We start from the raw sequence: 115,808 nt of genomic DNA on the forward strand, positions 1-115,808 counted from the left end.
AACTTCCTTTAAGTTGCACAGTGTAGGGTTAACACTCGAAACGCCAGCTCTAGAAACTTTCTACAGTGGCCCGTTTACAACATCAACTCTTCAACTCAAGAATCTAGAGTTGCTATCGGCTGCGCACAGAGCAATTCTCGCTCTCCAAACGTGACGTGCTCTCCAAACTTCCCGTGTGTATCCATCACTTGATATAAAGACATGGACCAATTCTTTATTTTACCCTCAGACAGCACTCAGCTATGAGAAAGACTCGCTATATCTTTACTCGCGGCACAATTTTTCGAAGAAGTGTGTTTGGGATGCTTATCGCTCCTTCCCCCACCCTCCCCTCTCACAACGATTAAATGGTCTAACCAAAGCAACCATCTGTAGTTAGAATGATAGAGGGCTGTACGCAAAAAAATTATCTTACGGAAAAAAAATACGCAAACAATAACAGAACAATTTTCAATACGCCAAACCTTATACCCGATATTGAGGACTAAGATAAGCTAAACTAAACAAAATGCCATCAACATAATACACTACCTCATAGCTTTAATTTTGTTTGGTATCTTGCATCAGATATTCGAGACCTAATTTTTTAAAATTTTTTTTTTTTTAATGAATAGCATTGGAAGATCAGTCACCTACACATAAAAATTTCACTGGTATCTTCACCAGATAATCGGAGTTAGATGAAGCCCTCAGACCTGTGTTAGCCTCAGCTTCACTCAATTACAATTAGCACATCCAGTTTAGGCTGGTCACGTGTTCATCAACCAAAAAGTTTCCTTTATGGACGAGTCGTTTGTTCGCTCGATTTTTCCCTCATTTCCTTTGTCACCTCTATCGCTCCAAGGAGCGGAAAGACGAGAGACCCTGGGAACCAGGCTGGGTATTAAATTATGTGAAATGTTCAGCAAGCAACCGTGGACGATAATCCTACTCTTGTACGTTGGATCAGCAGTGATCTAATCGGCCCAAAATAACGAATATAAATATAGACGCAAGACCAATACAACGTAGATAAGTTTTAAGACGGAGCACTATATTTCGGCTGGCCAAAAGGCTGGCCAAAAGGCTGGCCAAAAGGCTGGCCAAAAGGCTGGCCAAAAGGCTGGCCAAAAGGCTGGCCAAAAGGCTGGCCAGAAGGCTGGCTAGGCCAGCCGAAATATAGTGCTCCGTCTTAAAACTTATCTACGTTGTATTGGTCTTGCCTCTATAATTAAATTATGAGCGGATAACGCGTTTAAAACTCCTGGGAGGAGAGGGAGAGAGGAGTAGATTCTCTAGACTTAAAATGACGGTAGTGCTTAAAAGATGATACAGTTTGGATAAATACGCAAGGATTTGTTTTGTTTCTATAGCATTTATGCCTTCACTTTAGGAAATGTTACAGCCTTTGAATTGAACATCCTTTTGTTACACCCAGCTTCACCTGTCCTTACCTTTTCCTCCCCCACATCCGTGATTGACATACAGAGGGTCAATACTAAGAAAGGGACGACGGCTCCTTTTAAACCAGAAAAATTTTGACAACTCAAAATCATTGTCCACAGATTTTTATTTAGTCTTTTATTTCTCCTTAAAACCAGTCATTCTGATAACTAATGGCACTCCTCACCGATTACCAATGTGTATGCCCTTGATTTCCGTAAGAAGGCGCATGCTCAGTTGCTTATGCGGTCGCTATGCCCCCTTCACGAACATCCAAGAGCCTTGTGCTATTCAAATGTTGAATGTTTGACCAGTAACTCCACCTTCCACTCTAAATAATTTATTCGGATAACAGGTGTTAAGTATAAAATGATTAAAAAATTAAAGTTGACTGATTGACTACTACGTTCTCATCTTCAATTTAAAAGGAAATGGGAAGAAGCCACAAAGGAGAATTACTGAAAATATCAGATCTTCAGAAATTATGGAGAGAATAACTTGTCAGGGATTATTCCCTGTAATCTTCACTTGTATGTCTAATACTTCTCATCCGTTCACAGGGGCGTAGCCAGGATTTTACAAAGGGGGGGGGGGGTCAGAGGCTACTCACCATTTACACCGCTGCTCTCCCGCGTGTATCAGCGGGCTCAGTCGTATCATCGCGGCATGGAGGCCCATATCAATGGCTTTTACGGCCAAGATATTGTCATGGCGTTTTCGCCACCTGAATATTGTACGTTGTTTGCTCTAAAGAAGACCTACCAAGGGGGGGTCACGGGCACCCCAGGACCCCCCTGGCTACGCCCTTGGTTCAAGGTAAGCAGCTGTAGCTGCAAAGTTAACAAACCCAAACTTGAGCTCTTAAAATGAGTTGTCAACAAGGCTCATACGATTGTGTCATTCATCATATTTACCAAACATTAACATAAGTAAATACTTAAGTTTGTTTACATGAGAGTCTTTTTAAAGTTATCTATTTTTGTCTTGCATGAAATAAATATACAATGTAGTCACCATCTATTAACAATTGATTCTGGCGACTACTGGTGAAAATCGAATTAAAAAAAAAAAAACAATCTTTCCTTTTAAAGAACGTTTGAAACGCAGTTTGTGGATCTATCCACCTATGGCAAGTACATACAGCCCTGACTATAGAAGCCCCAAGAAGGGGAAATTAAAAAAAAACAAAAAAACAATACAATGCTTCTAAAATCCTTCTTTGAAGAGCTGAGTAAATGCAATGCCAAAATTACCACCAATTGGACATTGTTTTCTTAAAAAAGGTTTCAGCATAATTGTTTACAATCTATGGAAACCATCTTCACTCCTTATTTACAGACATAATGTATACAAATACACTACAATGTTCTAGATTATAAACCAATCTAATGTCCCCCATTTGTCCCAGGCTCCATGTCACTGGCTGCATCTTCAGCTTCCAGTACAAGTCTACTCAGCTCTCCTGCACTATAGCCCAACAGGTTTTTCAGGTCACACACAAACTTGTATACAAACCTGTGAGAAGAGAATCCAATATCAGTAAGCCAGTTATTTACGTCTGTATCATTCTGTCCATACAATCAAATGAATGAACAAAGGCTGATAGTTTTGAAAGAATCTGTTTGGGGCTGCATCGGTGGGAGTAACGAAATAATTTGGATATATCAACAAAGTTAAAATGGTAAATTGGCCATTCGCTCCGACGAAGGGCTAACGCTCGAAACGTCAGCTTTTGTAATCGTTAGGTTGGCCAATTTACCATTTCACCTTTGTTGATATATCCAAAATGAATGAACAGTTTCACCCCTAACGCTGGTCCTACATTTCTAGCAATTTTAGATCTGAGAATTGGTGTTATAATCACACATTATCCCATAGTTGATATTTTTAATTCTTTTTTTTCTCCTTTTAGCTTTCAAATGAACTAATATTACTTAGAGAAATTCCTTTTTGATCCTTCTTGAGCCTCTAATTCAAGGTTGCTCTCTCTCCACATTGACTTGCTTTCATATTCAATCATTTAACACAAGTTCATCTCATGTAGATACATAATCATTCTGAAATAGAAAACACAATTTACCCATAATCTCTGAGGACAGAGACTGACAGAAGGACATGTAAAAAAAACAATTTATTCATCATGTTGAATCAGATTGTAAGTGTTATGTTTTCAGGCTAGAAGACTTCAAAGACAGAACAGTCACACAAACACAAGAAGGTGGTTCCAACAATGCATGTAATATTGATAACAGCACATGGTAATACATGTAACCACTGTACAATGCCAGGCTCATGGAATCATTTCTATTGCTGAGAGGTCAATAAAAAACATCAGTCTATATCAAAGCAATGCATGGATTGAATGACACAAAACCTTATATTTGCTCCAACGAAGGGCTAACGCTCGAAACGTCCTCTTTTGTAATCATTACAGTGGCCAATTTTCCATTTCAACTTTGTTGATATATCCAAATTATTTCGTTACCCCCACCAACACAGCCTCTAACAGTTTCTTTAGAAACTATCAGTCTTTATTCATTAAAATGTATACATGGAGTGGAAAATATACCCTCACTTAAGGTTTTTGAAACAAAAATTAAAATTATCCACAAAATGTCTTCTTTACAGACCTCTTCCCATGAACCTTATGAATCATGTCTCCATCGTAGTAATACCGTAAGGCACGGCTCAGTTTTTCATAATTCATGGCTGGTTTGTTTTTGCGTTTGCCCCATTGTTGTGCCACCTGTTCAGGATCATTCAGTTTAAACTCTCCATTCTCTCCAACCCACATGATCAGATGCCGACTGCCTCTGTCTGTCAACAGCTCCAACAAGAACTGCCACAGCTGAATCTGACCATTGTTACCTAGTAGAGAAAAAAAGATTACCAAGTTGTAACAACAAATGTGGAAGCTGGAGATGTGAATTCCTGGCAGGCGACAATTCATTTCTATCCCACACAAGAGTGAAAGAGATATTCTCCATTTGAACCAAAATTATAGCAATTGGATCAAGCAAAAGTACCTGAAATGCCAAATAAAACACTCTTCCTTCTGGACTCTTTTGTTCTTCAAAAGTCATGACTCAATTTAAAAGCCCCCCTACCCCCTCCCCTAAAACCCCTCCCTACCCCACAGGATTGCAAAAAGAGGTGCTTGAAGCCTATCCTAAGATTGTTGTATTTGAGCACAGGGGTTTCATTAAGGGCCTGTGCACCAGGCAAATTGACTGGTTGTGAGGACAGTTTTGCCCACCTGGTTTGACCATCTAGAGGAAAGTTTATCTTATAAAGAAGCTTAATTCAAAAAGTTTTGCGTGCCTGTGAAAACCAGTTGCCCTCCTGCTGAAAACATTAATGATACCCCTGTGAGTGGAGGAAGAGTTGAATCTAGTTAATAGGTCATTGATTACACTTTCCAAGCCTTTTGCCACAAACTGAGGTTTAAAGAAAGAGCCAAAAGGACAGAGGGGAAATGAAAGCTTTTGAAGGAAAAAACACCACCAACAAAACAAAAATAGAACACCATAAAAAATAGAACTTAACCCTCTGAACTCTAAGAATAACTAGTATCTAATTTCTCCTACCAATATCACCCCTAAATCATACATTATGGTCATGAGAATAAAAGAAATGATCAACATCTAAAGAAGCTCTTGATTGTTCAACAAATTCTCCTTGTCAGCACCAAAGGAATTGCATAGAAAACAGTATGGAGAATATGCATACTAATCTTAGGGCATTAAGGGTTAGCACTCCATTCAATTGTCTGCTATCTGCAGAACCAGCAAGACCAACATCCCACTGAGTTGAGCAATTATTTGAAAAACTCTGTATGATTCAGTGTGTCTATGTATATAATCAAAAGTGCTGCTTACATGTACTGACAGCACAGTTTCCCATGACATGTGCCTTCTTCGTAGTTTTTTGTCAGTTTTGAAGAATCAACAACTTTGATTCATTATTGGATAGATGTATATAAATTGTTGAAGTTGTTATTACATTACAAAGAATCTGGACACCTATGAGTTGTTGTGTTTATTTTGCCAAGCATTGGTGGCCCCTACAAATTTTTCAGGTAAAAAAAAAACAACAACAACAAAATGGTTTCAAATGGTAGACCTGGGTACAGTTACCTGATCTGTTGCCTGGACATGTCTTTCCATCAATACTCTTTGCTTTTTCTTCCTCTTCACCACTCACAGCATCTGTTTCATGTGCACAGAGAATACCAGGGGACAACAACTTAATAAAAACTTTCCATAAAATAAAAGGCCACTGGCAAAATTGTCATTGTCAAGTGATGATTGTTAACAAAAAATGAACAATTCAAGCATCATTAACTGCTATGACCAGATTTAACAATTATTCCATGAGCATGCGTTGGATATGAGATGATAGATAGCCAACAAGGCGCGTAGCACCGAGTTGGCTATAATCATCTCATATCCAACAAGTGCGAGTGGAATAATTGTGTTATTAGAAACATTAAATTAAATTATTAATTAAAATTTTATTAAATTTTTAGCTCTCTTTTAATTTTAAGCTGACATGTACGCTTACCATATTTGTGGATTATGGTATATTGGCTGATATACCATAATGGCTAAGCCAATAAAAAGTCTTGAATTGCATTATCCAATGATCTAGTTTTTAATAATTGTAAATATACCAGGCTTTGCTGATGGGTTGAAGCTAAGAATTTGGGCTTATGGCTGAGATTTCAAGCAGGGCAGCTCATGGGATAGAGTTTGAAATTGAACAATTGTAAGTGTCTAACCTCAGAAGTGCACCATTGTGATATACCAATTAATTACTGGCTAAAAATCCAGTAGATTAAGATTTCCACTTCCTCACCCACCAGATTTTGCTGGCATTCAGCACTTTTGTCAACCTTGTTGCTGAGTACAAAAAATTTTCATAACCAGCAGGTGGACATCTTAACATGGTGTTATATGTTCCACAAGATTCTACTAAATAACTGCGTGAATATGTAATTCAATAATTATGTAATGTACATACAAGGCATTGTATTCTACAGGGATATTGGGAAAGGGGGAACACCTATTTCCAATTTGATGGTTAGATCATTCTTTTCTAGAATTTTCTAATGGAGCACCCTGCAAAGTCAGTTCCATTTGCACACCCATATTGATGTACCTCGATGATGATTCACTTCCTCTTTTTTTAACTTCAATCACTCTAACTTTTGTACCTGCAGATGGAGATTTGTCTTCTCCTGGGCTATTCTGAGATGATGTTTGCAGAATTAATGTGGGGGGATCTGACCCAATTCCTGCCAAACCTGTATTGAGCAAAAAACCATATGAATGCCAAAGTCGTGCAGTGTTGAGCATAAGAGGGAGCAAGTTAAACCAAAGGAGCACTCACAAAATCCCTTTAGTGCAAGTTGGTGTTTGGCCTATTGGGAAAATGGATGCAAGATTTTAAGTTAAAAAAACTTTTGAAAACAGACTCTCCCACTTCATCTGAAGTTCACACCAGATAGCTGCAAATTCAAAAAATGACCAGAGGCTTAAATGTACTTGTGCAAGTAAACTAGCAAAGGAGTATTCCAGTTGGAAGGGCATCAACTAGTGGAAGCCTCATCTGAGGTTCCTCATCTCAACCCAAAATTTCACTAAGTCAAGCATATTCATTTGGTCATCAAACCAACAATGAGAGAGTATAGCTAAGGTGTCTTTAGAGAGAGCGTTCTTAAACAACTAAGCTGTGTACAACTTACATATGTAACTTTCTCAAAAGTGGTGTAACATATTTGTCAGTGATATAATTATAGTTAAGGTGGCTGAACACAATTTTCGCGTGCGCTTTTGCTGATGCAATTCAGCACACGCACTAGGATTGCAAAAAACAAACATGCCATCAACAGAGCGGTCATTTCATTTACTCAACTTGTCCCACACTATCTGTGCTATTTTTTTCTCTATAGTTGGCCCAGTTTATAGAGGGATTTAATCTTTTATTACAAAGATATGTTAGAAAAGTTAACGGTGCAAAGAACCCAGCAATTCTCAGCTTTTTCGTCGTTACAGAAAGAAACCAGTTAAATGCAGCGCATGCGTAGTAAGTCTCAAAACTGCAATTGAATGAAAAATTGCTTTCTCGGAAATGTGCTTATTTCTTGAGAACCACTCATTAGAATTTCATAAAATTTTTGGCTGTTCCGAAAACGCGGAGTGCAGAGTGCGGAGTGCGGAGTGCTGAGTCTAAGAAAAAATAAAAAAATAAAAAATTAAATGAAATAATTAAAAGAATAATTAAAAACATAAATACAGGCTGTTCCAAAAATGCGGAGTGCAGAGTGCGGAGTCTAAAAAAAATTTAAAAAAATGAAAAATGAAATGAAACAATTAAAAGAATAATTAAAAACATAAATACACTAGAAATAGAAATTTAAGAAATAAAAATAATAGTTATTAAAAAATTCACGCTGCCTGAAGTGGACTGCTCATATGGTATATTAAACTCAAGATTTTCATACTAGTTAGCAGTTCACTTTTACCACTTATTACCAGCTTTAAATGAATATATTAAGTACGTTTATCCCCGTCACATGCCTTTCCACGTCAATTGATTGAATGCCTGGGTAGAGGAGACAACTTATCCCTCAGCCTTTTCCAGGTAAGTTGAGTCATAGCTGGGAAAATGGTGAGCGAAAAAATTGGGAAAAAGCGCTATTTTTACTCTGTTTTGCGTTAAAAGCCTTCAAGTACTGTGTATCATGAATTTAACTTTATTTCCACCTTGAAATCAGTAATTTTCTTCCGGAGAAGATATTAGATTCTAGCAGAAAAAAAAAAATACATGGCCGCAGTCACGGTAGTTGCACGTGAAATTGACAAGACAAGCAACCCTGTGCCATTAAATGGCTTTTTTGGGAAAATTCTTATTTTTATAATTTGATTTCTCAAAGTGCAACTTTACCTGTGCATTGACTTGTTTCTCTATTTGTCAATCTACATTTATCATCTTACTATTTTTCAGCGCTGAATATCTTTCAAGGTTTTAGTTTGAGCTTTGCGAGAACTTTAGGACACGCAGTTGACAAGTTGTGAGAATGGTTCAAGGGTTAATTCACACGGGCAGTTTATTTTTGGAAAGCAAAGCTTGAGATTATTTCAAGGCAGTACAGCTTTTCACTAAAACCAAAGGTGTAATTTCTTGCATTTTCTAGACATGGTCAACACTGGACTGTTCTTTACTCTTTTTTTTTTTCCGTAAAAGTGAACTGCTAACTGTGAAAATCTTGAGTTTAATATACCATATGAACAGTCCACTTCAGGCGGCGTGAATTTTTTAATAACTATTATTTTTATTTCTTAAATTTCTATTTCTAGTTTATCTATGTATTTAATTATTCTTTTAATTTTTTTATTTTAATTTTTTTTTAGACTCTGCACTCCGCATTTTCAGAACAGCCGAAATTTTTCTCAAAAATACTTCAGGAAATAAGTAACTGGAGTAATTGAAACAAATTGATTTTAAACAAAGGAAATTCTAGAAAATAGAGTGAACCTTCAACAAAGGATAATCAAAGATGTCTCTGTTAAATTGTCAGCAAAATGGTGTTAACTTGTGAGTATCGTTACATGCTCGCTGCATGCAAATTATAAAGAAAATCTAATGACTAGATTTTCTACAAAGAAACAAAACTGATTTTAATTGCCTATTTATATCTATTCATGTCGCCATGGCAATGACATATACGTCAGCTTAACTATCGAAAAAAGCAAAGTTTGTGTTGTCAACTCGCTTGCTGCCAATTTTGGCGACTGAGAGATCAAGGGTTTTAGAGAAAATGGTGAAAGAAACAAATTTAAGGTATCAAAAACTGTGTTCAGCCACCTTAATAAAAAAGGCTACCTTTTAGAGAGAACGACCCTTGTGCTTGGGTGATCCCAATTAAAGATGCTTCATCTTTACCAGAAGAATTTTCCAAACCTTAAGATTCAAAAGCATGTTACAATAAGTAAAAAAAAAACAACAAAACAACACAAAAAAAAATTAGATTTACATGACACAAATAAACAGTAACAAATTCATTCAAGCAGGAGCAAGCCAGGTCCATTCCTACCTAAAAGATATAACATATATTGCACATTCTAAAATCTTGTTTCCAATTTCCTATGAGTGAACATGTTGGCACAGGGAGAATTCTAATGTCAAAGTGACATTCACTAGCTAGTGCAATGGCATTACAATAAAATATTTCCTTACAGCTGTACTTGCCAAAAAGCCTTGCATGAAATAGTTATTTGAAATTATAGTATACACATACTGTAGTTGCAGTAGTCTCAGACCTCCGGCTGATTTGATTCCAATGGTGCACACCATATGTATGTACATGATTATGTGGTTGTGACAACCAAAGCATTTTAAAGAACAATACAGTTCTCTTTTTTGGCCCAAAAGACTCCTGAATGTCAGGACTATTGCATTTCTTTCTTCAGCACTCAACACATTTACACAACTTTTAAGTTCTTACCATTCTTTATGACTGAAATTTGCTGCCCATGGACACTATCTGCAACCAGGCATGTTTACAACATTCAGTTTGAGATTTATTTTGATTACATATTGAATAACAATCAAGAACTGAATTATTTGATACCCTCAGCACTTTCCCTATAGGAAGAAATGTATAATTTGTTATGACCCAATTTAACTTTTTAACTATAAGAAGAATTACCGGTATAATTTATAACCAAACCTTAATTTGTGATTTATTAAGAAATGAAATATGATACCAAATTCTTACACGTAAAAACTCAATCTTGACTGGATGATAAAAAAAGAAAGGAAACATGATGTATGGAGGTTTCATTACATTTTCAAGTACCTGATCATTTTAATGTGAATGGCCGGACAAAAATTCACATCAAAAGTGAACCCTACTATACTGAATGTCCAATGTAAAGGTAGGCCAGTGCTGAAAACTTTTTAACCTGGTACTAGTTCCCAGGCTCCTCCTTCTTATGAGAACCCTGAATAAAAATTCAGTGGCAGATCCAGATGGAGGGTTTCAGGGGGTCTGGACCCCACTTTTTTTTTACTACTGGTCTGACACCAAACTTTCTTGCAGGGACAGATTTCTATAGCACTACTCCCCTGGCTAGTTATGCAAGTATCTTTAATAACGTATTATATAGCACTCCCTTGGAGCAGTCTCTGCAGTTTTTAACAAAAAATTCTGTATTTAATGAATCAAAGTTTGGACCCCCCCCCCCTCCCCCAAATCACAAATTCCTGGATTTATTTATTTATTACGAATATTTAGACAGGGTAGCCCAGTTCAGCAAATAGCTGGTTAAAATGGGGCCCTGTGAAACAATTACATAACACCCACCCATCCCACCCCAGGGGAGGACATCCACCACACAGTAATCTCATGCGTGGGAAATTAACATTTAACATCTCCTGCCCCTAACCCTGCAGGAGACGGGGCCTACGGTTTATTCATCCTTATCCGGGAATACTAGAATATCTATCCATTTCTTGATATTATAGAAAGGCAGCAAATTCTCCTCAGTTATTTTATAAGACCAGGAGTATTGGTCCGGCCAGGGCTCGAACCCTCGACCTCCCCCACAACACAATCCGGTGCTCTAACTAATTGAGCTGGCCGGGCGGTCATAGAGCTGGAGAAATGGAAAAAATATTTGGCTACTCACTATCAGAGTTGGTGCAACTGATGACCGGAACTTGTTGAGAAACTGAGGCAGGGTGTTGACCAGGTTTAGTGTTGCCTGAAAATTTATTTGAAAAAAAAAAGTGTGTGTAATGCGTGAGGAACTACAGCCAATACATTCAAATTATAGATTCGCTTATAGAGAAAAAATGTGGGGGGGACTGTTCTTTCAGGAAAAACTGGATTTACACACAGCTTGAAACTACATGATTTCTGTACAAGAAAACAAGGAAGAAACTACGCAAGAGACAATCACATTCTCCTACTGAACAATTATTCTTGAATTCAAAATTTCTTTTAAGTGACAGTACCTTTAAGCTGACAATTTATTTTAAATTTATATCAACCCATAAGTGACCAATACAGAATTTTTCCTTACAGTATCAAGACAATATCAAGAAGGCAAGTGATGAGAATAAAGAAAATGTGAAACAGAGGATTATTAGTTGATCCAATACCAAATTATCCAAACTAGAATCATACACTGTACACATTGGACTTATATGAAAGACAATGATAAGAACTGGGAGCGAAAGCATAAATTCTAAAATTAAAATTGACAAAAGACCACTTACATTAGAAGGACAAAAAATTATAAGCTTAGTACTTGTTTTCCATTAATATAGTCTACCTTTCCCTGTGGTAGATCCTGATGACCTTCTTCGTTTCTTAGGAGGTTCTTCAGCAGTAGGTACTGACGGAAAGACAGCTTGAATTTCAACACTGTTCATCTTGACCTCAGGTTCCACAACTGGAAGAGGTGGCAAACCAACTAAAGATCATCCCCAACCAAAAAAAAAAAGAAAATTTTGAAGGGAGACAATAAGAATTAACCTCTTCCAGGAAAAATAAAAAAAGGTTTCTGCAACTACGGACTCCCTAGATTAGACTAGTGACTCTCTCTTCTAGTATCTTCACTGACAGTTTTTCACTGTGACACAAACACTGAGTATGTATAATGCCAAGTTCAAGTTTGGGAAGGTGAGATTGTTACATGGACTGAAGCGGCTGCCAGAGGCGCCTGATAATGCTGATGTCCAATCTCAACCTTATCATTGTAACTAGACAGGTTTGTTGTTTAGAGTGCTTAAGACTTTCTTTCTTTCTTCAAGAATTCATTTCCCTCTTTTACATGAAACTCTACAAGTCATGTAAAATTTTGTGTAAAGAGGATACAGTACTTACTGTTGTACATCAATTAATAGTGGTAATAAGTGGCTTTTTCTTGCAGAAAATTGATTGTGTACAAAATACATGTAATTATCATCAGTGATAATAATACCTGGTGAGGCAGTGTGAACACTGGTAATTTCTATCCTTCGATTCTCCTCTGTGAAGGAAAAAAAGAATTCTCAATATCTGCAAGAGAACTGCTAGCAAAAAAGTTAAACCGAGGTGAATGGGATTTAATGACTATTACTGATAACGTCATAATTACAACTACAGTAAAAAATATACATAGAGAAAAAACAAAGCATTAATTCAAATTGGTATTTTTCAAAAACTTACCATTCAAAACAACAAGTAAAGTTAAAGTTTGGTCCAGAGTTCCATTTTCCAAACCTGTATCCTTCAGAATACTCTGGACAGTTGTCAGCTAGTTCACAACAAAAGAAGAAAATACAATGTATCATATATTTGTAAATAATTATAATGTATAGATTTAGCCAAGCCTAAAAGTGGAGCTCCAAAATTTGTAATATTAATGATAACATAAAAAATGTGCATTTGCCAAGACATGCCTGAGTCACCCCTCCCTAACCCTAACCCTAATCAGTAAAATGAATGCTTTAACCCTAATCAGTAAAATTAAACTGGTTAAAAAAAATTAAACTAGAGGATAAAATTGAACTAAAACATAATTATACATGAAGACCATGATTGATTCTGGAAGTTTCATTTTTCCACTTCTAGTGAAAAAATTACTACTCTCACCTTTCCATTTTCTTTATGATTCTATTCAACTTTAATCTTAACACCTTGAACTCCCAAAAGTGATGAACATGTAACTTCTCCCTATAACATCTCTACATGATCCAGCAAACAGGTAATGAGAATACTCAAACTTGTCTGCTAGAAGTTGCTATCTTCATCTAACATTCAATTTTCACAACTTATAATTTACAAGGAAATGTGAAGCAGTTAGAATGGAAGAATACACAATCAGATATTGGCAATTCAAGGGTTAACTATAGAGCTACAGCCACACCTGTACAGCTGTGACATTGAATACATGTATATGTATTCAATGGATAAGTAAATGCTCTAGAAGTACCACACCATTTACTTAATATTGATAATTTTCTCCAAAAAGTATAAACTGAATGAAAAAAAAATTCCAACTTATATATCAACAATTTGCAGAAATTCAGTAACTTTGGAGCACATTGACCCAAACATCAAAGTGAAATTTTCACCACAATCTTACAATAAGAATTAGTTTCATATTTTAGACATTTAGGGCCGGTTATTTACACAAGGTCTATATAAGGGTAATTCCACAGTAGTTTGGACATAAAGCTCTAAGAAATAAAATTCACTAAAAGGACTATTAAGCTCTATTTCTGTACTGGTTAAATGCCAAATTTGTATAAAACGATACTTTTGAGATGTCAGCACTGTAATTTTATGTCATAAATTATCATAAACTTAAACTAAGGTTTTAAGCAAGTGGGCCTCACGGATTCTCCATAAGAGGGTTGATTTAGGGTTAATAAATGTCTTTCCACTATAACATTGACATCCTCTAGGCATTATTCACAAAAACAAATTTTCAGATAAAATGTTGGGCTAATTCGATGACTAAGAACGCCGCAGTTTTGTTAAACAGCGGCTAAACTTTGTTGAAATAATCAACCCCTAGTATTACCTCAATGTTTAATTATCTGACTCTGACAATAACTTCCGTTCAGGTCTCTGAAAAATGTCAGTCCCCATTACTGACAACAGTCCTTCTGAGGACTACACTCATCTAAGTGAGGAGACTTCACTTGTCTAACAAATACTGAAAACTTGTCTTGCCATTCACTGTACCTCTGTACCATTGAAGCTGACTGGAAAATCAGTAAGTTGCCTCTGCAGTTTCTCTGCTAATAACTTTTTAATATCTTCAGCAGAACTTGTTGCATTACATTGCAATTGCAGAGTGGGGCTACCTGGGGTTCCATCCTCAGTATCCAAGGTAGTATCACTAGGAGCTGCCATTGTAAGATGTCACTATCACAGCAAAGAAAGCAATGATAATATGCAAAATTATTTTGATATTACTGGACAGTGTCGTGATGGCTGAACATGTTTAGAGAGCATCTTTATCAGGCAAACCAACAACAAAGTTAAGACAAATTTAACTAGTCAGAACATTGAAAGGAAAATGTCACAAAAAAAATACACAAAAAACTCAAATAAAAAATAACACAAATATGTAGTGTAAGAAATGACAGGAAAGCTACAATTATTAGTTATTAATTATTAGTGGACTATGAATTCATTCTTATTGGTTAGACCTTGAACAGTCAGGACAACAACAGCAAGGAAAATGTCAATTAAAAAATGAATTTAATTTGATGGCAATAATTTTGCAAATCGCTGGATGTGTTTACTGTCTCTTACTGTGCCACAATACAACCTCAGCCACACATATGTGAACAGCATTGAGATCCAAAAAATTAATTTAAAGTTTAATAATTGGCCATCAGGGTTTTCGTTCTTGGACAACACAAATTTTGGTGATTTCATGTTGTTGTTTGGCAGAAAATGGCGAAGAAATGTGAGCTATTACTCTGCCAATTAGATCTTTTGTTTTGCCACACCCTCATTGCTGTTGCGTTATGGTTTGCTTAACGTCCCTAATACGAACATTGTACACAAACTTTTTGAGAGTTCTCTGAACATCCCAAGTTGGTTATTACACTGGTTAACTAATTTAATTTTAATTTAATAAGTTCTTATATAGCACATTAAAATTGAACTCTATGGGCTTTACAATTACAATTAACAAAATTTCAATAAAAATCCTAGACATGTAATTTTCGCTACTCTATCTAAACTAATGAATTATTACGTGTTATACATATATTTGACAACGTACGATATCAAAAAATCTGGTGGCTTAATTAATTTTTGAAAAGATAAGTTTTCAATAAGCTTTTAAAGGAGTCAACAGATTCGGCGTTTTTTATGCATTCAGGTAGTTGATTCCACAAATACGGTGCAGCGTAGGAGAATGCTCTTTGCCCATACGTTTTTGTTCGAATTGTTGGGACCTCAAGTAGATTCATGTTTGATGAACGGAGGTTTTGTGCTGGAATATATCGACTAAGAAGTTGAACAAGATAGGTTGGAGCCATGTCATTTAGTGCTTTGTACGTTATCAACAGTATCTTGAATTGAATTCGTTTTGTGACCGGGAGCCAATGAAGTTTCATAAGTATAGGTATATGCTGTCTCTTGATTTAGCACCGAGTAATATAGAAAGAGCAGTCTGTTGCTTTTGTGAAATAAACTAAAACTGTTTCAATTTTCTTCAGGTTTACAGGTGCAATAAATGAATGGTTTTGGACCAATCAGGGCCCTTGTAATGCCACAGTTATTTAAGAAAGGATGAGACCTGACAAGCCAAACCAACAAACCCATGTGACTGCAAAACTTAGACTTGAAGACTTTTAGAATCTAACCAATATTTTTGCTGTAAGTTTTCTTATCTTTAATTCCGAAAAAATGTTTAGGCAATTTAGAATTCACCACTTTAGGATACAGATGCCAAACCTCAGCACATTCCTGTCACAGGCCAGGAGATTTTGTACATTGCAGTATTTTTTTAATTTTTTTTTTTCTCTGACATGAATGCAATAATTTCAACAAAGTAGTGTAAGGGTTAAGCTGAGAACAACATGAAATGCTCAACACCTTGTTTTGACTAGAGACTTTTCCTCGAGTCAAAGGACTAGATTTCTTTATTAATCGAGTAGTAAGTAAAGTTACCTGAAATTTAAAGACGAATATATAAGAACGAATAAATTCTTAACGAGGAAATCCTGACAAGAATGAATGAACATATCAATGGAAAGTAATTTCCGATCTCAAAGTCGTGCGTCAGGGCACGAAACGACGGTCTTGAAAGCGACCGCGATCATCACACATGGTTCTCTACAATTTTTTTCGCATATAGAACTCTTTTTACAGAACTAAAAAGTTATATTAACTAGTGCTCAAAAAAAGGGACAATTTAAGCGTAAATTTCCCGCCATGAGATCAGGTTCGGACTTTTTTTCCGACCTGAACCGTCTTTTGACTTCCTTTAATTGCAAAAGTAAACAAGAATGAATGTTGTTGAAACGATTACATCGAATTAAACGAAAACGAAATCACCTCAAGCTGAACACATAAAGTTCGACTTGAGGTACAGATCAGTAACATTTAAATAATACCTGCAACTTTGTCGTCCCCAGGCAGCAAAGACGCCTTGAGCTTTTGCTGTTTACTTCACGGATCGGACAGTAACTCGCTGTCAAATATTTCCTTTGTTGCTATGAATCGCGACAAAAACACAGCAAATGTACAGGTTATCATTAGAAACGAAGTAAATTATCGAAAATCTTTAATCGTATGGTCGGCTTCGCAGTTTGTTTACAAAAGAAGGGAGAGGAACACAACAGAATCCCATTTCCGCTCGACGAAATGCAACGCGTTGCATGCGAGAACTTACTTGAATGCAACCTTCCGCCGGAAACACTTTTCCTGCCTCGAATTCTCCGCTAAATCGTTCCTTCTATTCGAGCAAGAGGCCAAAAACCGATCTCCTCATATGAATATTGCGTTAGTTTATACACAAGATCAAAGTAATCGTTCCCTTTCTTTTCCGATTTCCTTCCCACGTAAAAAAAGTTTCACGAGCAACGTGCGACACCTGGCGGTAAACTGGATGTGACGTCACATGAACTTCCCCTTTGCAATACTGGAGCCCAGTACTCCACGGCCATGTAGTAAGAGAACACACCATTTAGATAAATTGTTTTTCTCCTGGCGACTGTGGTTCAGCTCTGAGAAAATAAATTTCAAAATATTTTATTCAGTGAACGCTTTTTACCTAGAACATGGAAAATGAGCATTTCACAGCCATTGCTCTTTGCGAGTTAACTTCTACGACAGGGTAAGAGAGGGGTCAAATGACAACATCACTATACGCAGAACTGCATTCCCCCCGACCCATCTTTTGAAAAAATCTTGGTTGAGAACTCTTACCTTAGAATCCGGGGGAACATGTAAGCTTAACAAACAAAAAACTAACGGTTACTTAAGCTTAACAAACAAAAAAACTAACGGTTACTTAATTCATATCACTTTTAAATATTTAATATACTAATTACATTTTAAATTTGGTTGACTTTGTATGATTGTTTGTTTATTTGGTGTTTTGTTCTTTTAGTGTTATTGATACAAACTGTTTTTTTGGTTATCACAGCCTTATTTGACCTTCTTTTTTAACCCAAGAAGAAAAAACTAAAAGTCAAAAATTTAAATTTTTATTGTATCAGGCATGTAACACTATAGGAGTTTGATCTCAGTTTTACACCGCAAGCGAATTAAACCCTCTTACACAACCCGTTCGTTTACAAAAAAAATTAACCCTTTACGGATAAAGAACTCATCTGAGCGGATACAAGGAGGGGTAGATCTTTCATGAGTGGTCACACCTCTTTTCTTAGTCGTCGCACCAGTCAGCGGTATTCCATAACGCAGGCGCTGCAAGTATGAGCTAACTGACACCGCGGAAATACGTTTCTGTGACGTCACAGTGGTCAGTGGTCATCAACATTGGGCTGCCAAGTGCCTTCACGTGTTTGTAGACTGAGTTCGATGAAAACATCGGCCTTTTGCATGGTTATAAGTCGGAAAATATCCATGATACTTCTCCTTGTTTATTATGGTTGATCCTTTGAATGGGTTTTTTATACTAAAACCACGTCTTAACAAATAGCGGTACAGGGGAGTCATTTTGTTTGGAGTTTTGTGCTGTTTGCTGACTTTAGCTGGCCGTCGTTACGAAGTGCGATCGTGGTTCGTTAGTCGCCCTCACCTTCAGAATTTTCAAAAACAGCGATAGTTATCCAGACAAAGCAAGAGATTAGTTCTGTAAGATAATTTTCCAGCGAGTCTAAAGACTGTTGGATTTTTAAGTGTTATTAGCATGAAGCGATACACGTAATTAATGAGTTGTGAGAATATTCACACTCACTTTGCGCCGACCTGCGGTGCCTTTTCATTTTGGAAATAATTCGCTTGGTTGAGAATTTTACTTTTCTAGACTGATTTTTCCCCATTCCACCTTTCTGATTTTCTGTGCCTTGAAGAACAGGTGTCCGTAACGCTCGAAACGTCAGCTTTTGTAATCGTTACGGTTGCCAATTTACCATTTCAACTTTGTTGATATATCCAAATTAAAATATGAAAACATTTGTTCATTTCATATACTTGCAGTTTATCAACAAGTTGTCTCTCATGAACAAAATAACGCCTGACTTAAGCTCATATAATGGTGATGTTTACAAGGGGAGTGGAAATCGAAGAAATTGTGATTTGTTTGTATTTGAGACCGCCAAACATGATTGGTTCATTTACAATTTATCTTGAATAAAGTCTTTATTGATATTAATCGATTGTAGATCTCCATTACTTGTCTTTGGTGCGTTTGCTTGTACCTGTTACTACAACTGCTACTTTAATTTCCCAAACAGCTCTATTTGTTTTACACGAAAGCATTTTCAATGAAACCCACTTTTTTATTATTATGATTATTATTACCATTATTATTGTTATTATTATTATTATTATTATTATTATATTTTTATAACTCAGTCATTTGAAACTTTTACAGGCACATGTATGTTTATCTGTAGTATATTCCACTTTCTTGCATGTGCATTGCATTAATTTATGCAAATAATCAACTACTCTTCTTCTTCAATTCATTTTTTTGAGATTAGCTTTGCATAGCTTTACATAGTTTCCATGTGCTTAAGGAATCATGTACATCACATGCTCTGAAGCACTGTAAGGATAATTATGATCCCCATCAATAATATTACATCATATCCCCACACTGAGAACATCATTATGAAACATTCCTATTTGACTTGTAACCATTTTTTTTCAAGGTGGCAAAATATATGTATATTGCTGAAACTCGTTGAGAATTTCTTATTGACTACAACTAGCATGGCCATACCAGTGCTCCCCTTCCCTGTAATAAGTTGGGAAAAGGACATCTGCATGGTGCTATCATTGTTCATGTTTGGGAATATCCCATCCCTGATTTTTATTTGACTAGATGGGCACAGCAGTACACAGGCTAATTACAAGCTTTTGGTTACTCCTCATGACTTACTGTTAATTGGGAATTGACAGCTGACTTAATCTAATCAATTTTCTCCTGAACATTTTTTAACTTCATTTGTTCGACTTCAGAAAATACTTCTGATAATTTCCCTCTTACATTTCTAATTTGGAAGATTAATCATTATGTTCTTTACACCTCCATAAACACCCAACAAGAATTCTTTGTTTATAACTCAGGCATGCAGCTTCTGAATATAAGAAATAAAGTTTAGAAGATAGTTGATTCATTCACGGCTGTTGCAATATGAGAAAAGACAATGCAGTGCTTTATTCACATCGATTAAATTATATTATAATAATTATTTTACCTTACAGTAGTTTTGTTTCTTAAAAATTTGTTTTCTAGTAGTACCAAGATGGTAAAGTTGCTTTGTGAATCAAAAGTGAAAGTGAAAACTTCTTTATTATCATTATAATGGACATTTTGTACTTAAAGCATACCTCGGTTTATTCTTCGTCTAGTTGACCCAGTCTTTGTACTTTTGTTGGCCAACTATGATACATACAGTAACTAGTGGCGATAGGGTGGCCGTGCTACACGGGCATGTTTTGTGTTCTTTTCGGCGAATCTGACCGAAATGCCGTTGACATGCCGATTTATACGGTTCAAGCCACTGCTTTACAAACCTGATAGTGCAGCATCCTCGGATCACCGCTTCAACCATTCAAAAATCGTCTCATTTTTAGCCTTGGTGCATAAGCTCTTTTATAAACAAAACTTAGTTACCACGGAGCCGCCAGCGAAAAACAACAATTTCATATCGTGTGCAACTTCAGTTCGGCTTTGGCAAATTATATAATTGAGCTTAAGAACTATCCAAAAGGTGAGCCGAGTTTCAGAGCTAAGTTTACCGTATTCTTTCTCAGTTTTGACTTTTTACGCTGTCGAATTGACTCACGGCGAAAAACATTGTAAAAGTTATCGGCATTTCATGGTTTCGCTGAGGTGTCCGCTGACCAGTAAAATACTGTATCCTGCCCTAAAAGACGTTTTTCCGCGGTGTCGAGCTAGCTCATTTCAAAAATTCCTTAGCCGCATGTCAATTACAGATAACTCACTTCAAAAGCACCATCTTGCCATCTTATTTCTCTCTCCGCTTCGTGCAAATTTTCAGCGAGTGCTCGTTCCTGTCCAGTTCTGTTCTAATCATTAAATAGGAGGTTTTCACCTGTCTCTTATGGCTTGCTTTTGTTTCCTATTCATTTTTCGCTTCTACAATCATGGGGGCAACAGACCACAAAGCTAGGTCCCTAAATATATCTAGATGCTAAGGCAGTTCGAATTCAGTTCCCTACAAAATAATACCCCAAAATCTATCCAACCCAGTTTGCTGAACAAGTTCATCACAAATCAAAATGACATTGACTTTTGCATTAACTTATTACTTTATTTGGGCCTTGTATTAGCTTTAATGCTTACAACTGTATTTGGTTTACAGACAAATGAAAGCTACTCAGTAGCTGAGGGGATACTGATTATACAATTGGGGAGTTAATCAATATGATTAACCTGAAACCAAAATGCAACTATACGCACACTTATATTCTATCCGAGAAAAGCTGAACGTCACTTTTTAACTCCTACAAATTAACTACTTCTTATTGTGGTAAAGTCTTATGCCATATTGGCTCATTTGCACCAGGTAAAACTTAAGTAATTTTTGATAAAATGAAACGTCATATTACTTTTTCTGTACATTCAATTAATTACCAAAGTTTGCTATAAACAGAAGCCACACATATGGCTTCATTCTTACTTGGCAATCTGCTTTTTAACTCTTTTTAATTTTTGATATCCTACTATTTTTGTCTTTGACTGTTTCTAACAACAAAGTACGGAAAAACTTGAAAAAACCTCTATTAACTTGCTTGTCGTATTTACTGGGATTCTTCTCCACATACACAGTATGCATAAGTGTTGAAATCTTAATTAGTTCATTAAACAACTCTACAAAGACAACCTCACTTAGGAAAACCTTCATAGAAAATTGTATAACTTGCCACTAAAATTGTAGTTGGGGGGGTGAATCGATACGATTCATAAAAAAGAGGCTTATACTACCACTTTGTGCGCTTGATACAAGCTACTAAAAACATTACCGGAGTAATACACGTTGGGGTTATCAACAAAAACAAAGGGAAAACTATTGGATGAGCAGGCTGAAGTCGAGAGATCCAGCAATCTTTCCTTCCTCGACTGAGGTGGTCAGAAGCAGATCTTCAACTTCAGGAGACATCACAGGTTCTCCACAGACAGAATCTTCTGGAAAGTCCTCACATTTGTTCACCATTGGGTCATAGCCAAGGATCTTGGGGATGTCACACATGAACTGGTAGACATATCGCTTGCCATGGACCTTCTCGATAATGTTCTTGCCATAGTAGTAGCGGAGACCACGGCTCAGCTTCTCATAGTTCATGGTTGGCTTGTTCTTTTTCTTCCCCCACATCTTAGCCACAATGGCAGGCTGTAGGATCTTAAATTCGTAGTCCTCTTCTTGGGTCCACTTCACCAGGTGTGAGGTTTCTGTTGCAATGATAAGCTCCAGAAGAAACTGCCACAGCTGAATTGGGCCATCACCTGATACAACATAGGAGAACAAACTCTTTAATTTGATATGTACTTATCACAGAGCACTACCAAAGTAACATAAGTCATTTATTTGCCTGATGAATAGCATATCTAGAAAAAAATATATAACAAGAAACACTTTGTTCACACCCACCTCGATATTTGACTGGTGGCTTGGGTCCCCGCTTACTTCTCTTTTTCTTCTCAGGTACTTCTATAAGAATGATATATGAATTAGCATTTTTGTGTATAAAACACAATGATATGGAAGTCTATCATCAAACATTTAACAAAGGAATGAAAACGATGCACTAAAGCAGGAAATATTTACCTTCTTTGATTCCAACGGGTGGAAGTTTCTCCGGTTCACTGTGTGTTGATGCAGGGGAACCTGAAGAGCTCATTCTATCCAGAATTTCTATGGGAAAAATAAAATAGACTGAGCATGCTTTAAAAAATTTCATGAAGAAAGTACTTCTCTAAAAGTTGGTTTTCTCTTGAAGAAAAATAAACAAAACACAAGTAATGAGCTTGAGTAAACTGTCAGTGCTTGAACTAAATTTCCAACCAATATCCAAAGTGTTATTTTTGATTCAACATTTATTATAAAACACAGCTGCACGTACTGTTACTCACCATCAAGGTCGCTCAGGTCGTCAGACCCAAATCCCTCATCCGTGCTGTAAGTGTTATAACTAGCTTCACTGATGCTAGGGCTGTGGGGTGGACTGGCTGATGGGTAACTGCTCTCTGATCCACAGGGACTAGGAGATTTTGCCTCCATCTTAAAGAGCACTGGAGGTGAAGGTGGCTGGTATGTTTCTTCAAGGGAGGGGTTATATCCTTCGTCTTGAAAATCTTCTTCAAAGACTGACAGGTCTGGCATTTGGTTGGGATCAATATCTGAATAAAAGAAACAAATAATCAGCTTTGATGGGCCTACCACCTTACAAAGAGATTGAGAAAGAATGAAACTCCTGGCAAGCTTGGAGGGTTCGCAGATTATTCAAAATCTTAAAGGGAAACTAACAAAAGCCTTTGAGATGACACTTGGTGAGTGTTGCTTATAAATTGATTGACAAGTGTCAGTCATGAATTATCATCATCGCCAGTCCGTGTAATTGATATGCAAAACTTCCTTATTGTGTAATAGTTTCATAAGCCTCGAGGGCATTGGACCCACGCCGAACTATAGACCCAATCAGCTTGTGTCACGAGATCAGTTTCGCAACCAAAATATGCAAAACTCCTAAACAATGCTTTCATCCAACAGGAAAATACCGAAAGAAATTACGTTTGTTCTTCACATACCTCTCAGGGCGGCTTTAGCCAATTCGAGATTGAACGAGGCTTCATTTGGTTCGCCATTGAAAATATCAAGTTCGTCTTCTTCGTATCCATTTCCTGAAATAAGCAAGGAGGACACTTTTTAAAAACAACATGCAGTGGAAGCTAACGAAAGGGCATGAAATGATAACTTTCAGTTTTGCTTCGACGTCAGAGTTATGTTTCGGGTGTGTCGGGAGTAAAAAAATTCGTTTCCAACATTATCAAATCGTTCTATAGTACCTGACATGGTCGAAGCGGAAATTTGCTGTTCGAGCAATTGGCCCTGAGCCGCAGCCATTAGGAGACGGTGTTCGAAGCCAGGAGCGGGAGTCGCTTGAGGCACGCCTGGCTGATTGGCGAGAAGCAAGCTGTACTGGTGATTCCACTGATTTATCTCTGGATTTAACTGGTTCATCTGTAATGTTCCCAGATATTCGAACATCTAGAAGGACAAAGGAAACAAACAAAACCTGAATATTCTGCTCTGAACGTGGGTGTTTGTTTGGGCAGATGCCCATTGACAGTTGAAATTGACAAACCTAGTCAGTGCCTCTTTCATCAGGTTTTAACAAAGAAACTTAACTGCACGGCGACTTTTGGAAATATTCCGAGGTGTGAAAACGATAATTTGGAGACAACTTCATCGACAATTTTATCGGCGATGAATAAAAGTGAATCTAATTAATTTGGTGTCGATCGAAGATCTGTACCGTTGATTCTAACCTACCTTGATCTGGTCGAGTAGTGGCGTACTTGTGAGAATGTTTGCCATCTTTTTTGATCGATCCTTCTAGAAAGGAAAGAAAGAATATCAAACATCTTATAAGATTCAAAACACATCAAAACTCAACTCAGCTGCAAGGTGCGTGGTATCCGAGATGACACGCTTTCAAAAGAGGAAGTCGTAGGGTTGAATCCGAGCAAGCGCCGCTAAACAACGAAAAATCGCTGCAATGTTCAAAAAAGATTTCTTAATCAGTAAGCTAACATACCTTGCACGTTTAGGCTGTGAAAAATCGGGTTAGAAAGCGTTTCTTGTAAACGTTTTTTTTATACGTCTCTAGCTCACAAAAGCAGGTACTCTCTTCGCACGTCGAAGTGACAAGGTAAACTGGAGAGTTTGATGCTAATGCGAGGGTGTTTATGCAGCTTCGTGAGACACTTACATCGAGGGAATTTCCCTCAGCCAAAAATAGCAAAAATACCGAATTGTGATTGGTCGGTTGAAGCAATACGTAATACAGATAATTCATCGGTCAATATTATTGACGTGCCAGTGGGCGCGGAGGAAATACCTCTGTCAGACTGACCAATCAGAGATAGTATTTACTTCGGCTACTTAGGCTGAGAGCACGTACAAGCACTTTATTTTTGGCAATTTGACTAGCCAACCATATTTTCGCTTTCGATCCTTATTGACAGTGCATGAGGTATGATGCCCTTTGAGATCAATTTCTCGGAAAAAAGCCAAGACCCGCATTTCAGCAAGATTTTTGTCTTTTCAATTTTTATTTTAAAAAATACACGACGAGGATCCTGCGTTTGATATTTATACTCACGAGACTCACAGCAAATGAAACACAAATTTAAGGCAAACCACACGCTTAACACGTGGGAGATACATCTCATTTTCATCTATTTTGCAAATTGTAATATTTGGCTTCGGAACACAGTTTGAAATCGCAGGTCTCGAAAATATAATAAAACAGAAGCTTTACCCTCGAAAGGATTTCCAGAATTTTTTAATTTTTATGCGCACAATTTTCATCTACGAGACGTGTTGTTCAAGCCAAACGACCAAATATAGTATTAACTTCATGGAAACTCGAAACCGAAAATCACTTCTTGAAATATTCATAAAGGTGAAACAACTTCCTTTCCTAGAACATCGTGTACGTGATGTGAATTACAAACAGCTTTACTCTGAAAGAGAAAATAAACACTGTCAAAACATCTGTTGACCCTTTGGCTATTCGACCATCTGGAATCAACCCATCCCCTGGGAGGGTGGGGGCTTTTTGTATCCACGCGTAGTTGACCTTTTAAAAGACAATTATGGCTAAAAATTGGAGAAATAGCCTACAATTAATCAGAATAAGTTCATCTTATAGCTCAGAACTATACATTGATCGTTTTTGGAGAGAAATAACAAAAGATAATGAGATACATATGTAGTTCAGACTCAGGGTCGTAGTGTGGGGGGAGGCGAAGGGGGATGGAAGGAGGGATATTTCTCAGAATTTGTTGTTTTGGCGTGTATATTTCGCCCGCTTCTGTGAATCCTCGGTCTATTGGGAAGAAATAAGTCCATTGATTCACCCGTTCTCCTGGCTCCCTAATTGATGTACATGGCTTTAAAAAAGCTGAGCATGATTTCAGGTAATGCCTCAAGCTGCTCTTATGAACTCATGCAATAAAACATCATATTGAACTGTACTCTAAATGATCTTTTCCTTTGAAGATAAAGAGATGTAGGTCTGATAGTTCTATGGCATATCTCGCTTACTAAACAAGCGAAGTCGAGATCTACACAAGGTCTTAGACTTAACAGTTTTAATTTCGAAAACGACGAAGGATAGCGTAAACTTACCCTCCCCCCTTGCCATGTGGTGTTTAGGCTATGACACAAGGGTTTCTGAATCTTAATCATAACACGTCCCCCGCCCCCCCCCCCTCCCCCGCCACAAGGCTGCCCTACCGAAACGAAGCCGACTCGTTCCATCTTTTCGGCATTATACCTTTTTGGCGGCTTCCAGCGTATTATAAATGTTGCCTCTCATGGACCTTCGGTAGATTCCTCGGCTCAATGCTCAAAGACTGAGTTACAAAACTCTGGAGTAAGCTAGACCCTTGTTAGTAGGTTTTTGCAAAACAAGCGTTCTGTATAGTGTTATGATCACCGTTGTCGAATTGAGGCGTCGTATGGGTAGATAGAATACGAATGATAGATTTTAAATACGGTCATGGCAAAGAAAACTGTCAATCGTTTTGTCAAGGGCTAGAGTGCAGGACAAAGGAAACAAAAAAACCTGAATCCTTTCATATAGAAACATTGAACCTGATACCTCGAATCCGATTTCCAAGCTTTTCATTCATTGCAAAAATATGAGAAACAGAAATATATTCATTATTCTTGAACCTGTTCATGGGGTTTGAAAAGCACCCTGGGAACAAGATTGAAAAATAAAATTCCACAAGACAGCCCCCTTTCCCCAGTTGTGATAAAATACTCGATATATCTCTTTTAATATGGCGCAGTGCGTCCAATTCTCTAACCTCTATCAATATGTTTTTTTCATCGAAAATGAAACCGATATGATTTGTTACTTCATCAAACCGAAAAAGTCAATTTTGATGCGCAAGCTAAAAATAAAGTACGTAATACTCTAAATATATCACAAGCGATAGAAGAGGGGTAAATGATTAAAAATTTGGATGAAGAAAGTTCATGAAATGAAGACATCTCGACACAAGCGAAATCCGGACAAATGTAAGAATGGTCATGATTCAAAAGGCTCAGAGGTAATAATCGAGAGGTATCGTTACAAAAAGCGTTATTGATATCTTCTAAAAAGCTTTTTCATATTTTGGTTGTTGTAGACTGAAAGATGCTTTCATATTCAAATGTTTACTTCATTATGGACATTCAGAGTGTGTTCTGATATCCCAGGGCTGGGTGAACAGGGGACTTGGAGAAAGAATAAAGGGGGTTTTCGGAGGTGTTCGAGGTTGTGGATTAAATTTACAGGGGATAGCCTCACTTTTTACTGTCCAAACAAAGAAGAATCATCATTTTCAATTATCAAGTTCTCTGCGTGCGCATAATCAAAACCCCTCTCCCTACCCCCGTTCGTTTACCGAGAGTAGTTTCGCCCTCTCCCCAGGTTCCTTTCATCAAATCTTATCCAAGATTATTTGGATGACGAGTGACCATTTCCTTAAATACTGGATCCTTTTTCAGCGAAACAGAACGAGTACGGTCCAGTGAAAAAATCAGTTTTTTTTTTCTTTTTCTGTTTTTGTACTTAACGCAAATTGCACTTCTCTCTTTTTGAGCCTTAGCGGAATAAAGTCGAAACGTTTCAAACGTTGTAGCAAGTAGGCATTTATAGATTATGCTAGCATAATTTTTGGCATAATTCGAGCTAACTGGCATAATTTCTGCCAAGTAGCAATGTTAGCATAATTTGCACATTTTGATCATTATCAGATCATTTTGGATGCCATTATTTGATAATTTTTTGTCTCTAGTCCCAAGCACTTGGTGACCTTAATCTATATTTAAAGTTTTAGTTAAACTAGTAGCCTTTGTAGTTCACTGTGAAGCACTGAGCCCGGGTCTAACCTGAACCACATGTTTATTTGAAATTCATTGTGGATTTGTTGCGTTTCTTTCCTGTAGACGAACGGCTTCTAGTTAAAAAATATATATTTTGGACTTATTTGCATTTTTTCAAAGAGCATAATTTAAAAAAACGGTGGCATAATTTGGAAAAAAGAGCATAATGTTAGCATAATTTGGCCAAAAAAAGAGCAATGCTACCAGCATAATATGCCACTTTTACTAGCATAATCTATAAATGCCTAGTAGCAAGTCGCGAGCATGCCGCGAGCATGCATCGCGTCAACACACTTCTCGTATTTCCCGTGCTCGCTTTTGGGCTTGTCTCCCCTAACTGATAGCCTAGAAGAGGTTATTACACGGCTATAAAAGCGGAGTAAGGATTTTTAAAGTAAGACCAATAAAAAAAAAAAAAAAGAAAAAAAATCATACCTCTATTCAATACCAGTTCATCTCGGGATCAGTTCTATCACAAAAGGTATTTTCGCCAAGTTGGCACAATTTTTCAACAACTGTTGAGCCAGACTTATCCCAATGTCACGAAAAGGTGAAACGCGCGGATCAATATTTCAGGAGATGTTCACAAAAATCGATATCGCGAGATTAGGTTTCTGACAGAATCCCTCTAAGAGGGTGGCAAGGCGCATATATGCGACCCGTGAGCCCAAAATTAAAACATACATAACGCGAGAATTCTACAGAAAGGCAAGGATAGGTAAAATTTGATGTTTTCTTTTTTAATTCGTGACGCGTGAATTATATGCTGTTTGTAGTAAACGTGACGCGTGAATTTTTCTAAATTTAGTGCGTCAAACGGGATCAGCACTTATATCTTGTTATTTGTTGCTATTTTTTTTTGTTTTGATTTGTTCTTGTTTTTTTTTTTTTTTTTCATTCATTTTTTAGTTATAGTTGAAGTCGCTTCACAATGGGAATTAGGGGGTGTGAATTAAAGATAGATTCGCACTTACAAGAGATTGGTGGGACATGACCATCATCCGAAAGATTCTCAAAAACTGGTTTAAAAAGACTCTGCCTCCTTTAACCAATACAGTATTGATATGGTTGGGGGAGGACTTGCACATAAACTGGTATCAGAAGGCCGGACACAGTAGAGAACTAAGTTCTAGTAGTAGAGGGAACTAATTGATTGAATGAAAGAACCAACAAATGGACGAATGGATGAATGAATGAATGAATGAATGAATGAAAGAATGAATGAATGGGCGAATCGATGAATGAGCGAATAAACGGATCTGTAATAAGTGCATGAGTAAACGAATGAAAGAATGGGTGAGTGAATGAATGAATGAATGAATGTATGGATGGATGAATAAATGAATGAGTGGAAGGTAGGACAAAAGTAATTCCCGCTTATTAAAAGAGCACACGAGGCAACTAGGTTTTGTCTTCCCATCTATTTTCATCAGCAAGAGACCTGTTTCCTTTTGTCTTTTTATCGTTCGCTTTCGGTCATATAAGATGCAGGTGTTGATTGTTCTTTATTTGTTTTTTTGTCTGTGAGCGGGTGCAAGAATTGTCTTTATTAGCAAGAAAGATTACTTTAATAAAAAGGCATCAGTCTCGTGGTTCTTCTTCACAGCCCCTCCAAGAATTTCTTTCCTATTTTTCCCATACACTTTTTGGTTTGGGAGATCACGCCACCGTTATGCTCAGCTTCCCCCCAAAAAAGAAAAAAGAAAAAAAAAACAATGGCATGTTAGAGAAACAGAATGAACCACTTGTCATGCGAAGCTTTTGCCTTCATCATTAGCTGAAATTAGACTCAGTGTACGTGCCTGTATGCAATGGACACCAAATGGCTACTTTGCATAATTTCACGCCATGCCATAGCTGCGTGATACTAAATTTAAATAGTTGTCATTCCGATTTGGTCTCAAAGAGTGTGGATTCCGTATGCATTTCGTTTAGGTTGTGCAACTTTTTACTGTATCATCTGAGATTTGAAAGAATCAACGTTTTCCTGGCAAATTTAGAATATGCAGTGTTGATCATGACTGAGACAGTAAAATGACTTGGATATAGGGTCAGTTAGCTGTCAGTTTACATGAGGAGATAAGATCGCGCAATCAGCAAATATCTAGTCATCGCAAAGCAAATTTCTTGAGCAAATTCAGCTCTAGCGTCCCCTTTTAGAGATAAACTGCAATGTGCCATTAAAAATCCATGAATATGGAGGGAAATGAAGTGCAAAAAAATTAAATTAAAACTGAATGGAGACGTGAAATGTAATTGAATATCCCCTCAGGCAAATTAGACTTCTATTTTTTTTTTTTCTTCGTTCCAGTTCGACTTCAAGGTGCGTAAACCAGGAAATGGTCTAGATATGTTGTAATATTGGCATACAGTTATCTTCCATAGCGATCTATCAAATAAAACATGCCATTCTTGGAATTTCAATGGCCGTTGACGTGCGATTTTCACATAATCCAACAATTATTTTATTGCCGCAATATAGTCACGCCCAAGGTTACAAGTGACGTCAGCCAGGATTTGTCACGTGATCCTCGACTACCACATTTATAAAAACAATCATTCACACGATGTGGAGTTTAGTACGATTATTTTGTCTGAGTGTAACGGTGACATTCGCCGGTATTCTTGCTGGTAAATTCCACCAGTGTTCGAATCCCTTACTGAGAGGAAAATGGATGTCTTCAACCTAAATCGAAACATCCAGTTAACCAGGGTAAGTCTTTTGTCAAGGTCGATGACAGTGTCGGAACAGAACAGAGACCAATTAACAAATTTTAGACAAGTATCAGGAAAGAATTACCTTGTTTTCCGGATAATTTTGCCTACCTTAATTTCTTTTACATATCTTTAAATAATATTAACGAATGCAAACCTAAATTTTCGATCAATTCAGCCAAGATTGAAGGCTTCGCTGTATATAATTGTTATGGGTTTTTTTTTTTTCGTAAAATTAGCTACACAACTGAACTAAACAGCGTGAACTCGATAGTGTATTTCAGTTTAAAATTTACTCTTTTGTCTATCCTTAGATAAAGAATTTTCTACTGGACAACGTAGGATATCAAGAATTTCTATCGCAATGTTCAACGGTTGTAAATCCAGTGCAGCCTTCTGGCATCGATTCTCCAGCGGAGGGCTCTTCACAAATGGCTGCCCTGCAAAGACTACCAAACTATCTTCAAGAAGGTGAGATATTAAAGTTTATTTTAAAATTTGTTTGCCGCTGTTGGCGTAACTGTTCCTATTCAATTCTTTTAAACAAATTCCTGATTCGTGGTATCTTCGCGTGACCGTCATTAGATAGATTCGGTCTTCGAACTAAAGTCACGCGACGTTTTCAAGAAATTGTCTAGTTTGGATTAAAAATTTTCAGATAGAATGCTTGTCAAATATCTTATGAGGGCTTGAAGATCCAAGGCCAAAATATCATTTTCCACAGCTCTGTATGGGCCTAGCGCAAAGTAAAATTAGTCGATTGTGAAAGTAATGACATCATAATGATGTAAATAAATGAAGTGGCGGAAAGTGTGGTCGAACGCTGAAATACGTAGTTACAGCGTTATACAGTAAAGGCCGGTTTTATGGCACTGGTAATCATTTACCCAGATAGAAAAATTCCAAAACTACACGGTTATGTGTTTAACGCACGATGACTTTAAGGATATCGAGCCTCCTTTTACATAAATTTTTGTTACAGCTAACCGGGTGTGAAATTTAAGTTCTGTGTATATTATGTTTCGCAATATTTACGCGCATCACTTGCCTTATCGGGTCGTGCTTTGATTGTCTTCATTCATCTCCCAAATATTGCGAAACAAATGTTTGGACAAGAATAAGCATCCTGCCGATTGATTGATATGTAAAATGTCTGATTTAAAATTAGCCAAAGCTTGTAAAATTCCCAGAAAGAGTAACAGGTCCTACGATTAGGTTAAGACAGGAGTTGAAATTTAGACAATAAAAAATGTAACAATATCCCAAATTTTGAAACATTTACCAGGTAACTTGTGTAGTCTTCCAGTTTATTTTTATGCTATATTTATTTGGGTAAAAATTCTCTATTCGGGAGATCTGCTCCTTCGATAATAATAATAATAATAATAATAATAATAATAAAACATCTGTGAGATTTCTGAATAGCCTATACCCCATATGTATGTACCTGTGAACTGAATTTTCGATTACATTGTTCTTCATTTCAGAAAGTACAGAAAATAGGGCAGCAAGCAACAAGCATAGTGCAAGAAAAAGAAATCGAGGCCCAAAACCAAAGAAAATGTATGACGGTAAGTTGACATTCGCGAGTTTGCTTTAGCTAAGGCCTTACAGGTTGAGATGTTTTTCTTCCTTCCCTTGAAGAAATAAAACTACAAAATACAACCATGTTGAAAATGTTGCAAGGATTAAGAGGAACACACGTATGAAAAATATGATGAGATTCCCTTGGGTTAGTGACTGAATGTTAATACTCAGGAGTACGGGTATGTGTTGATATCAATAACCCGTCAAGTAAACAATATTCTGGTAAAGGGGTGGGATAACTCGTTTTGATACCCTTGGGGGGAGTAGTCATTAACATCCGTCCATAGGGGTCAAATGTTATGGTCAGCGATAGAAGATTCTGTATATTCCCAAGTTTGGGCCCTACTAAGAATTCTCAATTCTTTCTTCAGGCAACGGTCCAATTCAGCTGTGGCAACTTATTTTGTCGGAGCTCATTTCGTCATCATCAGAGCCCCTTGTGGAATGGACTAAGAAAGAGAAGTACGAATTTCGCATTTTGCAGCCTGATAAACTGGCGGCCCTGTGGGGAGAGCAGAAGAAAAAGACTAATATGAATTTTGCAAAGCTTGCGCGAGGTTTGAGGTATTACTACGGAAAGTCCATTTTGGAGAAGGTTCGTGGCCAACAGTTTACGTATCAGTTTGTTATGGACATTGACGCCATTCTCGCGAACGATTCTGATGGCGAAGCTTCTGAAGGTGGAGGCAGGGGCACGCCCGATGTTTACTGTGAAGCACCGAGAACTTTCAAGCAAGGGAAGGGGTGTGGCGAAACAGAGACACAAGTCACTGACACAGGGGTGGGTAGATATGGGGGTGTATGGGAGGACCTAGGATGCCCTGTAGAGGCATCGAGGGACACAGGGGGTGCTGAACAGGGAATTGTTAACATTGAGGGAATTGTGCAGAATGCAGGAGAAACATTTGATTGTACAAGGGAAGATTTTAGGCTCCCTATGGGGATATCATGGGACACTGGGGGAGAAAGGGAGGGTGCTCTAGGCACAAAGGAGGTAGATAGGAACTTAGGGGAAGCTTTTGAGGACACAGGGAAAGGGAAGTTGAGAAAATTTTGGGGCCATGAGAATACCGGGATGGGATGTGATATCACAGAGAGAGATTTTGGAATTGTACCAGTGGGACTTGAAGGCATCTCTGAGGGGTGCGGGATCATTAAAGGGGGACTGGGGGAGATAAAGTCATTCGATTTAAGTGTTCTTGTTGAATCCAATGACACAAGTAGCTTCTATGAAGCATTATAAGTATGTCTTGTATCAAGCATAGTTTACTTTCTGTTCCTACTTACCTCTTGTTTCAAGAGACTATTTAATTACTAAATTATAGACATGTGTCTTTGGTTAACTCTTAAAGAGTTAGAGTAGCATTTGTTGCATCTCCATAAACATCATATTACCAGAACCAATATTAAATTATCTCAGTTTGCAAAAATGTTCTTTCAATAGTCTAAATGCCAGGAAAATTTGTTTTCTACACCAAGAAGTTAAAAAAAATGAACAAGTACTGACAAATCTTGTTTGTCACACGTTAGATCTCTTTAAATTTCTATCTGTCTTAAGGCAAATAGCTTTTTTAATTCACTTAGAGAAAGAAAAATCGCCATTTCATATTTGTACATTTAAAATTTACAGGAATATTTTATATTCAATATGTAAATATGTACATATTTTATTTATATTGCTACAAAGTGGTGGGCTCTAAATTTTGTGTGTAATGTCAAATTGTGCCTAATCATTTGAATGCAAAAAGGAAACTTAGATACAGGAAAAATATTGATTTATTGAATCAGTCTTATGAAAAACAACCAAACAAGTTTGAATAAGGTAATTTAGCAATCATAAGTCTTAATGAGCTTTCTTTCCTCTTTAATGTGATCCATGCATAAATTTTATTGCTTCTGACTTTAGGTGTTAGAGTTCAATCTAAATCAAGCATTTTCAATGAAATTTTTGTATGTGCACAATAATTGTTCTTAGATACTTATAAGATCTATACTTATTGCTTATTGTAAATGGAAAAAGATGCAATTAAAGAAATTTTAATTTGTTGTTTTATACTCATTATCTTCTCTTTTACTGAAACATTTTCTTACGAAAAACATCTTTTTTTTAAATTCCAAAATTCAGACATCACAATGTTGCAGGAGTCTAGTGGGGGGGGGGGGGGAAGGTGGCCAAGATTAAGAAGGTAACGCCTTCCCCCTATTGCCAGTGTCAAAGAGAATGTCCTGTCTGAAGTGCAGATATCTACTACCTACTTTCTCAGATATTTTTACAGCTGCGGAAGGCTAAGGAGAAAAAGAAATTTGTACCAGGGGGTATAAGCGACGGTCGAAAGAAAGGAGAGGGAGGGGGTGAGTTATTCTTGCCTTCCCCACCCTATCCCCCAAATGCAATCTACCCTTAACAAACATAGCCGGTCAAATGAACGATCGCGAGCTTGTGTCATCAGCTCGCCCTAATGATACGCCTGCACTGTAAGCTAGTGATCATTTACCTTGTTCGTCTCCTGACCGCAGCTGATGATGCTCGAGAAATATATGTAGATGATTGATGTTCAGAACGTTCACAAGGAGATCATTTCTGAATCTGATGGAACAAGATTAAGTGCACGAAATGGAATAGGCGTCTCATTCACAGCAGAGCAATCATCTTTGCCAATTTTAAATAATACCATTGGTTTTGTAAAGATATTCGTGTGTATGTAGATGATTTGTTTGGCATATTCGTGTGTATGTAAAAATAGTGTTGGGTTTGTTCGAGGGATCGGATCTGGGATTAAAAATACTGTTCGAGTGCTATCTTCCTCATTACTTCTCCTTCGTTTCTCTATTCTCCATATGGATGACGATACAGGTTACTTGCTGTGATCTATGCTCCGGTTATATATGTCGTGCAAAGATTCTAACTGTCAACCCCATTTCTAGTTTGCTTGACTTATCAAGTTGGCCTTTGATGTAAGATAATATATGGTGTCCCGTTTGCCATTTGGCGCGGTTTTCATTCGCAGTCCAGTATATCTTCGGATTTGTTTGCGCTACGGAGCCCTCAGCACTTTTGTTCCCACCAAAGTTCTTCTCGTAAGGTAAGTAGAAAGATCTATATCTTGAAGTATTATTAATGTTCTAATGGAAAGGATTCGGTGAAGGCGCTCTATAATACTTCAATCTGTGCTAAAATCAATACTTTTGCCGTTTAAAAGAGCGAGCTTTTTGCCTGACCCTTAGTGGGTTTCTAGTCGCTTTAATTATTTACTCCCAGCTCAGTCTTAGATTACTTTTGTCCCGATAAATTACTGGCTATTCTCACATAGTAAAGGTTTTGTCTCCATTCCTTGGACACAAACTTCGAATCTGCGGCCGCTTTCTGACCTTTTTACACTGATCAAACCTTATATCTAACCAGACGGCTGTTAACCTTACAGGTCATAAGCTTCTGATCTGACCTAAAGCTCGTTACATGGCCAGAGATCGAAGACGTAATTATACAATAAATATCCCATAAACCGCGTGAATAACATCCCTTTTCTTTGAGCCGTAAGGAAACATCGTCGAGTCACGCATTGATATAGAGACAATTCTAAAAAAAAAAATTCTAAGAAAAAGCCCATATTTCTCCAGAATAATTCAGCCTGCGGCAGTGAAATTAAGAGGTGAGGGCAGTCATGGGATTATTTTATAGCTGGCAGAGCCCTTGGGCAATATTGAGCCAATCCTGTGTTGTGATTGTCTTAGTAAGCAGGCAAGATGGGCTTTTCTTTCCCACACAGGATTGCCCAGTTTGATCCTATGCAATAAGAAAAAAATTGTGGGAATAACAAAGTATGTAATTTTTCGGCAATGTCAGCGATGTTGCAAAAAGCAACAGATGAAGTCAAAACAAAGGAAACATTTAGGAGTCATTTGGGTTTATTATTTGGTTTATAGACTTTGAAAAAGCTTTTGACTCTATCCACCGAGAAAGTCTGTGGGTGATAATGGCCAAGTATGGAATCCCGGAGAAGATCGTGAAAATGGTAAGAGTATTTTATGACGACTTCAACTGTGCTGTAGAAGACCAGGGGGAAACATGTGAGTGGTTTGACATTAAAACTAGTGTAAAACAAGGATGTAATATGTCAGGATTTTTGTTCTTGATTGTTATGGATTGGGTAATGCAAAGAGCAGTTGGCAGTGGTGAAAATGGTATTAGGTGGAAGTTTACATCAAAACTGGATGACCTGGACTTTGCGTATGATATAGTCCTGCTCTCATCTACCAAGCAGCAGATTCAGGATAAAACAACAAGGCTGGATGAAGAGGCCAGACAGGTGGGACTCAAAATCAACAAAGAATAGACAAAAGCGATGAGGATCAATGCAAAGAACCAAGAAAAGATCATAATCAATGGACAGGATATTGAAGATGTCGATGAGTTCGTATACTTGGGGGCCAAAGTTTGTAGAGAGGGTGGTGGTATGAAGGACTTGAAAAACAGGTTATCAAAAGCCAGAGGTGCCTTTAACAAACTAAGGAAGATCTGGATCTCTAATAACATCTTGAAGAAAACAAAACTGAGGCTGTATAAAACTCTAGTAGTGCCAGTGTTACTCTATGGATCTGAGACATGAAAGATGAACAAAGGAGATGATAAAGCAGTGAATGTATTCCATAATAGGTGCCTACGAAAGATCCTCCGAATCCGATGGCAAGACGATGTCAGCACCAAAGAGCTACTGGAAAGGGCAGGCATGAAGCCACTGAGTGCGGAAGTGATGTCTCGTAGATGGAAAATGATTGGTCATATTCTTAGGAAAGATCGTAATAATGATTGCAATGTTGCTATGAGCTGGGCGCCAGAAGGTAAAAGGAGAAGGGGAAGACCAAAAACCACTTGGAGACGTACAGTTGAGAAAGAAAGGCAAGAGGCAGGTTGGAGGTCAAGGGAGGAGGTGTAGACAGCAGCAACCAATCGAGAGGAGTGGAAAAGCTCTGTGAAGGCCCTATGTGCTACGGGGCATGAAAAGGATTGATGATGATGATGATGATGGGTTTATTGTGCTACAAACACAGTTGGCTCTCCAAATAAACAAGTCAATTTTTATTAATATTAAAAACGGTCAGTGTAAAACACAGACTGCGGACTGCAGACTGGAGGTAAAATGCAGACTGAGGGTAAAATGCAGACTGAGGGTAAAATGTAGACTGAGGGTAAAATGCAGACTGCAGACCAGGGGTAAAATGCAGACTGAGGGTAAAACAAAATATTAATAATAAAAAACAAGACTTGGGAGTGTTCCTACTCGTACCCGCAATTTTTTTTTTCAAAATCCCAGAAACTCAAACCAAATGGCATTTATTCGCCTTAGTCAAACATATTATGAACCTCGAGTTCTTGAACTCCCCATTTTTGTTGAACCAAGTTTCCCAAAAGTGCCCAAACTGATTGTAATACTATGCATCTTACCTTTGTTTACATGTCGGGTATTTTGAATTGTGCTTTCGTGAATCGGTCAGTGTAAAACGTAGACTGCGGACTGCCGACTGCAGACTGCGGACTGCAGACTTCGGACTGCAGACTGGGGGTAAAATGCAGACTGAGGGTAAAATGAAGACTGCAGACTGCAGACCAGGGTTAAAATGCAGACTGAGGGTAAAATAAAATTATATCAATAATAAAAAACAAGACTTGGGAGTGTTCCTACCCACACGCGTAATTGTTTTTTTTCAAAATCCCAAAAACTCAAACCAAAAGGTGTTTATTCACCTTAGTCAAACATATTATCAACCTCGAGTTCTTGAACTCCACATTTTGTTGAACCAAGTTTCCCAAAAGCACCCAAACTGATCGTAATGCAATGCATCTTACCTTTGTTTACATATCGGCCATTTTGAATTGTACTTTCGCAAATAGGTCTGGGACCGAGTAACTCTTCCAGCGTTCAAATTCTTCATATGGCCTTCGGTTGGAATTGTTTGGAAGACAAGGCAAGCAAAACACGACAGCACAACAACAAGGCAAGGTATACTTGTAGGTATCAAGCATAGTTTGTGAAAGACATTAACGCAAATTATTGAAAATTACCATGAGATCATCGTCATCGTTTTCCAACATTTTATAGTGCCATGTGACTTGGGGACAACGTGACTTTTGTACTGCATGAAGCAGCCTTTGTGTGTCTCGTGAGTCCTGACATGACATTATTTTACGGGTACGAACACTCCGTATTTCATCCTTAAGACTCGTTTTTTTTATTATTAATATTTTACCCTCAGTCTGCATTTTACCCCTGGTTTGCAGTCTGCAGTCTGCATTTTACCCCCGGTCTGCAGTCCGCAGTCTGAGTTTTACACCGACCAATATTAAAACCAAGTCTTTTTGCTACAGGATTAAAATCCTCCATCAACCAAGCTTGGTTGGTCAAAAAGCTGGATATTGGCATCAGTCTCTCTTAGGACTCAGACAAAGTCAAGGTCCATAAAAATGCCAAAAAAGAACTTGGGCAATCTCCATCCATCTGGACCTCAAGCTTGATGAATGATGCACATTATCCAACTATACTCAGTAGTGTACAAATAATGCCCAAAACAAGTATAAGTATCACATGGTATTTGTACTCCAGAGAACCAGTTAGACAGGTTTTCTTGCATCGTGCAAGTGACAAATTGGATTGAAGTTATGAAAAAAAATGGCAGACAACTAAAATATTAATACAAATTTATTAGATAAATTGAACAAAGAAAAACAGCTGGATGACAATGGAATTTTATCATTTATTGAAGAAAAGACAGAGCCAATTTCATCCTGCTTGGCATACCTCTGTCATATAGTCCCCATAAATAAATAACCACAAAATTCACCCACACTGAACTAATGATTTGGCATGTACGTTGGGTAATAAATGACTTATTTGTCATTTTGTTGTGTAGTATCGCTGAGTATTTTTACTCGTTATTTGTATTTTGACTCGCCCTACAGGCTCATCAAAAATATAGCACAACCTATAAAATTACTCAGTGATACTACACAACAAAACATCTAATAAGATATATTAATTTATTGCTACTCTCCCTGGCATAGGAGGAGCAACCCTCTACAACTAGGGTTCTCAGTTACTCCCACTATCATTTGAATCCAGAATTTTTGATGTGGAGTTAAAGGCTATTTTTTTTTTTTTTTTTTTGTCTGCTATATTGTCACTGACTATTTTCTCTTGTTTTTAACAGTTTGGCTAAACAGGTTATGGGCACTTCACACAAACCTGCAAGAAAACTCATCAAATGTCCTAACTGTGGTAAAAAGTTGAGCGGGGCTTCAAGTTTAAGAAGTCACTTAAGGATTCATAGTGGTGAGAGGCCATACAAATGTACACAGTGTAATAAGAGCTTTGTTCACTCAAGGTATCTGAAAATGCATCAATTAAGGATTCATAGCAGTGAGAGGCCATACAAATGTACACAGTGTGATAAGAGCTTTGTTTACTCAAGTGATTTAAAAAGGCATCACATCATTCACAGCGGTGAGAGACCACACAAATGCACCCATTGTGATAAATGCTTTAGAAGGTCATCAAACTTAAAAGAGCATTTCAGGTGCCACACTGGTGAGAAACCTTTTAAATGCCCTCAGTGTGACACATACTTAAGCCGGTCATCACATGTCGAAGCACACCTGTGGAATCATGCTGGCTTGAAGCCACACAACTGTACATACTGTGATAAGGGTTTTAATCAGTCTACTGAGTTGAGAATACATCTAAGGACACACACTGGGGAGAAACGTTATAAATGCCATAAATGTGACAAGTGTTTTGCTACAAGTAATTACGTATCACGTCATAGAAGGTCATGCTGTGGACGCAAGACCTTTCAGTGCAGCCAGTGCAAGCAAGGTTTTCAAACTGAGAGGGGATTTAAACGACACAAGTGTAAAGAACTCTCTAAAGAAGACAGAGAGAAGTTTACCTGTTGGATGTGCGGGGAATTTTTTAATGATGTGTGTGGAATTCTTTACCACATGTACAAACATGGAATGCAAAAAGCGTAGTTTCTAAGTATTACCGTGCCTAATAACCCCTTGCCATGATGGCAAGACAAATTTTAACAACCAGGTCTTTAGGGTGTGCAGCCTTTTTTGGTAGCGGGGTAGCAAAATGATGCACTTTCATAACACAATTGATGAACTCTTCAACCCCTAAGATCCAATATGCAATTCTCTCTCTGACCACTATACATTTCCTTGTAAATAAGCAGGGAGAATTTAGTGTTATATCATTATCAATGACATCCTCTAGCTGATGAGTATGTCTCTTCTCATAACCTATTTTCAAATTGACATAAATTATTGGATTTATAGCCTCCTAACCGCCTCCTGGTTAGCTCAATTGGTAGAGTGCTGGACTGTTGTGCAGGAGGTCATGAGTTCAAATCCGGCCGGACCAACACTCAGAGTCTTTAATTAACTGAGAAGAAAGTGCTGCCTTTTGTAATAATATCTGCAAATGGTTAGACTTTCTAGTCTTCTCAGATAGGGATGATAAATGGAGGACCCGTCTCTTGCAGGGCTGGGGTAGGAGACGTGAATTTCCCACACACGAGATTACTGTGTGATGGATGTCCTCCCCGGGGTGGGATGGGTGGGTAATAAAGGGGTTAGGTGTCAATTGGAACGAAAGTTCTGTTCCTTTCTCCTGCCATTCCTGTGGTGAATGAATTAAACTAAAACTAAACTAAAACTGTAGGGTGAAGTTACATGATCACATGAGTAAGTTAAAGGGTTAAGGTCTGAAGTCAAGTAGGACAAGAATTTTCTCAAAATATTGCTCATACCCCTTTTTTTTTCTTTGATTATTCACTTTCAAATTTGCCGCCATCAGGCGTCACTTGAATCTCCAAAGACAACTGCCAGCTGTACTGCTTACTCCAAAGAGAAGCAGTGTGCTAAACAGGTCAGTGGCTCAGCATTTCATATGATATTGCACAAAGCAGTATTGTTATTTGACAGCCAAACTTTTAATCCTGGTAACAAGTTTTAAGACTTAAATCCTCAAAATGACAAATTTGAAAAAAAATTGAGCTTGGGGCCCAGAAAATTAATACCAAGAGCGCAGTATTCTGGAATAGTGTACCAACATTTTTTCAGTAATGCCCTTTATACTTTTACTCCTTCCTCCCCCTAGATGATGTTGCGGTTTGTTCTCTGTGATCATACAATATTGGCTTTTTGTAATGTTTGGACATGTGGGGACTTCCCTAAGGTCACCCTGATGTTTTAACTGCCAACCACCCTGCAAAAATGGTAACATTATGTTCATTCAGTGAAAATACTATGAGTCATGAGAACTCGATCACCATCATTTGGTTAAATTTATAGTTTTGTTGCTATAACTTATGACAGACTCTGTTAGGGAGATGCAGTTGATTTTAAATTTCATTTCTTGATGCTTCTTTCAAGAAAGTTGTCAACATGAATATGGGTGTCTACCAATTTTCTCACATACTGTAGCACATCTGAGAATTTAACAACAGTCAGTTTTTTTCATTAGTGTCAAGTGCAGCTGTAAGTTAAGAGTTCTTTTCAAGTTGTTTGCAGATGTTTTTTATTATTCTGTAGTGTTTGATTCAATGATAGTAATTGGGTAATTATCTATTGAATATTTGATTAAACAAAGGCTTACCTATTGATGGTAGTCTAAGCACACATGAGCTGTGCTTTGTATTTGTTTCGATGATGTCTTGAATATTCTGGCCTGTTACTAACTTTTCTTGCACGTGTATGTCTATGGGAGTGGTTGTGTTGTATCAATGACTGGCCATTTAACCCTTTAGCAAGCAGAAGTGATTAAAATGTAACTTGTCTTTACATCATCGATACATTTTCCCGTAAACAGGTAATGAGAATACTCAAACTTATCAGGTAGAAGTTGTTATCTTGAATTCTTGTAACTAATAAATTATTTACAAAGAAATGTGAAGCTGCCAGAGAAGGGAATTGATAATCAGGTCTTGGGAGTTAGAGGGTTAACACTTTTTTTTAGTTATAACCTAACTGGGTAATTATCTTTTCAATATTTGCTAGTAGCTGATAATTATGTTAATCAATAAGAGTAAAATTCAAATCACACATTTCAGACTTTGAGGGGATAACTGAATGATATCTTCTATTTCATGTGCCATTGTTATCATATTTTTGTGTTGTTTATGCATTGTTAATCAATTTAAAGTTTCAACCCCCCTCCCCTGGCAACCCCCACTAAGCATTTGAACTTTTGAAGATTGGTTTCTTCAAATCCCCCCCCCCCCCCCACCAAAATATTGTTCAAATGCCCCCCACCTAAACACTGGATTTGATATTTTCTTTTGAATGCTCATGAGTTGCCCAGGGGTAATGTTGAAGCTTTTAATTGGCATATTAGCTTTATCCATAGTTTACCATACTTAATTCATAGAGAAAACTAGAATGGAACTTAATTATAGTGTTTTGTTGCAGTTGTAAAAATAGTCTTTGGGTTAATAGTATTGGTCAGTTTTTGTTGTATATTAGCTTTATTCGTAGTTTACCATACTTAATTTAAAGAGAGAACTTGAATGGAACATGATGTAAGTGTTTTGTTGCAGTTGTAACAACAGTCGTTGGCTTAATGGTATTGATCAGTTTTTGTTGTGTGTTACTGATATCTTTATCCGTAGTTTACCATACTTAATCTAGAGAGAGAACTTGAATGGAACATAATGTGTTTTGTTGCAGTTGTAATAATAGGTTAATGGTATTAAACAATTTTTGTTGTTTACAAAGTATTATAATCTTAAATTTCGCAAGGAAGTCTCAACTGTGTTATTCTATACAATTCTATACCCTGAAGCTCCAAGCAATCCTAGAATAGAGACTAGATATGAATGCTGTGGCTCACAAAATATTTCCTTCTTGTCAGTGAAATTTAACTTTTTATACCCAACATCAGTGTGCATATTCTCCATACTGTTACCTATAAGTTTTGTAAGGTGCTAACAAGGAGACCTTGTTTAACAATCAAGAGCTTCTTTAGTTGGTGATCATTTCCTTTATTCTTGTGACCTTTATGCTTGATTCAGGGGTGATATTGTAAGTAGAAATTAGATGTTAGTCACTCTTGTAAGGAGAAAATTAGTCACTCTCAGGGGTCAGTGTATTCCTAACTCATACTGTATAACTAGACATAACTTGGAGGAATATCCAATTGAAGTTTTCTTCTTTTTCGGGGAAAGGAAGAGGGTCTTTTTTTTTAAGAGGAGAGGTGAAATGCCTCCTAAGATGAAAATGTGTGGTTATAGTTTTTCCTCAGTCAAAAAGAAATTATGCTATTTTGTTGGTATCAACTCCTCACATAAACTGTCTGCTATTATCAGAGTGTGTTCCAGTTGAGTTGCTAAATGGGAGGACATTGGTAGATTTTGAATTTCACAGCCTGAGCTTAGCTTATTTAGTTTGCAACTTAAGATTTTTGGTTTGAACCAGTTGATTTCTGCAGGCTTTCTATACAAGCCAGTTAGCATTGGTCTACCACAGCCTGTAAGACCTCTTACTTCTGTTTGTTTAGCCTGTGAGAACCCTCTCATATTTGGATCCTATCTTAAGGCACCACAAGCTCTTACACCTTTAGCAGCCTCTAATACCGAAAGCAGGGCTCAACACTAACTATTCAACTACTAGCGAAGTGGCTAGTGAAATCTTAGATGGTAAGACGAAGACAATTTCAGTTTGTTTACTAGCCAAACTGGCTAGTGGAAATCGAAAACCACTAGCCTAAACCAAATTTCTACTAGTCTGTGGCTAGTGGGCCACTGTTAGTGTCGAGCCCTGCAAAAGTTATTAAAACCCTGGTATCTGGGTGAGACTGGGACCGACATCCATCTTAAAAAAGGAAAATATCTCCTTTTTTGAAAGATTTTTTTATATGGAATTTTTTTTTTCTAGGCTCCATGATCAATGGCTGTTTAGAAAGAAGGGTTGTGCTCCTCCACCCCTCCCCCCCTCCCCCCAAAAAAACATGAACTAAGAAATAAGGAGATTGAGCCAAAGGTTTGTTTGATCAATTGCTATGGGCCCAGTTTTTCAAAAGCCAATTAGTGCTTAAACCAAAGGTTAAATTTTAATCTGGGTTTCTTTACCATTATTCCATAATTTGTTCAAAAGCCTTTTTGGGATAACTTTCTCTACTATTTTTAAGGCATCCATCAATCAAATTCTAAGCACAAAGAATTATACTGAATTTTCTTTTCAAGCTTTCAGATCTGAAATCAGATTTCACACTAACCCTGGGTTATCTAAACCCACCTTTGAACAAACCCCAATTACACCAGCCTTGATGGTTAGGGTGAAATAAACCAACTGAAGTTCATTCTGAGTAAATCAGTTGTCAGGAAAAATAATCAGCTACCGCACTGCATGCAAAAGTGATTTCTGTAAAGAAGAGGAATGTAGAGGCTGAAGAGGTTCTTAGTCAAATTACCTAAACATCTACAGCTTAATATGGTCACGTGGTTTGAATGAAGCCTTTGGAAGAGAGGCCTTTCGTGTAACTATAGACATAAACGTTATCTTACATGACATACTAACTAAATGCGTGTCTAACGAGTGTTCAGCGAGGACTGCGAGTATCTCGGCCAGGAACGGATGTAACCAAAGTTGAAAAATCTCTCATCCCTGGTACGATGTTAATGGATCAATTAACTGTAAATTTACTCTTATATTTCGGATCTCTCTCTCGTTGATCTGCTGAAATGTTGCTTACTGTATATGATTCGAATTTTTCACCACCACATGCTTGTTCATCTTGATATCCTCGTGGACCTCAAGCGTGATTCTAAAATCGCAATCTTGGCGCGTGCCGCCTGGATTACGCCGTAACAATATTTTCTTAAGACAGGAATTAACTCACGAGCATGATATGAAGCCCTCGTGGACTGGTTAATTGCCATTAAACAATTTTATCAGAGAAAGAGGGCAAACACTCAATTATTTCTGACATAAAGTTTAAAAATTAGAAGCAGATTGGGAAAACCCAGACAACTCTGACAACGATGTAAAGGCAAGCAGCTGCACCAGCGAACCATAAACATGGCTAAGAGGAAAAACAGAGTCAAATTTTTGCATGTTTATTATTAACAAGTAATCATACAAATTTATTTTGTGTAAATTTTTCAAAGACAACAAATTAAACTTGCCCTATAGGCTTGTGCAATATTTGGTTAGCCTTTGAAAAAGTTACTAGAGCTGGTTTATCTCAAATTGCACTCAAAAGTATGTGATTACTTATAAAAATAGCATGGAAGAATTTTTTTAATGAGCAATTACATTTTTCTTTAAAAGGGTATCAACAAAGGTAGAGTGGAGAGCATGGATGATCAAAATGAAGTGACAAGGACAGAGGTGGACAAACCTTTCAAATGTGTACAATGTGATAAGTCATTCAAGTGCAAGTCAAAGTTGGCTCGACACGCGAAAACACACACTGGTGAAAAACCGCACAAATGTACTCAATGTGACAAAGGTTTTCTTACAAAATCATACTTAAGGATACATATGAGAATACACACTGGTGAAAAGCCCTTCAAGTGTAGTAAATGTGACAAAGGTTTTCTAACAAAATCACATTTGAGAATACATATGAGAACACACACTGGCAAAAACCTTTACAAATGTACTCAATGTGACAATTCTTTCAGGCTGAAATCTGAATTACAGAAACACCTAAATGTACATGCCGAGGTTACATGTAACAACAATGGAAAATGTCCATACTGTAACAGTGAGTTTGTGAAAAGTAATGCTGGCTCTAACTATTGCAAGAAGTGTGATAAACATTTTAATACTTCCCGGCGAAGGAGACCCAGGCAGTGTCCTCTGTGCGAGAAAAAGTTTCCAACTCTGTCACAGTTAGAAAGGCATCTGCCAAGTCATGGTGATGAGAAACCATTCAAGTGTAATTTGTGCAGTAGAGGTTTCAAACAGCATCGCAATTTGACCTTACATTTGGGTATTCATAGTGAACAAAAGCTATACAAGTGTTCATTGTGTGAGAGAGGCTACTCACAGAATGGAAACTTAAGAAAACACTTAAAACTAGAACACTCAGAATTCAAGGAATGGCACAACTGTACTCAATGCAGCAAATCCTTTGGTACCTTGTTTCAATTACAGCGACACCATGCTAATATCCACACTGACCTGAAACCTTTCAAGTGTACTCATTGCACTAAGTCATTTAATGACTGCTCAAGCTTAACAGCACATCTCAGACTTCACACTGGTGAAAAGCCTTTCAAATGTACTCAGTGCAACAAATGTTTTAACTCTTCATCTAATTTGAATACCCACTTCAGGAAACATAGTGGTGTAAAACCTTACAAATGTGTCCAGTGTGATGTATGTTTTACTCACCGAGACAGCCTGTTGCATCACAACAGATCATTTCATGGTAATATGCCATACAAATGCAGAGAATGTGGGAAAGGTTTTACCACTGACCGTGGTTTGAACAGACACAAGTGTCATCAAATTAATGTCCACGTTGTAGCAATTATATAAGTGATGATATTGTCACATTTCAGAAAACTATGGTTAGGTTAAGGTAGCTTAGGCCCAGTTCAGATGCCAAACTTTTCATGAGCCAAACTCAATTCAAATTTGGACTGACTCAAATTAACAAAAGCACGCCTGTTAATTCAGATGCTGTTCTTTTTGGCCATTCCAAATACATCTCCATTAAAGCCAGTCAAACTGCTTGCAAAATACATTTTAATAATTTACACATTAAGATTGGCACATGAAAAGTATGGCATCTGAATCAGAGCTGTTCCAAAGGTGTTACGAAGGCAGAATTCTTGGTCAAGCCAGGCAGAAAGAATGGGTGAACTGTTCCAAACTGAAATAGCCATTCCAAATTGATTCAGATGCCAATCTTTTCATGTACTAAATTCAAGGAATTGGGTTCAGCTCATGAAAATATTGGCATCTGAACCGGGCCTTAGAGCTTTTTCAGAGAACTTTGAACTCTCTTTGATATATCAGTTCATGGCAAGATAATAATTAGAAAATCAATTCCCCATGATTACATAAGAAATTTCATGAAAGAAACTCCATTCTGTAAGATTCAGAGCCTCCTTGACCATTAAATTCTCAAGAGTGACTAGCATCTGCTTTACAGTATCACCCCTGAAAAAAACTTCATGATTGTGAGTCAGAATAAACAAAATGATCAACAACTGATAAAAGAAAGTCTCGAATGTTAGAAAAATTCTGCTTGTATAGAGCACAGTATGGAGAATATGCATTCTGATGCTTGGTTGGAAGGGTGAAATAAGAAGAAATTAAAGTAACTATGAATTTTATCAAAACCCTGATAATACTGTAGATTTTTCAACAACTTACTACAAACATTGAGATTTTTTTTCCTAGTTTGTATCTTTTCACCATTACCCAGTTTAAACCTCTACTTTAAGTTATACTGGAGTCCAAATTATCAATAACTTTAGGACTCATCCTTGAGTATGAGCTGGTAGTTTGAGTTGTAGTCGAATTTCAGCTTTTCATGATGATACCAAAGAATCTAGTCAGTTTCTGTACTTTGTTTCCTGACTATGACTGTATTTGGAAACCTTTTCTTATATGTATAATTTATATTTGATATGGGTTTTTATAACCGTGCACAAGTTTGTATCATTAGGAGGTAGAGAATGACTGTTTTTACTTTAGCCAAGTGGCTTTCAGTGATTCCTATCCCTGTAAATTTAAACTGTTTTCTTGTAAGGAGTTTCATTACATCCCTGAATAGGATGCTTGTCAATGAAAGGTTGAATATCTACAATATTTTGCTATTGTTAAACTGAAAATCAGGAGCACCTAAACAGGAATCACCCAGTATGTCAAAGAGGTGAAAAGAAGTGCACCTGCCAACTTAGAAGGCATGAGGATGCTGCCTGTGAAAATTAAGTTAAATCTCACATCAGTTTGCATTTTTTGAGCAATTTCTCCCATGTTGTTGAAGCTTGACATTTTAGCCAACTGATACATTTTGAAGGGTTTAATTAGTGAGTAAAAATAATGCAGTGCTTAATGGTGTCAATAATTACCATTATCATTCAATGGATTTTTTTCCCCATTTTCATTGGCTGGGAGCCTACCACGTGACCTGCAAATAACTGCCCACAAATAATGGTCTGCTCATGCGTACTACCGTCCAGCTCTGTTTTTGTTGTAAATAATATTCTGCTCATGCGCAGTAGTAACCACGCTCTTGTGGTCGCTCTTGCGTGTACTATCAGAATCGTTCAACAACAAGAAGACCGTAACAACCATTACAGCAACCTCTTCGACTCCTGTAGCCAAGGGCGTAGCCAGGGGGGTCCTGGGGTGCCTGTGATCCCCCCTTGGTAGGCCTTCTTTAGAGAAAACAACCTACAATATTCAGGTGGCGAAAATGCCATGACAATATCTTGGCCGTAAAAGCCATTGTTCAAAAGCCCACTTTTTTCAAATTTCATTTTTTGTAAAGTATTTTCGTCAACGGCTCTTGTATTTAGTTAATGTTGGCCTTCATGCCGCGAGAATACGACTAAGCCCGCCGATACACGTGGGAGAGGAGCGGTGTAAGTGGTGAGTAGCCTCTGTCACCCCCCCCCCCTTTTGAAAAATTCTGGCTACGCCCCTGGTAGCTGAGAGTGCACCGCAACCAATTCTCACAGCCTCTCAGGTTCAGGAAGAGCATATTCTAAATTAGCTAAGTATTGAGCAATCTAACACGCAGCAGACAGTTAATAATTTTTATAACTGCACTTTCAACGGTGTTAAAGCTAATTCATCAATGAATACATTTTCCATTTTTTTTCGGATTTCAAATCCTTGAAGACTGTGAACTTGTTCCTGGAAGTTTCAGCCATTCGAAGGCATACATTTTGTTAATTAGCAGTTAAAGTCGACAGAATAAATTATTTAACTGAGAAGGAAACCATTTTATTTTTGGCAGCAGTGCGCGCTTGCCGCTTCCCCAAAAAATTTGGAGACAAATTCACTTGTCGCTTCCCCAAAACAAATTGAAAACAAACGCGGTGATCGAACGATAAAACAATTATTGAACTGGGTTATCGCAAAATATCGTGATTTGTCAGTGTCTCGCAAATCAATTATTTGAATAATTGATAAAAAATAATTGATCAGCTCGCCACGGACAAATCACGATATTTTGCTCAACCTCGTCCAATAGTTGTTAATTCATGGTATTTCATTTCCAACAGGGCTTGTCTAAATGTTTAAATCTTTCAACAAAAAAAAATTAGCAGGTTCCATATTTATGGCTGGTGTAATTTTTTCATATACTTAGGTCCTTCCTTTGCCAATCTGGAGAAGCCTTCAAGTTTTACTATACCATCCTTATCTTATCTCTTTGCAGCCATGCATTTAAGGTCAAGCAATATTGGCGACACCAAATGCACATGAAGTGTCATTTTATCTTGATAAGAAGATGTGTGTATATTGAGGACAATGCATGCCCATCCTCATTGTTCTGTCTGATGTGACTGAGACAATTTCCATTCCTTTACAATAGAGTGAAGATGTGACATCCCCTTGGTTGATTTCATTTCTCCCAACTTGTCTAGTATGTAAGGACAAAAAATGTGGTTATTGTAAACATCAGCTTGAAAAAATTAAGACCGACCAGAATTTACTGGAAAATCAAATTTCCTTGCTGCTTTATGCCTCATTTGAAGCAAACAAAATGCATGAATGTCAGAGTGACCTTACCAGGACAACACAAAAGTGTTTATACAAACCCAAACTTGTGCTATGGCTTTTACATCTTCAAAGTTTGTTCTCCCCACCAAACTTTTGTGTAAGGGTTCCCTGAGTCAAAAAAGCAATTTTTTGTTTGCCAACCTGCTTCAAAACAACACTGATGACTTGGGGGTATGGCCATTACAAATTAGCTTTTTTTTTTCATTGCTTACATTTCACGCGATGAAAAAATAAATTGCTAAAATCGACATTTACCGTAATTTCCGGCCGTTTACCCGCACGGCCGATTACCCGCACCGGCCGATTATTGCATGCAGCGAAAAAAAAAGGCAACAGATTGCCCGCACTGGTGGATAAACGCACCTTAAAAGCAGAGGAAATTTGTACAAAAAGGCTCTAGAATTCACAACGTTTCATACTTGACAGAATGCGAATTCGTGGCCACATTTTGTGCGAGCGATCGTTCAGCGCCATGTTGATTTGTTGATTTCTCACATAAAAATCAATATCTCCGGTTCTCCTGGGCCTAACAAGTCCCAGTCCCTTAAAACGGGAAAATTCTCTTCAGCTCAAGCTCGTGTTAACTGGAAATTTGTTACTGATGCGCCGGATATCATTGGATTATTTTTGTCACAATCAAGGTTATGGCACCACATCAAATGTGTGAAAAAGGACCTCAGAACAATTATATTTAAAAGCCTTATATTAATTGCCATTTCATCCAAACATATCATGTTCAACAGTACAAAATTAAGTGGTTAGTAAAGCAGTGACATTAAATGTCTATGTTCTCCCCTACATGTAACGATATTTTTGACAATGCATATAGCTTAAGTCTCAATTTTGATTGCCTCTTTTTTCTTTTTTTTCTCTTGCAATAACCGTTCCTTTTTCATTTTTTTTTTCACTCTCTTGTTTTCACTTCTATTTCCTGTGCCTTTCCTCTTATTTTTTTCCCCAAAAGTGCAACGAAGCAAGAAGCATGCCCAGTTTTGGAATATTACCAACCGATTTAGGGTACAATCAAGGTATCCAGGTCCACTCAACTCTACAAGTTATCATAAGTTCCTTTCAGCGGCATCTCGCAATCTATCCTGCTCTGAGATTTTACCAAACTTCCACTCAAAACATGGTTGGGATTTGTTGAATCTCCAATTCTCCTCAAACTTTATCAAAGTGCACTGCTAGAACGAGGCAAGTGTGCATAGAATCTGAAAAGTGGCACGAAAGGAAACACCCCTCTTATTCTGCTACAGCCGACTCACTTATCTCATAATGATATAATACAGAACAAAGCCTTGGAGGGGGCCTGTTCTGGGACCTCGTCACATGGATCATTACCGCTTACTTTCCACATGTCCATGACCTGCTACCCAGACGCAAACCACAGACTACATGACTAGGCTGAACTTGTGGCAAGGTGGATAGCTCGTTGATAGTAAATTTTTTGCGGATTTGAGGTCAAAACTACTGCACATGCCTGTCTATGTCAGATTCCAGTGAAACTTGTCACCTACCATCACTTTTTCAAGCGCAGATTTGCAGGAACAAGAGGGACCGCTGCAAATCAGTCCAAAAGTTTTAAGGACGATTCATTCACCTGCGTATACAGTTAAATAAACCTCATGTATCAGCTTTAAATTGATGAATCAAATCAACGTTAATGTCTTAAATATTTTTAAAAAAATTTGTAAATCCTAATAAATAGTCAAACCTTCTTCACGCTAATGACCTACTAAGGTAGTTCTAGAACAACTAGAAAAGTCCTAATGATGCGCATGGGCCATAAAGTGCTTTCCGATTGAAATCGTAAACCCAAAGACCAAAGTGAACAGAATAACCGGACCAACACAGGGCAGGAAACTTTCTTTTCAATTCACTTGTCCCTTCGGACAAGTGCAGTGTGTATTTTACTTGTCCGGACGACGAAACAATTTGTCCCAAAAAAGTCGGCAACAGCAGTTTAGGGTTTCAAAAATCCTTTTTTTAATTCAACCATGCCCAAGTTAAGTGAAAAGCTAAATAGTCAATAAAAACATTCAACGCAACAAATTGAATAAAGGTATATTCTTTTGATACATCTGTCGGTGTATGTCAATATGTTCATTCTACGTCTGACTCATCTTCAGAAATTTGGGGAAGTGGCGGTAGAATTTCGTCTTCTTCAGGTTCTAGTCTTGTGCCACTAGCAGTACGATTTGTTCCCTTTGCAGTGACTGAGAGCTGTCCAGAGGATACCAAGACAAAGTGCCTTTTCCTTTTGCTACCAAGAAACCAGTTGCTGATCGCTGGCTTTGGGTCAAAAGCATTTATACCTTTAGTTGATGAACTAACAGTCATGAGATCCTGAAGAGTGAAGCATCAACCAAGTCGGCAAACTGAGTCTTAGGTACTCCGTCTGGTCCGATGTATCTCGCAAAAACAGATTCTTGCTCGATGATCCCTGAATCTGTGCTCCCATCTGCCAAGACTGAAAAGAACCTTGCTTCTTGCAGCTTTTTTCTAATTATGTTTTGCTCAGTATCTGCCATTGCAGAAACGACTGTTTTACAGACTTTAGGATTTCTGTAATTAGGTCCCAGGTCAACCTGATTTTTCTCCTGAAGGTCACAAATACTGGCATATTTTTGAAAGGCAAGATTTTCCTTAGCGACATAGTGGGCAGTATTGAACAGTTTCTCTAGCCTTGCTTGTGATTCCTGGCTTATTCGCGAAAACATCTTCTGCAATGGGCTGTCTTCCCGTTTCTGGTCATTCAGCAGTCTCGTATGGCAAACAACATGGTGACGACTTTTTTAATGGGCAGTAAAGTTTCTCGTCTAAATCCTTGAACTCCATCCCCACATCCAATATACATCGGGCTGCTCTTATCTGCTATTTCTGGAAACTTCCGACAAGTGGCATGGAGCAGTGCATTTTGTTTGTTTTTAGCTCATAACAAACCCAGTCGAATTTTGTCATCCAAGCCAACTGAAATTTTCTTACGCGCTTGGTTTCATATTTCTTTTTGTTATCTTCAATCTCTATCCTTTTGGAAGGAACATCCTAGTCTGTATTGACATTCTTATGTGCTTCCGGTGACCTTTTCAAAAATTTTGAACAATTTTGATTGAGACATTGCCGATAGTCAAGCAAACGAGCGATTCAGGTCGCTGACCTCGCTGACCGTTACTGAAATGCACGTGTGATCGATGTACATGCAATTGTGCTGTACAGCGGGGATCGTGTGGAAATCAGTGGCGACGCTTAGCGAAGAAATCAAATACACAACTTGCACAAAAAGAAAACAAAGTTTATTTTCAAGGCATTTAGTTATAAACTACGGGAAAAAATGATTTATTATTTATCCAAAGTCAGGCAACGTTAGAGCACTACCACTTACTTGTCCAATCGGACAACTTCGATCATCCATTTACCTTGTCCGAATGGAAAAGTTACCCGTCTCGGACGTTCGGACGGGCCAAGTTTCCCGCCCTGTAACAAAAGGAAAAATTCTCAAATAGCCAATGAAAAAGCAAAATATTTTCAAATACAGACAATCATTTTTTAAATGCTTTTGCTCTTAACTGAAAAAAAAAACACAGACTTCTTGAGCTATCATTCTGAAAATATGAGGACAGCGAGCAAAGGGGTCTGAGGAATCACAAGAAAGAAAAAAAATAGAAATGAGTTGATGATGACTACACTGTGCAAATGACAATTTTCATGGTTTTCCTGAAGCTGGTAAGTCAATCACAGATATTTTACACAAAGATTTAATGTGATAACTACTACTACAGAAATGTTCAGATTCCATCACTACAAAGTGAAAAATACAATTCTTGACATACCAGCTATTACACTATTAGTCTCTACTTTCCCTATGTTTTGAAAATACTTCATGAATCAGAGATATAAAACATGATTATTTCACTGTTTGCACATGGATGGGCCTACAATTTGAAAGCGTAAAAAAAACTAATATAATTATTACTATGTCACATCAAGACTAAAGAGTCTATGCTATGCCGTCTGGGGGTGCTTAAATGATCACAGTTTCTGTAGCCTACGAGTGTTTCTCAGAGTACTCAGTTTATGTACCTGAAACCACCTTTTTCCATTGTTCTATAATTGAAATACTTTCATTTAGTCCTGGTTTGGACCAATAAAAATAAAGGTGGGACAAATTCTACAGGCAGGTAATTCATGCTCATTACTTCCTAATCCACATTATGCCAACGCCAACAACAGGATGTCGGCGTGATTCCAATAGGCCACCCAAAACCTTGAAAAAGTCTTTTCCTGACTCAGTCATTTGATTGTTTATCAAGCCTAGAAACTTCAAAGTCTTATTGTACTGAAGAACCTCCACAAATTCTTTAGCACCATCATCACCAATTTTATTTTCTCGCAGCTGCAAATATTTCAGGGTTTGATTTGTTTTCAGTGCCTGTGCAAGAGCTACTGCGCCTGGACAGTCAATGTGATTTTGACTCAAATCTAAACGTTCCAGAGTGCAATTAACCCTGAGACCTTCTGCTAGGAGTATTACACATGATGAGCTGATCGAGGCACGGCTTAAATCTAAACGGGTCAGCCGAGTGTCACGTGATTGAAGGGCCTTTGAAAACACTTCTGCTGATGAATCACCAAAGCAACATTCGGACAACAAAGAAAATTTCTCACCCCCTAAGTATAAATGAGTCAGAGAACAATTTGACTGAAGAGCCTTTCCAAGCTCTGTTAATGATGAGTCACTAAAAGTATGTCCATGAACATCTAGGTAGGTCAGCGAACTGTTATATCGGAGAGCATGTGCTAAAGCCTGTAACCCCTGATTACCAATTTGGTGATCACGTGATCCGAAGAACAATTTATTTATTTCACCGTCCAAATTTAAGTACCTCAAGGTTTGGTTAGACTCCAAAGCTTGAGAAAGTGCTGTGGCTCCCTTATTACCGATGCCATTATTTCCAATATTCAAGTGCTCCACTACTTTATTGGACTTCAAAGCTTCTGCTAAGGCTTCAACCCCGATAGGTGTGATCTGATTATTACCTAATCCCAAGTGAGTCAGAGTATGATTTGACTGGAGAACTTTTCCAAGTACTTTGGCTTCCACATCACTGACTCCGGTTCCATGCATATCTAAATGTGTAACCGTGTGATTTGCCTGAAGAGCTGGAGTTAGTGACGTGATCCAAACGCCATTCGTCAAATGTAAATGCGTAAGAGTACGACTTGTTTGAAGGACATCAACAAGTGCTGCTGCAGTTGAGACATTGAGTTCCCAATTTAATTTGTTCAGTTTGCAGTTGCCTTTTAGATATTCAGACATAACAAATGGAAATCGTGAGTTAAAGGTAGTGCCACCATGACTACTCTTCACTGTTATTTCATCCATGGGAAAACAGCGTGCAAGCATACCAGCCATCTTAATTTGGTAAGGTTTAAGTTTCCTTTTAGGTTCTTCACATTGAGTAATGGCATCCACTATTTTCACTAAGAACGAAAACTCCTCCTCAACTGAAAAAGGCCTCAATTTCTGTTGCTCTGACTCGCAATCATATCCAGCATCTTTACAAACATGGTGATATTTTAAGAGACGACTGGAGACAATTTCTCTTAATTTAGCTTTTAGTTGATCATCCTCATCACTGGAGAATTGGACAACTTTTTGATGCTGAAAGAAGGTGCATATATTCGAAACCAATAAGACGGCTGTATCATCACTTTTACTTGCTGCCATTGTCATGAGAAACTTCCACACCTGCCAATAATCATGAACAGGACTAAGCTGTGCCAGAAGGGGAGCCTTGTCCCTGTCAGTAGTTAGCAATTCATGCGCCACGTGGAATGCGGCGAAATATTCCTGGAAAGTCTTGTGGATAAATGCATAAGTTGGCTTCGGTTTGAGTTTGCTTGCACTGGCCTCTCGAGAAAGAAATCCAAGCTCAAGGAATTCATTTGACTGACTTTTCAGCTCCTCTAAAGAGAAAGCTAATTCATCTTTAAGCAGAGCTTCAAGAGCCAGCTCTCCTAACTGGTTTAGTTGGTTTGCGTACTTCTTTATGGGATCTTGGTAGTCCAAAGAGATCTCTTTTTTTGAACAATATCTTCTAAGAACACAGTTGACAAGTTCACTATACAACATGGTTCTGTTGTAAGGCAATATTCCACCTGTATCTTCAAAAACAAGACAAAGAAGAGCTGTGTTCAGTGCATTGCTAGTCAATTTTCTGAGCTGTGTGTCTTTTTCTATTTCCATGATCAGTTCCAAACCAAGACTCGGTTTGTCGTGACTGCGAAAATACTTCTTGATGTAACTATCTGCATCACTTTTGGTGTAACCTACAATCTCAAACAGTGCGTCACAGTGTTGCCGAACTTTCATCCCAGCTTCGTGTCGAGCTGTTAACATGACATATGTTAAAGGAAATACTCTTCCTTTAATCAAAGGCAAAAATTCTTCGAACAGGTTTTTCGGCAATTCATCCAATCCGTCAAGCACCAGCAAGACTCTAGTTTGGTTGCGGCGAATGAAATGGAAGAATTTCCCCTTGTCTACCTTGTCAACAGTAATTGGTAATAGCTGATCATCAATAGCATCCTCAATGTTCGCAGTCTTCATGTCACGACACATCAGCCGAAGAAAAACGTCCACTTTAGGAAAAGAAGATCCAGTTGTAATGTCCCCCACAGACCAATCATATGAAAGTTTCTGACAGTAAGTAGTTTTTCCTATCCCAGGTGGTCCCTCGATCAACACCACTCTTGTGTTTTCACGTTCACAATCACAGTCAGATTGACAATCACATGCTTTGTATGGTCTAAAGACATCAGTCATTTCGACGGGAACAATTGTCAACTTTGCTCTTTCCTTCTTCCGACCAACAATCTTCAGTCTCGTAAATATCTTGGACAATTCAAACAGTAATTCACCCTCACACCAAGGGAAGGGACACAGTACAGTGCCCTTGTACTCTCGTTTGATCAGCTCTACAATTTTCTCTGGGTAGTCTGAAAAGATAAATTAACTCTGCTGCCTAAATTCAACAGACTTTTAAGTCACTAGACACACAAACAGTCCTCCGTGATCCATCATTCAATTATTTGCAGATCCCACGAGATCAATGAAAAGAAGGAGTGAAGTGCATCGAACGGTAACACTTTCAAACCATGCATGACAAAACAGTTTTTGCATTGTATTACTAACCTTGATCTTGGTCAGGGGCATTGCTAAGATTTTTAACAGGGAGAGGGGTAACCTTTTCCAGGCTACTAAAAATTGCTTAAGAACAGAACGTAATTCGCTATCATTTGATGCACTTCACTTTTTCTTTTCATTGTGTTATCAGTCCCCTCAGGAATTACAAATAATGCTCTGCTCTTCAGCAATTATGACTACTCTCGTCCATTGAAAATAGCATATGGCTTCTATGGGCTATCAGAGTGTTTTCTCCACAAATAGGTATTTTAGATTGTGAGACAAACCGAAGAGTTAGTTTAGAGCAAAAAAGTTATATCAAATATCTAGGCGTTTTAATTGATCAAAATTTATCATGGAAAAACCATGTTGACTCTGTTATCGTAAAAATAGGTAAAACAATAGGGATGATTGCAAAGCTGAGGTACTTCGTTCCCTCTACTATCCTTGTAAATATTTACAATTCATTAATTCTACCTTATATAACTTATGGACTCCTTGCCTGGGGCAATGCGTCAAATGCTTATTTAAACAAGATTTTAGTTCTTCAAAAGCGAGTTTTGCGCTTAATCTATTTCACCGATCGAAGAGAGCATGCCATCCCTTTATTTGCCAAAGCAAAAATTCTGCCTGTTACGTTCCTATATTATGAAGCCGTAAGTAAACTTATGTTTGACGTGCACAACCAGAGGGCTCCCATTAATATTTTGAAACTATTTACTAAAACATCTCATATTCATACCTACAATACTCGATCATCCAAATCGCAGCTCTTTAGTACAAAGTACTCTAGACTTAACCTACGAAAAAAGGCTTTCTCGCGTGTTGGTGTCAAAATTTGGAATAAGATACCGAAAGAATTCAAAACGTTATCAAAACATTCCTTTAATAAACAAATTAAAACGTCTTTATTTCAGATACTAGATAATGAAGATTCTTATCTTGATGTTGAAAAGATCTCCTCTAAACTTAAGGACTGCATAATTAAAACAAATTGATCCGATTGCTTTCAGTACTAATGTATTTGCTTCTATACTTTATTGAACAACTATTGATGTATTTGCCAGCTATGCTTCTTTTTATAATTTAACAATATCTAATTATTTAGTTTTTAATTTTCTTTATATATTGTAAATAATGTTTGTTGATGATTGACCCGCCTCGAATAGCAAATTTGCTATCTGCGGGTCAACATAATCTAAATTATTTTGTAAGAAAAAGAAAAATAAAGTGTGTAAAGTGTGTAAAGTGTGTTAATCACTACAAATAGTTGAGAAGTATTCTCTAATCGTATCATGAATTTTTTAGTGTTTTGAAAAAAATTAATATCATCCGAAACCTTCGGACGAGGTAAATAATTTGTTGATACAGTAGTGTTACTGTGTTTATCCCCTCAAGCCTGGATAATTGTCTCAGCTACACCTTTATACTTAGCATGTCAGTTAAACATTCTGGGGGTCCCTATGAGAGATGACTATATTTTGAGGAATAGGGCTGTTTGAAAAACTTACCAGCCGACTTAGGATTTTCTGGGCATTGCATGATTAGGTCTGGTTCTACCAATTTTGTTATGCCTTGTACTTGATCTGTAAGAGATAATCAGTGACAGCAAGATTTCAACCTAAATAAAACTAAGAAAAATATCTGAAGGCATTTTTTCTAAATGGCTAAACAGCTCCATCATCAATTCTCAGTTCAAAGTTTTAATCTAAGTAACAAATTATCAGCTTATTGTATACCTTTGTTAACAGCTTAAATGATCGTAAATAATCCCCCATACCTAGTCTACCTTAATACTCCATCCCTTACCCCTCCTATACGAAGCCTTGCAAAAAGTGCCCTCAATCCTTTCACTTTTAAGAGTGACCAAATAGGACTTTTTCTTAACGCTACCAACACATTTTCAAGCCGAAGGGCACCAGACCTTACTTTAGCATCAACATAGTACTAATTGTTGTGTTGCTAAAGGTCTTTTACCCTGACAGAGCACTCTCATTGGTGACTTTGGATTTCACATGTTGAAAGTATCTGAGTGGGCAACATTGCAAAATCTATGACGTCAGAGGGTAACATTGTATTTTTTTTATTAGCTTTGCCAAACAACAATTAAAATATATAAATTGAAAAAAAAAAAGAAAAAAATTACAATCAAAGAACAAAACAAATATATATAGATAGATAGATATATAGAAGGGTTAAACTTGATATCCGTAAAACAGTGCTTAATACATATAGTAGAGCGAGTATAATGTGCGATAGGCAGAAAAAATCAACTACATTTTATCCCTACGGACCTGTTTCGGGGTTGTCCACTCATCAGGGAATTTTAATGACAGAATAACACAGTACCATTGTTTATATACCATGCTAATTAACATAATTGACTTGGTGCGAAAAGTGTCAAGTCAGCTGTTGCGTAGGAAAGTTTGTTTCTGTGTTGGCAGGAAGAGACGAGTTCGTTACGCTTGTTGAGTGTAGATAGGTCGGGTCGGCAGATGATCTGGAGTTTCTCTTTAAGGCATAGGTTGCATCGTTTGCTTGAGCTGTTTAAGGGCAGATGTCAAGATAGAATGCACCAGGTGATGGAATAGCCAATGTTGTTGTCTTTAAGTGTCCAGATGTGTTTACTGAGTCCGATAGAGTTGCGGTGCTTTGCGTGTTGGAACGATGAGGTGTGGTTGCTGTAGCGGGTCTTGAAGTCGTCTGAGGTGAGTCCGATGTATGAATCCGTTGAGTTGTTGTCTTTACGTGTAACGGTAGCTTGGTAGATAGCAGATTGTTGGAGGCAGTTTCTGTCTAGCAGGCATGAGTTTTTCTGTCAGCAGTTGCATTTCTTGTTATTGTTAGCGGTAGTGTCGGCGGTTGTGTCGGCAGCATTAGTCTTTATGTGGGAAGTCAGGATTCTTTTGTTATCTTTGTCAATGATTTGTTTTGTATTGTTCATGCAGCTGTAACTGATCTTGATTGTGTTTCTGTTGAAGATTTTTCGAAGCTTATGGTCTTTAGGGAAGTGTTTGTCTATCAGTACAAGGAATTTATGCCTGACGTTAGTGCTGGTGTTCTTGCTGAAAGGTGGGTTGTACCAAAGGATGTTGTTGCGTTGATGGTTCTTGCGCCTTTGCGTGTGCATTGGTTCATATCAATTGCTTCGCAAGAATGAAGAGCCCCACTACCTAGTGGTGAAAATGAAAAATGGAGATCGAGCAGTTGTGGCCCATGCACTCTGTTCGTGCAAGGGAGGAAGCGGTGCACATTGCAACCACATGTTTGCCCTTTTGTTCCAGTTGAACGACTACTCATGTTTAGGAATGAAAGACATTTCAAGTGAGGCCACTTGTACTAGTCAGCCACAGTCTTGGCACATTCCTTGAGCTACATCTATATCCCCCATGCCAGTTATGGGAACACATTACACCAGAGCCGCAACAGATAGAAGTGGAGCACGGAATTTGGACCCCGTAAAATGCAAGCTTTACGAGGCCAGAGGGCCAAAGCTGCGACAGGTAGACATGCAGCACGTGTTGTCCAATGTAGAAATGATGTGGATCACGGACAAACCCCCACCATTTTCTTATCTGTTGAGCGACCAAGCGCCCATAATAAAAGTAAATGCTGTCTTTGGAAATGTTCCTTTCGGTTCACCTTTGGTCGATCAGCTGCAGGACTTTGGTAGGCCAAACAAACTTAGGTCAACAACAAATCTGGATTTTGACACTTGTCCAGATTTCTTTCAGTCAAATCTCAGCCTTGACCTTGCTGAAGCCCAAGCCCTTGAAAAGAGAACTGTTCTTCAAGGAGAATCCAAGGAGTGGTTGGAGCAACACAAGCTCCGCCTTACAGCTTCCAGTTTTAGCACGGTGTTTCAACGTGTTCACAGGCCATCTAAAGCTATGGTAAAAAGCCTGTTTGCCAACAAGGACCTGTCAAAGGTCAGAGCAATTGCACATGGAAAAGCTAATGAGAGAGTAGCGCGTGCAATATTTGCACGTAACAAGCAAAAAGTGACAAAGACCTTTACAGTTCTTGACGCAGGCCTGTGTGTTAACCCACTCCTCACATACCTAGGGGCAAGTCCTGATGGGAAGATCTTTGATCCTCTTGTTGACCCATGCTATGATCTTCTTGAGATTAGGTGTCCATTTTCAAAGAGGGCAGATACCTTGGAGCAGGCCTTAGCGATACAATTCAATAATAGCTCCCCAGAAAACCTGTCGGCCGACAAGCGGCCGACAGTCGACCGACAAATGACCGACTATCGGCCAACAGTCGGCTGACAGTTTTCGTTACGTTGCAGACTTAAGTGGCGGCTGACAGACGGCAAACTATCGGCCGTCTGTTAGTAACTTGTCGGTGACCTGTCGGCAACGTGTCAGTAAGTCTTGTGCTGAAATGATCGCAAACACTTACTCATTTGGTTACGATGAATATATGAAGTTCATATATTTTGAACTGCGGTTATAGATACGTACGATGCACGATCCTCGCAGTAGAGAGCGCTATTTATGCAATAGCGAAATCAGACCTGAAAAAAAAAATCAGGCCTGTACGGGACTCGAACCACTGACCTCTGCGATATTAGTGCAGCGCTCTACCAATTGAGCTAACAAGCCAACTGGGAGCAGGCCGTCAAGTTGACTCGTAATAAAACCGTGAAAGTGATAAATGAGATACAATGAATATATGAAGATCATATATTTTGAACTGCGGTATTAGATACGTATGATGCACGATCCTCGCAGTAGAGAGCGCTATTTATGCAATAGCGAGAATCAGACCTGAAAAAAAAAAAAAATCAGGCCTGTACGGGACTCGAACCACTGACCTCTGCGATACTAGTGCAGCGCTCCACCAATTGAGCTAACAAGCCAACTGGGAGCAGGCCGTTAAGTGGATTCGTAATAAACCCGTAAAAGTGATAAATGAGATACAATGAATATATGAAGTTCATATATGTGCACGATCCTTCGCAGTAAAGCACTATTTAAGCAATAGTGAAAATCAGACCTGAAAAAAATCAGGCCTGTACGGGATTCGAACCACTGACCTCTGCGATACTAGCGCAGCGCTCTACCAATTGAGCTAACAAGCCAACTGGGAGCAGGCCGTTAAGTTGATTCGTAATAAAACCGTGAAAGTGATAAATGAGATACAATGAATATATGAGGTTCATATATTTTAAACTGCGGTTATAGATACGTATGATGTACGATCCTCGCAGTAGAGAGCGCTATTTATGCAATAGCAAAAATCGAACCAGAAAAAAATCAGGCCTGTACGGGATTCACTGACAGGTGACCAACAGACGGCCAACTGTTGGCCATCTGTCGGCCGACGCTTTGGTCTGCAACATAACGAACTGTCGGCCGACTGTTGGCCGACAGTTGGTCGACCATCGGCCGACAGTTGGTCAACCCTCGGCCGACAGTCAGCCGACAGATGGCTGACAGACGGGCAACAGTTGGCCGACTGTTGGCCCAACAGACTGCCGATAGTATCTTTTGGGAACTGTTCTTCACTTTAATCGCTCTTTCAACATGAATGCGGTGCTGCGCAATTGTCTGGGTCCTGATTACAACACCCTCTCCGAATCCCACTTTGTCCTTCATGAAGGGAGGAATATTCAATTTCAATTTTGCAAGGTCATCACAGATGTCAAAACTTTTGTCTGCCACGATGGCATCTCCTTCTTTTAGTTCTCCACATTGTACTTGTTGTTTTACAGATTCCAGAAACCCTGATCTCTGCACTATTTGTTTGTCAGAAATGGAACAATCGAATAATTGAGACACAAACATAATGCCACCATTAGGATCCACTCCCAAGAGAGACTTAAAATTTATGTGGGACTTGTAAGTACTGTAACTTTCACTTGCATCAACAGTCACATGCACAATAGTGTTAGGATACTTCTTAATAAATTCCTCTTGAGAATGTTTTATATTTATATCTCTATGTGGCCATATTTTTAGGCTGCCAATTACATTATACACAAAATTAACCCAGGTAAGTTAAGATTAATATTATTTACAGTACTCTGGATACACAAAACCTCTCTGCTAAATCAATGTTGGACAGTCCCATCCTCAGCTTCATCAGTAACATGAGAAACTCATCCTCCACTGAAAGCTTGTGTGCAGAGGGTCTTGTCATTGTTGATTCCCTTTCAATGCAATTGTTCCCTCCTTCAGTTTCCCTTCCTCTAACAGTTTCAATGTCTATCACACTTGCTTTTCCAGCTTCACTATCCCAGTAAATCAAATTTTTTGGGTCAAGATTGCGCAGTAGAAATTTAAGTGTATTCATGAAGTCAACATAGGAATTAAAACCAGTGAAATGTGTGAAACTGGTTTTAATTAATGAGCTTATCTTCTTTGGAGAGCGTAGTGCACTTTGAGATAGAATAAATATATGAAAATCATATATTTTGAACTGCGGTATTTGATACGTATGATGGACGATCCTCGCAGTAGATAGCGCTATTTGAGCAATAGCGAAATTCAGACCTGAAAAAAATCAGGCCTGTACGGGACTCGAACCACTGACCTGCTCTCAGTTGGCTTGTTAGCTCAATTGGTTAGAGCGCTGCACTAGTATCGCAGAGGTCAGTGGTTCGAGTCCCGTACAGGCCTGATTTTTTTCAGGTCTGAATTTCGCTATTGCTCAAATAGCGCTATCTACTGCGAGGATCGTCCATCATACGTATCAAATACCGCAGTTCAAAATATATGATTTTCATATATTTATTCTATCTCATTTATCACTTTCACGGGTTCATTACGAATCAACTTAACGGCCTGCTCTCAGTTGGCTTGTTAGCTCAATTGGTTAGAGCGCTGCACTAGTATCGCAGAGGTCAGTGGTTCGAGTCCCGTACAGGCCTGATTTTTTTCAGGTCTGAATTTCGCTATTGCTCAAATAGCGCTATCTACTGCGAGGATCGTCCATCATACGTAGTGCACTTTGATAGCAAGTGGTACACAGAAAAGCTATGTAGACATGGTATCCTGTGAGATATATCTGTTAATTCGCAGAAATCATCCTCTTGCGTTTGATTCTTGGGTAATAGCCCATTTCCGAATTACCCTTGGCCTCTTTTTGAAAACGAGGCTTGGTGCTCAACCATTCTTGTGAAAATGAATTTAATTTGCATGTGAATGAAAACTTATCATATGAAAAGATGAGCACCAGGATTCGTTTTGAAAATGAGGCAAAGGGTAATTCGGAAATGGGCTATTGTGAAGAAGAGCTCCCCAAAAAACCTGTCGGCCGTTTGTCGGTCGAGTGTCGGCCGACAGTTGGCCGTTTGTCGGCCAACTGTTGGTCGGCTGTCGGCCGACAGTTTTAGTCAAAAGTGTCGGCCGACTGTTGGTGACCTGTCGGTGAAGTGTCGGCTACAACGTGTCGTAAACTTTACCTTATTCATCCATAAAAGTGAATTGAAAAGATACACTGCGTACTGTATGGGGAACTTTAGTAGGTACAGTTGTTGTAGAAACCAATCCTAGCGCGAACACCACTAAGAACAGCCAAATTTTCAACGTCTTAACTGCGATCTCGCTACGAGTTATTTGTCCTCCATTTTGAAATGTGTACCTAGGTACCATTCCCCCTCCAATTAACTAGTAGGCGTTATTGGGCGAATTGTACGTGGAGTTCAGCGACACGACTGAAAAGCTTCCAAAGTAGCTTTCTCACTTCCCCTTGGATTTCTGAGGTTGGATTAAATCACCTTTAACCCTTACTATATTGATTGTCCTGCTGGTTAATCGTCTCCGAAAGAAATCTTTTTACCATCGATCAATAAGTCGGCTAAGCTTAACTCGTGTTTATCTAGTCTCCCTCGTAGCCGTTTTCTCGGATGTCACGCAACGCTCCTCCTTTGGGGGAGCGTTGCGTGACATCAGAAAAAACGGCTTCGAGGGAGACTAGTGTTTATCGGGACTATTATCGTTTCTGGGTCATGTTTACTGCGTGTTTTCACACGCAATAACCTGTCAGTAGCCTGTCGGTTAGCTGTCGGTAGTCTGTTGGTAACCCGTCGGCCGACCGTTGACCGACAGGTTTTTTGGGGAGCGCTTCTTCACAATCACTGAGTTTTGTGTGAAGTCAAAGTTAGCCCAGAAAGATTTAAAGTTTCGTCACCTTCGCCCTTAGATGCTGTGTCAGTCGCTTCTTCTTCCTCTTGCCTGCTAGTGTTCAGCTTTTCTACCGCAGACCTTGCCACAGTTTCTGGACTTTCCTTACTCCAAGCGAATATAGAAAGGACTGCGTTGCGTTTTAATATGAGTTTTTTTCGCGTCAGGATTGATGAAATCTCCAGGGCTGAAGTGCTCACTTTAAATCTTCACATGCTTGTTCACATTAAAATAATTAGAATTTCTTTACATTTTTGCGATCCATGTCTTCAAAAAAGCCTTGTTATCAAACGGAAGCCCGTGTAAAGAAATATCTGGACGTTTATCAGAGCTACTCTCGCACTCTCCGCTGCAGCAAAAGTGCGGCATTTTTAAGATGCAATTTCCACGTGCGAACCGAAATGTGTTTGTTTTGATTTCTACCCATTTCAAGTCACATGATCACCACTCCTGAGTTAGCCAATTGGGGAGATGACAAAACGCGGAGCCCTACTCCACGGAGTAGCCCTAAAAATCATATATTGGTCAGATAAAATACTTTATTTAAATGTAATCTGTGAACGTGTTCTTTAATGGACCGATTACCATCCTCATCTTATGATCTTCAAGAGGCCAAAAGTGCGGACGTACTTCAATCGGCAGCGGGTTTTACGTCTTTCAAAATATTTAAATGTAATCTGTGAACGTGTTCTTTAATGGACCGATTACCATCCTCATCTTATGATCTTCAAGAGGCCAAAAGTGCGGACGTACTTCAATCGGCAGCGGGTTTTACGTCTTTTCAAAAACTGTAAAGTTTTTGTCTCTGAGGACAAAGCCTTAATAATAAAGGAAATACCATAGTAGTAGTAGTAATAGTTAATAATAATAATAATAATAATAATAATAATAATAATAATCAACATTGCTTTACAAAAAAAGTTTTAAGTATAACACAATGACCATAAATTTCACTAACTTTGACTGGGACTTCTCACTTGAACAAGTCTGTCTTGAGTTACAGAGGTCAAGGAGAAAGGACACTGTCCATATTCCATGGAAGAATGAGATGATCGACCACCCAAGGAGCCTTTCAGAGCTGAAAGAGGCATAACATTAGTTAATTACATCCCTAAGACCAGTTTTCTGAAGGTTGATTAATGCTAACCTAATGCTAAATTTTAATTTGGATCTCTTCATTCCCTTCTTCAAAGCCTTTTCAGGATACTTTTCTTTAAGAGCATCCAATAACCAAATTCAAGACAAAAAGAACTGTACTGAATTTTCTTTCAAACCTTTCAGATCTGAAATCAGATTTCACACTAACCCCGAGTTACCTTAATCCATTTTTTTACTACCCAGCCCTTTTAGTTGATAAAAAAGAAAATACAAGGAGATGCTTTCTAAAAATTTCATGGGAAACTAGTGAGCTTTACAAGGCATGCAAGTTTGGGAGTCATTTGAAAAAGGTTACTAGCATCATTTCATATATCAACATTACCTTCAAGGTGATCATAGTTAACTGATTTTCCTCTGAATTGTTTGGAATAATTAGAATTTCTTTGCATTTTTGCGATCCATGTCTTCAAAAAAGCCTTGTTATCAAACGGAAGCCCGTGTAAAGAAATATCTGGACGTTTATCAGAGCTACTCTCGCACTCTCCGCTGCAGCAAAAGTGCGGCATTTTTAAGATGCAATTTCCACGTGCGAACCGAAATGTGTTTGTTTTGATTTCTACCCATTTCAAGTCACATGATCACCACTCCTGAGTTAGCCAATTGGGGAGATGACAAAACGCGGAGCCCTACTCCACGGAGTAGCCCTAAAAATCATATATTGGTCAGATAAAATACTTTATTTAAATGTAATCTGTGAACGTGTTCTTTAATGGACCGATTACCATCCTCATCTTATGATCTTCAAGAGGCCAAAAGTGCGGACGTACTTCAATCGGCAGCGGGTTTTACGTCTTTCAAAATAGGGAGATGACAAAACGCAGAGCCCTACTCCATGGAGTACCCTATGGAGTACCTGGATGAAGTACCCCTAAAAATCATGTATTAGTCAAATAAAATACTTTATGAACATGGTGAATCGTTTAGATGTACATATCCTGATATATTTTGAGCTTGTCAGCTCTCCGATTGTCGCGGTTCGATGTAGTACACGAATTGACCGCCATCTTGAAATTAACATTAAACTGCTGACCACTTCCAACGGAAAGCTTTAATTTTGCTAGCATCCATGAACGTTATCGTTAATAACCCGACTACCATCTATTTTCATATGATCTTCAACAGGTTAAAAGGAGGGACAACCTTCATTCTGCAACGGGTTTTACGTCTTCCAAAAATACCTGTTTATGTGTGACGTCTGCAAAAAGCGTGGCGCTCCATCATGGGTTTCTTAAATGTGCGAAACGATGAGGATACAAGCTTACATTTGTAGTTTGAGACTTAAAAAGGTAAACCCTATCTTTAAACCGAGCTTCTCCTCACCCATCTATTTGTAGCGCAATAAAATTGAGGTATGTAAACAAACCAAAAAAAAAAACAACAGTGACGGGTCAGCAAATAAATCCGACTGGAGTTGTTGATCTGGAAAATGCAGTAAGCTAAAATATTTTACCTCGTGCAGAAATCGAAACAGTGGGTTTTGGTCATCACATGGAGTTGTTTGTCTTCTCGTCAAAGGACTCATTACACAGCGGTAAAACCAAAATGGAGGAACCCAAGTAAGACTGAGAGCCCTAGTAAACTGTCCCCCAAAAAACTGGATTGTATCGAACTGTGACATTCGGAGAGCTGGTAAGCTCAATATATTTTAGGATATGTACATCTAAACGATTCACTATGTTCATAAAAGATTTTATTTGACCAATACATCACTTTTAGGGGTACTCCATTAAGGTACTCCATAGGGTACTCCATGGAGTAGGGCTCCGCGTTTTGTCATCTCCCAGCCAATTGTGTCTACTGTGTCCTCTACTCTCTTCGTAGTCACACATGACATTAACACTGGTCCTGTGGCAGACAGTTTTAATCAATATGTTTCCCTTTGGACCAATTGCTATGTGTTTTAAAACATTTCCATAGAAGAGATATAAAAATAATTATACACCAAAACTGTAAAGTTTTTGTCTCTGAGGACAAAGCCTTAATAATAAAGGAAATACCATAGTAGTAGTAGTAATAGTTAATAATAATAATAATAATAATAATAATAATAATAATCAACATTGCTTTACAAAAAAAGTTTTAAGTATAACACAATGACCATAAATTTCACTAACTTTGACTGGGACTTCTCACTTGAACAAGTCTGTCTTGAGTTACAGAGGTCAAGGAGAAAGGACACTTTCCATATTCCATGGAAGAATGAGATGATCGACCACCCAAGGAGCCTTTCAGAGCTGAAAGAGGCATAACATTAGTTAATTACATCCCTAAGACCAGTTTTCTGAAGGTTGATTAATGCTAACCTAATGCTAAATTTTAATTTGGATCTCTTCATTCCCTTCTTCAAAGCCTTTTCAGGATACTTTTCTTTAAGAGCATCCAATAACCAAATTCAAGACAAAAAGAACTGTACTGAATTTTCTTTCAAACCTTTCAGATCTGAAATCAGATTTCACACTAACCCCGAGTTACCTTAATCCATTTTTTTACTACCCAGCCCTTTTAGTTGATAAAAAAGAAAATACAAAGAGATGCTTTCTAAAAATTTCATGGGAAACTAGTGAGCTTTACAAGGCATGCAAGTTTGGGAGTCATTTGAACAAGGTTACTAGCATCATTTCATATATCAACATTACCTTCAAGGTGATCATAGTTAACTGATTTTCCTCTGAATTGTTTGGAATGACGATCACCTAAAACAGTAGAGGCTGGCCTCTTATCTCCAGTTGCAATACCTGGTCTGCTTTCTGAACCTTAAGGTAAAAAAGAACAAATTACATTAAAATTTAGTATTTATAACCTAGCGATTCACTGACTTATGGTTATCATTTCACCTTGTCTGCTTATTTTTCCCCTTCAAAAACATGAAGAGATCATACTGAGTCCATTAGGAAAATTAGTTCTTAAGATAATTTCTTCAGAAGGGTGAATATCGAACTATAGCTCTGTCTTTAACTATCTCATCATACAAAAAGCTTCAACCTTCTCAGTACAACCACATCTAATGTGCATTGTTCACTGTCTCACAGTTTAATTGACTTCTTTACATCGCTACCACAGCCATAGGTTTTTGAGATTCCCTGACCTGTAGCATTTGACTTCTAATATAAATGTGTGTAATTACAGTTTCATTAGCAGCATATAAGAAGTGGAACCGGAAATGCTTTTCCATCCTATTTTGTATGCAAAACAGAAAGACTGACATCATTTGTCAAAAACTCAGTCAAGTGTAAAATGATGCCATTTAGAGCAAAAACTGGTGCGATTTGTGAATTTATTATACATTGTCGTCACCATCTGTCTTCTCACTGGCTAAACGCCCACAGTTAATTCTGGGAAACAGTGCAACCTACAGATTATTCACTAATCTGTACCTACAGATTAGTCAATTATCTGTAGGTTTTGCGTACAATGCATGATTTCCGGTGGACATGACAACTTCAGCGCGGTTTAAGTATGTACCCACATTTTGTGGGTCGGTTAGGTATTCATATATGCACTCTATTGTTTTTCTAATTGAGTATTCATTATTCACGGCACGAACAATTTCCGAAAATGTAGCTAGCTTGCACGATCACAAGCGCTTTGATGTTAGGTGTGATATATTTCTTTTGTTTCCAGTTTCATGCTCGAATGATGTTTTGACACACTATTGTTTCATTAAAATTAACTTTATAGTTAAAAGTGGAAAGCCAGAACTTTTATCATGCTAGAAGTGTAAGATGATGATGCCATAGCCATTGCGTTGCGTAGCAAAAAAATATCAAAGGTTATGGGTTCGCGATTGAGTCCTCCAGGTCTGGTTTGAAAACAGCAAATTTTTAAACGTCTTTCCTCTGTAAACTAATAAAAATGTTTCGCTCCTGAAGAACAATGCTAAGATCTTAACCATTTGACTTTTGCCGCAGCACATTTTAAAAGTTATACCAACCGTTCATCAAAGAAATGGCAGCAACTTGTTAACATTGAATAAAACATTAGTTCCCACTAAAAAAATTCCCTTTCTCTTTTTACATTGGAAAGCTTACTGAAGTTTCCAATGTAGCTAAAGAAACCTCATACACAAAAAGTAAACAGTTGGCGTTTGCGAATCGGAACATAGGAAAAGCCCTTCTGTTGACATTCGTGGTCACGAGCGAAAATATGCTAAGCAGCCACAGAAATCTGTTTCTCCGCTTTACCTCAACTAAAAGTTTTGTTTAAGGGCTCGTTTTAAAGCTTTTGAAACGCTTCTCAACACTAAACCAAAAGTGAAATCATTATTTTAGTGTGAAGCATTCAGTTGCAGAAAAACACAAGGTGATATTTTTGGTAAATGCGAATTAAATATAAACAAATGGATACTAATTTGATGCCACACAATTAGCCTACATTGTTAAAGCCTTTTGAAAAAGAATAATAACTTCTCTGCTCAAAAGTTGCAAGTTCTTCCATCTACAGCCTCCTTACTCTCATTGAATAGAAGGCCGAACGCGAGCCAACAGCTCTCGGAAATGCAGCTTTGAGCCCTCGCGATAAAAATGCAGCGGCTACCCCCATTTCAGAAAGACACACTTAAACCGTCGTGAAGTTGTAATGAGCAATGTCAAGTTTGCGGACAGCGAAGTAAGAATGGCTTCTCAATTTGGTTCATCGACCCAGAGAGAAAGTGAGAAATTACTTGAAGATAAAGATTCAGAAAATACTAAAGATCGACAAAAGTGGCAAAGGAATTGTTCTACGAATACCTTAAAGAGAAAAATATCTAGGAGCCACATGGCAAAAACTGAGGAATTAGCCCAAGTGTTGAAATCTTTTAATGTGGAAGCGTGAGAAAAGGATGGATCGTTTTGTTCGAAAATAAACTGTGTTTGCTGCGATAATGTATTTGATGTTATTTTCTTTAAAACAATGTTTAATAAGACAATTATTGAATTCGGTTTTTGTGATATCCCGAATAATCAAGGTCTCGATCGATTAGTGTTCTCAGCCTTAGGCTTCAGCTGATAACACTTACCTCGACCTTGATTATTCCGGATATCACAAAACCTCACCCAATAATTGTTTAAAATTGCACCAATTAGAGCCTGCAATCAGATTACAGGAACCACCAGTGATTTCAAAATGGATGTAATAAAAATGGAAACAATCACCAATTTAAGAAGCTCCTGAAATGGAAATAATTATAGAGATATCACGGTGAAGAATATAAAAATAGATGACTATGTTGGACTGATTTCCCAAAAGAACTAATGAAGAGACAAGCTTACCAAATATGAGACTGTACATCCTCTCTACAAGACTTCTAATGGGCTCTTTCCAGCTGTACATCTCAAAGTACTTTTCACGAAGAAACTTTGTTTCTGTAAGTCGCACACTCCTCTTTTTCTGTCGCACAGCCTTGATTTCCCTGGCCCAGTCTCTAGGATCTTCAGAGGCGATCACACAGTGTGATCCAAAAGGCACCTCCTTCAGAGCTTCTCCAAGACCTGAATTACCACTGACAAGTACCGGTAATCCAGCAGATAAGGCTTCAAGAGCCCTAAGTCCAAATCCTTCAGTCTTGGATGGCATTATGGCAAGATCAACCTCACACAATAAGTTAGCTAATACTTCTCTACTGTCACTGAAGCTGCGAACAATAAGCTGATTACAATCAATTCCATGTTGAAGAAGCTCATCTGCTATTTCCTCCCCTTTCTTTCTTGGTGCACCAACAAACTTGAGTTGGTAGGATTTATCTTTCAACTCAGCAATTGCTTGAGCTGCAAGGTCAAACCCTTTCAACATGAAATCTTCACAGCAGTCACCACTTCCAAGGACTAGGACACGGAATGTTCTTCTTTCTTCTGTGGCTTGCTCCACATCCAAAAATTCAGAGAATATGCCTGGAGTAAGATTAAAAACATTTTGCTCTTTTTTACTACAACGAAGGTAACGTTTGTAAGCATCTGTCAGCCTGGGTCCAATTGCTACAACTTGATCAGCCTTCTCACACAATGCTACTTCCGTTTTTTGCAGTTGTTCACCTTTTGAAATGCTTTTGTACACTCCAAGTTCTTCTGGGGCAGTGTGAACAACTTGGATCCATTTACAGTTGTGCTGTTTTCTAATGACCTGCACTTGTCTGCCAAGAGTTACTCCATGTCCTACCACACAATCCACGACATGTCCATCTGGGACAAACATCAGACGGTCAACTGGATTTATACCAGGTAGTGTTTCAGCAACAACAAGCCGAACATCATGACTTTCCGCATTGTTCCTGTCTTCTTCACTACATTGTGGAAGAAAGACACTAACTTCCACATTGGAGTGTTTAGCCAACTGTATGGCAAGCTCTCTGTTGATGGTTGACAGGTCTCCATCAGTTGATGATCTCCACTCGCTGCTCAGCAAAGTGACTTTCAGTGTCCTGTTTTTTTGGCCTTCTTGTGATGTAGAGGCTACACTGGGAATGTCAAAATCCTACCAGAGCAAAAGAAAAAGTATTCAAAATAATTTGCAAGTCTCCTCTAGGGAATTACTTGTTTATGTGCAAAAATACTGTATGTCTGTCTAAATTTGCTGCTCACTGTGTTCTTCCTAATGTCACAAAGTTAGGTACATGAATGGGATGCATCAATTCTAAGTTTCATCAACCTCCTGACTTCTACCTAAGTTTTAACTGTCCATATAATGCATATAACAAATATTTTCTTCTTTAGGACTATAATTAAACTTCTTTTCTTTTTGAAACTCAACATGCACCAGTAGGTAACTATTCTATTTGCTTGCTGTAAACATCTAACCAAAGAATAGTGTTTTCCTGTTTAAAAAGTCTAGTAGTATTTTTCATGGTGCTAAAAATTAAACTACACAGTCTCACAAAAAGATTCAGTTATCGCATTCGTCTTACCTTTGATAGCCCAGACATCACTGAAGACTTTTACTATTGAATATTGTAGCTAAAAAGGAAAAAACAATAAAATGTCAAACTACCTTCACTTCTCCACACTGAGCAATATGGGGCTCAACAGGTGAGTTGCAGAAAATTGAGAGGTTTAAAAATATATTGAAATAAGCTTTTGTGTAAGAGAAAAGTTAGAAATCTAAAACATGGAACACCTTTACAGTCAAACTAAGTGAAGCGTACCCCTCAGGATTACATTAATGATTTGATTATTTGAATATTGAACCCGCTAATCGTTTCAAGAACGCAATAACAAATTGAATATTTGAACATGGAACCCGCTAACCGTTTCAAGAATGCAATAATGGATTGATTATTAGAATATTGAACCTGATAGCCGTATTCGTTTTGAAAAGGCGCAGATCATTGTTCAAATCAGAAGTCCATTTCTGATTGGATTATGCGAACATGTGATGATGTATCAAAACCATTTCATCATGGCATCAGACGTGGTGGGAAAGGTGAGTTAGAGTGTTGTGTAGAACTTCTTGTTAATATTGTAAATGGAATGTTATCGAGAGCTTTTTTCACCCATTTACATCTTGACAAACTTGTAGAAATTCTTATGTGTATTCATGGTCGAAAAAACTAGTTTATGGCGAAGCCATTGCAAGACTTTTTTTATTTCGTTAATATTTGCGACCAACTGTTTTCGCAGTGTTTTTACAGTGCAGTTTGTTCATTTTCAGGATTCCTCCTCAAATAGAACAATCTTATTGGACTTCAGAAATGGACTTCTAATTTGAACAATGATCCGCGCCTTTCCAAAACGGATATGGCTATCGGGTTTAATATTCAAATAATCAATCCATTATTGCATTTGTGAAATGGCTAGCGGGTTCAATAATCAAATAATCCATTCATTATTGCATTCTTGAAATGACTGGCGGGTTCAATATCCAAATGATCAATTCATTAATGTAATCTCCAGGGGTACGTTTCACTTAGTTTGACTGTAAAATAATTAATGTAAATAGCAGGACAGTTAGGGCAAAGAAAACTTGAACAGGAAGGTACAGTTAATATCAACCAATTCCAAGGAGTCTAACACCAAAGAGCCATGAACTGGAAGGTCAGAAACTTTAACATGAAAATTTGTTGGAGTAAACAACAACACCAAAGAGGAATTACCAGTAGCTTGCACCCCTCTGGTCATCCACAAGAGATGTCTGTTGTGCGGTAAGGATTCCATCAAGATCTTGAATCCCAGCATGACTCTCCAACCCTTAAAAGTAACAGTTTGTAGAAAAATAATTATTGTAAGGAGATGTAACAAATTAAAGATTAGTATGTATATTCTCCATACTGTTCCCTGTACATTTCGAAAGATGCTGACAATGAGAATTCCTTTGACAATCAAGACCTCCTCCAACTGGTGAATCAGATGATTTCCTATATTCTTGTGACTCTAATGTGTGATTCAAGGGTGATATTGTAAGGAAAAATAACATGTTAATGCCACACATTCTTAAGTGTTAAAGGTTTAAGTAATGGAGAAACAAAATTACATAAATTATGCCAGGAAAACATTATCTATTGAAAACATTTCAGATTTCTAATAAATTACCGTGGGGAAAGTAGAATGTTATGGTGATGTTTTGCATTTAATTCAGACTTAAGCCAAGAAGCAGCTTATACATATTACTGATACTACACCTGACACAACACTTTGAAATTGAAAATTCAGTTTATTTAATTGATCAATCTGCTTTTTACTGAGGTTTCAATAAACAGAAATCTTGGCTAGAGGGCTTTACAGAAGAGTTTGCAGACAAAGTACCATACACTGTAGGTTTGAAAAACTGGTAACTCATCACAACCAGAAAATTTCATAATATATTGCCACACAGCCATCCTACAATACAATACAATGTAAGATGCTACTTTTATCATGCAGGACCAGTTAGACAGTATGAATATTGCAACCACATCCACATTGCTGCATTTCTTTTGTTCACCGGATGACTCAATAAAACATGTGCACAAAAGTTGTTCGCTTTGCCAGTGTTGAATTCAGAGATCACAGTTCAATTAATTATGCACAACCTTACACTCTGATTTCGATCTCATTGTGAACAAAACTAGAGACTGATTGACATTGAGCATGTACAAAATAATATGTTTCCAGTTAAAGTAAAACATTAATCATACATTAGCACTCACAAATAGGTCTCACAAATATACATTAATTTTATGCACAGGTAACATTATACTGGTGCCACTGAACGTTTCTATTGCATAATTGTTGTTTCAAGTTGGTCTCTGCAACCCAAAGAGCCAATAAAACCACTGAACTATAAATGTTAGAGACACAAGGCTTTCCTCCAAGAGAAATGATATAATGTTGAGCAGGTTAAGGTTCTGCATGCATTTAAGATATCATAATTCAAGCAATATTATTTTTATTTGCACTCAACTGTTTACAAATTTTGATAACATCTGTACATAATGTATTGTTAACTCTTGTTACCTAATTTAATTGCCCTTTAAATTTTACCTACATTCGGAGAAAAAGGGGTAATTTAGAGCATTACAAACGTATACAGAAAAATCAACAGATGAGTGACACAAAGAATTAAAAACTAATTAAACGCAGAGAAAATTACCATAGAGGTTTGAAGTGAAGCCTTACATTGTGTTAGCTAATTTCCACCTTCGCTTTTAAATTGTTGAAACGAGATTGGGTTTGCCTGTGTTATTGTGTGTAATCAATTACTTTTATATATATCATTCAAAGAATGCCTAATCGACACTTCTGAGAAAAGCATGTCCACATATACATACGTTCTCAAATAATAGCGAAATTAATACATCAAATAACTTCCAAATACAGCACGAATAAGCCGGATCAAGGAACATTCCACTATAAGGAACACACTTCTGGGCTAAAAACGTACGTAATCGAATCCAAATCGAACGTTGTTTGGTTCTTGGATAAACTGAATACTTCGAATTAATAGACTTTTATTTTCCAGTTTCAGTGCTATGATATGACTCGAATGGTACTGATGAAAGTTGCCGCAGCTCACTGTGAAAAACGAAACAGGTTTGTCAAAAACGAACGCGAAAAGCCATCGCAACAGACCTAACATACCTTGCGCTCACGGGGAAGTTAAACATCACTGGACCTCAACTCTGGACAGCTCACATTTTAACCAAATTCGCCAATGTACATTTTAGCTAACGCAGTGACTACTCTTCTGGATATCCTGCAGTTTTCTTTTTCTTTGAAAGGCGCGTTTTCGAGCTATTTCTTCTGTTCTTACAAGATGATGCGTAATCAAGACATATCAAGCAGAGGGCAAGTAATTCATGGCAGTTCAGAGAGGCATTTTGTCTGCGCATGCGCGAGCGGAATTAGTTTGTCGCGTTCGGCGCCATTTGTAGAGTTTTCGACGTGTTTCTGCGAGGTTTCACTGGACGATCGACACCTTTTTGTAAGATTTTGTGAATATGGATCAAGGAGTATGACAAGTTCGCCAACATTTCTAACTCTGTGGATACTCATGGTGTTTGCTGGCTCTTCGGTTGTGGATATTTTAATGATCAAAGTGCGAACAAAACGCGAAAAAAGCCCAAAAACTTGAAGTTTGATATTTGAGTTACTGAAGATCAATATGTACACATGAGACAACAAACCTTGAAGATTAGTCTTAAGATGTTGATGTTTTATTTTTGTGAATCACAAAGTTGTCTGTGGAGACGATCGGGAGATATTTGATCCGAGGAAAGGTAGAAATTTAGAGTTTGATATTATTTTACTTCAACTTCGAAGTAAAATTGCGTTAAGTTTGAGGTGGCCCCCAAGCATCAAATCACTTTAAATAACATCGTCTTTTCGTTCTCTTTACAGTCATATAGGACACAAGGCTTTAAAAAATGTTCCAGCTTCAGGATTAAGTTGCTCTAACTACAACCCTCGGCGAATTATTTTTCGGGAGGTTTTGGTGGATTTTTCAAGTCATGACCCAAAACCGTCTTTGGCCTTTTTGCTCTCTAAGTCTGTTGAATATGGTGGGTGGGCATGTGTCTTAACAACGGTTATGGTCTTACCTCAATCAACTACGGTTTTGGCTTATTTTTTTATTGTGTTTTGGCGGTAATTTTTATTATTGCCTTTTCGAGCTTCATGTGCTAACTAGAGGAAAAACTTCGGTAAAACTTATTTATCAATTGGCCCCCAAATCCCTTTCTATTGTCAGTTCATTGTTTATTTATCTAGCTTTCGGTCTAACTAGTCCATTAACCTCAAAAAAATGCGTGGGCTTTGTCTCATGAGTAAAACTGGTGCCCTTTTCTTCATGTTCATGTGTTATTCGAAACGAATGGCGTCAGCTGTATTCTGTCCTGTTCATTTCAGTAGAATGCTTTGCCTTGCGAAATGAATGTTGAGTCGAAGTGCACTATGAATTTCAAACCAGTTGAGTTATATTTCACTTTGCTGTATATGTCGTGATCATGAAATTCTTATTTATTAAGATTGATGATATGAATTAACTTTTATGTTCTCTTCTGTTTAAGGTAATGTGAAGTGACCCAATAATTGGTAGTATAGACAGAATGGTTGGCAGTGACATTTACTGTGGCAAGCTGTTATTCAAGAATTTGTCATTATTCCCAGAAGCTTACTACTGGTTTAAATTATTAGTCTTTTGTTCTCTGTACACAACTTGCCTAGACTAATATGCTATATGGGAGTTATGTCTACTTTATTTGTAAAATTGGTAAAATTACCAATAAAATTTCCAATAAAGTTTTCAGAAGTTTTGTCCAGATTTCATTGAAAATGAATGTGAGAAGTGATCAGTCATATTCCTTAAGAGTGTTTAAGCTTCTAGGATGAGAGCTAATAAATTTATTGAGTGATTCATACATGACTTGTCTCCTGTAAAATTGTCACAGCTAAACCCCCTGGCAAATGTCTATAAATTTCTTTAATATAGCAGCCAGGTTGGAGTGTTTAAGAGCTTAAACTGCTAGTGCAATGTATTTTGCAAAAAGTAAAAGTTCACAGAAGTTTAGGTTTTGGTTGAAAAGTTTTTTTAACAAATCACAACTGAATCAATTCTTTTCCTAATAAAAAATATATTTGACTTCATTAAAATATCCTCAACCGAAGAGCCAGCAAACACCATGAGTATCCACAGAGTTAGAAATGTTGGCGAACTTGTCATACTCCTTGATCCATATTCACAAAATCTTACAAAAAGGTGTCGATCGTCCAGTGAAACCTCGTAGAAACGCGTCGAAAACTCTACAAATGGCGCCGAACGCGACAAACTAATTCCGCTCGCGCATGCGCAGACAAAATGCCTCTCTGCTGATATATCAGATATCTCAAAACAGTTCTAGCACGCACTTTAAGCTGCCTCGTTATCGCGAATTGCTGAAAGAATGGGGCGAGTAACAAATGATTGTGTGACCAGGTTTACTGTATGACCGATCTGTATGACCTCAAATAAGCGCCTAAGCGCTTGTTAAATTACACCCAAAATGGTGAGCGCTCATTGAAACGAGGGGAGATAATCGAGGGGTATCAAGTTAGTACGACAATAGTAAAAAAATCAACAGAACAGATAACACGCAAAGGAAAAATGGAATTTCACAAGCTAGAACAGAGAAGAAACACTTCTTCTATTGAAGCGATACAAGTTGGAAATAAAGTGGAATCGAAGCAGGTGTTTCTTTGAATCCCTCCTGTTTAGGAAAGTGTGGGCGAGGGGAGGGGCTCATTCAAGGTGGGTGCTTGTTTTAAATCATAACAATGGGGGTGGGCGCTTATATTAAAGAGAGGGCGCTTATTGGAGGAAATACGGTATTCCAAACCGTGTTTCTGAAAGAGTAAGACATTTACCCATACAAAAAATATCAGAATAAATCAATAAAGATGAATAACAGGTGAGGAGTCTTTCAATTTCGGGTAAGAGTTTTCTGATTCTTGGCTTCCATTAAATTTTACAAATGTGTATCCTGACATACCGTTAAAATCAGATGACGTCGCCAGTTTGAGGAACGGACAGAAAAAAGGTTAGAAAATGGAGAAACAAAACCAAACAAACGAAAAAACAAACAAAAGACACCCGTTTAATATTTGTCCTGTTATGGTGAAAGTGAAAATCATGTCTCTTGTCTCTGAGATATCAAACGTTAATAAATCGCAAATATGATTAACGAATACGGTAAGAGGTAATTTATTTACGTGTGATACACAATCCTCGCAGTAGATAGCGCTATTTATGCAATAGCGAAAATCAGACCCGAAAAAAATCAGGCCTGTACGGGACTCGAACCAATGACCTCTGCGATACTAGTGCAGCGCTCTACCAATTGAGCTAACAAGCCAACTGGGAGCAGGCCGTTAAGTTGATTCGTAATAAACCCGTGAAAGTGATAAATGAGATACAATGAATATATGAAGTTCATATATTTTGAACTGCGGTATTAGATGCGTATGATGCACGTGCTGATGTCACGGGTTTATTACGAATCAACTTAACGGCCTGCTCCCAGTTGGCTTGTTAGCTCAATTGGTTGAGCGCTGCACTAGTACCGCAGAGGTCAGTGGTTCGAGTCCCGTACAGGCCTGATTTTTTTCAGGTCTGATTTTCGCTATTGCATAAATAGCGCTATCTACTGCGAGGATCGTGCATCATACGTATCTAATACCGCAGTTCAAAATATATGAACCTCATATATTCATTGTATCTCTGGTAATTTATTTGTAAATAGAGTTCACAACTTTGTGCATTGCAAGAATACATGGTTGGCAACCATTTTCCTTTAAAGTAACAAGAGGGTAGGATTCTGAAACGAAAAAGTAAGGCATTAAAATACACTAACTTGGTCTCCCTATGTCAGAAATTGAATCTCCAGAGGACTCAAAATTCAATTTTTCCCGGCGTAGGATGAGCCAGGACTTTTGTCTTCAACTATTTCGAGCAATAATTAGTTAAATAAATAAATAAATAAATAATTCGAGCATAAATAAAGTTTACTGTATTGTATAAATGGCTATCGGTGGAGGTCTATCTGTATCTTGAATATCTCGCCCTCGTGATGCTAGTAGCTTACGGCCTGTGCCCATTGCAGTACGAGCAACAACAACAAAAATAAATTCACGCTCTTCCGGGCAGACTGCAAGGCGTTGTTGCCGATTCAGGTGGCTTTTTGTTCCCTGATCTTATTTTTGTACTGAGTCTTGTGATATTTCTCTTGGGATGGGTTGTCACCTCTCTGTCAGCCCCCTTGGATCATGTGTACTAACGGCATCCGCGGTCGAGTGTCGATCGATACCAGCGATCGAGTGTAGTTGACACTCGATCGACCTGTCGATCGACACTCGGTCGACATGTCGGTCGACAGTCGGTCGATAGTCGGTGACTAGAATCTTACCTTTCGCCGACACTCCATCGAGTGTCGATCGATACTAGCGGTGATCACTCGGTCGACATATCGATCGCTATCTAATGATCGCCTGTCGGCAGCATGTCGGTCGTCTGTCAATGAAATATCGGTCGTCTGTCGATGAAATATCGGTCGTCTGTCGATGAAACATCGGTCGTCTGTCGATGATGTATCGGTGTAGTAAATTATCTCAGTCTCAGTAGTATTCCTCCTCCAAACGGCGGCTATCTTGTCTAATATGCCGTCAGCTAGTTAGTGCTAGGTCGAGTGAACTATTACTTAGATTTCCTGCAAGAGCAAAAGTTACTTTCAACAGGGTGGTACATGGTTTATTGGAGACGCCGATTCGATTGGGGAAAAGTTCATGATTCGTGAGAAGAGTTCAATATTTTAGTTGTGATTCGTGAATTGATAGCCCCACCTGGGGCCTGTTTCTCGAAATTCCCGAAACTTTATGGGTCTAGTTCGAGTGCTGTAATTTCCTACGTATCTCAAAGACGAAGACGTTTCCAGGAATGAAATTTTTCAACAAGTCTGCCCTTTCGTGTCTTGAATTCATGGTAAAAGGCCAGCTTTTTAGAATAAGCGGATAATAATAATAATAATAATAATAATAATGATAATAATAATATATCGATTTTTATAGCGCATTTCCATGAAATGCTCTAATGCGCTTTACAACACTGTGCGGGGGCAGTTTACAATAAATAAAGAAGAAATTCTACAGATGCCCCCTCCCCCCATTCCCAGTAACCAGGCCAGACCACCTCACAGTAATCTCGTGATGTGGGTTCTTTAACGTCCCCTGCCAAATTAAGTTATTGATACATGCAGGAGACGGGACTTCCGGCTTTACGTCCTATCCGAGAAGACGAAGCAATGTGAGTGAAGTGTCTTGCTTAAGGACACAACGTCATGCCCCAGCCAGGACCTGAACCCGGGCCATTTGACCCAGAGTCCAGCGCACTCACCACTGGACTACTCCCGGATCGCACTTTTTGAACTGGCTTTCCGGGCCCGGAGAGCTTATGGGACTTTCGAGAGAGATCCGTCAATTTCTTGTTTTGCGGACCGTGATTCGTGAATCATGAGTAAATTTTCGTGAAAACTGAGAATCTAATAGTAACTCATGATCAATAAACTGTTTTTTACCGAGGCCCGTAAAAGACATCAAAACCCAACTGTTTACTTTAAGATATATTCATAACTGTTTTCAATGATTTTTTTGTTGCTGGATTTTGTTTTTGTTTTGTTTTGTTTTTTCTCAAAAACCATCTTTTCTTTTTCTTTTTTTTTTTTTCAAAACCCAGGGTTTTTTTTTTTTTTTTAAAAAAACCAGCTTTTTTTTTCCAAAACCCAGGTTTTTTTTCAAAACCCACTTTTTTTGCCACAAAAACCCCAGATTTTTTTTCCGAAACTCAGATTTTTTCCAATAAAACCCAGAGTTTTTTTTCCACAACCCAACTTTAAGGGCATACCCAGAGCTTTAGATTCGAGTACGAGAACGAGTACGAGTACGAGTTTACTAGCGTGCTCACATTGCGCATGCGTAGCTCTCCATGACTCTCTCACGGGAGCGGGAAACTCGTCGTCCGCCCCTCGTCGACAACGAGATTCTGACCAGAAGTCGCCTTCCAGAGAACGAGTTTCGAAAGGTGAGTATTTTGTACTTTAAACTTACGTAAGTCTTTTTCTAAGTCAGTAAAAGCAAACTTAAAGCCGTATGCAGAGGTTTTGTCGAATTGAATGTTATTACAAACCCTGATTCCATTTGTTTTTGGTACTTTTTGGCTGACTTATTTTCACGAAATTCTGAGGTCTATACATGCAACAAACATATCGGCAGTCGAATAAATTTAAATTGAAAAATAAAGGCCTTAAAAAGCACTTTCACCCTTTACACGTTAAACAAGCATGAGAGATATAAACAATGACTTGTTGTGATATGGTTGACACTTTCCTGACTTTCTTCGCAGCGATGGCGAAACGAAAACTTTTTATTTGGAAAAGGAAACACAAAGCTATGCTACTCATAGAAGTACTGGTTGAGGAGCCTCACAAGTACCGACCAGGTTCAAAAGAGAGAGGGATATCTTGGACGAAAATCGCCCAACATTTACAAGAGGGTAGAATGAAAGTTAGTCAAAGATCAGCAAGAGAGAAGTTTGATAAGTTATACCAAGACTTCAATAAAAAGAGAAAAGGAAGAAAGTGGCATGAGGCTAGTGGGGTGCATGTTGAATACGACGAGATATACCAAGCCCTGACCAATATCCATGAACAGATTGTGAATTGGCAGGAGCAGCAGCAGGGGAAAGAAGAAGGTGAAAAAGTAACAGCCGAAGAGATGAGGAAACGAGCAACAGGGAAGTTAAGTGAAACAAAACGAAGAACCAGCACGGACAATGAAGAGAACTCTGATGGTACGACACCCAAAAAGAGAAAAAGCCACACCAGTGTCACGGAACTCTTGGAACAAAGCATTGAGAGAAAAGCCTCCAAACAAGCTGAACAACAGCTCAACCGATAAAGAGAGCTTGAATTGCGTGCCGAGGAATTGCGTTAACAACAGCCATTCCAAGCAATGCTGCTTCAGCAACAGCAACAATTCCAGCAGCAACAACAGCACCTCCAGCAGCAACAACAAGGAATGAACATGGCTATGTTAAATACACTTGCTGAAAATAGTTAAAAAGTTCAATTGAGCTTTGCATCTAATACACGATGACTGAGGTTTTGAAACTATAGTTTCTTATTTTAACAAATTTGATGAACTTGGTGTTTGCACTTTAATGAAAAAAACTTAAATATTGAAAAATTTATTAGCTTACAATTTAACTTTTAATCAATTCAGCAAGTGCATTAAACATAACCATGATTATAGTTTTTAGGTTTTTAAACTATATAGTTTTCAATTCGTTATCTGACAGCCTTTAATGAAGATAATGAGTTTGCATTATGATCAAACCTTGAAAAACGAAACATTTTATTAGTTTCTCATTAATTGTTGTCATATTTAATACCATTATATTTATGAAATGAAAGTTAAGGAAGAGTTTGTATTGTAAAATATGTAAATACATTTTTTTACATCTTTTTACAAATATATATTTGTATCATATAAATGTAATGGATTATTATTACAAAATCAGTTCAGCTGTTTTAAAATTAAAAATTAAACATATTTACAATTTTGATTTTCTCAAGTAAATTAATTTAGATTCGAAAATTCTCCACTATGGAAAAAAAATTGATGGCCATGGATCCACATCCCATCGTCATCAATTACTCCTTTCATAAAGGCTGATAGTTTCTAAAGAAACTGTTTGGGGCTGCGTCGGTGGGGGTAACGAAATAATTTGCATATATCAACAAAGTTGAAATGGTAAATTGACCACCGTAACGATTACAAAAGCTGACGTTTCGAGCGTTAGCCCTTCGTCGGAGCGAATAGAGGAATTGTGGGTTGTGTGTGCTTTTAAAGGCAGAAAATGAAGCTACATTATTGGTGGGAACATGGCAACAAGAAAAACCCGAATAAATTAGTGGAATGAAAAGCGTTCGCAAACTGTCTTGAATTCTCTCAACCAACTTCGTGTTTAGATGAGGCTATATAAACACGGAAAAGTGCTCTATTACTAAAGCTTAAATAAAATGCTTTACATGTAAGGGTAAGTTTATTAGATGCAACACACATTCTATTTTCAAACCAGTTTGGGCGGTATCACGGCTACCTATATTCTTTAATTTCCGCCAATCTCAGATAGTCCTTTAAGAAAGATTACTTGAGAAAAAAGTGTGTACATTCGTATAGCTAGATGTCGCACTTTGAGCCGGGCCGGACAAAAAAGATAAACAAAACAGGAACTGCCGACTGCTTGTTGCACAAAACTAACGGACGACTTTTGATATTTATTTTGTTGTAGCGAAGTTAACTTTAAGCTAAGGCTAAGAATTTTTTTTTTCTCAAAGCACGCATTACGCCAAGTTACTTGCAAGACTTCAGAGATTTTCGTCCAAAAAAACAATTAAGCTGCATGACAACTAACCTCGAGGATCTGCTTCGACCAGCGTAATTTCCTCCTTCACCGGGAACTTGCAGGCTTGACATGACGACGAGTACAACAGCCGAGAAAATTTAATGTGGTTATCGGAGTGAATGACATCAAATCGTCTTCGAAGTACAGCAATTTTAATCTCAAATCCACCTGTATTTCTGCGTTTTCTCCAGGACGTCAAACCAAGTGATCCTGAGTTGTCGACGTGACCTTTCATAAGGGACGGACGGTGTATCCATAGCAACGGCTAATGACAGCTGAAAAATCACTTCCGGCGAACGTCCGTGACACCTAAAGTCATCGATGCTTAAGGTCCCTAGTTCATTTGATTGACTGCTCCGAAGTTCAACATGCAGCATGGTTATCGATGAAACGATTTACGATAAAATTCAAAAGCATTCCATTCTTAGAGTTTTCACATAGGCTTAAAGATATGTATTAAGGAAAAGCCCTTTTATTGTCTAAAGCCTTGCTCATTCAACAGCAAACTGAGTCCTGAAATCTTGGATCGCTTGCCAACGATTGTGTTCCAATTTCCTTTCGGGAATCCAGCATATTGAAGCGGCAAGTTTTCAAAAATACACCGATTAAAACAAAGAAAGGGACCCAATTATCCTGAACACAAGTTTTGAAATACTTCCAAACAGTATTATCTCGTTTGGATCGATTTACAAGTGCACGATTGAGGGAAATCTCAGACGTTCTGATCGCGACGGAAAAACCAGCGGAGAGACGTCCTGAACTTGTTTGGGAGAACGGCAACGCTAACACCGGAAGTCGAATGGTGTCGAGTCCAGACTATTCCGCGCGCTCTCCCGTTCTGAAATGACGTTCCCGACCTCTTCCTAAATCTCTCTAATAATGTAACTACTTGCCAGATACGAAGATATCATCAGGTGATAGATCAAATGAGGGTCTCAGTGACACTAACTGTTTGAAGCCAGTTGTACTAGGCGCAAGTCATACAAAAGTTAACCGTAAAAGTACATCCCACCTAGAAATAGTTTAAGTCTCAGAATTTCGAGTGTTTCGTCTTAATGCGTTGATCAATTGAAGCTGCACCATCCGCCCCAGGGCACTGCCCCGGGCATTCGAACTTAAGAATACTATTTCGTTCAAATTTCCGCCCGTAATGCCAAAATTGCGTTCAAACGTCACACCCAAGTGTCGGATTCGATCGTCAGCTTTTTTTGTAAAGGCAAAATATTTCCTATATTATTTACGCAATTTATATTATGAACGAGGTTTGGTATAATTATTATGAGCAGTTCATCGAGAACAAAATTAATGATCAATCTAAGTCATTTAGAGCAAGTAAACGCCTCACTGAAAATAAAGCCGGATAAACCCCTTCCGCCTAACATAGTCGCTCCCGCATTCGCAAATGAGATAGGTGAATTCTTTGTTCATATCATCACTACAATAAGATCGAAGCTGATCGCGGGTGACCAGCCTGATGTCAAGTCCCGAGTAATAACTGAGAGGTGCAATGCTGATATCACATTCTATGAATTTTCGCCATTGTCTGTGGAGGACGCACGCAAACTACCCTTGGCGAATAAGAAGTCGTGCGTGCTTGATCCAATTCCAGCGTCGCTTTTTCAGTGTGTCTGGGCGAGTTACTCTCTGTGATAACTAAACTGGTCAACATTTCCTTAGAAACAGGATACTTTACTAGTGATTGGAAGTGTGTCTTAGTGTACCACCTACTCTAGAAGCATCGTCTTCAATCCATCAATTAAAACTTTCGCAGTAACTTGCAGTTCATATCTAAACTTACAAAAAAGGCAGCTGCCACCCAGATCCAAAGTCACATGATGGATAATGACTTGCTATCTTATTCACAAAATGCTTACCGCCAAAATCGTTGCGCCGAAACTGTTTAGCTTGAGGCAAAATAAAACAATCTACTCACGAACTTGGATAAAGGCCATGTAACACTCCTCGTATTATTGTATCTGAGTGCTGCCATCGATACAGTAGACTATAATATCTTGTTACGAAGATTGTAGTCACTGTTCGGCTTACGTGGTAAAGCGCATTCCTAGTTTCAAAAATATCTGGCGGACAGAACGTAGGGTATTTCGGTTGATGGCACACTCTCTAGCACATTTTTTTAGATTGCGGTGTTCCACCGGGTTCATACTTAGCCCTAACGTTATTTACTATCTATACTAACAGGCTGTTTGATATCTTGCGTTAGCACTTCCCTTCAGCGCATGCCTATGCCGATGACCTGCAGCAAGATCAAGCAGCTATATCTATCATTCTAGCCACCTGACAGCTTAAGCCAAATCGAAGCTATGGCTGCGCTTGGGAACTGGATGAGAGAGAATATACTCTGGCTTAATGACGATACGACTACTTCCTTTTCATTGGTAGTCGTTAACATCTGACCGGATGACCATCAGTAGTATCAAGGTTGGTGAAGCTGGTGTCACACTGTGTTATCTGCAAGGAACCTGAGTACTTGGTTCGACTCTCAAATGGATATGTCCCTTCTTTATCCGAACCCAAGAAATACCATATTTATTCGATTAGGCGCCTGGGCGCTTATTTAATTTTTGGACTTTCAGGGTGGACGCTTATTCGAGGTGGGCGCTTACTGGGGGTTGGGCTCTTCATAAATTTTCACCATTCTTTTTTTTGTTTCTTTTTTTGTTGCGGTTGAAAGAAGTTTGCGCCCACATGGACATTTCAGTTAAAACTTTGAGAAAAATTCCAACGCTGTCATAACATTTTCAGACAATGAAACTAGAGATTGTTAAAGGAATACCGTAATAATCAATACCAGCATTCCTCTTGTGCATTTTTTTTTGGGGGGGGGTGGGTGTTTACTCGAGGTTGGGCGCTTAAAAAGTACTTTTTGGGGGTGGGGTGGTAAGGGTGGGCACTTATTCAATTTTTGGACTTTCAGGGTGGGCGTTTATTCGAGGTGGGCACTTATTCGAGGCTGGGCGCTTATTAAATTTTCACCATTTTCAGTGAGTAAAAATGAAACAATGAAACTAGAGATTGTAAGCCATTAAAGAAATACCGTACCATAATAATCATACCCGTATTTCTCTTGTGTACTTTATTAATATTTTTTGTTTTAAAAAAGGGAGGTGGGCGTTTATTCGAGGTTGGGCGCTTAAAAAGTACTTTTTGGGCGTGGGGTGTTGGAGGTGGGCGCTTATTCGAGGCTGGGTGCTTAGTCGAGGTTGGGCGCTTAATCGAATAAATACGGAGCAAACTGAACGGCTTCTTCATCTCTTCATCACAATTCAATTAGACTACTGTCATGGCCGATTTTACGGGGTTTCAGAATATCAAAGAAACTGCTCTATTTGTGAACGCTTGCGCCAGGCTGGAAAACTGCGGACCTAAGTTCAGCCACATCACCCTAATACTTAAAAAGCTGCACTGGTTGCCGCTACACTTGCGCATAGAATTTAAAATTCTACTCTTTATTTTCGACGTTATCAAGGGATTAGCCGCTAAATATCTTTCAGATTTAGAAGTTCTCCCACCGTCGAGTTATGATTTACGCCGTAAAAGTAACGGTATTCTATCTGTTGGAACTAAGAAGACAGTGGGTGACTGATCGTCTATAAACGCTGCTCCAATAGCATGGAATAGACTGCCTTTATTCGTTAAACAAGCAGCCACCGTTTGTACTTTCAAGACATTATCAACGACCAAAAGATTATGAACTGTTTCTCATCTCCAACGACTTACTTATTTTCTTAAGCATATGATTAGTTTATAACCTTATTTCATCTAATACTGATTTATCATAGATTTGATTTATCTATATTACGTTTGTTACTACAGTACTTGTCACGAGGCTTGATAAATTGATGAAATTTATATTTTAATACATTTAATATTACTTATTATTACACGACTCGGGCAGTCAGAGGGCCAATAACTAAAATCAACCAATCAAAATGCTCTATTGCCGGTCCAATATTCTCTAAGTATTGGACCGGCACTGTCCCGAATGGTCCCGAATGATACCATACTTGTGTCCCTTTGAACTTCAGTCGTATAATAAATCTCTTATTAACCAAGCTTGCTCGGGACCGTACTGGAAGAATATCGGCCCTCGGTCTTTTTTGTACGGACCTCGCTGCGCTCAGTCCGTACTGTCAAGACTTCGGGCCGATATTCTCCCAGTACGGCCCTCGCGCTTGGTTAATAAGATATATTTATAATTTATTTTTCACTATTTGTAGCAATATTTTAGAAGAATACTTATGCGCATATGATTATTTAATAAAATATGCGCCACACAAATGATAAATATCATTATAATTGATAAGCGACCGCGACTTCCAGTCCGGATCTCTAAGGTTCCACGTCCCCAACCCAGGCACAGGCGACAGTGGATTGCCCGGAGAGGTGGAAAAGGGAGGAAAGGGAGAATTTTAAGCTTGCAATTGATCGGGGAATCATGAGATTACGGCAGACACGTCCCATCCGGTGAAAATATAAAAGAACATTTAGTGGACGCTGCACGCCTTTCCCCCTTGATGTAACTTTTGTGACCGGGACGACATACATCGCTTTACATTACGGAGACGCTGGGTGCATAAACCTGCATAAGCGCGGAGATTTGACATCGGTTTTGTTGATTTCTTCCATTGTTCGACGAAGGACCCAGTATGTTCCGCAGTGTGAAAATATGATCCGTACATCCACGCCCCTTGCGAAATCCAGATTGCTCGTTCCGCAGGATGTCATCAACAGCTTGAAGTTGAAGTTGAAGTTCATTTATTTGTTTAAGCAGGTTAATTAATTTGGCAGCTGTAATAGCTGATGTGGACCTGCTGTCCTAACCCACCCATCCCACCCCAGGGGAGGACATCCATCACACAGTAATCTCGTGTGTGGGAAATTAACGTCTCCTGCCCCAACCCTGCAGGAGACGGAACCTCCATTTATTTGTCCCTATCCGAGAAGACTAGAATATCTAACCATTTCTTGATGTTATAGAAAGGTAGCAAATTTTTCTCAATCATTTTAAGACCTTGAGTGTTGGTCCGGCCGGGGCCTTGAGTGATGCGCTGTAGAATGACCTTGCAAAAGATTTTACTCGGTACAGACAAAAGGGTAATTCCTCGCCAGTTGTTACAATCACTTAGAGACCCTCTCTTTGGTATCTTGATTATCACTCCTTTGCTCCAATCTGTCGGAATTTCTTCCCGTTCCCATATCTTTGTAAACAAGGAGGTCAGGATGGCTGCCGCAAGCTTACGGACTGCTTTAAACATCTCAGCCTTTAGATTATCATGGCCAGGAGCTTTTCCATTTTTCAGGGAATTAATGGCGTGGATGATTTCCCTCGTAGCTGGAACGTCTGTGTTGATGTCCAGGTCAGTTACGGCTTCCTGGATGTTTGGCACGAAAGATTAGCGAGGAGGCATAAGATGGACCCCTTTTACTACGCTCGAAGACCTCGACTTCGCAGACGATTTTAGCCCTATTCTCCCACACTCGACGGCACATTCAGGAGAAGACAGACCGGCTCAGCATATTTAGCAACCAGGTCGGCTTGAGAATTAGCTTGAAGAAGACGGAGGCCATGTGTTTTGATGTCCCTTCCCCAACAAAGATCAGGGTAAGAGGACAGGGCATTCAATACACCAACAAGTTTACATACCTAAGAAGTGTGCTTTGCCAAGAGGGAGGTACTAGTGTAGATATACAAAGCAGATTTAACAAAGCAAGATACGCCTTTATGAGGTTAAGATCAAAGTGGAGGTCAGCAAGCTACAGCACAAAGACGAAATTTACAATCTATCAGAGCTGCGTATTGTCAACTCTCCTTTGATACTCGGAATCTCGAAATGCTGGCGAATGACCGAACAAGATCTCTCAAGACTAGCATCCTTCCCCACAGCTAGCCTCAGGAAGACTCTGAGAATCTTCTGGCCTCAGAAAATATCACACAACCAGCTACTGAGACAAACCAAATAGGAGGATATTCGTACACTTGTCACCAGGAGAAGATGGAGGTGGATTGGACATGTGATGCGAAAGCCCAGTAACAACATAGCCAGAATTGCCATGCGCTGGACACTTGAAGGCAAACGAAGGAGAGGACGCCCGAAAACAACTTGGTACAGGACTGTAGAGAAGGGACTAAGGGAGCTCAATTATAGCTGGAGCACCATTGAAAAACTGGCTAAAGATAGGCAGGGTTGGAAGGATTTTGTTGCTGCCCTATGCGCCACACAGGCATGATGGGCAGTAAGTAAGTAAGTTTGTTGATTTCCCTTTTACGAACCAAAATCAGCCAGAAGAAAAGAAAATACAATTACTGTAAACATCAGCTTGTGAACAGGAAAGGAAAAACACGAAAATCAAAGTCTATCGCATGACAGCAACTTTTTCCCTCACTTGAGACAAAGAAAATGTTTGACTAAACTTCAGAGTGATCTTGCCGTGGCAACACAAAAACGGTTACGTAAGCCCTAACTTGTGTCAAGGCTTGAATGTCTTCAGAGTTTGTTCTCTCTACTGGACTCGGGGTTTGATTTGTTTTCAGTGCCTGCGCAAGAGCTACTGCGCCGAGAGAGTCGATGCGGTTTAGACTCAAATCTAGACGTTCCAGAGTGCCATTAACCCTGAGAGCCTCTGCTAGGATTATCACACACGATGAGTGGATTGAGGTATGGCTTAAATCTAAACGGGTCAGCTGAGTGTCACGTGACTGAAGAGCCTTTGAAAACGCTTCTGCTGATGAATCACCAAAGTGAGATGCAGGAAAGGAAGAAAAGAGCCATACCCCAGGCATAAATGAGGCAGAGAACAGTTTGACTGCAGAGCCTTTCCAAGCTCTGTTAGTGACGAGTCACTAAAACTATGTCCTTGAATATCTAGCTAAGTCCTTTAACTATTATATAGGAGAGCGTGTGCTATAGGTCTTATCCCGCGATCGCCAATAAGCTCAAGTGACACTCCACTACACACATTTAAGCACCTTAAAGCTCGGTTAGACTCCAAAGCTTGAGAAAGTGCTACGGCTCCCTTATCACCAGTGTAGTTCATTCCGATATCCAAGTTCTCCAATACTCTATTGGACTTTAAAGCTTCTGCTAAGGCTTCAACTCTGATATGCGTGATCTTATTCTCAGCTAAGCACAAATGAGTCAAAGTGGTATTTGACTGGAGAACTGTTCCTGGTGCTTTGACTTCCATATCACCAACTCCGGCTTCACGCGTATTTAAATGCGTTACCGTGCGATTCGCCTGAAGAGGTCTTGTTAGTGATGTGATGCACGAGCCGTTCGCTAAAAGTAAGTGCTTCAGAGTATGACTTGTTTGAAGGACATTTGCAAGTGCTGCTGCAGCTGATACACTGAGTTTCCAAGTTAATTTGTTCAGTTTGCAGTTGCCATTAAGCAATTCGAACATAACGAATAAAAATCGAGAGCTCAAGGTAAAGTCATAACCACTCGCTGTTATTTCATCCACTGGAAAACAGCGTGCGAGTGTACCGGCCATCTTTATTTGGTAGGGTTTGAGTCCAGTATTAGGATGTTCACATTGAGCAATAGCTTCAATTGTTTTCACTACGAAAGAAAACTCTCTGTCGACTGTCCCTGCATCATCATTTTTACTTGCTGCCGTTGTTATGAGAAACTTCCACACCTGCCAGTACTTATCAACAGGACTAAGCTGTGCCAGCATGGCGGCCTTGTCCCTGTCAGCCGTTAGCAATTCATGCGCCAGGTGGAATGCGGCAAAATACTCTTAAAAAGTCTTGTGGATAAATACGTAACTTGGCTTTGGTTTGATTTTGCTTACACTGGCCTCCCGAGAAAGAAATCCAAGCTGCAGGAATTCGTGTGACTGATTTTTCAGCTCCTCTAAAGTGAAAGTTAATTGATCTTTTAGCAGAGCTTCAAGGGCCAGTTCTCCTAACTGATTTAGCTGCTCTGTGTACTTCTCAACGGAATCTTGTTCTTCCAAAGAGATTTCTTTCTTCGAACAATATCTTCTAAGAACACAGCTGACAAGTTCACAAAACAATATGGTTCTGCTGTGACGCAGTATTCGGTCTGTATCTGCAAAAACGATAATAATGATAATAATAATAATAATAATAATAATAATAATATTTATTGTTTTGTTTTGCGCAAATATCAATCCAAAGAAAAAAATTTTCCTCTGCGCATTACACTGACTCAACAAAATCCTAAAATCCTGAACATATTCCAATTAACAAAAAGTCTTATTTACAATAACTAATAAACTTTAAAGTCCTATATACAAATCCTTCTTTATGAAAAGAATAAAAACAATAAATTAGCTAGGAAACGCCTTCTGTAATAAATGAGTTTTTAGAGCCTTCTTGAAAGCATTAACTGAAGATATATTTCTAATAAAAAGGGTAAGATTGTTCCATAATTTAGGGGCAGCCATATAAAAAGATCGATCACCAAGCGTGGAAAGAGACTTGCATGGTGGAATGTTAAGAAGTTTGCCATCATTTGATCTAAGATAGTACCCACCCCCTGTGTCTTTCAGAGATACAAGATCTGAAATGTAAGTCGGAGCAATAAGACAAGACATAGAAGAGCTGTGTTCAGCGCATTGGCAGTCAATTCTCTAAGCTGTGAGTCCTTGTCTATTTCCTTGATCAGTTTCCCAGCAAGGATCGGTTTTTCGTGACTGCTAAAGTACTTAATAATATAATCGTCTGCGTCTCCTTTGGTGTAGCCTACAATCTCAAAAGGCGCATCACTGTGTAACCGAACTTTTATCCCTGCTTCGTGTCGAGCTGTTAACATGACATAGGTCGACTGAAATACTCTACCTTTAATCAAAGGCAAAAATTCTTTGAACAGCTTCTTCGGTAATTCATCCAATCCGTCAAGCACCAACAAGATTCTAGTTTGGTTATGGCGAATGAAATGAAAGAACTTTTCCTTGTCTTTCTTGTCTATTGTAAATGATAATAGCTGATCATCAATTGAGTCTTCTATATCGTTCGTCTTTATGTCACATGTCAGCCGAACAAGCATGTCCACTCTAGGAAAAGATACCCCTTTAATGTCTCCCAAAGACCAATCATACGCAAGCTTCTGACAGTATGTGGTTTTTCTCATTCCAGATGTCCCTTAAATCAACACCACTCTTGGTATTACGTGCTTACATTTACATTCAAATTCACATTCACATTCTTTGTATGGCCTAAGGACATCAGTCATTTTGACTGGGTTATTCGTTAACTTTGCTCGTTCTTTCTTTCGGCCAACCGTCGTCAGTCTTGTAAAGATCTTGGACAGTCGGAATTGCAATTCATCCCCACACCAAGGGAAGGGACACAGTACAGCGCCCTTGTACTCTCGTCTGATCAGCTTTACAAATTTGTCTGGGTAATCTGAAAGTTTCATTAAACTCTGTCGTGTTATCTTGATAATCATCATTTTGGCTTGTAATAATAAACTCATCGCGCTACACCCTGCTGGGATAAAAAGTCTGCATGGCAAAAATAGTTTACAGTTTTTGGCACTCGCTGATCGCTTGCCTTAACAAAAGATAGAGCATATGATACACGATCCTCGCAGTAGATAGCGCTATTTAAGCAATAGCGAAAATCAGACCTGAAAAAAATCAGGCCTGTACGGGATTCGAACCACTGACCTCTGCGATACTAGTGCAGCGCTCTACCAATTGAGCTAACAAGCCAACTGGGAGCAGGCCGTTGAGTTGATTCGTAATAAACCCGTGAAAGTGATAAATCAGACACAATGAAATATATGAAGTTCATATATTTTGAACTGCGGTATTAGATACATATGATACACGATCCTCGCAGTAGATAGCGCTATTTAAGCAATAGCGAAAATCAGACCTGAAAAAAATCAGGCCTGTACGGGATTCGAACCACTGACCTCTGCGATACTAGTGCAGCGCTCAACCAATTGAGCTAACAAGCCAACTGGGAGCAGGCCGTTGAGTTGATTCGTAATAAACCCGTGAAAGTGATAAATAAGATACAATGAAATATATGAAGTTCATACATTTTGAACTGCGGTATTTGATACATATGATACAAGATCCTCGCAGTAGATCGAGCAGCAGTATAAGTCACCTGACACATAAAAAGTCATCCGTGACCGTTACCCCATTCCCCCTTATAGGAATCATCGTCACCTCCCTTCCCCATTGGGATCCTAAAGGAGATTTTTAAAAGATGGCGTCCACTGTTTCAAATCCCTTTTTTTACCAAAAAATATCAGGCATACCTTTATTCTTAAATGTTTAAAACGTTAAAATGCGTGAAAAAAAGTCTGTAACACAGAGGGGGTCCATCTCAGAGATAAGTACCGTAATTTCCGGCCGTTTACCCGCGGGTAAATAATCAGCCGGTGCGGGTAATCGGCCGTGTGGGTAAACGGCCGGAAATTACCGTATGTTTTGAGGAATTTGACTCTTTGAAAAACTTGCCTTCAGACTCAGAATTCTCCGGGCATTGTGTGGTAACGTCTGTTTTTTCTGACTTGCCTATGTTGTGCACTTGATCTGCAAGAGACGATCGTTTCACCCTAGATAACATCAGAAGATTGAAAAATATCTAACGGCACTTTTTCCAAATTATGTCAGAGGGTAGCAGCGTAATGTTGCTGGCCAAAACAGTGGGATTGAGGGTTGGGTGTAGTACCACGAAATTGTAACATTGTTGTAATTTGTTTCCACATTGTGTCCTCTACTTTCTTCGTTGTGTTATTTTACAAATTACATTAACACTGGCCCTGTGTCAAACAGTTTAATATGTTTCCCTTTGGACCAGTTCCCTTTGGATTGCAGTGCACATTTATGATTTTCACATATTCTTGGTCTTTGATTTATCATGCAGTTGCCAAGTGTTTTAAAACATTTCCAAAACAGAAAAAAAGTAGTTTTACACAAAAACTGTAAAGTTTATACCTCTGAGGACAAAGCCTTTGTTTAATAGTAAAATGGAAATACAATAATAATAATAATAATAATAATAATAATAAACATTGCTTTACATGAAAAATTTGAAGTACAACAAGAAGTTACTGAACTCTGCTTATTTGCAGCTGAAGGCTACTCTACCCTCATGTGAAGCTCATAATTTTTCTTTTCTAAGCCTCCTTGTTTCAGAGGCAAAAATTCCATTTTCGTGAATTTTTTTATTTTGTTTAACTTTTTGATTGGGCATTTGCCTTTCAAGGCTTTGCAATAAACGATTTTGTTTTCTCTAATCAAGATTACAAAACTATTTCCTCCTTTTTTTGGCAGAGCCACTTCCTTTTTCATCTGGCTTACTTAGTAAAATGATAGAAACTTTCAATTATATACTTTTTGCGTGAGTGTGGTTGACAGTCACCATCAGCACTGTTTGCTGTGTCATCGTCTTGATCAAAACAATTATGCTCATAAAGTACGAACTTCAATTAAAATTCTAGGAATCGTTTTTGACTATAACGTCTCATCCAGGATGAAAGTGAACTTTGAAGCAATTTTAAAGTCTATTAAAAATACAATAAATATGTGGAAATGGAAAGGGCTTACACTTTTTGGAAGGATACAGCTTCTTAAATCGTTTATTATCCCTAAAGTCTTGAGTGAAGCGTCGTTTATTACAGTCATAGATGATTTCATCAAAGAGCTCAACAGTCTGACGTACCGTTTTATTTGGAAAGGCAATGATAAAATTAAACGCGCCACTCTCATCAATGATATGGAGGATGGAGGGCTTAAGATGTTGGATATTCAGTCGATGATCCTCGCACAGAGGGTGATGGTATTAAAAATATTTACAAATAAGGATAATAACAGCTCTTGGAAAATAACATTAAATTACTTCCTTTCTCAGGTAGGGAGAGAACTTATTCTTAAGTGCAATTTTGATATCAGACAGTTACCTATCTACCTTCCGATCTTTTATAAGGAGTACCTGGATGCTTGGTCCAGGTTAAGGCAACCTTCGATACTTTCGTACGAAGATGTAGTTCACCAGGTTATATGGAACAATAAAAATTTTACTGTCTAAAAGATCTCATTTTTCGAAAAACACTTGTTTTCTGAAGGAATTGTTACGATCGGTGATCTCATTTCTGACACTGGAATCTTCTTAAAGGGTGTTAAGGTGTTACACGCAAATTTATCTCCGCTACAATATATTCAATTAATGAGCATCGTGGAGGCCATTCCTAGTGACTGGAGACGTATTCTACCTTGTCACGCAACAAGGGATCCCATGAGATAGCATTGGACCTGCGCAGATCATTGCTTTGCGTTTCCTGCAACCACGCGGACGTCTTAAAGACAATCTGAGCGAGAATTTCCAAAATCATGTCTAAAAACCTCAAAGAAGAGTTCTCATATTCCTCTGGAACCTAAAGTGACGATAACCGATGGCCCTGGCTTGCCTATTGACGAAGAAAGTCATCTAAACGACGGCAACAACAACCCTTCGGCGAATTTGTGCTCTAATGAGTAGCTCGCCGCGCTCCAGAAAGCTATTGAAAAGGGGTTTTCGTCCATGGGCCCCATGTTTCAGAATGCCCTTGCTGCATATGAAAGTAATCTTTGCAGTCGGATGGTAGCGACGACGAACCTGATGAACACGACCCACCGCTTAAAGAGTAGAAAAATGAGACGACGCTAGACTCTCTCCTTCAGAAGAAAAGCTCCAAAAACGACTCAAAATCCTCTAATGAGGTGTCCAAAGCCGATGCTTTGGCTAGTCTTAAACAAGAATTAAACACCGAGGTCGTCGGAGACGCCATAGACGAAGATTTTGCCTGAGTTATCAATAATTTGCTGGAAAGGGGGCTACAAAATGAGAGACTACAAGAAAGCCTCAACAAAATGGTGCGCCTGAGCAATGTGGAAGCTTTGACAAAGGTGAAAGTCAACTACCTTGTTTGGGACAGCCTGAGCTCAAATGTCAGGTCAATGGACATTCGTATGCAAAAAGTGCAAACCTCTTTAGTCAAGGGACTAACAGGAGTTGTCCGTGTAACGGATAAAATTCTTACTGGCCTCAAGGATCTCCCTAATGGGAAAGATCTCATTCAACTTTTGTCGGACAGCATAGTTCTGCTGGTAGATGCTAACAATGAGTTAAACTTAAGGCGGAAAGAGCTCATCAAGCCGGATCTTAACAATGATTACAAGCACTTGTGCTCTGAAACTATTCGATCAACATCCTGGCTCTTCGGAGATGAATTACCGAAGCAGGTTAAAGACCTCACTGAAGTGAATCGTGTGGGACGAAAGGTCACGCACAGCCAGACTACTGCTTAAATCTTTCGGGTTTGGCTATAAGAGCCAGTCAAGCGGAAACATTGTTAAGCATTCGAAAGCTGGTACAAAACAGCCTGTTATTAAGTTTGAAGCATATCCTCGCGATGAGCGTCTTTGTATTGTTTCGTTATTGAGAGAGTACATTAGCAGAACATCCTCTACCGGAGGGTCAAACACACAGTTATTGTTGAGTTACATTAAACCGTTTAAACCAGTCTCAAGAGCCACCATCAGTCGCTGGGTTAAAAATGGCATGGAAAATGCTGGTATTGTTATAAAGAAATTTAAACTTCATAGTACAAGGGCAGCATCAGCTTCAGCCGCAAACACCAGTGTTGTTCCTTTAGTGGACATTTTATCCGCAGCTGGCTGGAAGAGTGACTGTACCTTTGCAAAGTACTATAACAAAGTTGTAAGCAAAAAGTCCTTCGCTCGTGGAGTCCTTGAGACTCCGTCTAGTCAAAACACTGTTTAGTTAATTAAATTCTACATTATGGCTTTATAGTCTATTCTCTGACTGGGCCTGAAACCCCCTGCACGCACTGCTTTGAAATCTTTTGAGATCCCTTGTTGCGTGACAAGGTAGAATTTGTAAATTAAGTGAGGCTTACCTGGAAGTTGAAGCTTGATTGGAATTCTGCCTTGTCACAAGCAATAAGGGATTACATGCCCTCCCATACTCCCTCCCCTGTCTTGTCAGGGTTTCTTCTGGTTATGCATGCAGTGAGTTGTCTTTGAAGAATGATCTGCGCAGGCGCATTGCTATCTCATGTAATCCCTTATAGATGGTGACAAGGCAGAATTCCATTCAAGCTTCAACTTCCAGGTAAAACTCGCTTAATTTACAAATTATTAGAAAAAGCGCTCAACATCCCCCCTCTCATACAGATGACATAATCTATTTAAATTTGGAAAAATCTTAGGTAATGTTAGCAAAAATCACGTCCAAATCGCTTTAAAACGCGTTTAAAAGCAAAAAGCAAATCCCTCCAACTGCGCAAAAAAAGTTCAAGGAAAAATTTCCACAATTTCCGTTCGACTGGAAAAAAATATACTCTGCTTTTTACCGTCACAATTGAAACTAAAATTAGAGAATTCCAATACAAAGTATTAAATAATATAGTATTTACGAACGAAAGATTGTTTAGGTGGGGAGTGGTGGATTCGCCCTCATGTACTTTTTGTAAACAAGAGGCTGAATCCTTCGAGCACATCTTTTTCTACTGCAATGTTACCAAGATTTTCTAGGAAGCTTTCTGTTCTTGACTTGGTGAATGTCAAGTTAGTTTTCAAACCTATACAATAATAGATATAATTTTTGGAGTTTTCAATGCGGAAGAGGACTTTACCATTCTAAATCACCTAATACAGACAGCTACATTTTATATATACAAGTGTAAATTCAATTCTAAGAACCCCTCTATACGAGTTTATAAGACCAAGATCGGGGAGATATCCCAGGTAGAAATGAAGATAGCAACAAAGCGGAATAAATTAGCTAAACATTTTCAGAAATGGAATAAGCTTTTACCACATCGTTTTGTGGGATGGGTGTCGTCCAAACAGTGCAGAGTAGCATAAGAAGTCAATTTTATTGTAAAGCACACCATTTCGCTATATACTATTATTAAGGTACTGTAAGTAATTTACGTAACATATTGAAAGAAGTGTAATATGTCGTTAAGTAATGTAAATGTAGAATATGGTGTAGGAAGTGGAAGTAATCGATAGTAAGTCATCTGCTGTAATCAAGTTTATTGTAAACTATACTTAGTTTGTGGTGTGTTCATAGTAAACTATTGTAAGCAACGTACTGTAACTGAGTCCTGTAGTGTATTTTAAGTAGAGTAATGTTTTGCAAAATGCCAAAAATATAAAGAAATTACAAAACTAAATGAGTGTGGCAGACAGTCACCATCAGAACTATTTGCGGTGTCAAAGTTTGGCTTCTACATGGTTGCCACAGCCATATGTTTTTGAAATTCCCTGACCTCTCCCTGACCTGTAGCAACCATGTTGTAATATCCACCATTTGACTTTTAACATAAAGAGGTCCTTAAAGTATTTGATTAATTGCAGCTGTTGATTATCTACATAAGTGGCTCTGTCCAGAAAAGGGGCTGTAAGTCGAAATACAAACATGAGAACCAGCTCGCAAACTAAACAGACAGCGATAAGAGGTCTTATAGGTGGCAGTAGACTGCCAGTATCCAGGGTCAGAACAGTGGGAAGGGCTCAATTGACAAGGGGAAGCCATGGCCCTAAACTTCTCATGTCCTGAGGCACCCACACTTACAGACAACCTGACTTCATAATCACTGATGTCCCTGCGAAGATGACTGCTGGCCAAGAATATTCCCTCAGCTAAAAGCAGCCCACTCTTGTCATTAAACAAAATAAATATCATTTCCCCCATAACTCCTAGGAGTAAGCCACTTTCAAAGTCACCCCCTCACACTAACACTCTTGAATCAAATAGAAATGATAACGAATTTAACAAGTTCCTGACTATGTTACAAATCTCTTTATCATTCACAGAAAATGTAGAGACATCAGGGTGAAGAATGTCAACATTAATGACTATGCTAGAATCATTTTCCCAATAAACTGATGAAGAGACCAACTTACCATATATGAGACTGTGCATCCTTTCTACAAGACTTCTGATGGGCGCTTCCCAGCTGTACATCTCAAGATACTTTCCACGAAGAAACTTTGTTTCTGCAAGTCGCACGCTGCTCTTCTTCTGTCGTACAGCCTTGATTTCCTTGGCCCAGTCTTTGGGATCTTCAGAGTCAATCACACACTGGGATCCTAAAAGCACCTCCTTCAGAGCTTCTCCAAATCCTTAATTAACACTGATAAGTACAGGTAAACCAGCAGATAAGGCTTCAAGAGCTCTAAGTCCAAATCCTTCAGTCTTGGATGGCATGATGGCAAGGTCAGCCTCACAGGATAAGTCAGCTAATACTTCTCTGCTGTCACTGGAGCTGTGAACAATTAGCTAACTACGGTCAATGCCATTGTAGTTTATAGTACTGGAAGTGTGAAAAGGTTGTGTTTGTACGCATCCCGTGATGCCTAGCGAAAGTTGATGTTGTGGTACTCGTTGGCTGCCATGTGGATAGTGTGTGTATTAAAGTATTGAAATCAAAGAACATCAGAGGTTTTTATTGCCATGTATCCAAATATCACAGCCATGTTGAAGCAACTTATCTGCTAATTCATCTCCTTTCCCTCTTGGTGCACCAACAAACTTCAGTTGGTAGGATTTATCTTTCAACTCTGCAATTGCTTGAGCTGCAAGGTCAAACCCTTTCAAAATGAAATCTTCACAGCTGTCACCACTTCCAATGAGTAGAACACTGAATATTCTTCTTTCCTCAGTGGCTTGCTCCTTGTCCAAAACCTCAGAGAATATGGTTGGAGTCAGATCTAAAACTTAGTCTTTTTTTACTGCGACAAAGGTAACGCTTGTAAGCATTTGTCAGCTTAGGTCTAATTGATATAACTTGATCAGCCATGTTACACAGTGATACTTCTATTTTTTGCAGTTGTTCGCCTTGTGAAATGCTTTTGTATATTCCAAGTTCTTCTGGGGCAGTGTGAACAACTTGGATCCATTTGCATTGGTGATGTTTTCTAATGACCGGCACTTGTCTGCCAAGAGTTACTCCATGTTCTACTACACAATCCATGACATGTCCATCTGGGACATTAATCAGCCAGTCAACTGGATTCCAACCAATAGCTTTTTCAGCTTCAAAAATCTCCACATCATGACTTGCTGCATTGTTTTTGTCTTCTTCACTGCGTCGCGGAAGAAAGACACTACCTTCCACAATGGAGTGTTTAGCTAACTGTATGGAAAGCTCTCTGTTGATGGTTGACAGGTCTCCATCAGTTGATGATCTCCACTCGCTGCTTAGCAGATTGACTTTTAGCCTCCTATTATCTTGGTCTTCTTGTGATGTACAAGCTACATTGGAAATGCCAAAATCCTGCAAAAGCAAATGAAAAAGTATTCAGAAATTGTTTGCAAGTTTCCTTAGGGAATTGTTCGTTCACATGTAAAATTAAATGTTCCATCAATGTCTAAATTTGCTGCTTACTGTGTTCTTCTTAATGTCACAAAGTCATGTACATGTATGACATATATCATTTCAAAGTTTCATCGGATCATGTGCACTAACGGGACCCGCGGTCGAGTGTCGATCGATACCAGCGTTGGACACTCGACCTACATATCGATCGAGTGTAGTTGACACTCGACCGGCCTGTCGATCGACACTCGGTCGACGTGTGAGTCGACAGTCAGTCGATAGTCGGTGAATAGAATCTTACCTTTCGCGGACACTCCATCGATTGTCGAACGATAACAAGCAGTGATCACTTCGGCGGAGATATCGATCGCTACCTAATGGTCGGCTGTCGCAGCATGTCGGTCGTCTGTCGATGAAATATCGGTCGTCTGTCGATGAAATATCGGTCGTCTGTCGATGAAATATCGGTCGTCTGTCGATGAAATATCGGTCACGTTCTGTCGATGAAATATCGGTCACGTTCTGTCGATGTAATATCGTCGTCTGTCAATGATATATCGGTGTAGTAAATAATCTCAGTCTCAGTAGTATCCCTTCTCAAACGGCGGCTATCTTGTCTAATATGCCGTCAGCTAGTTAGTGCTGCAAGAGCAAAAGTTACTTTGAACAGGGTGGTACACGGGTTATTCGACACGCCTGACTCGAGGGGGGAAAAATTTCCTGATTCGTAAGAAGAGTTCAATATTTTAGCAGTGATTCGTGAATTGATAGCCCCACCTGGGGCCCGTTTCTCGAAACTCCCGAAACTTTATGGGTCTAGTTCGGTTGCTATAATTTCCTACATATCTCAAAGACGAAGACGTTTCCAGGAATGAAATTTTGTTGCAAGTCTGCCCTTTTGTGTCTTGAAATCATGGTAAAAGGCCAGCTTTTTAGAATAAACGGATCACAGTTTTTGAATTGGCTTTTCGGGCCCGGAAAGCTTACGGGACTTTCGAGACAGATCCGTGAACTTCTTGTTTTGCGGACTGTGATTCGTGAATCATGAGTCAATTTTCGTGAATCATGAGTAAATTTTCGTGAAAACTGAGAAACTAATAATAACTCATGAAAAATAAACTGTTTTTATATAAGTACTGAGATTTATTACCTAAATGAATGTGATGAAATAATGGTTCAGTTTTAAGTCACAGCCAATGAGCGACGCGAACGATGAAATTTCAGAGTGAAAAATCATGTACATGGTTCGTGGCGTCTGACTGGACGGACGATGATAAGTGATCGTACCTACGGGGAAACTAAGTAATTCTCGGCGCGAAAACAAGCAAGCTGCGTTCAGTTTCAATTTAAAGCGGAAAGATCTTTGGATGCCGTTTCGGTTGAACGAAACCAAAAATAGAATTAGAAAAGTTGAAGAAATTCCATTAGTGAAACTGAATGGGTACATAAGTGTTTTTCATTTCAGCCAGAACGAAAGACTATGATCTTTTTTCGCTCTAAGACATAATATATATAAATCAGTTGCCAAGTTTGGAGCGACGGCTATATTCATAAAGAACAATAATTGCTATGGCTTTATTCAGCCGGGTTGTCATTCAAGGCTGGAGTTTTTTCCTTACACTAACACAAATAACTGATTGGTGATCAAAGCTCGCACTAGAGGAATCTCGCTCAGCTTCCGCCGAATCGTTTGGTCAAGTCCTTCATATCGTATTTCCTTATTTTAATTGCATGATCCCAACAAAAGCCGGAATGGTTGTTGGAAACGTGTATCTAATCACTATCCAACTTTATCAGAACACGGGACAATTAAGAACTGCAAATTAGAACTTTTAAGACCGTCGTCACTGAAAACGGATGTCAGAAACAAATGTGACGTGAAAATGGACTGAATGGTAAAACTCTCCAACAAAAAAGATAAACGGGTACGTCAAAACTTTGTTAAATTGAGACCATATGACGGTGTTAATCTTTGGCAGACTTTTTATAAACAATGGAAATGCCTAAGAACTGCGTTTTGAGTCTCCAAATTTACAGGGAACGGGGGCAGGACTGAAAAAGGCGGGAGAGGGGAGATAAAGGATAAAGGTACGGAAGGTGGGAGAACAGGATACGGGAAGCTGGAGGTTCTGACCCCCTTCCCCCCTCCAATAAATAACTAAATACCAACTCACTTTACAGATTTTATATTCAACAATTACATTATGAGCTCGAGATTTCTATCGCATGATAGCTGATGAGCGCGCGGCCCGAATCAGCTGTCGCGCACAGAAACCGAGAGCAAATAATCTGACTGTTTTAGTATAAACTAGTCCTTCAAAACTAAAACAAGTAAATTATCTAAATTTTTCCCGCAGACAATTTGAAAACGCGAAGAAGCAATCTATCACCGAATAGCATGGCCAATCAGAGACCGGCATTCGTGATAGAACCCTCGCAGATTTATGCTAAATAAGAGTAGTCAGTGTTAAATCGCGTAAACATGCACAGTTATAGTGTATTACCGATCGCGTCCAGAAATTTTACTACATTTTGTTCGAAATAAGGAGCAATATGCATGCAGAACGTTTGCAGTATATTAAAATAATGTGTCCTTTTAGCTTCTTGTCACTAATTTGCACTATTATCAGTCACTGGTATGATGCGTTCATCACACTCGACTTTTACAGACCTCTTACTAACCGAGTTCGAGGTCTGTACTGTACGGACTGAGTTTTTCAGTCCCCTCTTTGAATTATTTCCGAAACACAAAGCGCGCAAGGCCATAAGGGGGAAAAAACGAGGATCCGTAACTCATAAAACGGACCGGCAAGACGAGATTTGTAAGGCTGAGATACAATAATTAACTATTAAGATAAAAAGGTATAAAGTTTGAAAACTAGTAAAAGTCAGCCGAGCGTCGGTAGAGTATCGGCCCAGAGTCGACAGTCTATCGGCCGAGAGTCGAAAGTCTATCAGCCGAGAGTCGACAGTCTATCGGCCGAGAGTCGACAGTCTATCGGCCCAGAGTCGACAGTCTATCGGCCGAGAGTCGACAGTCTATCGGCCCAGAGTCGACAGTCTATCGGCCGAGAGTCGACAGTCTATCAGCCGAGAGTCGACAGTCTATCGGCCGAGAGTCGACAGTTTATCGGCCGACTAGCCGTCGCGATAAGGATGCTGCCGGCCGACACATGAGTCGGTCGCCACTCGACCGACAATCGACCCTTCTCGATCGAGTGTCGACCATGTGTTGATCGACATCTGGAGCGACTGTCGATTGACACTCACTCGACATGTCGATCGAGTGTCAACTACACTCGATCGATATGTCGGTCGAGTGTTGATCGATACCAGCGATCGACACTCAACCGCAGGTGCCTTTAATACACATGATCCCCGTTACTTTGGCCAGCGCGAATTCGCGGTAAGAAATGGAGCCATGAGAAATCAATCCCCCTTTCCAAAAGTTTTAAGCATGATTCACATCTGCGTAGACAGTTAAAACTCCTTTGCTAGCTTTAAATTGATGAATAGAATCAACATAAGAGTCTTTAATTTTTATTTTTAAAACAATTTGTGACGCCTAGTAAATAGTCAAACCTTTTGTTACACTAACAATCTACAAACACTCTTCAAAAATTCCTTCCTGAGGTGTCTTGAATTGCAAAGTCAAGTCCTAACGATGCACATTGGCCCCAAACGCTTTTCGACGTAAACCCAAAGACCAAAGTGGGCAGAATAACCAGACCAATAAAAGAAAAACATCTCTAGCTGTAATAACTGGTCTAATTCTTGAACTTTAAGGGGCGAAGTTACAAATTAGACAATTAGAATAGTATTCCCTCACTATTGTGACGATAGGTTTTCGCACCCAAACTGCAAAACTGAACCTTCGCGGACAGCACAACAATTACTGGGGGAAAATAACTCGGTAGAGACTACTTGGCAGCGAGGACGGAAACTCGTCACGATTTCCTGGCACACGGAGATCTACTTCGAGCGAGCTTGTACGGGCGTCAAGGATGGGACAGCATTCGGTTCCACAGTAAACTTTATTCTAAGTCAGGCCAACAAACGACATGACCTCTCGCGTACACAAGCTTGTAATCATCTAAACCGTACAAGGTAGCTGCTTTTCAACTAACTGGTGTGAAGTGCTACTGTTATCCTAATCAAACATTTTTAAACACTAAAACAAAAGAAGCGGTACAGATCTCTTTGAAGTTAAACGAAAACTACTTAAATATTCCCATCTGTTTCTACGACGAAAAGAATCTCAAATTAATAGGACGAATGCAATCAACGCGAGGTCAGTAAAAATAGGAAACTTACGTGAGAATTCACAGCTCTGGTATAGAAAATATACCTACCTTAATTGTAATAGTGCAGCTTAGGAAAAATAAGAGTGGAAAGCAGTTAAAAGTTTCTGCTTATCTATGCAAGGTTGGTGTGGAAACTATCGTATGAAAGGAAATTAAAATTACGAGTTTAACTTAGCTGCCAGTTAGCATGAGAAGCAATTTTGCGAGAAAAACCATTAACACTTATATTTACCTAAAAAATTTCACAAAGAACGAACAACAAAAGTGTCGAGATGCAGCTGTACAACTTTACTTGGCTATTCAAAATCTACTTGTGGCTTTTTATCTTTTGTAAAACATTGCAAAAAAAGAAACTCGCTTAATTTGTGAACGCTAGAATTCCGAAAACAAGGAATAAATATGCTTAAACATCCACAGGGAAAAATCACTCAATTTTCCCGTAGCACTATTTAGTTTTTAACAACTATAACTTCATTTCGTTCTATTTTCTCCATACATGTACAAATATGATGAGATCATCCTGAATCTATCAACTTACTCAGAACAACCACATTTAATTGCGTACAGCGTATGTACAGTGTAAATGTACTTGCATCTATTATAAGAAAACATCCACTGCAGTTACTACAGCTTAGTACATCTGAAAAAGGAAGTGGAACCTCACTTACAAATGGAGGTTATAGTCCTCTTACATGCAGTTCATTATTTTCTTTTCCAAGTATGCTTGTGTCAGAGGCTGAAAAATTTCAATTTTCATCAATTTTTTGCTTTCTTGACATTTTTTAATTGGGTATTTGCCTTTTCAGGCTTTGTAATGATGTAATAATTTTGGTGCACAGATTGAGAATGCTCCATCTCTGTATGTTTTTGTTCTTGATGTTGGTGTTGCTAGGAGTCCTAGAGAACTTGAGCGCAATACTCGAGATGATTTTCTCTCTCTTCTAGAAACATACCCAGAGTACAGTCTATGACGAGCTTTGCAGACAAGAAGTAAAATTTTGAAAACAGTGCGATACGAAACAGGAAGCCAGTGAAGTGAATAACAAGCCGTGATGAGATGGGACCGAGCACTAAGGTACCAACGTACTAACGCACTAAACAGATGAGCAACAAGCCGTGATGTAATGTCCGTACCTAGTACTAACGTACTAGAACAATAAACAAATAAACAACAAGCCGTGATGTGATGTCTGAACCGAGCACTACAGTACTAACGTACTAGCGCGCTAAAACAAATGCACAACAAACCGTAATGAGATGTCCGTACTCAGTACTACATTACTAACGTACGAGCGCGCTAAACAAATGAACAACAAGCCGTGATGAGATGTCCGTACCTAGTACTACAGTACTAACGTACCAGCCTACTAACCGGATGAGCAACCTTCGGTGTGGGTTCATACCGACTATTCCAGTATTAATGCACTGGCGCTCGTAACAAATGAACAAAAATCCAATGTGGACACCCGTTCTGAAAGCCTTTTTTAGACGGCAAGACTTGCTACTCTATAAACATAACGCAGAGCTCATTGTGAACACGCCGGACTGCACTCAAAGCTCACTCACTATCTTTTCCTGAGTTTCCTTTAAAGAGGACACGTGCACTTTTACTGCTGTTTTCTCATCATCACCATCGTTTTCGTATCGTTCATGGCGCAATTTCTTGAGAAACGGTCGATGACGGGAATAAAGTCATTCTTTTACGAAGTAAAAACTTCATATTACTTCGCTAACCTGGAAATACACTGATGTAAGGTATCGCCCTATATATCGAATAATTTCGTTCCAAAACTTTGCACGTGCAATTTTAACGGTATTCTTTTTCTTGGTGACGTAAACTGTCCTAATCGAAGTTTCTCCGTACTCTCAGGGACGGATGAAACAGAAAATGTTCCAGGCTGACACTACACCATATTACCTCTCGTGGGATAAGAACGATAAGTGTACTTAACATCTCCACTTTATCGCGTTCTCTTAGGTAACATACTCAAGCTAATGATAAATAGAACTTGGTCGAAATTGTTATTTTTACGCTGACCTCGAAAAACCAAATCGTTGCTCCACTTTATAGTCGTCCAGAAAAGACTTTTGAAGTTCTCAATGAAAAGAATGCCAGAAACTAGACATTTTTATGAAACATTAATTTGAAAGGAAGATAGTGCCGAGAATTTTAACGTGGTCCGAGGCTGATCCCTTTCCCAAAAAGATACGTTTTCAAACAGAAAGAGATACTGGTTGACAGGCAATAACTATTCTAAAACAGTAGGAGTGGACGAATTTTTTTTGAGAAAATCAATATACATGGGGGTGCAGTGTCACTGAAAAGATGGTGTGATCTCATTCTTATTCCGTGTGGTAAATTAGAAGTTGCAAATCGATAATTTCGCCAAACTCTCCAGGACCCGAAATTGTTCAAACTCTGAGGAGTTAGCCGCTTCACTCGTACCTAATAGCTGCCTCAACATTCTCACCAGTCAGTTCCCTTGGTTCCATAATCTATCATAAGTAGAAGACTTCAACGAGACGCTTGTTCCAAGAAAACTGTTTCCGTGGAAGTTCCTCGTTTAAACATGTCGGGACTCTTATTAACACGCCGAAGAGAACGCGTTTTATGCGATATATGTTTTCTTTGAAAGGTATAACAGATTAGAGCGTTTTTGTTCTGTATTCGTTTAAGGTTGCGCTTTTCCTAGGGCGGAGAAACCAAATTACGCCTATCATAGGGCTGTCTTCTTTCTCTATGCTTGAGCGAGCAACTGATAGAAGTGAGTTGATCTTTTGGCTCTTTTGACCAACATGCGAGAGCATTTCGCAGTAAAGCAGAAACGAGGTAAAGGAGACAAACTAACTCCCGAGTTAGGATTTCGAGTTAGGATTTCGAGTTAGGATTTCGAGTTAGGATTTCGAGTTCGATTTTCGAGTTAGGATTTCGAGTTCGATTTTCGAGTTAGGTTTTCGAGTTGGATTTTCGAGTAAGGATGTAGAGTCGGTTTTTTCGAGATACTTACTGGCAATCCAGCTGCAACTAATCGGCTAGTCCAATGCAGTCAACAAAAGAATTCGTGTAGGGGTGGGGTTAGTGTTTTACCATTTTATTCTGCGACGTCACTATGTAATGCATACAAGAAGTAAGAGGCAAGACATTGAGTCTTCCACGAACTCATTTCCCCTCGCCACTAACATGCTCCTCATTTTAAAAAAGGGCAAGATTGGGAAAGCTTTAATACCAAAAGATAAACGAAACGAAAAAAAACTACGATAACCGGGCGAAAATCGAAGGTAAGATCTAGAATATGATTTTTCTTTTCCTATCTATTCTGGTGGTACAAATTTTGAAATCCGCTTTAAGAATTAGACACAACAAAAGGCAAATGTATAAATCCTGTAATCCAACCATATTTTGAAGACCGACAAATGGCACCAATGCTGCTTTACGGTGCTTTCCTAGTTCCCCAACCCCCAGTAACTGTTTTGTTTTCTGCAAAAAGGCTTCATAAAAGGGGAGGCCCTTAGACTTCTCAGAACAAACTCCTCTCAAACGATATTCCAGGAGAAAATTGCAAATTTCAAAGCGCATTTGCTAAAGAGAGGCTACCCAGAGGACCTCATTAACACAACCGTCTCAGAGGTGAATTTCAAAAACAGGAAATAAGCTCTTTAACAGAAACCGAAGACGAACCAACGGATCTTGCCTTTTGTTACTCAATACCAACCATCAGTGCCAAACCTAAAGTAAATTCTCATGAAAAACTGGCATTTAATAGAAACACAACCACTACTGAGCGAACTATACAAAAATCCGCCGCTCGTATCTTACAAAAGACTCATTTAACACAAAAAAATCCCGCCAAAAAGTCCTAACTCGAAACTCCAACTCCGAAAATCCAACTCCGAAAATCCAACTCGAAATCCAACTCAAAATCCTAAAAAACCATAGTTAGTAGAGGGGTCCCCTCTACTAACTATGAAAAAACCCACAAACTAGCTGAATTGGCCAAGTGGTTAAAATGGTCAAATTAACTAAAATCGTTTGAACCAACAAAAGTGCAGAAAGAAGCTAGATTCGTTGAACGGTGAAAATGTACAAGTTTTACGGAGCCTGCTGGCTTCGTGTGTCAAGCTGGAGGTGCTTTAGTGTATTAACAGTTTAGAGTTATTCTTGTTCTACGAGCCCGGCGTGTTTATTTGGCGACTGGATTGGATTTTCGCGAAAAAAATGTGCTGGATTGAGGATCGATCGGTCGCTGACGCTGCCGTCAGTCTCCTTCCTTTTCTCTCTACTATGAAGGAAAGGTGAAGAAGAGTATTTTTCCCGAAACTTCATGTACATATTAAGGACAACAACAAATCACCACATGGTAAGTTTCATTGATCTTTGTTTTCTAGCAAATTTCCAGACCTAAACTTCGCCCCATATGTTCTCTCTATTTAGCCATGTGTACGTGACACAAACTGTGAACCTGGGTTACCTGTGGTCAGATCGTGTTACTTAGCCATGAGAACAGCTGTTTCTGATTGGCCAGTTGCATATGTTGTCAAAACTAGTCAAAGCAGTTACCCTATATCTGTCATTTATTCATTATTTACGGGAATGCTATCAGCGGATAAATTCTGTGGCTAAAGGTGAAGAAATTGTGCAGCGATCCAAAGTGAAACGGGCTTGAGAAGAAATTCCAGAGCAGATGATGGAGAAATCATCTACAACGTGAGGAATTTCGAACGTGCTCAACGGCACAGAAGATGATAACATTCACACAGATGAAATTACCTGAACTAACGGACGATAGCAAAGAAGACGACAAATCAACACTCATTTACTCATTCTTGAAGTTATCACTAAACAAAACGGCTCCATTCAAGTAGAAGTAATTGGGTAGCTATAATTTTGCGTAAGACTAGTAATTTGTGTGTGTTGATGATCGCGAGGTTTTAGCCGAATATACATTCGATTTACGGTATTTTCTCGTGAGAATTTTTTTTTTCAAAGAAATACTCGGCCTTAAGCCGAAACCCCCGTCTTGCTAACGTTTGATAAGTTCTCAGTATATTTTCACGCAGAAATCGCTCAGCTTATAGGAAAATAAATATGGTACATTTCAAGCCGGAGGACTTCTCAACCGATCAGTTCTCTCGTATCTTCCAGTACAGCCGGTGATTTGAGAGATCGGTGCAGTCTTTGCTCTTTTGACTAATGACAACCATGGCCATTTTAAAATTTAACAAGAACTCGGTGCATCAACTGCGCAACAACACCAGTTTGTAAATTCCCGCTCGAAAAATCTAAGACGATGTGCTGATTACAAATTTATGTTTTTGTTTATGTCCAACGATATCAAACAAATTGCAAACAGTTTGCTTCAAAGCTTTGTAAGGCTTACATTAGAGAAATAAGAGTGATATTACGTATGATGCACGATCCTCGCAGTAGAGTTCAAAATATATGAACTTCATATATACATTGTATCTGATTTATCATCACGGGTTTATCACGAATCAACTTAACGGCCTGCTCCCAGTTGGCTTGTTAGCTCAATTGGTAGAGCGCTGCACTAGTATCGAAGAGGTCAGTGGTTCGAGTCCCGTACAGGCCTGATTTTTTTCAGGTCTGATTTTCGCTATTGCATAAATAGCGCTCTCTACTGCGAGGATCGCGCATCATACGTATCTAATACCGCAGTTCAAAATATATGAACTTCATATATACATTGTATCTGATTTATCATCACGAGTTTATTACGAAGTAACTTAACGGCCTGCTCCCAGTTGGCTTGTTAGCTCAATTGGTAGAGCGCTGGCCCTTCTATGTCGTCCTCCCTGTCCTCCACCTCACCGCTTTTAGTTGCAATTTCGGATTTAATCGCCACGTTTTCCGGAATATAATCAAAATCCGAGTCATCGGAGAAGAAACTTTTGTCTTAACAACGGAAAATATCGGACATAATGACACAAAACTATTACTAAAATAGCGCGGGGAAATTACTAGTTACAAAGCCCTCGTTTGCATTATAAAACCACATGCTTACTACTGTGACGTAGGCGCCCAGTCCCCTCTTTGATCGGCCAGACATTTTATCTAGGATTATGGAGCTTGATAAAAAATTCAAAAAGCGGTAGAATACCGCTAATGTTGCTAAGACATGTTCTACATTCATTAAATTTTGATGTAAAATGATAAAAAAATGTGTCAGGGACTTTAACAACATACAGATGGGAAAAGTAACATTAAAAGTAACATTTATCACGTCGCAAAGGAAATTCATTGAGATATATCCTAACAAGGGCAGAAGATTTAGAAGCGCTAGTAGAATTGTAGTAGTCGTATAGGCCTATCAACACCTCTTTCGCTTTCCAGCTTACCGGAGTGTCAACTTAAGCAAGGTACACTTATTCATTGATCAGGTGACTCCTTCCGATGCTCTCATTCAACTGTCCTTCATTCGGTGATCAACTAGATTAACCATAGAATACCCGCGATAAGTTAGTTTGCCTTTAGTTAGGAAAGTAGATTTACAAGAAGACTTAGCACATGTAGGAAATGTCCTTACGGTAGTTACGCAAACGTGGCGCAATGCACTCTGCTTAAATACAGTGCATTCTGGAAAAAAGTGATGAATTCAAAATTTCACACCCTCTTCATATTCTTCTAAATCCTGATTATGTTGCTGCTCGCTCGCTATGCCCGCCGAACAGTAAATATTTATTTTTACTATTAAACCCAAAGCAATGCCAAGCTTTAATTTTAGCCCCTGGAAAGAGGGCCTGTCTCAGATCTTTAGATATTTCCCTCAAAAAGTTCTTTTAACGATCTCGTTCTAGGGAGTCTTATGGCTTCTTCTTTGGTGAAATCTTTCTTTAACCCCCATTGGTTTGCGCCTGAATTGAAATTATTTGTTTCACTTGAAACTTTTGTGAAAAGTTCTAGAATCGATTCCTTTTTCAAATCTGTTGCTATACGCAAGTGCCTAAAAAGTTTATGTTTGTGCTCAAGCTCGCAAGTGCTTATTAATCATTGAATAATTACAAAGACATTCTCATTTTGTAATCGCTCAGCAATTCGGTAGGTTGCGATTAGTAATCGTTAGATGTTGATGGACATCAAATATTTGTGAGGACATTGGGGTTTGCTGTGTGGACCTTTTTTAATGCGGTCATTGCATGTAAAGAAAGGCCAGAACATGTACCCTTCTATGCTAAGTGGTTAGTGCAGTAATCATAAATATTCCTTGTATCATTGTTTCAGCCCGTGATTGCGCTTAGATGATAAGTACGCTACATTTTTTTTTGCCTTAACTCGCCTGTGTTAACTTGGTGACAGAAGTGAAAAACCAAGACTGTAAGTAACAATTGGTAGTCTGACATTTTTTCGATAAATTTGAGGTTTTGCCAAGCCAATTTTCCCTATTGCCACGCCAATTTTCGCTATTGCATAAATAGCGCTCTCTACTGCGAGGATCGTGCATCATACGTATCTATAACCGCAGTTCAAAATATATGAACTCCAAACACTATTACAGTATATTAATCTGACCAGGCACTTTTGATCTTGTGCCTTTTAAATGCCCACGTATCTTGCTCATCGAGTATGATTATTGTACAGAAATGGGATGCCAATGAACCCCATGTGGAAAAAAACAAAAAAGAAAACAAAACAAAACAGGAGAGTTCAGTGACGACAGCCACTCACAGTTTTACAAAATGAAGGTTTACGGCCGATGAAATGTTGCTACTTTCGAGAAGATAAATTTTTTTCCTCTCGAAGTTAGATTGTGTGTCCTTGTAGTTGAGGTAGTGGAGTATTCACTGTTTTAAATACGTGTGAAATACAAAGTACAATAGTGGCATACGTGCGAACAGTGAAATAAGCCCCACTCCCTGGTTCACGAATTGTCGTGTTTATCTCTTTAATACAGCAAAAGAATACAAAATGTTTCATCACTTTTTAGAAAAACTATAAAGCGAAGAAAAAATACTTCCACTAAAATGACTTTCAACCTACTCAAGTTTTCTCAGACAGGAGAACGGTGTTCAAAATCCTCCCGGTAGAGTATAATTTATTTAATCCAACGCTGTCGCTTAGCTTAAATATTTGAATCCTGTGGTAAGGCGACGAAAAAGCGAATGGGGCTAGAATGGATGTAAAAGCAGGGCGTCTCTTGGAGCTATGCAGCGGAATTTGGAAACTGTTGCTGTTTGAACGGGTATGTATTTGCTTTTTGCTTACGCTGGTCGAAATTTGAGGGAAATCGACTCAATCTAAATTTATCCAAGAATAATCCAATTTTCAGGGAATATTGACTTCAGTAAACGAAAGAGTCATTTAATAGCAATGGGCAAAGGGTAAAAATTCATGCAGAGGAAATTTTGGCTTGTATCACTACAGCTAATACACATTAGCGTTTAAGATATTCCTCTTTATGACCTTAAAACCACGAATTGACACATTGTACGCTTGGGCCGCCTGTGCAGTAGTCAGCAAATTCAGTCTTCATTTTCCAGCAATAATTCGTATCACGTTTGGGAAAATCTAGTATTGCTCACTCTAAAGCTGTTTTCGTCGCTCTTACAAGGCTATGTCCTCTGCTTTCCAAATCATCAAGTATACTTCCATAAATATATATTTCACTGAGAGTTCCAAGAGGTCTATCTCAATCGAGATGGGACTGAAAAACCATCTGAAAATATCAAAAATCGCAGCCAAGCTAGACGGGAACTTTGCATTCAATCGCAGAATAATTTCAATCTCGAGATATTTGATTGCTAACGTCAAGTGCACATATTAGGATTAGAAAGCAAGCTCGCGCTAAAGAATTTGGGTAGCTAAATTTACTGGCTATGTTATGGGGGGATTTTTATATGTAGACAATTTACTGAGAAACTTAGCGTCCAATAAAAGCTCCGTGATATATTGAATAATTCTCCAGCCTTCGTTTCCAGGCCGAAGTTAGCCATTTGGTTTGAAAAAGCAATTGAATTTGTTTTAATTTCTGCTACCATTTTCCAAGTGGTGAAAGACTTTCAATCCACTTTATGTTAAGGACAATATTCTCTTTCAATGTTAAACGGACCAGCAATGAAAGGTTTCTGTAAGAGTTTAAAGCAGTGAAAAAACATCTGTTTCTTTATGTTTACGAAATTCGGCTCGCTCCTTTTGTAATTTAACCCACTGAGATGATATCATATCTAACTTTGCCATTACGCGATTGACCACGGAAAACTTTCTTCCATGTATCCCAGTGTCCTTTAAAACTGCACAACCTTTACGCTTGCCATCCTGTCTTGTTTAATTCTTTGCAGAATTTGTCTAGCCTTCTAAAAGAACACGGATAAACATAAAGAAATATTACTTTAACCTTTAATCAAGAATGAAAATTGCTTCAAATTCATTACGATTGCAAGTAAATCGATACAACTGAGCGATTTGGTCTGAAATCATAGGTCTGCTTTGAAAATCAAATGGAAGCGCAGCGCGAGTTGGATTTGAAATCACAAGTTTGA

At 38.6% G+C, this 115,808-nt stretch overlaps 6 protein-coding genes, 2 long non-coding RNA genes, 1 other non-coding gene and 1 pseudogene across 12 annotated transcripts in view; 3 read left to right on the forward strand and 7 right to left on the reverse strand.

Annotated features, from left to right (window-relative positions):
- Positions 1-1,531: 1,531 nt before the first annotated feature.
- Positions 1,532-17,053, reverse strand: LOC111341388 (uncharacterized). Of its 2 annotated transcripts, XM_088728322.1 has the most exons (13): positions 16,839-17,053; positions 16,561-16,659; positions 14,168-14,350; positions 12,644-12,731; positions 12,417-12,464; positions 11,766-11,906; positions 11,118-11,192; positions 9,932-9,970; positions 9,310-9,387; positions 6,638-6,727; positions 5,559-5,630; positions 4,053-4,290; positions 1,532-2,937 (listed from the first exon to the last, which is right to left on the reverse strand). In XM_088728322.1, exons 3-13 carry the CDS (start codon positions 14,336-14,338, stop codon positions 2,808-2,810), a joined length of 1,170 nt encoding a protein of 389 aa, XP_088584448.1. In that variant the 5' UTR covers positions 14,339-14,350; positions 16,561-16,659; positions 16,839-17,053; the 3' UTR covers positions 1,532-2,807. The 2 variants fall into 2 exon arrangements, with proteins under 2 accessions (XP_088584448.1, XP_088584449.1); XM_088728323.1 differs by lacking the exon at positions 16,839-17,053 and having other exon boundaries at positions 16,561-16,806.
- A 3,842-nt stretch (positions 17,054-20,895) lies between these two features.
- Positions 20,896-24,587, reverse strand: LOC111341383 (uncharacterized). Of its 2 annotated transcripts, none has more exons than XM_022948350.2 (8): positions 24,422-24,587; positions 24,157-24,219; positions 23,670-23,871; positions 23,412-23,504; positions 22,737-23,003; positions 22,432-22,518; positions 22,255-22,314; positions 20,896-22,109 (listed from the first exon to the last, which is right to left on the reverse strand). In XM_022948350.2, exons 2-8 carry the CDS (start codon positions 24,199-24,201, stop codon positions 21,673-21,675), a joined length of 1,191 nt encoding a protein of 396 aa, XP_022804085.1. In that variant the 5' UTR covers positions 24,202-24,219; positions 24,422-24,587; the 3' UTR covers positions 20,896-21,672. The 2 variants fall into 2 exon arrangements, with proteins under 2 accessions (XP_022804085.1, XP_022804086.1); XM_022948351.2 differs by having other exon boundaries at positions 24,157-24,216; positions 24,422-24,562.
- A 2,238-nt stretch (positions 24,588-26,825) lies between these two features.
- LOC111341382 (uncharacterized) lies at positions 26,826-34,123 on the forward strand. Of its 2 annotated transcripts, none has more exons than XM_022948348.2 (4): positions 26,826-26,951; positions 30,798-30,954; positions 31,971-32,054; positions 32,442-34,123. In XM_022948348.2, exons 1-4 carry the CDS (start codon positions 26,865-26,867, stop codon positions 33,311-33,313), a joined length of 1,200 nt encoding a protein of 399 aa, XP_022804083.2. In that variant the 5' UTR covers positions 26,826-26,864; the 3' UTR covers positions 33,314-34,123. The 2 variants fall into 2 exon arrangements, with proteins under 2 accessions (XP_022804083.2, XP_022804084.2); XM_022948349.2 differs by lacking the exon at positions 26,826-26,951 and adding an exon at positions 28,685-30,481.
- A 129-nt stretch (positions 34,124-34,252) lies between these two features.
- Positions 34,253-47,891, forward strand: LOC111320470 (uncharacterized). Its single transcript, XM_088726454.1, has 7 exons — positions 34,253-35,153; positions 35,995-36,138; positions 37,961-38,069; positions 39,274-40,089; positions 40,609-40,615; positions 40,923-40,994; positions 45,395-47,891. The coding sequence occupies exons 2-7, from the start codon at positions 36,045-36,047 to the stop codon at positions 46,610-46,612; spliced, it is 2,316 nt and encodes a 771-aa protein (XP_088582580.1). The 5' UTR covers positions 34,253-35,153; positions 35,995-36,044; the 3' UTR covers positions 46,613-47,891.
- Positions 47,892-48,060: 169 nt separating this feature from the next.
- LOC148727218 (uncharacterized) lies at positions 48,061-50,304 on the reverse strand. Its single transcript, XR_015989892.1, has 3 exons — positions 50,180-50,304; positions 49,855-49,924; positions 48,061-49,676 (listed from the first exon to the last, which is right to left on the reverse strand). It is a non-coding gene; the product is annotated as an uncharacterized LOC148727218 (long non-coding RNA).
- Positions 50,305-53,087: 2,783 nt separating this feature from the next.
- On the reverse strand, positions 53,088-76,542 carry LOC111341389 (uncharacterized). Its single transcript, XM_088728254.1, has 9 exons — positions 76,321-76,542; positions 74,358-74,451; positions 73,173-73,221; positions 71,545-72,742; positions 68,932-69,048; positions 68,410-68,529; positions 66,096-66,215; positions 58,514-58,588; positions 53,088-56,815 (listed from the first exon to the last, which is right to left on the reverse strand). The coding sequence occupies exons 3-9, from the start codon at positions 73,188-73,190 to the stop codon at positions 54,009-54,011; spliced, it is 4,455 nt and encodes a 1,484-aa protein (XP_088584380.1). The 5' UTR covers positions 73,191-73,221; positions 74,358-74,451; positions 76,321-76,542; the 3' UTR covers positions 53,088-54,008.
- Trnai-aau (transfer RNA isoleucine (anticodon AAU)) lies at positions 61,540-61,612 on the reverse strand. Its single transcript has one exon. It is a non-coding gene; the product is annotated as a tRNA-Ile (tRNA).
- A 10-nt stretch (positions 76,543-76,552) lies between the features above and the next one.
- On the forward strand, positions 76,553-78,001 carry LOC148727219 (uncharacterized). The gene is made up of 2 exons (XR_015989891.1): positions 76,553-77,240; positions 77,748-78,001. It is a non-coding gene; the product is annotated as an uncharacterized LOC148727219 (long non-coding RNA).
- Positions 78,002-91,097: 13,096 nt separating this feature from the next.
- Positions 91,098-102,328, reverse strand: LOC111341387 (uncharacterized; annotated as a pseudogene).
- Positions 102,329-114,609: 12,281 nt separating this feature from the next.
- The window catches only part of LOC111337035 (uncharacterized), a 50,278-nt gene continuing 49,079 nt past the window's right edge, over positions 114,610-115,808 (reverse strand). Inside the window, exon 17 of the mRNA XM_088728259.1 lies at positions 114,610-115,622. Coding sequence (XP_088584385.1) covers positions 115,615-115,622 — 8 coding nt within the window. The 3' untranslated portion in view covers positions 114,610-115,614. The remainder of the gene's footprint in view (positions 115,623-115,808) is intronic.

Source organism: Stylophora pistillata, chromosome 7 (assembly GCF_964205215.1).
Source record: "Stylophora pistillata chromosome 7, jaStyPist1.2, whole genome shotgun sequence".
Taxonomy (NCBI): Eukaryota; Metazoa; Cnidaria; class Anthozoa; order Scleractinia; family Pocilloporidae; genus Stylophora; species Stylophora pistillata.

What these genes read in the sequence shown, in the direction of transcription:
- LOC111320470 (XM_088726454.1), top strand. Translation starts at nt 36,045, where the DNA reads ATGGCCAAGTATGGAATCCCGGAGAAGATCGTGAAAATGGTAAGAGTA. An exon ending in CAGCACAACAACAAGGCAAG is followed by an intron (nt 38,070 to 39,273) that starts GTATACTTGTAG and finishes TGTTTTTAACAG; the next exon opens with TTTGGCTAAACAGGTTATGG. An exon ending in AGAAGCAGTGTGCTAAACAG is followed by an intron (nt 40,995 to 45,394) that starts GTCAGTGGCTCA and finishes TTTCTTTAAAAG; the next exon opens with GGTATCAACAAAGGTAGAGT.
- LOC111341382 (XM_022948348.2), top strand. Translation starts at nt 26,865, where the DNA reads ATGAAGAAAGTTCATGAAATGAAGACATCTCGACACAAGCGAAATCCG. An exon ending in ACCAAACTATCTTCAAGAAG is followed by an intron (nt 30,955 to 31,970) that starts GTGAGATATTAA and finishes TCTTCATTTCAG; the next exon opens with AAAGTACAGAAAATAGGGCA. An exon ending in ACCAAAGAAAATGTATGACG is followed by an intron (nt 32,055 to 32,441) that starts GTAAGTTGACAT and finishes TTCTTTCTTCAG; the next exon opens with GCAACGGTCCAATTCAGCTG.
- LOC111341383 (XM_022948350.2), bottom strand. Translation starts at nt 24,201, where the DNA reads ATGGCAAACATTCTCACAAGTACGCCACTACTCGACCAGATCAAG. An exon ending in CGACCTGAGCGACCTTGATG is followed by an intron (nt 22,519 to 22,736) that starts GTGAGTAACAGT and finishes TTTTTCCCATAG; the next exon opens with AAATTCTGGATAGAATGAGC. An exon ending in GCCACCAGTCAAATATCGAG is followed by an intron (nt 22,110 to 22,254) that starts GTGGGTGTGAAC and finishes ATGTTGTATCAG; the next exon opens with GTGATGGCCCAATTCAGCTG.
- LOC111341388 (XM_088728322.1), bottom strand. Translation starts at nt 14,338, where the DNA reads ATGGCAGCTCCTAGTGATACTACCTTGGATACTGAGGATGGAACCCCA. An exon ending in CAGTTGCACCAACTCTGATA is followed by an intron (nt 9,971 to 11,117) that starts GTGAGTAGCCAA and finishes GCCTGGTTGCAG; the next exon opens with ATAGTGTCCATGGGCAGCAA. An exon ending in CATAAGGTTCATGGGAAGAG is followed by an intron (nt 2,938 to 4,052) that starts GTCTGTAAAGAA and finishes CTCTTCTCACAG; the next exon opens with GTTTGTATACAAGTTTGTGT.
- LOC111341389 (XM_088728254.1), bottom strand. An exon ending in AGTGAGAAGTCCCAGTCAAA is followed by an intron (nt 66,216 to 68,409) that starts GTTAGTGAAATT and finishes TGCCTCTTTCAG; the next exon opens with CTCTGAAAGGCTCCTTGGGT. An exon ending in AGAAAATCCTAAGTCGGCTG is followed by an intron (nt 56,816 to 58,513) that starts GTAAGTTTTTCA and finishes TTATCTTTTCAG; the next exon opens with ACTACCCAGAGAAAATTGTA.